The sequence below is a fragment of the Macaca fascicularis genome, chromosome 5 (assembly GCF_037993035.2).
Source record: "Macaca fascicularis isolate 582-1 chromosome 5, T2T-MFA8v1.1".
NCBI lineage: Eukaryota > Metazoa > Chordata > Mammalia > Primates > Cercopithecidae > Macaca > Macaca fascicularis.
Genome location: NC_088379.1, coordinates 146,758,941 through 146,903,119, shown reverse-complemented (window position 1 = coordinate 146,903,119; position 144,179 = coordinate 146,758,941). Strand labels below are relative to the sequence as shown.

The 144,179-nt window shown below is 36.5% G+C and overlaps 1 protein-coding gene across 5 annotated transcripts; it reads right to left on the bottom strand.

The window, feature by feature from the left end:
* Positions 1-30,871: 30,871 nt before the first annotated feature.
* On the bottom strand, positions 30,872-129,251 carry IL15 (interleukin 15). 5 transcript variants are annotated; one of them, XM_074039133.1, is made up of 9 exons: positions 128,155-128,820; positions 107,572-107,693; positions 43,789-43,899; positions 42,676-42,773; positions 42,065-42,183; positions 41,232-41,316; positions 36,815-36,859; positions 34,839-34,976; positions 30,889-32,102 (listed from the first exon to the last, which is right to left on the bottom strand). In XM_074039133.1, exons 5-9 carry the CDS (start codon positions 42,091-42,093, stop codon positions 31,992-31,994), a joined length of 408 nt encoding a protein of 135 aa, XP_073895234.1. In that variant the 5' UTR covers positions 42,094-42,183; positions 42,676-42,773; positions 43,789-43,899; positions 107,572-107,693; positions 128,155-128,820; the 3' UTR covers positions 30,889-31,991.
* Between the last annotated feature and the right edge of the window lie 14,928 nt (positions 129,252-144,179).

Sequence of the window (144,179 nt, the reverse complement as noted above, 5' to 3'; positions counted from 1 at the left end):
AAAATGTGGTGCATATATGCCATGGAATACTATGCAGCCATAAAAAAGAATGAGATAATATCCTTTGTAAGAACATGGATGAAGCTGGAGACCATCATCCTTAGCAAACTAGCACAGGAACAAGAAACCAAATACTGCACGTTCCCACTTATAAGTGGGAACTAAACGATGAGGATATATGGACACGAAGATGAGAACAACAGACATTGGGGCCTATTTGAGGATGAAGAGCAGGAGGAGGGAGAGGATCAGAAAAAACAAGGTACTAAGCTTAGTACCTGGATGATGAAATAATCTGTACAACAAAGCCCCGTGACACGAGTTTACCTATATTACAAACCTATGCATGTGCTCCTGAACCTAAAAGTTAAAAAAAAAGAATAAAATAAATCTTAAAAGTCATTGTATCTAAAATGAAAATTGCTGAGTTGTATGGTAAGTATATGCTTAACTTCACAAGAAATTGCCAAAATCTTTCCCAAAGTTGTTCTACTATTTGATGCACCCCAAATCAATGAATAAAAATTCTAATTGCTCCATATATCTTCCAACACTTGGTGTTATAAATCTTTGTCATTGTAACCATTCTAGATGGTGTACAGTAGGTTCTTGCAATGGTTTTGATTTGCATTTTTCTGATGGATAATGATGTTCAGCACCTTTTAATATGTGAATTGGCCATTTGTGTATCTTCTCAATACCTGTCAAGTCTTTACCCACTGGGTTGTTTGTCTTTTTATTACTGAGTTGTAATAGTCAGATATTAATGATATTTTCTCCAGTTGCAGCCTTGCCTATTTCCTTTCTTAATGGTGAAATTTTGTGAGTGGAAGTTTTAGTTTTGATGAAGTTCAGTTTATCAATGATTTTCTTTTCTGGTTAATGTCATGTGACTCTACTCTAAGAAATCTTTGCCTAAACCAACATAGTGAAGATTCTCCTATGTTATCTTCCAGAAAAGGGGTCCCCAACTTGCTCTGGTACTAGACCGGGGCCTGTTAGGAACCAGACCACAGAGCAGGAGGTGAGCAGTTGGAGAGCAAGCAAAGCTTCATGGTTTGTTTGTTTGTTTGTTTGTTTTTTGAGACAGAGTTTCACTCCTTGTTGCCCAGGCTGGAGTGCAGCGGTGAGATCCTGGCTCACTGCAGCCTCTGCCATCCCAGCTCAAGCGATTCTCCTGCCTCAGTCTCCCAAGTAGCTGGAATTACAGGCACTTACCACCACAGCCGGCTCATTTTTTTGTATTTATAGTAGAGACGGGTTTTCGCCATGTTGGCCAGACTGGTCTTGAACTCCTGGCCTCAGGTGACCTGCCCACCTTGGCCTCGGTGGCTGAAGCCTGTTATCCCAGCTTCATGTGTATTTACAGCCACTCCCCATCACTTGGATTAGTGCCTGAGCTCCACCTTCTGTCAGATAAGCCTCAGCATTAGATTCTCAAAGGTCATGAACCCTATTGTGAACTGTGTATGCAAGGGATCTAGGTTACGTGCACCACCCATTCCCTGCCACCTGGCCCCAACATCTGTGGAAAAATAGTCTTCCACAAAACCACTCCCTAGTGGCAAAAAGGTTGAGGACAGTTGTTCTAGAAGTTTTACAGTTTTAGCTTTAATTCTAAGTCTATAATCCATCTCTTTTCATGTGGATTCAAAAGTAATCCACATTACTTTTCATTTATGATGTATTTTTTTTTCCTATTTGAATATACAATTCTCTAAGCACTATCTGTTGAAAAGATTTTGATTTCTCCGCTGAATTGCTTTGGTATCCTTGTTTAAAGCCATTCAGTTTTATATGTTACAGTCCATTTCTGTACTCTTCAGGTGGTAGAAAGCTATTGCCTGGTCTGCAGTGTCAGCCTGGTTGCCTGTAAGGGATTCCCTCAGTATTTTTTTCCTTATCTCAGTACCTCTGCACCTATGTGGGCAGTTTCTCTCAGTTCTTCTGGTCCTCTTTTGATGGCTGACTCCTATCACTTAGGATCAAGGTAAAGCTTGTAGTTCCTGTGAAGTTCTTCTCAGTTCTCCTTCCTGCCATCACACTTAGGCAGGCCCCATATGCGTATGCCTCAGAAGGGTCCTGCCTCATCCCCAGTCATAGAGTGCTGCTGTCTGATATTCAGCATAAGGCCTGGAATATGGGAGGGGTTCTCCTTTTTTTTTTTTTTTTTTTTCTTGAGATGGAATCTCGCTGTCACCCAGGTTGGAGTGCAGTGGCATGATCTCGGCTCATTGCAATCCCTGCCTCCCGGGTTCAAGTGGTTCTCCTGCTTCAGCCTCCCGAGTAGCTGGGACTACAGGAACCCGCCACCTCCCAGCTAATTTTTGTATTTTTAGTAGAGATGGGGTTTCACCATGTTGGCGGGGATGGTCTTGATCTCTTGACCTCGTGATCCACCCGCCTCGGCCTTCCAAAGTGCTGGGATTACAGGTGTGAGCAACTGCACCCGGCCAGGAGGGTTTCTCTTAGTTCTTTGCTCTGCCCTCAGACTACAGCAGACTGGTGGCACTTGCACGTTGGAAGGGTCTCGGTTCTCCTTCCTTGCCAGCTATCTTTCCGGTGACAGTTCAACGAAGGCCTGTGTTAAAAAGTTGGCAGGCAGCATAGGTTCTGCTTGTCTACAGGACCCTCAAGGTCTCTAAACTCTTATACCAGCCTGTACTCAGCCTGTAAAAATCCTTAAAAGTTCACCTGTTTTCTTCCTGCTGTGTCTATGGAAATTTCCTCTTCTCCCTGCTACTCTACCAAAGATGAAAACATCCATAGCTTCCATATCTCCTAAGAGGACTGGGCATTTCTCATACTTTAATTCATTATGTTACTTTAAGACTTCAAGTATTTGATGGGTTTTGAATATTTTCTTTTAGGTTATCTAGCTTGTCTTTACTTTGTGAGTGGCTGATTTCATCAAAATTAAAACTGTGATACAGGGATGGTCTTTTCCATCAACAAATGTTTTAATGTCAGAGGAGATGTCTTCTGCACTTATTTTCCCAAAATATTTAAGATATTAGAGGTTGTAGCATTTCTTGCAGTCACTAAATCAGCAACTTCTTGCTCTAAAGAAAGGCATTTTATAGTATTTTCAGCAGTTTTGTAATGTACATATATATATTGCTAAGGCTTTCTTTTACCTGTAAAATCACTTATCCTTGATGACTTCAAAATATTAACATATCATGCAAAATGTCATATAACATAATATGACTTCCGAGTTGTACTGATCATTCCACTGTTACTGATGTTATTTGAGGTAATTCCTATTAAAACAAAAAACAACAACATGGTCTTTAGCAGAATAAATTGCACAATTGGCTTGGCAGTAGACAGAATTTACTTAGTCACAATAATTAAATGTTGAGTATCAATGTTTATTTTGATATATTGACATGAGGCAAAGTGTATGGTGGGAACCAGGGTAAATGAAAGTGTAAAATTCTCATCTGCCAGAGAAGAGAGTCTGTAGGTAATGCCTAGAGCTGAAAAATCAAGAAGTAAGAGGATAAACTTAGCAAAGTATAAACTTGAGAAAAGTATTTGAGAGAAGTCAAGTGCTCATTGAGCCATCACTTTAAACTAGATTGTTTCAAGAAGAAAAGGAACAGATTTGCAATAAATTTCCTTTTTTCTCACTTCCTCCCACTTGATGGGTGGAGAACTGCTAAGCAATTAAATTCACTTGTTGGGTTTTCAAGATTTGGAAAACAAATTAAACAGAATTTTCCACATATCGACTCCAATTTTTCTTTGTCTGAGTGGTCCACTCATTTTTACTTAAATGTGGGGCACTCTTGTGGTTGCTGCAATGCCTATGGTCATAATCACATAAGTTTTCTTGGAATTTCTTTCTAAGAGAGGTTAATACATTTCTAACAAGTATGCTTTCTTAGAGATAAATAATAAATATATATAAGCTTGTACCTTAAATCTTCTTTAAAATAATTTGGCATTATTAAATTCAGGTCCTAGATATCCTGTCCTTTTCACCTTTAAAATGCAAAAAAAAAAAAAAAAAAAAAAAAGTGAAAATTCTAATCTACAGATGTGTAGAGAAATTGTGCTTTTAGGTATCTAAATTGTTTGGTTCACTTGAGACAAAAGCTGATGTCTGATTCTTACATAAATGCTGTTAGCTGTGCTCAGAGAAAAACTATGCTAGAATTATTGTGCTTCTTCTGTATGCATAGACACAAATCTCAGTGACACCAGCATAAACAGGCTGACAGGAGGATACAGTTTAAGAATTTACAAGATTTCTAACTGCCAATAGGCCAGGCATCCTCAGGCAACTATCTTCTCTCCCTGTAGGTAAGGTAAGTAAGAAGCCAGCTTTTATTTGGCGATTTAATTGTTGAGGAGCAAATCAGAGCAAAGGGAGCAAGTAAAATTCAAATGGTTCATCAAGTTCAGGCTCTGAGAGGCTGGTGTATGTGTCTCTATGAGAGGAATATAGCCATTCTTGGCAATGAGCAGTCAAGTCTTCCACCAAGGGACCCTTTTCCGGAGAAGCAAATGCATGAGCTTTCCTGAAGTTTGCTTGCTTCTCCAACTCTCCTTTATCTTTGCGTTAGTTATATTAAACTCTTCCCAAAAACTTTGCAAAACCCTAATTCACCATTTTATGCAGAATAATACTTTTCCCTTAAATTTTTGTCCCAATCTAATATTTAATATTATTTTTCCACATATTTACTTGTTAGTATTGCTAATAACAGCAGAATGCTCTTGATCTGCTCAAATAATAAGAATAATAGGCAGATCAAAAAACCAAAAAAGGATTGAGAGAGTCCAGGAAGGTATCTAAGTATATATGTGGAAAAATAATCACATAATAAAATACAATTTATTAACCTTTGGGGGAGAAAATCAACTGAGATTCCCTGTTTCATACCTCAAACCAAAGTAATGAGTCAAATTATTTCAAAACCCAAAATGAAACCAAAAACCTACCTGGAGGAAAAATACATGGATTTAAATTTAAATTTAGGCTGAGAAAAACCTTTCCAAGTAAGATGTCAGGGCTGGAACCATAAATAAAACATTTGATAGATTTGACCACCACTACTGCATGGACATTAAAACATTTCCTATCAAAATATGACAAATGCACTTGATAATATCCTGTGAGTCATTTTCATGTTCACAGCCCTTTTTGAAGGAAGTAGCTGTGTGTGTGTACATGCACACACACACACACGTAAAATTCATCCATCCTCTAGGTTTCACGAACTGATAAGAGAGGATGCACAAAAGATATGATGAAAAAGTAAAAATAAAGTGCTGGTCTGTTTAATATTGGCCATTGCTTAATATTCTTCCTGCTTCCATCGTCCTATGTAAACACTGACACACTGGAACCAGGCTGAGAATAGGCCAGGAGTCTTAGGTAAGACTTCTTATCTCCTATTCTCTAATCTTTGAATGTGAGTTGGCTTACCCACCCAACCACAAGAACTTGGAGCCAAGAAACAGATTTGTGCTTTCAACTTACCCATGTACTCAGTCACAACCAGAACAAAGAATGCTAGGAGTATGGCTAGTCTGGAGAAAGCTAGATGGAAGGCTATCCTTCAAGTCAGGTCAGACTGAAATACAGAACCCTGAATGTGTAAGACAAGGCAGGAGGCCAGGATGCACGTAGATCCAACTTTTAAATTAAAGACCTTAACTACTTATGAACAGAAGCCCTGCTAATGTGCTCTGTGGCCACTTCAATCAGCCACTCTCTCCTAGAATAGGATAGAGAATGGGATCTAGAAAATTCAGATGTATCTGCCCCAACACTTCCCTAAATGTAGAAGCTTGGGGTGTGTTTAGTCTTTCCTGTGGGTGAAGCAGAAATGTGAAAGGAGATAAAAGACCTACTCAACAATAATGTGTCCTTAAAAATATCCATATCCTTTAATTTAGAGGCATCTATCTTACAGGATCAATTGGACATAAACAAAATGATTTATCTTGAGGGTACTCATTGAAGAGAGTTTATAACAATGGAAGTGTAAAATGACTGAGGTGCAACAATAGAAAAAAAGACTTAGAAACTATATTATATTAATATGATAGACTGCTATATGGCCATTAAAATGAGGTTCATGATAAGTTAGGTAAAAATTTATAAAATAGTATATACAATAGAAACTCTTTTTATGTATAAAAATGCACATGCAAAAGAATGGAAGGTTATTAAAAAGAGTTCACAGTGGTTACCGCTAAGTGGTAGCACTCTATGTGATTTTAATTATTTTATTATTAAAATATGAATTATCCAATTTTTCTATAAAAACACGTAAGGTTTATACAAGTTAAGCAAAAACATTAATGAAAGAAAACAATTGATTTGGTCAATTGTGATGAGAGGCACATCTCTGTCAGAAGCCAGGGAACAATACCGGTACCTGGATTGTGCAGGAACTACTTCCCTGCAACTCAATAACTGGCTCAGTAGGCTTATTTGAGGCTGCCTCTTATTAGGAATTATTATGGTCTTTCAAAAATGGGTTTCTTCTAAAGTAAATGTTCTCTGGCTTTACTTTTCCCTTTTTGACCCTACATTATTCGCTATCACCTTCAAACGATCTGCTTTTGGAGATCCGTAGATTCATTCATCTATTCATCTAGTCACAAACATTTGCAAGTGGAATGAATATATGATTTACTAGTGCCCTGGGAAGGCAAAAAAGAAAACAGATTTCTCCTGAGACAAATTTGCTGCAAACTTGATGCCTATTTTGGGAAACAAATCATCCCTACTTGAAATAACTTGATCACACTTGCAAGATAATATTCTAGCATGGCATCATGCATAGATTTTTGCTGAGGACTGGAAAGAGTGGAACAGATTTGTATGTCCTAGAGAGCCATGGTAAAAAGGTTTTTGGAGAAGGTGTGGCTTACCCCTAGCCTTGCTGGGGAAAATGGCATTTGGCTTTGCAAAAAAGATATGACTGGCATAGCTGATGAGGTTAGGAGAGGAGAAACTTAGTAAAATAGAGAGACATGACGCTGGAAATTGAAGTGTGGTCATTTGATGAAAAGTTTCAGAACCCCGATTGAGGAAGTGATTATTTGATTTCAAAGACAATAAGAATTTTTTTTTGAACTTGTTTTCATTATCCAAGTCTTTTTATTTCTTCCATGATTTTTTTCTATGGAACTCATTGTTGGGGGCTAAGGGGGGTCAAGAGTGCTTCTTTTACAATTTTACCATTTCCAAGTAATATCATCCCCAAACAAGACCCCCTCCAGGACCACTGATTACAGCTGTGCAAGTTGGACTCGAAACATCTGCCCCCAGCCTCACAGAAACACCCGCCCCCAGCCTCACAGAAACACCCTGTAACCCCCAAGATGCACCACGGTTAGGCTCAAAGATGTTCTGTTGGATCCTTATGCTAAAAAGGACTAATAGGTTCATGTAATGGGGAAGGAATTAGAGGTCTGAGTCAGTGTGTGTGTGTGTGTGTGTGTGTGTGTGTGTGTGTGTGTGTTGTCACGGGTGGGATTGACTCTCCTTTTCTCTTCGGGCTTTCCTCTTCTCCTGGAGTTGGTAATACAAGCAACCCTAGGAATGCTTGGGCGGGGTAGTGAAGTAAAATTTTCTCTATCTAAGGATTAAGGAAATGTTCCATTCTTTGTTTTTCCCCACTAATGTGTTTTCTTATCCTGTTGGCCTTGGAGCTGAGCATTGAGATTCAAAGAATATGCTTACAGCATAAAAGACAAGAGGAACCATAGTGCTATCATCCAGTATAGCTCACAAGAATTCCCTACTAAGGCATGGAGGAGCCAAAACCCAAGCCAGTGATAGCTATTTACGTTTATGCAAGTACCTCTGTCTACATTCTTCTTTTGTACGTATATCTTTCTCAGAAACTGCACTGGAAGAAGTGGCAATTGCAGCTAGGTTTTGGCCTTTCAGCAGTTGTGCAATAAAATGGTTGCAGGGACCAGCGAGTTACACAAATATGAAAACCAAGCTGGTGTGGTGAAGCCTGTGACAACAGAAGGCCTGTCCCATTGATAAAAACACTGGGCTAAGATGAGTATTTTATAGAACCATAAAGTGACATCAGAAAGTCATCAGGATCTCTCAGAAATATCTGAAAATGTCACAAACACAAAAGATTCCAAGTCACCTTTAAAGACTACCAGAAAAGCTAGGGGTTATTCATCTTGATAATTCTTCCCAGGGTATAGCAGCCTCCAGGTGAAGTGAAGCAGCAGAATTCCCTGGCAGATTGTTCAAAACTAGTCTCTTTGTGGACTCTGCCTTCTTTTTCAAATACCAATCATCCTTTCTGTTTGATTAATTTCCCAGTGTGTGATTGCTAAGACATTAAAGCAAAATCATCTGAAGTAACAATTTTGTTCTCAAGTTATTTAGGGAAACAGCTGTACGGAAAAGATCAAATTATTAGTCCTTGAGAAAAGTGATGATGGGAAGAAAATGAAAAATAATTTTGCCCTTGCTTTAACAGAGAACAATCTGTGCAGCACTTAGGGTAAAATAAATAAATAAATAAAAAACTTTACTCCAATCTGAGTCCAGAATGGGAGATTTATGCACTGAACAAGGTGTTTGACTTCTACCACTGTTCTGAAAGAGGGAGGATGATTGAGACAGTCACAGGGGCAGAGAGACAGCACCCAAGAGGTGAAAGTAATGAGAACAAAGTGGCAACAGCAAAAAATTCAGAGGTCAGAGTAAAGGTATTGGAGTATTCTTTTCCGTGTACTTTTTTGGGTAAACTTCTACTCATCCTTTAACTTTTTGGTTTCACCTTCTCACCTCCTTCAAGAAACGTTCTTTAACCTCTATCAGGCTGCTTTCAAAAGTCAGCTCCTATAACACTCCCAAGAATAGATGTAATGGTGCACTTCCATTCAGTGCTCTATTGAATTAGAGAGAGACATTAGTTCAAATTCTTAACCTGCCACTTAATACATATGACCTTGGAGAGATTGGGGTTTTGTTCTCTTGAAATGGAAGCTCTAATTGGGCAAGGAGTAAAAATATTGAGCAGGGCAGATATGACAACAAAGTAATGAGTGTTCAAAAGGAAAGTGTTCCAGGGGAGACAGAATAGTAATTCTTGGTAGCAGTTTCAACATCATTTTATTAGAAATGCAAATTACTGTTCCTTTCCCTACTTCAGACACTCTAAAGCAGAATTTCTGGGCTTGTGATCCAGGAATCTGTGTTCTAATCATCCCTCCAACTGAAATGAATGCATGCTAAAGTTTGAGAACCACTGCAATACACAAAAGGAATCATATAAAAGAGGTAGCCAAGATAGGGTATGATGCCTAAAGGGAGTAGAAAAAAATGGGGCAGGGCCCATTGCAAGCCTGCCTACTGTTGGAGTCCTCAGACCCTTTATCAGGTGGGCCCTTGAAGTGTGACTCTGCCTCCTTTACCCCCAACCCTGTCCTCCCCTGAGCTCTGACCAATTTAGACTTGAAAAATGGAAAATTCCATCATACTAAAAGGCTGCTGTAGTTGTGCATTTTGCAAAGTGTTCTCAATGGCAGGTTACCTATAGACAGTAAATTTGTTGTAGAAATTTGCTGGCCACCCAGCAAATCCACTTAGTCATCCCAACAATGGTTTCCATAAATCTCAGTTACTTACTTCTAAAATTAAAGGTTATTCCACAGTCCCAATTTATGGCAAATTAAAAATCATCAGGTTCATTCTTGTCATTGAATGGCATAGTCAACCTTTATATTCTTGCTTTATCAAAGCAATAATTGAGTTACTAAAAATGGTATAATTTTTCTATAAGAAGTTACATTCCTAGATATTTGTTCTTCAAAAGGTCGTTTTGAAGTCCTATCAATGACTTTAATTCTGTTGTACTTTCTTCTCTGTAGCTGCCAATAGCCAAATACATCAGGTCCAGTGTAATGCAGATTTCTTCAATTATCACTGAGTAGTTAAGCATTTGGGGAGCTCTTCTCATGGGGATACGCTACTCCAGAAGTCAGCCATAGGCCTCGTCAGACATCAGAACACCCTGTAGGCAGAACTAAAACTTAGAGGTTGAGTAGATAAGTCTAATCCTTCCTTTTCAGACAGAGACACTATAGCGCCAGAAACCAGAAACATTTTATTTCCTGGATCAGCACCCAGAACTCCCTTCAGAAAGGGAAAGGGGAACACTCTAATTGATGTCTCCGAAAAAAAAGTCACCTTCCTCTTAGATGATATCCACCAAGTAATGGCTATGGCTTCCAGAGAGAGATCAGAGGCAACATACATTGTCCCTGATGCACTTACTAACTCAAGGGACCCTGTAGAAAGGGTATTCATTTTGTCGCTAATGTAAATTACAGCACCTGTCTGTATTTCAGTGATTTCAAGTGACATTCTATTAAAGTTGTTCCTGACATAAACAAGATGAGGAGATAATGGGAGAGTTAAACAAGAATTATGCTTGGCTGGTGTCCTTGAGCCTCCTAGTCTTCAAGTATAACACAACAGTCTTCTCTCCATTTTTATTCTGGGATCTATTCATACCAGTGGCAACTTCAAGAACTGAAAAATTATCAATTAGTACCTTTGTTTTCCACATTTGTTTACTACCATCTGCTTTGAGTCTTTCTCTATGATGAGACTCTGATAGTCGGTCACATTAATATAAGTTCCATGTTAATCATGACCTTGGTACTTTTCTAATAAAATAAAGTAGTGATCAAATTGTTCTGCCTTTGTAGCTTAATGAGAACATTAAATTATTCATTAGCAACAGCAGTGACCTAGACTACAAGAAGGAATAACTGTGACATGTTCCAAAGCATTTAGGCCCCCAGCTCCATGTGACACTTCAGTGTTGTGATGCAATTCAAACCTATACATCTTTGATTCTTGAAAATCTGAGAAGGGCAAAGTGAGAAGATGAGTAACCAAGGTCATATATCAAATCAATAATTAATATAAACAATTTAAGCAGTTACATTCAGCAGTGGTAATTAGATAAGCATTGAAGTTTTGTTGTAGTGAGGTAAGTGAAATCTGGCAGACAGAATTGCTTGAAAATTAAGTTGGGGATAGAAAATAGAAATATGGGAATATTGCAGTATTCACTATAGAAGATGACAACCAATGTAACTGGTACAAATAAGTGTTGAAGTTGGAATAAGAGTGAGAGAATGCAGTGGTCATATTGGCTTAAAGGCAGCATTCCCCAAAACAGTGAGCAGTTAAACCAAAAAGAGCAGTAAACAGCCAACTTGTATTGGCAGACTACTGGTGAAAGTTGATGGGTAGAAAAGGCTGGAACTCGAATTCTGCTTGGAAGCAGGAGTTATTAAGTGGCAACTTTCCTAAGGAAACCCTTGGCATATGTCATACTATACTCATTTTAAACCTGGGACCATTCTCAGTTATGCTGATTGTAATTCCTAAGTAATCACCTCATTAGAGGCAAAGAAAATCAGAAAGTGCTTCAGAGAATGAAATTGGGAAAAAAGTTTAGTAGTTACTCTGTACCAAGAAATGCAGTTGACATCTAACTTGTAACAATCCTGCTAGTCAATAATATAATTACTGCCTTTTTAGACTCAAGAAAATAAGCTTAGAGTGACTTGCCCATGATCAGATAACTAAGACCACATCTAGTCCCATGTCTCTCTGGATGGTATCCTTCCAGTAATCGTTGTGGCTTACTGGAACAGTTTACAGGCAAAAGCTCTCTAACGTCAAACTTTAAAAGTTTTGCACCTATGATGCTCAAAGTGTGAGCCCTGGATCAACAGCATCATGTCTCCTGGGAGCTACTGAGTCAGAATCTGCATTTAACAAGACCCTAAGATGCACCATCAAGTACATATACATAATTTACAAGATCCAACACTCCTTAACCCCTTGACTTAACAGGACAAGTGAAGATTATTAAAGAGGCATTCTTAAACCTTTTTTGGTTCATGGAACACTCTTAAAATCTGATTAAAACTATGAACCTTCTCCTGAATAAAGTAAGCACATTATTACACAAACTTTTATTTATTTTCTGAGGGTTATAAACTCCCTGAGACCTATGTATGGACAAACTAGTTATCTGTAGACTCCAGGTTAAAAGTGCCTTTGGGAGGTGATTATGGTAGTGGAGAAATACAAAATCTGTATAAAAAGTTTGGAAAGTGTAAAACCTTAGTGAAAGAAGAAAAGTGAACTCTTTCCATTAGCAGCACCATAGAGTCATGCATCAAGTAACATTACCGTCAAAGATGAACCACATACATGGTGGTGGCTCCATGAGATTATAATGGAGCTGCTCTTTAAAAGTGTACCATTTTTAAATCCTCTATGCCATAGTTTACTATGTCTTTTCTATTTTTAGATAGACACACAAATCCTTACCATTGTGTTACATTTGCCTACAGTGTTCCGTATAGTAACACGCTGTACAAGTTTCTAGCCTCGGAGCGATAGGCTATATAATGTAAGCACAAGGACAAAATTGTCTAAGGATGCATTTCTTAGAAAGTATCCCCATAGTTGGAAAGGATTATCTATTTAATAAATGGTGCTGGGAAAACTGGCTAGCCATATGTAGGAAGCTGAAACTGGATCCCTTCCTTACACCTTATACAAAAATTAACTTAAGATGGATTAAAGACTTAAATTTAAGACCTAAAACCATAAAAACCCTAGAAGAAAACCTAGACAATACCATTCAGGACATAGGCATGGGCAAAGACTTCATGTCTAAAACACCAAAAGCAACGGCAGCAAAAGCCAAAATTGACAAATGGGATCTCATTAAACTAAAGAGCTCTGCACAGCAAAAGAAACTACCATCAGAGTGAACAGGCAACCTACAGAATGGGAGAAAATTTTTGCAATCTACTCATGTGACAAAGGGCTAATATCCAGAACCTACAAAGAACTCAAACAAATTTACAAGAAAAAAACAAACAGTCCCATCAAAAAGTGGGCAAAGGATATGAACAGACATTTCTCAAAAGGAGACATTCATACAGCCAACAGACACATGAAAAAATGCTCATCATCACTGGCCATCAGAGAAATGCAAATCAAAACCACAATGAGATACCATCTCACACCAGTTAGAATGGCGATCATTAAAAAGTCAGGAAACAACAGGTGCTGGAGAGGATGTGGAGAAATATGAACACTTTTACACTGTTGGTAGGATTGTAAACTAGTTCAACCATTACGGAAAACAGTATGGCGATTCCTCAAGTATCTAGAACTAGATGTACCATATGACCCAGCCATCCCATTACTGGGTATATACCCAAAGGATTATAAATCATGCTGCTATAAAGACACATGCACACGTATGTTTATTGCGGCACTATTCACAATAGCAAAGACTTGGAATCAACCCAAATGTCCATCAGTGACAGACTGGATTAAGAAAATGTGGCACATATACACCACAGAATAGTATGCAGCCATAAAAAGGATGAGTTTATGTCCTTTGCAGGGACACATGGCTGAAACTGGAAACCATCATTCTCAGCAAACTATCACAAGGACAGAAAACCAAACCTCATGTTCTCACTCATAAGTGGGAGTTGAACAATGAGAACACATGGACACAGGGAGATAAACATCACACACTGGACCTGTTGGGGGGTCGGGGGCTGGGGGAAGGATAGCATTAGGAGAAACACCTAGTGTAAATGATGAGTTGATGGGTGCAGCAAACCAACATGGCACATGTATACCTATGTAACAAACCTGCATGTTATGCACATGTACCCCAGAACTTAAAGTATAATAATAATAAAAAAAGAAAATATCCCCATCGTTAAGCAAACATGACTATAATTATACAAGCTCAGCCCCATATGCATCCTTAGAAAATAGCAGAACATTTTTTTATGTGGATACACTATATGGACTTATGTGGATATAATACATTTCCCTAGAAATTTTCTCTTTTTATTTCTCTACTTATTACTTCTCCAGGGACTTTATCGATAGTTATTTGGAGTTTTTTGGTCCCAATTCCAATATTTTCCTCACTGATAAAAATTTTTTTCTAAAATAATGTTTGGATACCTCATTTTTAGGGACATTGAGATATATTTTCAACTATGTTTTCAAAGACTATTTCAATAACTATAACTATTCAGCTAGTTGTAAAGCTGTGCATTTCAATTTTTACCTTATGAACTGTAAAGTCTGAAGCAAAAGGAAAATTTAAAAAAATGGATTTTGAATAAAATACCCACGTTCTCAACCCTTTTCACCATTCAGTAAAATTTTTAACATTGTAACATCATCAATACTGACTGCTTCCTTTGCCCCCTTTTCCCTCTCCTTGGATTTTGAAGGGAGGTCTATCTTTATTGAGAAGAGATACATTTTTTTCCTAATTAGATTAATTCTCAAGTTACCTGGAAGCAGTTGTGGACAATTAGTGATAGAAAAATTGATTAAATTATCACTCGTCTACTCTTCTTTAATAAAGTCTTGGTCTTGCCCAAGTCTATTAGCGCTTTGGTCTAATCTTACTTGGTCTTTAGTAGTGTCTTTCTCTTTTCCATTATTTAAAAATATTGTTGATATATTTTTTTAGTTTATTTTTATTTCTATAATTTTTTTAAATTTTAAAAATCTTTAATTATAGGTTCAGGGGTACATGTGAAGTTTGTTAATTAGGTAAATGTATGACTCAGGGGTCTGGTGTACAGATTACTTTGTCACCCGTGTACTAAGACTAGAACAAAAACCAACAGTTTTTTGCTTTTTGTTTGTTTGTTTTTTTCCTGAACCTCTCCCTTCTCCCATCCTCCACCCTCAAGTAGGCCTCCGTGTCTGTTGTTCCCTTCTTACTGTCCAGTGTTCTCATTATTTAGCTTACTTATCAGTGAGAACATGCAGTATTTGGCTTTTTGTTCCTGCTTTAGTTTGCTAATGAAGATGGCCTCCAGTTCCATCCATGTTCCTGCAAATTACATGACCTTATTCTTTTTTATGGCTGCATATTACATGGTGTATATGTACCAAATTTTCTTTAACCAGTATACTGTTGATGGGCATTTAGGTTGCCCATCGCATGTCTTTGATATTGTGACTAGTTCTGCGATGAACATATGTGTGCATGTATCTTTATGGTAGAATGATTTATATTCCTCTAGGTATATAGAGGGTTAGAAACTCCCTGAGGGTCAGTAGTAGAATTGCTGAGTTGAAGGGTAGTTCTGCTTTTAGCTCTTTGAGGATTCATCATACTGCTTTCTACAATGTTGAACTCTCACCAACAGTGTATAAAGTGTTCCCTTTTCTCTACAACTTTGCCAGCATGTGTTATTTTTTGACTTTTTAATCATAGCCATTCTGACTGGTATGAAACAGTATCTCATTGTGCTTTTGATTTGCATTTCTCTAAGATTACTGATGTTGATATGCTTGTTGGCAGCATGTATGTCTTCTTTTGAAAAGTGTCTCTTCATGTGCTTTGCTCACTTTTTAATGGAATTGTTTTTTGGTTTTTTTGTTTGTTTGTTTGTTTTTTCTTATAAACTTGTTTAAGTCCCTTGTAGATTCTGGATATTAGATATTTGTCTGATGTATAGTTTCCAAATATTTCCTCTCATTCTGTAGGTTTCCCATTTATTGATAGGGTTGTTTGTTGTTGTTGTTCATTTGTTTGTTTGTTTTTTTCTCTGCAGAAGCTCTTTAGTTTAATTAAATTCCATTAGTCCAATTTTTTGCCTTTGTGGCAATTGCTTTTGGCATTTTCATCATGAAATTGTTGCCAGTTCCTATGTCCAAATGGTATTAATATTTCCTAGGTTACCTTCGAGGGCTTTTATAGTTTTAGATTTTATATTTAAGTCTTTAATCCATCTTGAGTTAAATTTTGTATATGGTATAAGGAAGGGGTCCAGTTTCAATCTTCTGCATATAGCTAGTCAGTTATCCCAGCACCATTTATTGAATAGAGAATCCTTTCTCCATTCTTACTTTTGTCAGCTTTGTCAAAGATCAGATGATGGTAGGTGTGTAGCTTTATTTCTGGGCTCTCTATTCGGTTCTATTTGTCTACTTGTCTGCTTTTGAACCAGTACCAGGCTATTTTGGTTACTGTAGCCTTGTACTACAGTTTGAAGTCAGGCAATGTGATTACTCCAGCTTCATTCTTTTTGCTTAGGATTGCCTAGGCTATTCAGGCTCTTATTTGGTTCTGTATGAATTATAGAATAGTTTTTTTTCCAGCTCTGTGAAGAATGTCATTGGTAGTTTGACAAGAATAGCATTGAGTCTCTAAATTGCTTTGGGCACTATGGTCATTTTAATGATATTTCTTCTTCCTATTCGTGAGCATAGAATGTTCTTTCATTTGTTTATGTCATCTCTGATTTCTCTAAGCAATGTTTTGTAATTCGTATTGTAGAGATGTTTCACCTCCTGGCTAGTATTCCTAAATATTTTATTCTTTTCATGGCAACTGTGAATGGGACTGCATTGCTGATTTGGCTCTTGGCTTGGGTGCTGTTAGCATGTAGGAATGCTACAGATGTTTGTACATTAATTTTGTATCCTGACGCTTTGTTGAAGTTGCTTACCATTTCCAGGAGCTTTTGGGCAGAGACGATGGGATTTTCTAGATACAGAATCATGTCATCTGCAAACAGGGATACTTTTACTTTCTCTCTTCCTATTTGGATTCCTTTTATTTCTTTCCCTTGCATGTCTGCTCTGGCCAAGACTTCCAATACTATGTTGAATAAGAGTGGTGAGAGTGGATATCCTTGTCTTGTTCCAGTTTTCAAGGGAAACACTTTTACCTTTTGCCCGTTCAGTGTGATGTTGGCTGTGGGTTTGTCATAGATGGCTCTTATTATTTTGAAGTATGTTCCTTCAATGCCTAGTTTATTGAGGGTTTTTAACATGAAGGGATGTTGAATTTTACCAAAAGCTTTTTCTGCATCTACTGAGATAATCACGTGGTTTTGTCTTTAGTTCTGTTTACGTGATGAATCATATTTATTGATTTGCTTATGTTGAACCAATCTTGCATCCCAGGGATAAAGCCTACTTGATCGTGGTGGACTAGCTTTTAGATGTGCTGCTAGATTTGTCTTGCTAGTATTTTGTTGAGGATTTTTGCACCCATGTTCATTAAGGATACTGGCCTGAAGTTTTCTTTTTCTTTTTCTCTTTTTTTTTTTTTTTTTTTTTTTTTTTGCTGTGTCTCTGTCAGGTTTTGGCATCAGGATGATGCTAGCCTCATAGAACGATTTGGGGAGGAATCCATCAGTTTTTTGTAATAGCTTCAGTAGGAATGGTATCAGCTCCTTTTTGGTTCTACCAGATTTGTAAATCTGGAAGAATTCAGCTGTGAATTGGTCTGGTCCTGGGCTTTTTTGGTTGGTAGGCTATTAATTACTGATTCAATTTTGGATCTTTGTTATTGGTCTGTTAAGGGATTCAATTTCTTCCTGGTTCAGTCTTGGGAGGATGTATGTATCCAAGAATTTATGATTCTTAATTTTGCTAACACCTCCCTCTTCCCTTATCTTTTCCTCACCATCAATATAGCTGCATGTTGATATGGATTCCGCATGTAAATTTCTTTACAAAATTCAGAATAATTATGAATCAGTTGTACTATTTAGTTTTACAAAACTAGTACAAAAATTGTGAGTTCTTACAAGTTTATGGAGGACAGAAACCACAACTTTTTAAATTATTTATATCACCATAACAGTTTAGACTTTTATCCTTTAGTAGCAATCTGATAAAATAACATTTCATGTAAATAACTTACCAGTAACTAGTAAATAAATTTAGTAACACTAAAACATCTGCAAAAGATTCAATTTAGATAACTAATAAACTGTACCACTGATGTAACATTTTATATTCTTTCTTTTTAATTTTAAAGCAAGCAACAATTTAAAAAGAACAAATTTCAAAGTCGAAGATACTAATTATATTCAATAAACTATTTTGGGGATAAAATAAAGTTTGAGCATGCTAAACCATTGCACATCAAAGTTTGCCCTCTCCTTCTCACCATTTTCCATGTGAAACACAAATCAAAATCCCAAGCAGTCACAGAAAAACACAAAATTGAGGTAATTTTCATCCTTACCATCATTAGGCTATCATCCTTACCATCATTAGGCTGTCACTGCTTATTTCAACCTGTTTAAACACAAGACTATGTAGGACCAGAGCAGTCAAAATAGTGCCATCTGCGCCCAAAGCTGGTGTGAAGAAGTCTGAACCCTAGAAGTCACTGTCAACTGAGTCCACTAGAGTTGATGGGCTACCTGCATAACCAAGGTCTGTAAAATAACATCCATGTAGAGTACAGTGTTTTTTGAAGGAGACATAATAAATATGTGCTAGTTAGAAGATTATATGTGTGCTATAAAGAACAACCAAAACCTGAGCAATTGTTTAAAATTTAGACCAAAGACATGTTTTTAGAGAAGAGTGTTTTACCGTGGGTATTGTTTACACATAGTAATTGTTGATGTAGTCATCATAAAGGCAGACAGATGTTTACTCAGTTTCATTATTGTTTCTAAATTCTGTACAAACAATGCATTTCCTTGAAGACTGCACCTGGGAGTTCTGCTGCTGGACCTTGGTGCCAGAACTTGTAAATATGTGTTCCTTTGAACATATTTTATCTTTATTATTTTAAGTAAAACTAAAGATGACTAAAAAGAAAACTAAATTCTTAGAAACAAGTTGGCACTGCCGAGAAACAGTGGCCTTATGAGAAACCAAGTTCCTTCAAATAGGGAACGTCTGAAGTCCAGTGACATACTCCAGAGAGCTGTAATCTCATCATGGTGACAAGGGGTTATACTTCATCTTACCTTTTCTGGCTTAGAGTTACAAAGACCTGTCTGTGAGGGAAAAGGGTATCTCTGTGTTGCAAACATACTCTCTCCTACTAAAGACAAAAAATCCCTTTTATAATGGCCATATCATCTGTCAGAAAGCCATTCAATGGAAAACAGGGAGCAGCATCACTGTGGCCATTTAGATGAAGTCTGTGGCTGCATGTTAACTGTGTTTCCAGGGAGAGAAGTGTTGCTGGTCTCCAGATTTTTAACGTGTGAAGTATTGAAGAATCGGGAAAAAATGACCAGCAAAGACAACAAGCATTTAAAAGAGTACTGCCTTATGTTTGCTATTTTGAATTGAGTGTCTCATAGAAAGCATGATATTTTTCTTATTATGCTGTAGCATGGATAACAAGTCTGTAGTTTTCACTAGTTTAATAAAATCTAGAATACCAAGAGCTTACACTATATTGATAAGAGTGGATTTCTTTTCAGATGAGATGTTTAAAGCATTGCTATTAATAATGCTGTGTGTAAAAGCTGTCTTTATTCATAAATACAGCACAAACATCTTACTTGTCAAAAGGAAAGGATTTTCTTTTACTATAAAAAGATAATTAATTCAGGCTGGATAAACTTAATGGTGCATTTGCTATCTGGGCAAAGCAAACAAAACACCAGTATATAATTGTGTGAAGAAAAAATAAAATATGAAATAAAAATATATGATAAACTTTATTTTGATTTCTTGAACAACAAATAATTTTCCACCATAAGTATTATGCTCATGCTCATTTGAAAAGAAATATAAAAGGCAATAAGGCATAGAAAAATACACAGCTCAGCTCGGATAAAATTTCAGGTAGTGTCTTCTTTTATTATTTTTATATGTCAGTGATATATATAAAAAGGTTTTCCAGGACCTGCGTATCTTCTTGTCTTTACCCATGAGGGACAGAAACCCTTACCAATTAAAATAATGTAGATAAAAGTACTTTGTGAACTTTAAAGAATCATAAATGTATAAGACAATTGTCATTACCATCAACCTGGTGTGTCCTTAGCAGAATTCACAGACACATTGAGGGTTTTGCCTTTGTTAAAAACTGAATGTGGTTGATGATCATAATCTTTAAAATTCTTGAAAAGATGGTGCTTATCATGCACAACCAACACAGTGACATTCTATCCTTACCTGTAGGCTCTTAGCTGTCACTTATTAAAAAATGTTCCTTCTTTCTCCTCCTCCCCTTAAACATATCAACTTTTATCTCTTCTAAGCTAATGTATAGCCTAACTTTCTGAGTCCCTGATTGTATGTAGCATAATTGTGCCTCAAAATCTTTCTCTCTCTCTACCCAGCCACACCTTACCTTACCTTTATTCATTCCCCATGTTTTAACTGTACCCTGTCATCGCTCAGCAGAGCACCATCAGCATGCTCCTGTGTGTTCCCCTACCTCATTTTTCTTACACAGAATAATTAGCCCCCCTTATACAAAAAGTTTTCGCTGAAAATCTCAGTCAAAGAAATCTTGAGCAAGAAAAACAAAGCTGAAGGCATCATATTACCTGACTTCAAAATATGCTACAAAGTATAGTAATTAAAACAATATGATACTTGTATAGAAACAAACAAACATACAAGTGAAACAAATTAAAGAGCCCAGAAATAAATCCACACATTTATACTAACTGAATTTTGACAAAGGAATTAAGAACACACAATGGAGAAAAGACAATTTCTTCAATAAGTCATGTTAAGAAAACCACATATCTATATGCAGAAGACTCTTATCTCACACTGTATATGAAAATCAACTCAAAACCAATTAAAGACTTAAATGTAAAGCTTGAAGTTATAAAACTACCACCAAAGAAACCAATGGATAACAGCTCTATGTTGTCAGTCTGGGCAATGATTTTCTGGCTATAATCCCAATAGCAACAAATGATTTTGGCTATAATCCCAATAGCAACAAAAGCAAAAATACACAAATTGGATGACATGAGCTAAAAAAAAAAAAAAAAAAAAAAAAATCAGAGTAAAGAAGAAATATTTGCAAACCACATATATCATAAGGAAGTAATATGAAAAATATGTAAAAACTCGGACAACTCAATAGCAAGTAAACAAATAGTTTGATTATACAATGGGCAAATACCTGAATAGATATCTTTAAAAGGAAAACATAAATGTACAACAGATATATGAGAAAATGTCCAACATCACTAATAGTCAGAGAGATGCAAATTAAACCATAAGGAAAGAGAAAAGATAACAAGAATTGGAGAGGATGCAGAGAAAAAGGAATATGCATTGTTGGTAGGAATGTAAATTAGTATATCCATTATGGAAAACTTTTTGGAGGTTCCTGCCAAAAATAAATAAATAAATAAATAAAACTACCACATGATCCAGCCATCCCATTTGAGGATATATAGTCAAAGGAAATGAACTCAGTATGTCAAAGAAATATTTGCACCCCTATGTTTATTGCAGTATTATTCACAACAGCCAAGATATAGAATCAACCTAACAGTCCATCAACAGAGAAATGGATAAGGCAAATATGGTATATCTACACAATGGAACATTATTCAGCCATAAAAAAGGAAGATCTTGTCATCTGCAACAACATGGGTGAACTTGGAAGACATTATGTTATGTGAAATAAGTCAAGCATGTAAAAACAAATACTTCATGATCTCATTCATATATGTAATGTAAAAAAGTTGATCTTAAAAGTAGAAAGTAAAACGGTGATCATGAGATAAGGTAGTGGTTGGGGAGCAGATTGGGGAGATGTTGGTCAAAGTTTGCAAAATTTCAATTAATAGTAAAAACAAATTCAAGGGATAGATCGTAAAACATGGAGACCATAATGCTGTGTTTTATTCTTGAAAAATAATAAGAGAGTATATTTTATGTGTTCTCACAACAACTGAGTGAGGAAATGTAATGTTGGTTGGTTTGGTTTCGTCATTCTGATAGATGTGTTTTGGAATGTCATGTTGTGCATGATAAATATATATAATTTTATTTGTCAATTAAAAAAGCAAAACAAAAACAAAAAACTTATCACTGAAAAGTAATCTAGAAAGTCCTTTTTTCAAGAAGCCATCCCTATGTTAAGGTTTTGATGACAGATAAATTCTGTCAGTCTTCAGAATTCAATGCTGGATTTATTTATTTTTAAATATTTATTCAAATTGATGTATTAAATTTTATGTATTTATTGTGTACAATATGATGTTTTGAAATACATATACATTGTGGAATGGATAAATCTAGGTAATTAACAAATACACTACCTTACTTGGGTGTCATTTCTGTGATGGGAACACCTAATATCCATTCTCTTAGCATTTGCCAAGAGTGCAATATGTTGCCATTAACCATTGTCACCATACGGTACAATAAATGTCTTGAAATCATTCCTCTCACCTAACTATAAATACGTATCGTTTGACCAACATCTCCCTAACCTTCCCTCCCTGCATAAATGCCCCAGCCTCTGGTAACCACTACTGTATTCACTACTTCCTGCGATCAACTTATTAATATCCCACATATGAGTGAAATCATGCAGTATTTGCCTTTATGTGACTGGATTATTTCACTTAACTTAATGTCTTCCAGGTTCATCCATGTTGTAGTGAATGACAAGAAATTCTTTATTATGGCTAAATAATGTTGCATTTTGTATATACACCACATTTCTTTATCTGTTCATCTGCTGATGGACTGATTCCGTATCTTGGCTATCGTGAATAATGCCGTGATAGATATCAGAGTGCAGACATTTCTTTCACTGATTTTATTTCCTTTGGGTATATATTCAAAGCAATGGGATTGTTATATCAAAAGGTAATTCTACTTTTAATTTTCTGAGAAACCTCCATAAAGTTTTACATAATGGTTATAACTAATTTACATTCTCACCTACAGAGTGGCAGGGTTCCCCTTTCTTTACATCTTTGCAACTTTTGTTAACTTTTAAAAAAATAATACTCATTCTAACAGATGTGAGAGTATAACTCGTTGAGATTTTGATTAGTGATGTTGAGCATTTTTTTTCATATATCTCTTGGTCATTTGTATATCTTCCTTTAAGAAACAGACCTCTGGCCGGGCACGGTGGCTCACGCCTGTAATCCCAGCACTTTCAGAGGCCAAAGTGGGCGGATCAGCTGAGGTCAGGAACCAGAGACCAGCCTGACCAACATAGAGGAACCCCATCCCTACTAAAAATACAAAAATTAGTTGGGCATGGTGGTGCATGCCTGTAATCATAGCTACTCAGGAGGCTGAAGCAGGAGAATCGCTGGAACCCAGGAGGCGGAGGTTGCCATGAGCTGAGATCACGCCATTGCACTCCAGCCTTGGCAACAAGAATGAAACTCTGTCTACAAAAAAAAAAAAAAAAAAAAAAAAAAAAAAAAAAAAAAGAAAGAAAGAAAGAAAGGAAAGAAAGGAAAGAAATAGATCTCTGTTCAGGTCTTTTGTTCATTTATTAATTGGGTTACTTGATTTCTTGTGATTGAATTGAGTTTCCTATATATTTTGGATATTATTCCCTTATCAGACATATAGTTTGTAAATAATTTCTACTATTATGTAGGAGTTCTCAAACTCTGTTGATTGTTTTGCTGAACAGCTTTTAAATCCCATTTGTCTACTTTTTATTTTGTTGCCTGTCCTTTTTGAGATCATATCCAGAAAATAAAATAATTTCCCAGACCAAATGTCATGGAGTTTTCACTCTGTGTTTTCTTTTGGCAGTTTCATAGTTTTGATTCTCACATTTAAGTCTGTAGTCTGTAATCCATTTTCAGTTGATTTTTTGATGTGATGTGGGATAAAAGTCTATTTTTTTGCGTGTGGGTATTCATTTTCTCAACACCATTTTTTACAGAAATCATCCTTTCCCATTGTGTGTTTGTGGCACTATTGATCTTGATTCTTCTGTTCCATTAATTTCTGTGTCCGTTTTTTTTTTAATTATACCATGCTGTTTTGGTACTGTCAGAAAGCTGTACTGTTATTGGTTATTGTATTTGGTACTATTATAGCTTTTTAGTGAATTTTGAAGACAGGTAGAGTAGTGCCTCCAGCTTTGTTCTTTTTGCACAAGACTTCTTTGGCTATTCAAGGTCTTTTGGCATTCCTTATGAATTTGGAATTCTGTTTCTGTAAAGAATAACATTTCTATTTCACTGGACATTGCATTAAATCTGTAGATCACTTTGGATAGTATAGACATTTAACTATATCAATTCTTTCACTCCGTGAACCTGGGATATCTTTCCATTTATTTTTGTCTTTTTCAATTTCTTTCATCAATGTTTTCTATCGTTTAGTGTAGCACTTTCATTTCTTTGGTTAAGGTATTTCTAAGCATTTCATTTTTACTTTTGAGCTATTATAAATGAGACTGCTTGATTTCTTTTTCAGATAGTTTGCTTTCATGTATAAAAATGTTAATTGTTTTTGCATGTTGATTTTGTATTGTGCGATTTTACTGAATTTGTTTATTAGTCGTAATAGTGTTTTGGTGGAGTCTTTAGGATTCTCTACATATAAAATTACACCTTCTACAAGAACAGAGAATTTAACTTCTTCCTTTTCAATTTGGATGCCTTTTATCCCTTTTATCTCTTTCTCTGGCCTAACTGCTCTGGCTAGAATTTCCAGTATTATGTTGAATGGAAGAGGCAGGTTGGAGGTCCTTTTCTTGTTTCTAACCTTAGAGAAAAACATTTCAACTTCCCCCTTTTAGTGTAATATTAGATGTAGATTTTTCACATATGGTGTTTATTGTGTTGTGGTACATTCCTTTAATATCTAACTTTTTGAGATTTTTTTTAAGTGAAGGAATGTTGAATTTTGTCAAATGTTTTTTTCTACATCAATGGAAATCATATGGTTTTTGTCCTTATTTCCATTAATGTGATGTACCATGTCTTTCGATTTGCTTAAGTTGAACCATCCTTTCATCCTTAGAATGAATCCCACTTGATCATGATGAATAATCTTTTTAATGTGCTGGTGTTTTGTTGAGGATTTTGCATCTATATTCATCAGAGATATTGACCTATGGTTTGTTGTTGTTGTTGTTGTTCTGTTTTTGTCTGGTTTTAGAATCAAGGTAATGTTTACCTTATAAAATGAGTTTGGAAGGATTCTCTCTTCTTCAGTTTTTTTGAAGAGTTTGGGAAGGATTGGTGTTAGTTATTGTTTTAATGTTTGGCAGAATTCAGCAGTGAAGAGTGGACTTTTCTGTTATGGGAGGCTTTTTACAGGTGTTTCAATCTCCTTACTCATTATTGATCTGTTGAGATTTTCTTTCTTCATAACATAGTCTTGCTAGGTGGTATATGTGCAAGAATTTATCCATTTCTTCTAGATTACCCAATCTGTTGGTAATTGTTCACAATAATGTCCTATGATCCTTTTTATTTCTGTGGTATCAGTTGTAATGTCTCCTTTTTCATCTCTGATTCTGAGCGTTCTCTCTTTTTTCCTTTGGTCTAGTGAAAGGCTTGTTGAATTTGCTTATCCTTTTAAAAAATCAACTCTTTACTTTATTCATCTTTTCTACTGTTTTTTTTTTCTAGTTTCCATTATTTTTAATTTCTCCTCTGTCTTTATTATTTCCTTCCTTTGAGTAATTTTGAGTTAGTTCTTGTTTCTCTAGTTTCTTAAGTTGCGACATAGTTTATTTGAAATCTTTCTCTTTTTTGATATTGATATTTATTGATAAAAACTTTTTATCAATAAAAAGTGTCTCATAAGTTTTTGCTGTGTCTCATAAGTTTCCATTTATATTTGTCTTCAGAAATTTTTAATTTTTTTATTGACTCATCGGTTGTTCAAGAACATGTTGTTTAATTTCTCTGTGAATTTGTAAATTTTGCCAATTTCTCATTATTGATTTCTTGTTGTATACTGTTGTGATCAGAAAAGATACTTGATATTATATAAACCTTGTTAAATTTGACAAGACTTGTTTTATGGCCTAACATATTATCTAATCTATTTTGGAGAATGTTCTATGTTCCGTTGAGAAGAAGGTGTATTCTACAACTGTTGGGTAGGATGTTCTTTTTTATGTCTGATAGGTCCAGTTGGTCTAGAGTGTAGTCTAAATCCAATGTTTCCTTTTGGATTTTCTGTCTGGATGCTCCATCCACACTGAAAGTGAAGTGTTGAAGTTCCTTATTATTGTTGTATTGTAGTCTATCTCTTCCTTCAAAGCTATTAATATTTGCTTTATATATTTAGCTGCTCTGATGTTGGGTGCATATATATTTACAATTGTTGTATCTTCTTGTTGAATCCTTTATCATTATATAGTGACTTTCTTGGCACGTTTTACAGTTTTTGTCTTAATGTCTATTTTATCTGATGTAAGTATAATAACTTTTACTTTCTTTTAGTTTCCATTTGTGAAGAATATTTTTTAAGATCTCTTCACTGTGTGTCCTTATAAGTGAAGTGAATGTCTTTTAGGTAGCATATAATTGGGTTTTGGTTTTGTATCATTTATCCATTCTGTGTCTTTTGATTGTAGAATTTAATCAATTCACATTCAAGGTAATTATTGAGTTAGGACTTATCATTAGGACTAATTATTGGGTTAGGACTTATTATTTCCATTTTGTTAATTGCCTTTCTTTTTGTAGATCTTTTTTTCCTCTCTTACTATCTTTCTTTGTGATTAAGTGATTTTTTTTTTGCTAGTAGTATGTTCTGATTCCTTTAATTCTATTTTTAATTTCTCTATTATGGGTTTTTGTCTTGTGGTTCCCAAAAGGTTGACCAAAAATCTTATGAAGGTTATTTTAAGCTAACAACTTACCTTTGATCACAAACACACAGACACAAAACTCTACACTTTCACTCCATCCCCTTTGATTTTGAATTTTTGATGTTACAGTTTACATCTTTTTATATTCCATATCCCTTAGTTAATATTGTAGCTATTATTTTTACTACTTTTATCTTTTAACCTTCATACTATAGATATAAATGATTTGCACACCACCATTATAGTATTAGAGTATGCTAAATTTGACTGCGTACTTACTTTTACCAGTAAGTTTTATACTTTCAGATATTTTTGTGTTACTCATTAATATCCTTTTCTTTCAGCTTGATGAACTCATTTTATCATTTCTTGTAAGACAGGTCTGGTGGTGATGAACTCATTTAGTTTTTCTTTGGTTGGGAGTTTTTATATTGTCTTCATTTCCGAAGGGCAGCTTTTCTGGATACAATATTCTTGGTTAATAATATTTTTTCTTTCAGTATTTTGAATCATCCCACTTCTCCCTGACCTGTAAGTTTTATGCTGAGAAGTCTGCTGCTAGGTGTACTGAAACTTCTTTACATGTTATTTGTTCCTTTTCTCTTGATTTCAGGATCCTCTCTTTGTCTTTGCTCTTTAACAGTTTGATTATAGTATGTATTGGGATAGTCTTGTTTGGATTGACTCTGATGTTAGGTATCAGTGAAAAATTATATGCTCATTTATTTCTCTTTCTCACAAGCAGATGGTATCTCCCTGTGCTATGTGCCTAGGGTTGGTGAGGGTGTGTGGGTAATGCAAATAATATAAAATCATTCTTTCTACTCTCTTTGATGCATCTTTTCTTATTATTATGCTATAATCAGGCACTGTAATCTCTCACCTTGTTTCCTTAGCCATTTTGAAGGTACTTTCATGCATGGATAGTTGTTCAAATTGATCTTTCTGTGGACAGAGGCAATCCCTGAAGAGAGCTATTCCATCATCTTCCTCAGCTCTCCTCCCCAATTATAGATTCATATGTTAATTGTCCTGACTTCAGCCTCTCAAATTATATACACTACTAAAAGGCTTGTTGTTTTAGACAGTGAGCAGGTAATTACTTGCTGAAGTTTATGCCCATTAAGTTGAAAATAATTCATTAAATGAGTGCGATGATGAGGCCCATGTAAGACGTTGTTATTAGAAATTGTTTTATTAACTTGGAATTTAGTGGTAAGGGAATTTTGACTTCACTTCTTTTCTTGACAGTAGAATAATACATTCTGTATGTTTTATGCATGTCAGAGTAAGTCTCATTTCTTTTGTTCAGACAGCAAATTCTTACTAAAGTCTAACCAGTTGATACTTTTATCAGCTTCCTCTTTTAGTTCTTTCATTTAGCCTTGCTGTACTGTCATTCCTTCCACTCTATGAAAATGCCATGATCCTTCCTGACTGAAGGTTTTGGTAGGCTGTTTTGCTGATGGACTCTTCCCACTTCACCCCAGATAAGTCCTAATCATAATTCATAGTTGACCTCAGATATCACTTTCTCAAAGAAATTCTGATTCCTTTAATGAATCAGATCCTCCCATTATATGTTCTTCTGGTGGTGTTCATTAGAAATGATGGTAAGTGAATGAGTTCTCAAGTTATTAGTTTAATAATATGGCTCTTCTGCTGAAATACAATCTCTATGAGGGCTGAGACTATGGCTTTCTATTCACGGCTAGAACTGTAGCATCTAACATAATGTTCACATACAGTAGGTTTTCAATAAAGATGCTTTCAATATGATTAAAGGAGAGAATTTGTTAATTTAAAAAAAGTGATTATGACAATGAAGACAAATAACCTGTTGGGTGACCCTGGATTCTCTGATGACAATATTCTGAAAGTGTTGCCACGTTTGTATAAATTACATGTAGAATTTTCAATTCTACTGTCTAACAATTTCCTCTTCAGTTCCTCTAATTGTCATTTTGAAGTACAGGATTGAAGAAGTAAAATATAGAATAAAATAATTAGCCTTTATTAATAATTCTTTAATTTTTCTTCTGTGTGTCATCTGATAGATTATACAATCACCATTAGGATACTGTTTAATTAAGCTAAAGTTTACCTTGCATACTCAATTTCTTACTAAGGACACAATTCAGTCATCAGACATATTCAGAAACATTGAACCAAACCTCTATGAAAATGAGATATTCTCTGTGCAAAATATTTATATATGGCATGCATACATTAACCATGGCTCACAAGGAATGCAAAGAGCTTAAGCTAAGCCTGACATAACAAGATGAAGGAACTAAAATGCATTCTCTAGTATTTTTGTGCTAAGTTGGGGGAGAAGGGAGGGAACAACCACACTACTTGATTTTCATATTGTATATGTTGGTTGATGTTATGAGTTATTGAATTTGATGGCCATAAACAGTAGCACATCAAAACACGTGATCCCCTCTCACAACAACAGTAGCAAAAGAAGAAAAGTAATTCTGTGACTTACTCTTCCAAGATAAAAAAAATGAGAGTATATAATACTAGCTTTGTGATTAGGTTTTAAAATTCTCTGGGCTCAACAATTATTTTATTTTATTTTATTTTATTTCATTTCATTTCATTTTATTTCATTTCATTTCATTTCATTTCATTTCATTTCATTTCATTTTGAGATGGAGTCTCGAGCTGTCCCCCAGGCTGGAGTGCAGTGGCACAATCTCGGCTTACTGCAAGCTCCACCTTCCGGGTTCATGCCATTCTCCTGCCTCAGCACCCCCAGTAGCTGGGACTACAGGCCCCCGCCACAACGACTGGCTAGTTTTTTGTACTTTTAGTAGAGACGAGGTTTCACCATGTTAGCCAGGATGGTCTTGACCTCCTGACCTCGTGATCCACCCCTCTCGGCCTCCCAAAGTGCTGGGATTACAGGTGTGAGCCACCGTGCCTGGCCTGGGATCAACAATTATATATTGGTTCTGTTTACGTTTCCATGTCCTCTGCCTTCTAGCCCTTTTGTTCATTGTCAGGGAGAATGTGGAGATAATATTCTTTCATATGTCTTTTTCTTTCCCGAAATTAAGAAAAGATAAAAACAAAATTCATCAATATAACTTTGGACTGTATGTCATATTGTTATGCTTATCTTTACTATTTGAGTTTCTAAGTATATGTTTCTGTGCTTTCTTTATTATATGTTCCATATGGAAGATATTTTCAGCATTTAAGGCAGTAAATGAGACATAAACACAGTATCCTATAGGCACATGACATTGGGTTGGTTAATTAAGGAAGATAGTTCAAACAGGCAGATTTTGAATCCAAAGGAAAGACTGATTTTGTAAAGAATATAAACATGAAAAATAAAATTTAGATTGTTTTACACTATTATTTTGTTTCTTCAGTTAACTAATAGTATTTTAAAGTAGTTGCAGATCTATGCTTTGAGTTTTCTAAGATCAACTGAAGTGATCCATATCGAGTAACTAATGTAAGAATTTTAATTTTGAGCCCTGGTGAATTCCAAGTTTTAAGCCCACTTGTATGCCTATGTAGCCAAAATGAACTATTGATCACTATAAAATATTATTTGTAACGTGACTGACATTATGATTTTCCTTCCCCCATCTCAGGAAAACTAACATTCCCCTAAAGACTGAACTGGAAACTTAGAGATGAAAATGGTACACTTTTCCTCCTCTCCCTCCTTCTTTCCTCCTCTTTTTCTATGTAATAGAAAAAGAAACATAAAGCAAAACAGAAATACAGGTATATTAAAAATACTATCTCAATTGAAATAAAAAAAATAAATAAACTTCCACAATGCAAGACTTTTAAGAATGGCTGCCAAATACTATTTTTTCTACACTGAGATTAGGTAAGAAGCTGAGAGCCAATACATGATTATTGAAAGTCAAATAGGATACAGATTTCTTCTAAAGTTTCTCACAAGATATTTATAAGCACCATTGACTAGAGCAATAAGACCCATGTACATGGATAGGGCACTGGGGTGATAGAAGAATGTTTCAACAGAGAACCAGTTTTTACTGTGGAATGGAGAGAAATCGAATTCTTAAGAGATAATTTACCTGATGTAAATGACGAGTTGATGGGTGCTGACGAGTTGATGGGTGCAGCACACCAACATGGCACAAGTATACATATGTAACAAACCTGCACGTTATGCACATGTACCCTAGAACTTGAAGTATAATAATAATAAATAAATTAAAAAAAAATTTCCCACCCCACAGTCACTCAGTATTACCAGAATTGAATTAAGATGAAATAAATGTATAATAAAACAAAAATATTCCATCTTTATTATAGTTCCATTAGAAGAGAGCTTGCTAATTTTAGACAGTGTAGTCCAAAAAATATAAACAATTATTTTCTGTCAGATAACAATGGCTCCAACAAATCAACAGGGCTTTTTAAAAATTATACAAACATGGCAAAAAGAATGTGAAAATAAAATACCTGTATTTGGGAAAGCATGAAATATAAACACTGTCACTATTAGTTTTCTATATCAGGCGCATCCAATCTTTTGATTTCCCTGGGCCACAATCGAATAAGAAGAATTGTCTTGGGCTACACTTTAAATACACTACCACTAATGACAGCTGATGAGCTAAAAATGAAATTTATGAATTTGTGTTGGGCCACATTCAAAGTTGTCCTGGGCCGCATATGGCCTGCAATCCATGGGTTGGACAAGCTTGCACACCATTCTGCCTATCAGTAGAAGTTTATTATTGCCACCACCAGCAAGATTTACTGATGGACATTATATGCCGGTTATTGCAATTTCTTTATTTCATAACAGTTGCTTTATAGATCAATAACTAAATTACAGTGTAAAGAAGAGGATTCACGTATAGTTCTTCTTTTTCTTATTGAGAAGAAATTCTTCCTCTGTTTGCAATGCTTAGTAAGAAGTCAATAAGAGTTAGTAGTCAGTGGTTCCACACTGGCAGGAATATACCAACATAGCTGTTGACCTGCAGCATTGGTACCCATCCCCGCCACTACATAATTTGACCCTTAAATGCTATTTTGCGATAATAGGTAAAATATCAGTGCGACTTCAAATAACAACATTTGCACACGTTTTTATTCAACATTTTACATTATTCCACAAATATGTACAATTTCCATAATAAATTAAAAACAAATGAGTAAAGTAAGTCTGAGAGAAGTTCATAGTCACTATATTACTCAATGACATTTTTCTGCCTTCATTTCTAAGAGTTCATCTGATCCAAATACTGATCATCTTCTTGACAGAAAAACTTGTTTTGACAGCACATTTGAAATGCCGAGTGTTTTGTTATGTCTAAGCAGCAGAGTGATGTTCGTTAGTAACAGAAACACTTTATAAAGAATCAGTTGCAATCAAGAAGTGTTGATGAACATTTGGACAATATGTACAAAACTCTGCAAAAATTCTTTAATATTTTTTTCCTCTAGTTCCTCACATTCTTTGCATCCAGATTCTGTTATATTCTGCAAAATATAAAGAAAGATTAAATTGGCAATTTATAATTAAATTAAATATACATTCATGGGAATGGGAATATCATATCATTTGAACCATATGGTGAGGTCTTGAGATATGAAAACTTTAGCAAATAAATAGCATACTAGGAAGAATTATGAGAAAAGAGAACTGGGAGATTTGATATATGTTTATTTTTCCACTAATGGGTTAAGGACATTGAGAAAAATAAGCTGTGTCTGTCAGACCATGGAGTTCCTGCTTTGAGCCCTTCAATGGTTTCCTATCATCTGCTTCTAGCATAAAGACCATGCCTCCCTGCATAGCACACAGGCTCTTCATGAGCTGTTCCTTACCTATTTATCTCACATATACCCTGTGCCTCAATGTTATGCTCTAGGAACACTGAGTGAGCATCTGGCTTTCCTTGCCATGCACAGCTTACTATTAGATGCCTCTCTGCCTTTGCTTTTCTCTCTGTTACATTCTTTCCTATTTTAGCTGCTGCTAGTCACACTTAAGATTATTCATGTACTCTTTTAGGGAGGCTTCTCTGAACCCCTGGGTTCCCAGGGCTGGACTCAATGTCCCATCTTTTCATCTCAGAACCTCTTATTTAGACCTCTCTCACAACATCTCATGTATTCTATTCATATTATGAAGTTTTACTCTTTTTATACTATAATACTATTCTCTAAGCTCTCTACCAGAAGGGCAAAGCCAGTACGTTTGTTTACCTAGCATTCAGCACAGGGCCTGATGCACCGTAATCACCCACTGGTTGAATTGAGCCATTTAGGTGAATACCACAAATTGTTGTAATTCAAACACAGTTTTATGGATAACTAGAATGTTCCAAATGTAGCAATTAAGAATAAACTTTTTAGAGACCATCTGAACCATGAAGGCTGTGCCAGCAAAAATAAAAATTAGATTTTATATCCATTAACTATTTGGAATTCAGCATCACTAACATTTATCAAGCACATCCTCTATGCCAAGCACTGTCATGTTTCATATAATGCTGTCCGATTTGATCCTGAAAATAATCATGTCAGCTAGGAAGACAGAGATATTGACTCATCTCAACTGACATAATCAACTGAAATTCTTCACATCCAGGTCTTCTGACTGCGCAGTCCTGTCCATGCATTCCAGCATGTATATCACACTCTGCCATGATGAGGGTGACTATCAACATTCACATTAAAGAGCTCATCATTTATTTCGCCATGAGTTATCTGTTGCATGGCTCACTCCACCAATAAGATGGAGATAACATCATAAGAGTATTATAAACCTTAATAAATTCATTTCATACATATATAAAGTATTTAATATATGAGAGACACTGTTCTGGGAATTTGGATATAGTACTAACAAAAAACAAAAACACTTGTCCCTTTTAAGCTGACATTCTTATAGGGAAAAACAGACAATACCCATTACATAAAATATATCGTATTCCAGATATGGGACCTGCAGACAAGGGGACAGGGAGTGCTCAAATAGGGAAGGGATTGCAATTGTAAACAGGTAAATCACTGAGAAGGTGACACTGAAGCAAAGACATAAAGCAGCATTGCATTTTTAGAGAAAAGTCAAGGTGTCTACCCACACAAGTTCAGGGTCTTTGCACTTTCAGTTGTGTCTGCCTGAACATATGTCCCTAGATACCCTTAAGGCTCATTCCCTCACATCTTTGCCAAATGGCAGCTTATTAGTTCAGCCTACCCTAACTGGAGCCCCAGTCCCCCTTCCCTGCCTCCTTTTTCACCACTGGACTTCATAACTAACTAACTTATTACTCATTTGCTGAGTGGTTGGTTTATTTCTGTTTCCTCCCTCTTTAACAGCAGGGATTATGGGTATTTTTTCATACTGTCTCCTGAGGGCTAAAAAGTCTTTATGAAATGAACTAATTTGATTATGCCTCTTTGTCACAAAACTGCTTTCTCTCTACCTTGCTTTGGCCACTGGTGTTTTGCCATGAAAGTCATAATTATTTGCACTTCAGGGCCTTTGCACAGCTGATGCCCCAGCCTATCAAATGAGTACCTAGAATTTGCTCTCCTGGAACCCTCTACTGCTCAAGTTGCCTGGAATGTCCCAGATTATACTCAAATTATTAATATTTTCATTGTTATCCTTTTAAAGCATTTATCTTCTCATGAGATAACAGACTCTGCAGACAGACTGCTCAGGTAAGAATTGTGGCTCCTCATTTTACTGGAGCAAGTGATCCAAGCTCTCAGTGCTACAATTTCTTCATCATTCAAATAGAAATAAAGATAACTATCGCACAGATTTGTCATGAGGATTAAATGAATTAACAATTTAAAGCTCAAAGAACAGTGTCTGCCACACTGTAATAACTCAATAAATGTGAGTTACTATTATTGATGTTAGACACTTGAGTATGTAATTAGATTAATGTCTATCCACTGCACCTGACAATAAACACCTTGAGGTCAGTGACCTGTCTGTCTGGTTTGCAACTATAATTCTAGCACTGAAGCACACTACCTGGCATGATTCTGTAAATGTTTGTCTACTGAATAAATCATTGAACAGTTTAGCATTGTGTGCATGCTGGAGTTGGTGCCACTTTTGGATGCCATTCCACTGGAAAAGGACTCCTCCTCCTAAGTGCCCCTTAGGAGGATCTGCTTGTCCATGAACGACTTCTTCAAATCAGGCCCAAAACACAAGATGCAACTCTCAGCAACTGTTGGAAAACTCACCCCATTAGAAGACAAGATGTTGTTTGCTAGGATGATAAGATTTTCTACTGTATCATGAATATCTGTATCTCCGGACTCATGTGAAATAACTTGCAACTCCAAGAGAAAGCACTTCATTGCTGTTACCTTGCAACTGGGCTAAAAATAAAAGTTATAAAGAACAATTAATTTTTTGTGATTATTAATTTTCATACTGATGTAATTTTGATTTTCAAAAAGTTAATCCAAATATTTTATAAAGATACACAATATCCTTAAGAAATTTTACATAGGAGGCAGTTTAATTTTTTTTTCTTTTCGCTTTAAAATAAAAACCAAAACAAACCAATAAAACACAATCAAGAAGGATGGCAATATTGTACAGAACATGAAACTAGAAAATGTAGAAATAGTGGCCAGTTTTTCTCACTGAGCACATTTCCCCTGTGGAAAGGGTAATAATACTGGCCTTAGACTCTGAAAATATCAATATAGACAGTGCATTTGTAAGAAGTTTTAGGATCAAATTGTGTTGTTAATATTTTAAATAGTGGTAGCTGCTAATTATACTATTCTTTCAATTTCCAAAGTTCCAGAGGGAGAGAAGCAATTCCAAGAAATTTATTAGAAAAATCAAAGCAGGACTAATGTCCACTCACAGGCTGGCCAAATCAGAAAAGGCTCTTAGGTGCCACAAAAATATGTTTTCCACAACATTTACTTTACCAAGAACTTAAAGAAAGGAAACAAGGAATATCTAGGGATTTGACCATTATTTGACTTTGTGTTCTCAATACCTTGCACAGTGCCTGGGAGCCTGCAGGCACTTCACAAATGCTTACTGAATGGATGAAAAAATGAAGAAATACACCCATGTGCCCAGCACTGGTAATATTCCTTAACCCCGACAGTCACTGCTTAGGATTGAAAGACAAATACTGTCACCGTATCAGCAATAATAAAACTGAGCTTCAGAAATGTTTAGTAATTTCCAAGGTAACACAAGTAAAAAGTGGTGGAGTCAGTTTTAAAATCTAAACTTCAGTCTAAGGTTGTTTCTATAACCCATGGGTTGCAAAGTTATCTTATTGCAAAAAGCAATCTCAGGATGCTGAACTTGATGGTTAATTGACTACTTTCCATTTTACAAAAAATGCAGAGCAAAACAATACATGATGAAGCCAGAGGAGGGAGAAAATTTCTTTGTGCAGCAGCATGACCCAATTGGTTGGTGAATATCTCTTTTTTCTAGTTTCTGGCTATGGTTTCTTTCCAATGCTTAGAAAGTCATCTATATAAGAGAAGTTCCAATTGAAGAATAATGGAGAGGGACATAGAGTTTGTTTTCCCTGAGGTGAAGTTGGGGATTCATTTCTTGGTTTTAGTAACAATCCCGAAGGGAAGGACCACCACCAAAATGACAAATCCTACGTGCCTTAGTAAATGTCAATGTATTAATGAAACAAGTTCAAAATCACTTTTCAATTCTAATACATTTCATGGGTTATGTTTCTTTTCTCACATAAAGAATAATTGGTCAGAATCTTTTTCTGACAAATGTAGAGAACCATGTAAAATGCAGAACATGGACGACTTTAAGCAATTTATGGAAAATATTGCAGATGGTGATACATTACAGCGTTGGAAATAACTGATATGTTGGCTACTCTTAAATTGAATAAGTTAATCTGATTTTTGCATCTAATTGCATCATGATGCAACTGCATCACAAAAAACGTATAATGTATCTTGTTTGACATTGAGGGAAAAGACTTTTTTAATATTTTGATTTGGCACCATTACAAAAATAGCGTTTATGTAGCTATCTGCCCCCAAGTCCCATCTCAACAATCACTAGTAAAACTCATTGATCATATATTATAGAAACACACCAAAAGTTAGATTTTAAAACTACACATATTTTAGTTGTTACAAAAATATACTTTTAAAAACTTTGATAATGAGACAAATAGCAATTTTGAAAAAAGTATACTCACGTGAACATCACTTTCTGTATATAAAGTAGCATCAATATGCATAGACTGGAAGGAAACAAATTTAGACAATATTAAAAACTATGCCCTGCTTTAAATATTATGAGCACAACCTACTGAAAACATTAAATTGTTTTTAATTCATTTATTTATTTTGAGATAATTTAAAATTCATATGAAACTGTAAGAGTAAATACAGAGAGATCTTGTGTACTCTTCAACAAGCTTCCCCCAGTGGTAATATCTTCTATAACCACAGTACAGAATTACAATCAGAAAATTGACATTAATACAATGCAGTCACCTTGTTCAGATTTCACAAGTTTTATGTGTCACAGCATGTGTGCATGCATATGTGTGAAGTTTTATTCAATTTTATCACTTGCATAGATTCACATCACCACCACCACAGTTAAGACACAAAATAGTTCCATCACCACAAGGATTATCCTGCTATTCTTTCATAACCAAAGTCACCTTTCTCCCTATACATACCTCATCATCACCCAATCTCTCTAAATTCTGGCAAGCACTTCTCTGCTCTCCATTCCTATAATTTTCTCATTTCAAGAATGTTACGTAAAGGGACTCATATAGTATATAACCTTCTGAAATTAGCTTTTAAAAGAATTGACAGACATTTTTATGAGTCATTTAGGTTTACAGAAAAACTAGCAGAAAGTACACAGACTTATACACCCCTTTGTCCTCCACCCCAATTTCCCTATTGTTAATATCTTGCATTAGTGTGGTGTGTTTGTTATAATCGGTGAGTCACTATTATGATCTTAGCTATATAGAATATTAGGGCTCATTATTTGTGTTGTATGTTCTACAGGTTGTGACAAATGTATAATGCCACCCATCATCATATATTAACATTTTCACTGCTTTAAAAGTAGCCTGTGCTCTGCCTAGCCATTTCTCCCTCCCTCCGAACCCCTGGCAACCACTGATCTTTTTATTGTCTCCATAGCTTTGCCTTTTTCAAAATGTCATAGTTGGGATCATATAGTGTGAAGCCTTTTCAGATTGGCATCCCCATCTTTCACTTAACAATATGGCTTTGAAGGTTTCTCCATTTATTTTCATGGCCTGATAGCTTATTTCTTTTTATCAATGGATAATATTCTGTTTTATAAATGTACCCCAGTTTCTTTATGAAGATTGGCTTTTTTCACTCATCATAATACCCTGGAGATCCACCCAACTAGTTTGTTCCTTTTTATTACTCTGTAGTATTCCCTGACATAATATGCCACAGTTTTTACAACTAAAGCACATTTGTTTCCAGTTTTTGGCAGTCATGAAAAAATCTCTATGAACATTCATGTACATATTTTTGTGTGCATATAAGTTTTCATTTATTAAGGATGAATGTCTAAGAGTACAATTGTTGGACTCTAAGGCAAATGCATGTTTTGTTTGTAGTTGTCTTTTTTAGTAATGTCTCTATTTGGTTTTAGCATCAGAGCAATACTGCCCTCCTAAAATCAACTGGAAAATGCTCCTTCCTCTTCTATTTTCTAGAAGAAACTGTACAATTGTTGTTAGTGCTTCTCTAAATATTTGATAGAATGTTTCAGTGTAACCAGCAGGCTTGGAGATCCCTTTTTGGGAGCTTGTGTATGATGAATTCAATGTATATAGTGATTACAGGAGTGCTTGGATTGTCCATTTCATCTTCACATGTTTTGGTAGTTTGTGGTTTCTGAAGAATTGGTCCGTTTCCTCTAAGTTGTCAGATCTGTGAGCATAAAACTGTTCATAGTTTTTCTTATTATCCTTCTAATGACTGCAGATTCTGTAGTGACAGCCTCACATTTCATTCCTGAGATCTGTGTCTTCTCTCTTTTTATTTCTGTCAGTCTTATTAAAGATTAATTGTATTGATTTTCCAAATAACCAGTTTTATGTTTCATTACTTTTTTCTATTGTTTTCTTAATTTCAATTTCATTAATTTTGGCTCTTACATTTAAATATTTTCTTTGTTCTGCTTGTATTGAATTTGTTTTGCTCTGCTTCTTCTAGTTTCTTGAAGTGGTAACATAGATTTTTGATTTGATAATTCTCCTTTTTTTCTCATGTATTCATTTGATTTTAAAAAATATCCCTGTCAGTATTGCTTTAGCTGCATTGCATATACCTTGATATGCTGTATTTCATTTTTTTCATTGTATGTATTATGAATATCCTTTGAGATTTACTCTTTGACCCATGTATTATACAGAGGTATAGTATTTAATTTCCAAGCATTTGGAGATTTGCCCATTGTATTTAATTTCCTGATTTCTGGTTTGATTCCACTGTGGTTTGAGAACAAATTCTGCATGATTTAAGTTCTGAAAAAATTTTTAAAGTTTCTTTTATGGCTCAGTATATATTCAGTCTTGATAAAAGAAAGTATATTCTGCTGTTGTTGGGTGTAGTGGTCTATGTGTTAAATTAGATCCTGTTGGTTGGTTATGCTGTATTTTTATGCCCTTGCTGATTTTCTGTCTAGTACTTCCATTAGTTACAGAGGAGGAGGTGGTGAAATTCTCAAGAATAATTGTGGATTTGTCTGTTTCTCTTTTAGCCCTATTATTTTTTGCTTCACAAAGTTTGAGGCTTTGTTGTTTGATGTGTATACATTTAAGAACATTATGTTTTCCTCATGGATTTGTTTTTTATCATTATGTAGTGTCCCTTTGGATTCTAGTAACCTTATTTTCTGTGAAGTCTACTTTATTTGATGTTAATCTAGCCACTTCTGCTTTTTATAATTAATGTATGCATGTGTATCAGTCTAGAGCTGCTGTAATAAACTACCACAAGGTGGGTGGTTTAAAACAACAGAAATTTATTCATTTACAGTTCTGGAGACTGGAAGTCCAAAGTCAAGATGTTGGTAGGGCCATGTTCCTTCTGAGGGGTCTAGAGAAGAATCCTTTCTTGATTTTCCCAAGGTTCTGGTGGATCCTGGCAATCCCTGGCCTTCCTTGGCTTATAGGGGCATCACTCTGATCTCTTCCTCTATGTCTTCACATGGCTTTCTTCCCAGTGAGTTCCTCTGTGTCCTTTCCTTTTCCAATAAAGACACTAGTCACTGGATTTAGGGCCCACCCCACTCTAGTATGATCTCATCTTAATTTCATTAATTATATTTGCAAAGACATTATTTTGAAATAAGATCACATTTTAAGGTTCCAAGTAGATGTGAAATTTGGGGGGACACTATTCAACCCATTATAGTATGGTATATCTTTTTCTGTCTTTTAAAATTTCAACCAATGTATGTCATTGTACCAGAACCGAACTGCTTATAGATAGTATAGATGGGTGGTGTTTTGTTATCAACTCAGCCAATCTCTTTCTTTTACTTGGTGTATTCTCATACTCTCCTATGATACTAACCACAGGAATGCTGGATCTTTTGTCACTGTTCTCAAGATCAGTGATGCTTTTTCTTTTTTTTAAGTCAATTGTCTTTGTAGTATTCTGTTGTCAAATTAACTATCATTCCTCTGTTATTCATTCTGCTAATGAGCCTTTACAGTTTGCTTTATATTTCAGTTGTATTTTCAGTTCTATAATTTCTATATGGTTCCTTTCATATCTTCTATTTCTTTGTTAAGGCATTTAGTTTTTCATTTGCTTCAAGGGCATTTGTAATTGGTTTTTGAAGCACTTTATATAATGTCTGCTTTCAAATCCATGTCAGAGAATTCCAACATCTGATCCCCTTCAATTTTGTAGTCTGTTGACTATATTTTCTCATTCAAGTTGTAACTTTCCTATTTCTTGGTACAATGGGTGATTTTCAATTGTATCTTGGCTTCATGTCTATTATGTTAGGACACTCTGGTCCTATTTAAATCTTCTATTTTAGCATGCAGTCAGCCTGTTTGGATTTAGCATGCAAGTTCTAACCTACTTTTTAATGCTGTGAATCCAGTGACAATGTAGTTTTCAGAACTTTGTGGTGCTATTTTGGTATGCTTGGTGCCATTGAGACTTCCACTGAAGCTGATATTACCTTCTATGGCAGGAAGCACTTCCTTAGGTCAGGCAATCTATTTTCTCAAGGTGGGAGAAGAGGGCCTTTAGTCCACAAACAACAACAGCTCTTCTCTGGGTCAAGCCATTCTCTCTGCAGGTGCCACCAAGATATCTGGCTTCTCTAGATACAGGAAGATAATACCTCACCTGTGCAGACTAGAACTCATCAGGCTGGGCCACTTATAAATTAAGATTTAAAGATAATTAGATTATAAAACAGTAAGGAAAAGATTTCTTTTTGAGCTTTATAAGATCATAAATTTCTACAAAAATCTTATTGTTTCAAGTGTGGTTTCTTTAAGACAGATAGAAAAACACAGAGAGAAACAAACTCCATAGCAGTTCTACCAGGCATTATATGGAAAAATGAGTACTCACTTGAATAAGATCTTCAATTTTTTTCAAATCACTTATTACATTCACCCAGTTGGCTTCTGTTTTAGGGAGCCCTGCACTGAAACAGCTGAAAGAAAAACCATGAGCAAAGCATTTTGAAGGAGCCTATTCATCTTGATGAATACTATAAGCAAAAGAGCAATCAATAATTTTTTTATTCTGACCAGTGAAAAAAAATCAGTGTTATCCTTGCCTCTGTGCATTCAACAGCCTTGTAGCTGAACATAAACATTGAGCATATAGTACAACTTTGACATTTTAGGATAACTTGAGGCTTCACCAACCTGATTAGAGAAAAGCCTAATTGTAGGCATACTTTATAAATAAACTGGCTCAATTTATCACAATGAAATAGAAACAGTGCCAGATGTGTGGCGAGGCTCAGTAAATGATTTTGAATTAATTACTAGTTTCCTTTACGTAGAGATTTACTGAGACTTTGAAGTCTAATAAATAGGTAAAATTCTTAAAATAAGTAATAATTATTTTCATGTAATGATTTTGACAGTAAATGTTTTTTACAAAACATTAAACACGCCCCTTTCATGTTGCTCATGCGCTTACTATGCTTGCAGCAGCTTTCTCCATAAACATTACAGACTTCATCCCAGTGTAGGCTGAATGACCATATACTTACTCACTTTCATAAATTTCATAAAAATTAAAATTTAATATCCAGACAAAATACACTTATACTGACCAAGTAACATTGGAATGATTCTTACAGCTTGAGGAAAAATAATCCCTCACTTCCTGATGGATCTTACACAGAAGCATGATAGTCAACACTAATCTGTCTTACAATGAAGAATTACCTGCACAAATCTATGGTTCCCAATACCATGAAGGCATTAGTAGAGTAAAACTGAACTGAGAGTCAGATTATATAACTATAGGTTAGGTGCTTTGGGCCAACTGGGTATATTAGCTGCATCTAAGAGAGAAGAAAAAAGTTAATAGTCATGGAAACATAAGAATTTTATTAGAAGGAAACAACAAAAGGCTTAAATAAAGAAAGAAATGTTTTCAACTGAACTAGGATAAGGATGAAGGGATAGGAGAAGTCAGTGTCAGGGACAGATAAGAAGTAACATAAGCAAACTCTAAATATCTACTTTTAATTGCCGTGAAAAATATGTAGTCTATCAATAAGTGGTACATTTCCAAGCTCAGTTAAATATCAAAAGGCCCAATTTATTTGAGGGCTATAATGCTCATTTGTACTATTACCACAATGTAGAAAAACGCTCAGTTAGGTGTTTACCCAACCTCCTCTGAATCTCTATAGTCTGCCTTCTATCCCCCAGATACTGAGTACCTAGAGATATAAGCAAACTGAACATAAACTAACTTAATGGAAAAGATATCCGAGGACAGTCATCATGACCATGAACATAATATTATTTATGCCTAAAGATAAAATTACCCCAAAATGAAGACATGAATGCCAGCTTCAGTTAGAAAATGACTGTTTAGAAGTAAACACAAGTAGCACTGGATGGAAACACTTCTCAAATGTGGTTTCTGAAAAATATAATCATAGACAAATGGTTACATTTTTTAGTTAAAAAGTGAGGTTTAAAATAACATGTCAACATATTTTTAGGTCTAAAGATGTAATTTTTTCATATATTCATAATTAATGCTCCTTATCAAAAAACAATAAAACTATAATTTATTTTTTTTGCTTTCTCTCCTACCTCCAACTCTGTCTCTTATGCACAAAATTCCTTAACAGATATTTCTGCAGATGCATGTCAGAGATAACTTAACAAAGTTGACATATTTGTTAATTTACATACATACCAATGTCACCACTTAATGTTTTTATATTATCTTTGACCTCCTCCTCATCCTTCTCTCTGTTTTAGCAGGCCAAAATAATTTATAAAGCACAGGTTAATAACATGCATTAATAACAGAGATGCACTAGTTATATTAACTTCACGTAAAATATTGATAAAATGAATTATATCAATATTATTTGGTGAAAAATTGGATAAAATGGAACCAACTACAGATACTATATTCCACCTCGAGAGTGACTATCTAATAATTTTTCTTGGTGATTTAGGAAAATCATTTATCCTAGAACTTACCAGAGTTTTGATACTTTCACCTGCCTCTTTTATGTTGTCAAAGCTTTTATAGTTTCAGAAAGCAGTGTTACCTGCCACCTTAACCACTGATTGTTCATGCTTCCTTCTGTTTACACTGAAAAGATGAATGATAACCACACCCTGCCCTCTAAGACTACACAATTTAGTGTGTACAAAGACATTTAGAGAACACAAAAGAGTGGGATAAGTGAAATAACACATTTATAATGACAAGAAGAGCCTTAAGATGGTCAATAGAGTTTTTAAAAACCTATTTAATTTATTTTCAAAATAAGAACAATCCAAATGTGAACATACATCTATGACATCCCAAGATCTTTAGAGAATAACCATGTAACTTATTGCAAAGACTCTGAGATTCAAACGACCTTTTAGGGAAATTCCATATGCTATTTTCATCTTTTTTTTTTTTTTCTTACCGAAATTCTCATTACTCAAAGCCACGGTAAATCCTTAAGTATTGAAGAAGAGTTGGCTATGGCAGGGGGTTTCCAGCAGCCATCCATCCACGATGCTTCCTACAATACAATCTAGGGTAAAGTATGATCCATTAAAAACACAAGTGGACTAGTGAGAAAAAGAAAGGGAGGGAATTAATACTTATTGAACACCTACCTTTTAATAAGCACTCTATTAGTTACTTAACAGATGCATCACCTTTAATCTTTATAATAATCCTATGGAGGAAGGTTAGTAGCATTTGGGTAAGCTGCTCTAGGTCCACAGCAAGTACATGACAGCCAGCATTTGAGACCAGGTCTGTCTAATTACAAAGCCTTTGCAAAACTTTTCTATTATATTATGTCCCTGAATTGAAAAATTCCAGAGTCATACTAGTAAAAAGAAAAAACAAATACTTAGATTTATAGAAGTACTGATTGTTAATCAGTTTACAACAGCAGTAGTCATTTCTACAGTCACTGAATATGTATCTTCAGTCTTTTAAATAAACCACTGTTAATCATTTGAGAATTTTGTAACCAAGAAAATTTTATTTTTTCACTCAAATCAAGTGAAGAATGTGAAGATTAAACATTCCTAAATTCAACTCTATGTCATTAAAAGCAGTTTATAACCAAAATATACAAAAATACAAACAACTATTTTCTGCCCTTTAAAATAGTATATATGTGGTGACCTCTTCCACAAAAAATCAAAATCTTCCACAACCCATGACACAAATATTCACTGAATTAAGTTCTATAAACTCAAATAATTAAATTATTATACTTTTCAGATGTTTCTGAAATATAAAAATGGCTGCTTTAAAATATATTATGTATAACTCACAGAAAGAAAAAGCTAACACTTATTTAAGTATTAAGCAAGATATAAAGGTGTATCCAATAGAAATACCTTTTTGTCCACAAGAACGTATCAAATCTAATCTTCCTGTTACACATGATCTAAATCACTCATTGATTGGTTTATTTAAAGCAAACCTTCCTTATCACTCTCATTTTATAATTATTCCCTTTGTCTATATTATCTCAGTGCTTCAAATTTTTTATAGAACTTTACAGTTATCTTCATCATTTCATCCAAAGGCTCTTACATTCCCTACCTCCCTTTTAGTTGTGGTATCCTCAAATCCACATTTTTCAAACAGCAATAATATTGACTTGGGATTGAGCAATGCCGTGGGTGATATAATTTTTAATTAGGGCTTACTAAGCTACTTTTGTAAACAATTTCATTCCTGGCCTCTTATAGCAGTGAGGCTTTTCAATATCACAATGGATTTTCACTACCCTGCTCAACTACATCCTGCTGGCATAAGTAAAAAAAACCTAAGTGTTTAGCCAGAATACTCCACAATAGAGTGTGATTGCCAAACATGGAGGAATGCAATAGAAAATGTCCTCAAAGGTATCTAATCAAATAATGATATTGGAAGCCAGTGTAGATGGAAAGAAGTATTGGCCGGGCGCGGTGGCTCATGACTGTAATCCCAGCACTTTGGGAAGCCGAAGCAGGCGGATCGCCTAACGTCTGGAGTTCGAGATCAGCCTGACCAGCATGGAGAAACCCCATTTCTACTAAAAAAATATGAAACTAGCCAGGTGTGATGGTGCATTCCTGTAGTCCCAGCTACTCGGGAGGCTGAGGCCAGAGAATTGCTTGAACCCAGGAAGCGGAGGTTGTGGTGAGGCGAGATCATGCCATTGCACTACAGCCTGGGCGACAAAAGTGAAACTCCATCTCAAAAAAAAAAAAAAAAAAAAAAGGAAGTATTTTATAGCTCTGCTTGCTGCCTGAATCCATTTTCTGCTGCTAGAAGAGAACACCACAGACTTAATTCATAAGGGATACAAGCTCATTTGGCTCACAGTTCTGCAGGATGGGAAGTACATGAGCATGGCACTGACATCTGCTAAAGGTCATCCTGTGGCGGAAGGGTACAAGGTGAAAGCAAGCACACAAGACAGAGAGGAAACTGAGCCAAAATCACCCTTTAATAAGGAGCCCACTCATGCAATAACAAACTCACTCCCTCCATAACTGCATTAATCCATTTGTGAGGGCCCTGTCTAGTGAAAGTGCCTAAAGAGGTACCTAATTACCTGTTAAAGATCCCACTTCTTAACACTGTCACAATCACAGTTAAATGTCAACATGAGTTTTGGTGGAGGCATTCAAACCATAGCATTCTGCCCCTACCCTCCCCTCTCTGCTAAATTCACGCCCTTCATACAACGCAAAGTATATTCATTCCATCTTAGTAGGCTCAAAATCACTCCAGTATTAATTCTAAAGTTAATACTGTTAGTTAATACTTATCTAAATCTAGTTAATCTAGTTATCTAGTTAATCTAGTCATCTAGCTAATACTTATCTAAATCAAATATGGGTGAGATTTCATCCTGAAGGCAAATGTTCTGTAACCACGAGCCTGTGAAATTAAAATAAGTTATCTGCTTCCAAAATACAACGTGCGAAGGTATAGAATAGACATTCCCATTCTAAAATAGGGAAATAAGCAAGAAAAGAGGGATAACTCATCTGAAACAAGTCCAAAACCCAACAAGGAGAACAATATTAAATCTTAAAGTTGGAGAATAATTTCCTTTCACTTCATACTCTGCATCCTGGGCACTGAGCGGGGGTTGGACGCCTAAAGCCTCAGGCAGGTCAGATCCCACGGCTTTCCTAGGCTCAGCCTGTGCTTCAGTTGTCATGGGTTGGAGTCTCGTGCCTGAAACTTTTCCAGACTACAACTCTACATTGTTAACCATAGTTCTGGTATTTTGGTGGCAACCCCATTTTCTTGACTCCACGAGGCACTGCCCTGTCGGGGGTTCTCTGTGGTGGTTCTGCCCCTGTGCAAAGTCTCTGTCTGTGTCCCAAAGAAGTCAGCATCATCTTTTGAAGTCAAGGTGGAGGAAGCCATGCCCCCTGAGTTCTTGTATTCTGTGAGACTGCAGACTTAACACCACATGAATTTCACCAAGGCTTAACACCTGTATCTCATGAAGCAGTGGGTCAAGCTGTAGCTGGGGCCACTTAAGCCATAGTTGGAGTGGCCGAAGAGTGTTGCACCAGAAAGTAGGGAGCCAAGTCCCAAGGCAGACCTGGGCAGTAAGCCCACGGAGAGCAACCAGGTGGGGCCTGGCACTGGAAACCATTCTGCCATCCTAGAACTCTGGGCCTGTGAAATAAAAGAGACTAAATCCCAGCCCTGTCCTCAAGGAGCTCACAGGGTAGGAACTGTTTGGAATCTTGTGACTAGGTCTCACTGCAGGGTGACTGGTGACTCACGGCAACACTGAAATTGCAGCAGGATGGTATTGCCCAGGGAAAGTACATCGTGAGGTGAGCAAGTTCACACAGCCAGGCATCTCTGTAGTGTTCATTCTGAAGTGAAAACTGTCCCTTAGACTCGTAGTCACACAGTTGCCTCTGCTCTAGTTTTTCCTTCTGCTTCAAATATTCTTCACTCAGATATTGTTGGGGCTCACGCCATTGCTATTTCCCAAGCAAATAAATGCTTGTGAAAATAACTGTAAACATCTTACATTCTATACCAATATTATAGTTCTTCCCAGTGAGGAAAGATGATCCGACATACTTGATGTTTTGTTTTATTCTGCTTATTAACTTGTCTAATCACACATTTAAAATTAAACATACAAGAATGAAAGATTTACAAGTATTGGTTTATTGAGTTAAATACATCATCCATTCATTCAAACCACTAGAAAAGACACGACAAGACTGAATAGAATATAGAGATTATAAGACAGCATCACTTTCCTTGATTCATCTAGTAACTATTCACTGAACATTTACTACAGGCTAGGCATTTTTTATGACCTTGGAGTACATCAATGATGGCAGAACACAATTTTGATTTCAGAAAGAAAGATGGACTATATAGAAAATGCACAAATAAATTATTATAATTTTGTATTTTATTAGAGAGTGAAAAATTATCTAGGAAAAAGGAAAAAAAGGAAAGAAGGGTGAGGCTGAAATTTTGGGTGGTCAGGGTGAAGATAGCAAGGGTGTGAACCCCAGTAGTATCTCTGTGAAGACTATTTGAAGCGGAGGGAATAGATAGGGCAGAGGCAACTGTGTGGCTATGAGTCTAACGGACAGAAAAGAAGCCAGTGGAGTGAGCAAGGGCAAGAGTAATCTGAGATGAGGTCAGAAAGGTGGAGGAGAGGAGGACCTGAATCTGCTTTGGGTGGCAGTGGAGGTAGAGACACGTGGTTAGAGTCTGGAAACATTTTTTACGACAGGACTAGTAGAATTTCCTGACAGATTGTAGGGTACAGGAGGAAACAAGAGAATGAGAATGACTCTGAGTCTTTTCCTCTGAACACTGGAGATGATGGAGCTGCCATCAACTGAAACAAGCAAGCCTTGGACAGAGCTGATGCCTTGAGGAGAGGGGACAGGTCAGGAGTTTCAGTTCTGGACATGCTGAGTTTGAAAGGCTCATTAGATATGCACAAGGAAATGTCAAATACGCCATGGGATACGTAAATCTGGAGTTCAGGAATGTTACTGAACTGGAAATAGATATGCGACTCATGAGAGTGCTCATGAGGGAGTGGTGTAGGTAGAGAAAAGGACCAAAACCTAAGCATGGGATACTTCAGTATTAATTAGGTTAGGGATTATAAAAGAAGGACCAGGAAAGAAAAATCAAAAGGAATGACTACTGAAGAAGGGGAAAACGCAGTCAAGGGAAGTATATCCAGCAAAAAAGAATGATGGACACATCCAATGCACTGACAGGCCAAGCAAGACACAGTTTCAGCACTGACCAGTGGGCTTGGCAACCCAGAGGTCATGTCAGATGACTCTGACAATAGCATGTTTAGGGGTATGATGGAGGGGGAAGCCTGCCTGGGATGGTTGACAAGAAAGTGGCAAGAAAAGATTTTGTAAATGCTAGTGCAGGAAATGTTGTTAAGAATCCTGCTCCAAAAGGGTGGAAGGAAAGGGGGTTGTAGCAGGTGGTAGAAAGTGGTGGAAATAACAACACGTTTGCATGCTAATGGGAATGACTTATTAGAGAGGGGGAGTTAAGGATGTTGGTGGGGGTAGGAAGTGCCAGAGCAATGTTCTCTAACAAGCAAGTGAGGATGAGGATGTTAGCTCACCTCCGAGAGGGGGTGAGGGCTGAGTCATCTACTGTCACAGGAAGGAATGCTGAGTTATAAGGGGGGTGGGGCTGGTAGCTAGGTGTAAGTTTTCTACTATTGCTTCCATTTTCTCAGCGAATTAAGATAAAATGTCATGAGCAGAAAGTGAAGATTGGAGGAGGATGGGGAAAGGAGGAGGATGACAGGGAAGAGGACACACAAAATAGCCATTTAGGTAACTGGGAGAATAGTATGAGAGCCTGGCCTATTGAAGGATCAATGTTGTGAATGGCTGTAGAGTGAGATTAGTCATTAAGGTTGTATGTGTTTTCTCCAGCCACACTAAGCTGAAAGGGAAAGAAAGCCTGGAATAGGTAAGATTACTGGATTTAAACCTGTTGTGTGTATACCAAGATAGTACAAGGAAGAGAGGGGCAAGGGATTTCAGATTATATGTAAGGGAGTGATTGGGAGATTTGTCCAGGAAATTTTACTTCATATCTTTATTACAGGACTTCATAAAGGTAGTGTTACTTGAATCATACCATGAAGGTCGGATATATTCTAGCCATGAGTGAAAGGAGAAAAACAGCATTGAGGCAGAAGGCAGAACCCAAGCAAGGCCATATGCAAACAAGTATAGCGTGTTTGCAGATGACTGTGAGCCATTTTCCTAACAGTGTGAAAATAGTGGTCGGCAGGACTCCACAAAACTGTCACCATTGTTTAATGCAGCAACTGTTAACACTTTGTGTAGAGGGACGGATAATGTTTCATGCTTTGCAAGTCTTGCAGACTTTGTCGCCAGTGATTAACTCATCCACTCTAGTGTAAGAGCAGCTATAGACAACACATAAACAAATGGGTATGGCTGTGTTCCAATACAACTTTATTTATAAAAACAGGTGGTTGATGGATTTGAATCACCAACCACCTGCTTTGACAAATAAGTAGTCGGTTTTGATAAATAAACAGTTGGTTTGCCAGCTCTTGACCGCTACAGCTCTCTTAATCAGTCCTAATTTAATCACAGCTGAGAGAGTGATATCTTTAAACATTTCCAGTCTTCCTATCATTAATTGCATTAAGACATTTTCAGTAATTGCTTTCAAGCTGTTTTAAATTGACACCAATGTGAGATTTTCAAATAAGAAATTTCCTCAAACTTAATCTGTGTTCAATATCAAGGCTAAATAAACCCCAATACAAACTATAGTAACTTGGATTACTATAATGATTTTTAAAAATTCATTCATACAAATGTAAGACCTGAGGTTGGTATTAATTCTCCTATAAGACTACCAAACATGTTTATAAGGCCTATAAATTTCAGTTTATCAAAACCAAAAAAAAAGATTAGGTAACTACTTCATACAAAGGTATACAAATATATGTATCTTTTTAAATGAAATACCTTTAAGTCCTTTGGAATGCTTAAAATAAGACAAATTTGTTAATTATATTGAAATGTTTCCAAAGCAAACAATAATCTATATAAATATTCTTTGAACTGCCACGGACAGAGGTAGCAGTAAGATTTGGACATCTTAGTTTTAATCACTCTCAAAAAGCATTAATTAAACATATAGTGGGTAAATATAGAAACACTATATTTAAACAATATATTTATATATAGAAATATATATTTAAACAATATTTAATATATATTTAAAAATATATTTATTTATAGAAATATATAAAATAAATACAGGAACACCTCAGGTAGTTTATCATTTAAGGTAAACAAGGGATATTCATTTATGTGGCTGGAGGGGATATATGATAGATTCTCTTACCACTCTCTGATCATAGTTTTCTGTAGCACTATGTTCATGGGCTATTGTCATTTGGTGCAAATGTTTTGGAAAATGTTTGGTATAAATGTTTTTGAAAAATCCCAGCTCGTATAATTCTCTAGGGCAGGAACAATGGACAGCTTCCTCGGGGCAGCAAAGATCTATTTAATGTACTCTCCAGAAACAATCAATGATATCTGTTCCTCTGGTCAGTTTCCCAAAGCACTTCATTCAAACACTTGCTAAAGTGAAGAAATTATCCCGAGCCGTAGTACAAAAGAATAAAAAGTTGGAAATTATGAGATAGATAGGTCTAGAAATTCCAACATAGTATCCAAAAGGAGTTCCATAAACAGATAGCAAAGAGACAACAGACAGAATGAAATAATCAAAACAGTCATAAAATAAAAGTTTACAGAGCTGAAGTAGAACACAAGCTTTCACACTGACGGGGCATAAAAGGGATAATTGAAAAACACAGCAATTTGAATTGAATTTCCTGATTCCAGGATAACGAAATATATGCTAATAGAAAGCTATTTAAGGACAAAAATCAGAATGAATCTGATCATGGTACTTACAAGACAAGATAATTCATCTTCAAGGTTCTAAGTGAGTATGAGTTTGAACCTAGAAAGCTATTAGTATTTGAAAAAGAGGGCAAACACATTCCTTCATAGCACGTCTTAGAAAATATAAGACCCACAGAATGTCCATCAAATAATTACGTAAAAAATGCATTCCAGAAAAATTAAAAAGTTATTCAAAAAAGATGTGGGATATAAGAAAGAATGCAGAATTAGTAACATTTATATTTGAGTCTAAATCACTAATGGCAATTCATTAAAGTACATTTTTGACATCATTCATTTTGCAAAAATGTGAAATTCTTGTGGTCAGAAACCTTGTGTATCTTACTAATTACTGTACCTGCAGTACCTACAACACCTATAAGCATGCTAAGCATATAATAAGCACATATGACGTATTTACTGGATTTGATTTTTGATTTGTTTATATTATAAATAGATTGTCCTTATTCTCACAACTATCAGCATCTTAGCTGCACTAGCTTCCCTAACCAGAAGGTGGCCCAGCCAGTCACTGTAATAAATACTATCCTAAATAGCACACTAACTTTACCCCATATTTCATCTCTTTCTACTACATCCATCTCACCAATTTCAAGTTCCAAAGTGCTAAGTATTTCTGGAAAAACCATGCCAGTATAATTTCATGAGATGTAACTTGCAATGGGCTTTCTCCACATCCTGCTAATTCTTTCCTACTCTCTCTGACATTCTGTACCATACTTTTAAATAAACTTTATTGAGATACAGTTTTAAGATAATAAAATATACACTTTTTTTAAGCATACAGTTTGCAGTTTTGATGACAGTATACACTCATGAAGTTACTACCACAACCATGATATAGAAAATATTTGTAATTATAAAAAATTATCTCATCCTCCTTTTCGGTCACTGTATCATCAGTCCCAATGCTAGGCAACTACTGATTTAGCCATGTACTTTTCCAAGTAGCAATGTGCCAAGAAAATCATGGATAATTTCCCTGGGGGAAATGGTGTAGGAAAAGGAAGAAGAGGAAGTAAACTCATACTGTGATGATTATTTTATTTGTGGAATCTGAAATACACTTATGCTGATTAATTGCAAAAAATCAAGAGAAAATTTAACTACGAAAAAAAAAAACCCCAAGCCAGACATGTATAATTTCCAAACCAAAACAAAATAAAATGAACAAACAAAATTCAAAGAATCTAACAGAAGGTTGTAATAGCAGTAGAGGTAGTGGGGACAGGCAGAAAGAAAGAAGAAAAAAGCAAGTGCAGTAAAAATATACAGAAAAAGCAATGTGGCACTAGTAGGTCTAAACATACCAGTAATCATTCACTCACGCAAGCAAAGATGTAAATAAACTATATTTGACTACTAAGAGATGGATACTAAGATTAGTTAAAAAGCAAACACAGATAAATTTTAAAATATGAGTTTATAAGAAATGAAACAAAAATAAAATGATACGAAATGCTTAAAAATTACAAAAAAAAGGATATGCCAAGTAAATGTGACTGTAGTAACAAGAATAGAGAAAAAGTAGAATTCAAGTGAGAAGTGCTAAACAATATAATGGATAATGCACATGGATAAAAGTTAAAACTCTCTGAGAATGTTCATTAACACTGGCTCTTGAACACCTCCCACTACTAAGACATAAGATGATACAGCTCAATGTTTTCTTGATATCAGACCCACTAATAGAGGGTATCCTGCCCCAGAGGCCAATAACTGTCTCCATCGCTGAGGCCCTGCTGTCATTCCACATTAACAGTGGACTGAATTTTTTAAAATGTGGTACATATACACCTTGGAATACTATGCAGTTATAAAAAGAAGGAAATCACATCCTTTGCAGCAGCGTGGATGCAGCTGGAAGCCATTATCATAGGCAAAATAATGATTTTTAATGATTTTCTGTTGAAAATCAAATACTGCATCTTCTCACTTATAAGTGGGGTAAATAGAAACTGGGCACTGAGTTAGTGTGGGGGGAGGGTGGGAGGAGAACAAGGGTTGAAATACTACTCATTGATTACTGTGCTCACTACCTGGGTGATGGCATCATTCATACACCAAACCGCAGCAACACACAATTCACCCATGTAACTAACCTGCACATATACGCCCTGAACCTAAAATAAAAGTTGAGAAAGTAAATAAACAAAACCCTCTGAGAAGATATAATAGTTATGCATGTTTACGTGCCTAATAGTATAGCTTCAAATTATACAGAGAAAAATGAATAGGAAAAGTAAGTTAAAAATATTTTAACCTAGTTTTTTAGAAATTTAAACATATACAGAAATCAGTGAAGCTAGCATTGATATGCCAATAAACGAGCTCTCAAAAAAAAATCGTTACTTTGTAGCATTTGCCAATTTTTGTTGTATAAAAACCTCACTATACTGACTTCAAAATATCAATGGTTTAAAAGCTGGCTCGTAAAATTCCTAACTATTTAACCATTGGCCCTAATGAGCCAATTAGAGCTGGCTCCAGCAAACCAATGCCTAGGGTAAATTTTAAAACCACAATGAACAACCTTTTTATGTAGTATATATGTACATTTGGTTAAACAGATTAGATACATGACATCCTACACCACAGTGATAGTACATTAAAAATAAACATACAGAATATTCGTAAAAGGTCATCCATGACCTAGACCTAAAGTGTTTATGTCCTAGATCTAAAATAAAGTATCAAACATTACAGAAATCTAAATTCATACTTGTTACATTATATGATCCAAAAAATCCAAAAAATTAATAATATTGAACTATTAAATGGAATATTGAATCCCAAAAATTTCAATAATATTGAATTACAAATTAATAATAAAAGACTAGCCAATAAAAAATCCTGTCCACTTATAAATATAAAATTATCTTTTAAAGTAATCCTAAATAAAAGAGGAAGTCAATCTGGAAATGGCACTTAATTAAAATACCTGTCCAAATGAAGTCAGAAAGATGACTGACTATAGTTACCTGGTGCTTCTTCCCCCAACTAAACGGGATCAAAACAATGACTAAACATCTATAATTTGACTGGAGTGACTGAGGAAGTATGATGGAGAGCACCAGGGAAGTGGCAACATCCCTGGGAAGCGCAGAAGGCGAGAATAGCACCATAGAGAGGAGAGCAAGTAATCTACTTCTGCCACAATGTCATCTTCACCAGAATTAGCTCAGAGTCAGGGAGACTTCTTCTTATGGGGTAAAGGTAAGCTGTAAATCCCCAGCAGTGCCAATTGTTACCACACATGCCAGAAATCCTTGCTGCAGGAGAGTTTCCTGGTCCTTACAGGTTTTGAATCCAGTTTGGAGATTAGCCAGAAGTTTGTACAGCTGCACTGCCTCAGAGTAGGAGCCCACCTTCAACACCTCCTACCCTTAAGACCTAAGATGATACAGCTCAATGGCTTCTTAAAACCAGACCCAGTACTAAGGGCCAATAGCAACTGACTGTCTCCATCCTGAGGCCCTGCTCTCATTCCATGATGTTCACATGAATGCTTGCAACTCCACAAACTCAGCTACTTAGAGCATAGGCATATCATGATGACCAAGACCCCAGTGTCCAAACTCACACGGCACACCACCATCTCAGGGAACAGGCAGATATGCACAGCAGGAAAGCTTTGAAACAGCCACTAGCCATGTTACCAACACATACCTGTGCTTCACAGCCAGCAAGCACACTGAGCATGTATGTGCCTGTACCCAGCCTGGCAAGTGGTTGTGTGGCAATCCACTCCTGTGAAAGACAACTGCAGAGCTGCCTGGCCTTACTGCACCCACAGACATTCACATGCAGCCTGACATCCAGTCCTGCAGCAGCTCTGCCTCTCCAACAGACTGCCACAGGGATGCTTGGCATGGTTGTGCTCATCTAGTTTGGTGGCAACCCTGCCTCCCTGAAAAGAAAGTCACACAGCTACTTTGCTGGCAGCATCTCTGTAAGCTCAAGTCTGGCCCAATAGCCAGCACAGCAGTAGCCACTGACTCTCTGGAGAGGTAGCCAGACAGCTTGTCAGCTCACTGTGCCCACACATGCCCAACCTGAAAACCAACCCAGTGCTCCCACCCCAAGAAAACTATGCCACTGCCTCAAAAGCTCTCACAGCGTAGACCACTGAGGCAATCACAGACATCACTGATGAGTATTATAGCCAAAGAAACTGCACAGATACCATGCTACTGAGTCCACCCAGAATCAAAGCCATTCTCCATACTGAACTTACACCCTAGGAGTTATCTACAGGAAATGTCTCTCCCTAAAAAAGCTACTCTATAAAATTGGAAACAAAAACTATTCTACTATATGAACAAATATCAATGCAGAGACAAAGGAAATATAATAAAAGCAAGAAAACATGATACCCACAAAGGAACACAATAAATCCTAGTAGAAGACCCCAAGTAAAATGATACTTATGAAATGCCTAAAAAATAATTAAAAATTGTAATCTTTAAAAAACTCAGTGAGATACAATAGAACACAAACAATCAATAATTGGAATGAGAAATTCATAATATACAAATATAATTTTAAAAGAACCAAACAGAAATCTGGGAGCTGAAAAATTCGATAAGTGAAAATTTTAAAAATACAAGTGAAAATTTTGACAATAGACTAGATCTTTCATGAAGGAATTTCTGAACTAGAAAACAGGTCTTTGAAATAACCCAGTCAGATGAAAAACACAGAAATGAGAACGAAAGAGAATGAAGAAAGTCTACAGAATACATGGGATACAATTAGGCAAACAAATATTCACATTATAGGAATGCCAGATGAAGAAGAAATTTTTTTAAAAGGCATAGGAAACATATTTAATGAAATAATAGCTTTAGGCTTCCCAAGTATGAGGAGAGATATAAACAGCCAGATTCAGGAAGCTGAAAAGTCCCTAATTAAATTGAACCCCAAAAGATCCTTTCTGAGGCACATGATTATCAAACTGTCAAAAGTCAAAGACAAAGAAAGAATTCTAAAAGCTGCAAGACAGATGTGTTAACTCACATACAAAAGGATCTCTATTAGACTATCAGATTTTTCAGTAGACTAGGAGAGAATGGCATGATATATTCAAAGTGCTGAAAATTAAAAAAAAAAAAAATCAGCCAAGAATACTATATTCAGTAAAGCTATCCCTTCAAAAATGAAGGAGAAATGAAGACATTCCCAGACAAACAAACACTGATGGGATTCATCACCACTCAACTGATTTTACAAGAAACGCTTAAAGGAGTGCTACAATTGGAAATGAAAGGCTGATTATTACTATAATAAAAACTTGTGAAAATATAAACCTCACCAGTATAGGTAAATTCATTCAAACTCAGAATATCTGAGCGTTCTAATGTTGTGCAAATCTTTTAATATGAAGGTTTAAAGTTAAAATCGTCAAAAATTACAACATCTACATAATGGGTAAAGAAGTAAATTAAGGAAACAGATATATAAATAGTGAAGAAAAGAGAAAACATCTGGAGTATTTTTATGTGACCAAAATTAACTTGCTATCAGATTTAAATAGACCATAAGACTGTTTATTCTCATAATAACCACAAAGAAAGATACAACATATATAACATATACAAGCAAGGAGAAAAGAAACCAAGCTTAGTACCACATAAAACCACCAAACCACAGAGATAAACAATAAAAGAGGAAGAAAGGAACAAAACATTTGCGAAATAACCAGAAAGTAATTTTTTTAAATGTCAGGAGTAAGTTATTATCTATCAATAATAACCTTGAATGTAAGTGGACTAAATTCTCCAGTTAAGAGATAAGAGAGTGGCTAAATAAATTTTTAAAAGGAAGCAACTATATGCTGCCAACAAGTGTAACACAGACTGAAAGTGGAGGGATAGAAGAAGATATTTCATGCAAACAGAAACAAAAGGCAAGCAGAAATAGCCATACTTATATCAGATAAAATAGGCATCAAGTCAAAAACTGTAAAAAGAGGTAAAGAAGGTCATTATATAAAAATAAAGAAATCAATTCTATAAGAGGATGTAACAACTATAAATATTTATGCACCCAACACTAGAGCACCCAGATATCTAAAGCAAATATTATTAGACCTAACAGGAGAAATAGAGGGCAATACAGTAATAGTAGAGGACTTCAATATACCACTTTCAACAATGAGCAGATCATCTAGACAAAAAATCAACATAGAAACATTGGACTTAAATTATACCATAGACCAAATGGACCTAACAGACATTTACAGAACACTGCATCCAACAGAGTACGCATTGTCCCAACTGCATATGGAACAGTTTTTTAGGCTAGATCACATGTTAGGCCACAAAACAAGTCTTAAAAATTTTAAGAAGACAGAGATCATATCAAGTATCTTTCCTAACCATAATGCAATAAAACTAGAAATCAATACTAAAATTAAAACTTCAGAAAATTTAAAAATACATAGAAATTAAACAACTTATTCTTAAATAACCAATGGGTCAATGAGGAAATTAAAAGCGAAAAACTTGCAGCCATAAAAAAGGATGAGTTTGTGTCCTTTGTAGGGACATGGATGCAGCTGGAAACCATCATTCTCAGCAAACTATCGCAAGAACAGAAAACCAAACACCGCATGTTCTCACTCAGAGGTGGGAACTGAACAATGAGATCACTTGGACTCGGGAAGGGGAACACCACACACCGGGGCCTATCATGGGGAAGGGGTACGGGGGAGGGATTGCATTGGGAGTTATACCTGATGTAAATGACGAGTTGATGGGTGCTGACGAGTTGATGGGTGCAGCACGCCAACATGGCACAAGTATACATATGTAACAAACCTGCATGTTATCCACATGTACCCTACAACTTAAAGTATAATAAAATAATAATAATAATAATAATAATAATAAATAAATAAAGTGAAAAACTATTTTCTTCAGACAAACAAGAATGAAAACACATCATATCAAAACCTAAGGGACATAGTGAAAGTAGCTCTGAGAGGGAAGTTTATAACAGTAAATGCCTGCACCAAAAAAGAAGAAAGATTTCTAGTAAACAATCCAATGATTCACCTCAAGGAACTAAAAATAACAGGAACAAGTAAACCCAAAACTGGTAGAAGGAAGGACAGAAATGATAAAATTCAAAACATAAATAAAATATAGACTAAAAAAATAAATTCATATAAAAACCAAAACAAAGATTTGGCTTTTTAAAAAGATAAAAATCAATAAACCTTTACCTAAGCTAAAAAACAAGAGAGAGATTCAAGTAAATAAAATAAGAGATGAAAAATGAGACATAACTGATACTGCAAAAATGCAAAGGATCCTGAGAGACTATTATGAACAAGTAAACACCAAAATAATTGATGACATGGAAGAAATGAATAAATTTCTGAGCACATGCAACTTATCAAAATTAAAATATAAAATCTACCAAGAAATATAAAATATGAACAGACTGATAATGAGTAAAGAAATTAATAACAATTAATATAAATTATTATTTATTATTATCACTAATAAGTCTTCCATCATCAAAGAAAAGACCAGGACCTGAAAGCTTCACTGCTGAATTCCACCAAATACATAAAGAACTAATACGAATTCTCCTCAAACTACTGAAGAAAATTGAAGATGGGAGAAAACTTTTAAACTTATTTTATAATGCCTACATTAATCTGATTCCAAAACCAGACAAGGACACAACAAAAACATAAAACTATAGGTCAATATTGATGATGAACATAGATACAAGATTCTTAACAAGATAGTAGCAAACTGAATCCAACAGCATATTAAAAAGATCACTTAGTGTGAGTAAGAGGAATTCATCCCAGAGACGCAAGCATGGTAAGCATGGCATAACAAGCTAATCAATAAATACCGTACAACATATTAACAGGAAAAAAGACAAAATACAGATGATAATATGCAGAAAAGCATTTGAAAAAATTCAACATTCCTTCATGTGAAGAACTCACAAAAATATTAGACATACAAGGAATGTATCTCGGTAGGTGATGTATGACAAAACAACAGCTAACATCATACAGAAGAAGGAAGAGCTGAAAGCTTTTCTTCTAAGATTAAAGACAAGACAAGGATGCCTATCCATCACTTCTATTCAACATAGTACTGGAAATCTTACCCAGAACAATTAGGCCAGATAAATAAAAGGCATCCAAACTGGAAAGGAGGAAGTCAAATTGTTCTAGTTTGCAGATGACAAAACTTTATATATTAAAAACCCTAAAGACTTCATCAAAAAACTTTTAAAATTAACAAATTCAGTAAAGCTGCAGGATAGAAAATCAACATATAAAAATCGCCAGCATTTCTATACACCAATAATGAATTAGCTAAAATGGAAATCAAAAAGTGATCCTATTTACAATAGCTACAAAAAATTTTAAAAAATCATATACCTAGAAATAAACTTAGCGAAGGAAGTGAATGATCCATACACCTTTTTTTTTTTTTTTTTTTTTTTTCCAAGATAGCAGATAGGAGGCAGTGTTAGCATGTCTCTCCCACTGGGAAAACTGGAAAAATCCACAGACCTTTGGAAAGAAGCGGTAGGCTGTAGCCTACTCCATGAGATAGGAAAAAAAAATAAAAGTTCCCAGAGTATAAGAGGGGGAGATTCTGCCTTTGAGCACGTATCCCCACAAGGAATCTGAAAATCCAGGCCACAGGAGAAGGCCTTAACGCTACCCAGAGCTGGAACAAATTTAGGGAGCCTCGTGAAAATAAAACAGAAGCAGTCGCAGGAAGTGCCTTGCAGGTATTCCGAGTCTCTAGTGTGAACCAAGGGAAGCCATTCCTGACTATATCTCACAGGAGCCCTCAAGAAACTTAGCCAATGAGCTCAGGGAGGGGTCACAGGGTGAAATAAGCTCCCAGCTGAATTTGTGGTATAATTTTGAGTAGGGACAAACACCCATCAACAGAACTTGGTGGCGAGTGGGAAGAGCACTGCTGACAAGCCTTGAGGGCAGACGAGGAGGGACATGACCCGAAAGTCATGCTTGCTATTTCTACAGGGAACGTATGGCCTCAGGCAAGTCTGAGTTCTGTGCACAGGCTATGTGGACCTAAACCTGGTGCTAATAGCATGGCACTTCAGAAACAAGACTGACCTTGCCAACTGCATTGAAGCTGGATGAGGCTTACTGCTGCCCGCTACTCCCCACTCCCTTTGTGAAATCTTCTGCATAGCAGAGGCAGTTATACTCACCTCTGGAATATTACCCTATTGGCCTGCAAACCACCCCATGCCTCTTACAGTGACTGTGACAGGCCCCACCCAAGGGGAATCTGAGCTCAGATCCACCTAACCCTGCCCCCACCTGGTGATATTTCTCCACTCACCCTAGTAGATTAACGCAAATAACAAACTTTTGGGAGCTCTACGGCCCTGTCCGTCACCTGAGAAACCAGAATAATTCCCCTGAGCAACTTAGAGCAAGCTCAAATCCCACTGCTGCTACTGCAGCTGGTGCTGTCTTGCAAGCGCCACCTCCGGCTGGAGGCCAGCCAACTCAGGCCATTACAATACTTCTCAGCAGAATATCACTGCTCTCAGGAAGGAGAAAACGGCTGTGTGATCTCAGCTTATACCACTGCCTGCAATACCCTGGCTATCCAGGGGTCCTGAGTCTGTCCACATGACAAGTTCACTATTAGTGCAACCAGCATTTAAGAAAGCCAGCACACTAAGTCTATTGACAACCAAGGAATCTCAGAGTCTATGTCACTCCCCTGCCACCTCCATTCAAAGCAGGCGCTGGTATCCATTGCTGGGAGACTTGAAGACAGGTCACATCACTGGATCCTTTGCAGATATTCTCCATCACCAGCCCAGAGTCTGGTAGCCCTACTGGGTGGCTAGACCAAGAAGATCAAGGGTAATCACTGCAGTTCGGCTCTCAAGAAGTCCCATTTTTAGGGGAAGGGGTAGAACACCATATCAAGAGAACACCCATAGGACAAAAGAGTCTGAACAGCAGGCTTGAGTCCCAGATCTTTCCACTAGTGGAATGTTTCTTACAGCAGTGACCCAAGTGCAGAGCTGGACACAATAGAGGGGTCCGTCAGCACCTCTACCCAAACAGGCAGGCAGCCTCTGTGATCATGAAGGGTCTTGGAGAAGAGATCCTTGTTCAACCCTGGTACATCACTGCAGACACAACTGGAGTTTCTACCACAAGAATGCAGTGTGGATGCATGTATAGACAGCCTTTCTGGAACACTTCATAGTGATTGCAGCCCAACGGGAGGGGGTACACCCCATATTCAGGCCTGTATGAGAGGCAGGGTCACAATTCCCCCCTACTTGGAACACCAACATTCCTACGTGTGAAAAGAGGTGCCTGTATGATCTGAATAGCCAGAACACTGGTACAGAAGTGAGGCTGTGAGGTGGATAGTTTTTCTGCTGGCCTGGCAGGGGAACTGAGGTAGCTCACACCCTTCATCGTGGTACAACCTCTGCACATCTAATTGAGAACTCCCCTAGCCACCTTCATCAAGGCTGGGATCCCTGCCCACCACTGAGTATTACGTGTACCCACCTGCCTTAGCTACAGCCAGTGACTACTAAGGGCTACCTCTCCTATTGGATTGAAGCCTGAATCATCAACTCAGTAAATAAAATACTGGAGCAAAATTAAATAAATAAAGTGTACATCACAAGAGAATGAGATAAAATTCAAGAGATTCCAGCTATTCCAACTCCACAGGAGACAGTGAACTTGCCCACACACCAAGTACATAACTACTACAAACAACATTTAGAAAAACCAGTACACGAAGTCTCTCTATAACTAAAGAACTCATACAAAGTCTTCACCCTAAAAGCACCAAGAATTAAATTAGGCTAAAATAAAGTATAAACTTTATTTTATATAAATAATTTGTATGTAATATAAATTTTATATATATAATTTATATATATAATTTATATATATAATTTATATATAATATAAATTATATATAATATAATTTATATAAATAATTTATATATAATATAATTTATATATAATTTATATAAATATAATATATAATTTAACATAAGATTTAATATAAAATATACTATATAATATATAGTATATTATACATAATATATGTAATTGTATATATGTAATTATATGATATATAATTTATATAAATTTTTATATATAAAAATAAAGTATAAAAAAGGATCTTAAGTCAGATCCTCAAGAGGGAAAAAATATATTAAAAAAACTCAATCCCATCAAAACTAAATTCAAGAACAATTTGAAGAAATAGTCTACCCAAATGAGAAGGAACTAGAAAAGTAATTCTGGTAATATGAGAAAAAAGGTTCTATAACACCCCCAAAAGATCACATTAGCTCCCCAGCAATGGATCGAAACCAAGAAGAAATCTCTGAAATGCCAGATAAAGAATTCAGAAGGTTGACTATTCAGCTACTCAAGGAGAAACCAGAGAAGGCAAAAAGCAACTTAAAGAAATTTAAAAAATAATCCGGAATATGGATGAACATTTTTCTAGAGAAATAGATATTATATAAAAAAATCAGAACTTCTGGAAATGAAAGACATGCTATGGAAATACAAAATGCAGTGGAAAGGTTCAACAATAGACTAGAACAAGTAGAAGTAGCACAAGTAGAAGAATGAATTTCAGAGCTCAAAGACAAGGCTTTCAAATAAATCAATCAGACAAAGACAAAAACAATTTTTCTTTAATGAACACAGTCTCCAAGAAATATGGGGATTATGTAAAATGGCCAAACGTAAGAATAATTAGTGTTCCAGATGGAGAACAGAAGTCTAAAAGTTTGAAAAACTTATGTGAGGGAATAATTGAGGAAAACTTCCCTGACCTTGTTAGAGATCTAGACATCCAAATATAAAAAGCTTTAAAAACTCCTGGAAAATTAATTGCACAAAGATCGTCACTGAGGCACATCATCATCAAGCTATTTAAAGTCAAGACAAAGGAAAGAATCTTAAGAACTGTGAGAAAAAAGCATCAGACAACCTATAAAGTCAAACCTATCAGATTAACATCAGATAAATCATCAGAAACCTTGCAAGCCAGAAGGGATTGGGGCCCTATATTTAAACCTCCTTAAACAAAATAATTGTCAGCTAAGACTCTTTTTATCCAGCAAAACTAAGTTTCATAAATGAAGGAGAGGGCAAGTATTTTTCAGACAAACAAACACCAAGGGAATTTGCCCCTACCAACCCAGCACTACAAGAAATCCTAAAAGAAGTTCTAAATCTTGAAACAAAAGTTCAATATAACCTCCTTAAAGAATAAATCTCAGCCAGGCACAGTGGCTCACTCCTGTAATCCCAGAACTTTGGGAGGTTGAGGCAGGTGGATCACCTGAGGTCAGGAGCTTGAGACCAGCCTGGCCAACATGGTGACACCCTATCTCTATTAAAAATGCAAAAATTAGCCAGGCATGTTGGTGGGTGCTTGTAATCCCAGCAACTCAGGAGACTGAGGCAGGAGAATCGCCCGAACCTGGGAGGTGGGGATTGCAGTGAACCAAGAACGCACCATTGCACCTCAACCTGGATGACAAGGGGGAAACTCCATCTCAAAATAAATAAATAATTCTCATAGAGTATATAAAACAATAACACAATAAAAGCAAAGTATCTAGGAAACAACTAACATGATGAATAGAACACTACTTCACATCTCAATATTAATGTTGAATGTAAATGGCCTAAATGCTCCACCTAAAAGATACAGAATAGCAGAATGGATAAAAGAGCCAATAACCAAATATCTGCTGTCTTCAAGAGATGCAGCTAACACATAAGGACTCAAATAAACTTAAGGGAAAGAGGTAGAAAAAGATATTCCATGCAAGTGGAAATACAAAACAAGAGTAGTTATTTTTACATCAGACAAAACAGACTTTAAAGCAACAACAGTAAAACAAGACAAAGAAGGACATTATATAATGATAAAAGATTAGTCCAACAGAAAGATATTACAATTCTAAATTTATATGCACCTAACACTAGAGCTCCCAAATTTATAAAACAATAGCTACTAGACCTCAGAAATGAGTTATACAGCAACATAATAATAGTGGGGCACTTTAATACTCCTCTGACAGCACCAGATAGATCATGAAGGTAGAAAGTCAACAAAGTATAATAGACTTAAACTATACCATAGAACAAATAGACTTAACAGATATTTACAGAAAATTCTTCCTAACAACTATAGAACATACATTCTTCTCATCAGCACATGGAGCATTCTACAAGAGAGACCATATGATAAACCACAAAACAATTCTCATTAAATTTAAGAAAATCAAAATCATATCAAATATCTTCTCAAACCACAGTAGAATAAAACTGGAAATCAACTCCAAAAGGAACCCTCGAGACTTTATAAATACATGGAAATTAAATAATCTGCTCTTGGATGATTTTTGGCTTAACAATGAAATCAAGATGGAAATTTTAAAATCCTTTGAAAAGAATTATAATAGTGGCACAACTTATCAAAACCTCTGGGATACAGCAAAAGCAGTGTTAAGAAGAAAGTTAATAGTATTAAATGCCTACACGAAAAAGTGAAAAAGCACAAATAAACAACCTAATATCACACCTCAAGGAATTTAAGAGACAGGAACAAACTAAACCCAAACATAGCGGAAGAAAAAAAAAATAACAAAGATCAGAGCAGAACTAAATGAAAATGAAACAACAACAACAACAACAACAAAAAATACAAAAGATAAATGAAACAAAAAGCTGGTTCTTTGAAAAAATAAACAGAATGGATAAACCATTGGTATGATTAAGCAAGAAGAGAGAAGATCAAATTAAGCTCAATTAGAAATGAAACAAGATATTTTACAACCCAAACCACAGAAATACAAAAGATCATTCAGGGCCACTATCAACGACTTTATGCATACAAACAAGAAAACCTACAGGAAATAGATAAATTCCTGAAAATATACAACCCTCCTAGATTAAATCAGGGCGAAATAGAAACCCTGAGCAGACCAATAACAAGCAGCCAGGTTGAATCACTAATAAAAAAGTTGCCAACAAAAAAAAAGTCTGGGACCAGGTGGATTCACAGCTGAATTCTATCAGACATTCAAAGAAGAATTAGTACCAATCCTACTAAAACTATTCCAAAAGATAAAGAGAGAATCCTCCTTCAATCATTCTATAAAGCCAGTATCACCCTAATACCAAAACCAGAAAGAACAAAACAAAAAAAGAAAACTGCAGGTCAATATCCCTGATGAACACAGATGCAAAAATCCTTAATAAAATACTAGCTAACCAAATTGAACAGCCTATCAAAAAGATAATACATCATGATTGAGTGAGTTTCATACCAGGGTTGCAGGGACAGTTTAACACATGCAAGTCAATAAATATGATACATCATATAAACATAATTGAAAACAAAAACCATATGATCATCTCAATAGACACAGAAAAAGCATTTGATATAATCCAGCATCCTTTTATAATTAAAACCCTCAACAAAATAGGCATAAAAGGGACTTACTTCAAAGTAATAAAAGCCATATATGACAAACCCACAGGCAATATAGTACTGAATGGGCAAGAGTTGAGAGCATTCCCCCTGAGAATTGGAACAAGACAAGGATGCTCACTTGCTCACTTTCACCATTTCTATTCAACATAGTACTGGAAGTCCTGACCAGAGCAATCAGACAAGAGAAAGAAATAAAGGGCGTCCATATCGGTAAAGTAGAAATTGATTGAACTGTCATTCAATCCCTTTTTATAATAGCTGAAAAAAAAGAAATAAAGGAATATACCTAACTAAGGAGGCGAAAGACCTCTCTACAAGAAAAACTGCAAAACACTGCTGAAAGAAATCATAGATGATACAAACAAATGGAAACAGGTCCCATTCTCATGGATGGGTAGAATCAATATTGTGAAAGTGACCGTATTGCCAAAAGCAATCTGGTCATTCAATGCAATTCCCATCAAAATACCATCATCATTCTTCACAGAACTAGAAAAAACAATCCTAAAATTCATATGGAACCAAAAAGGAACCCACATAGCGAAAGCAAGACTAAGCAAAAAGAACAAATCTGGAGGCATCACATTATCTGACTTCAAATTACACTTCAAGGATATAGTTACCAAAACAGCATAGTACTGGTATGAAAATAGGCATGTAGATCAATGGAACAGAATAGAGAACCCAGAAATAAAGCCAGATAGTTAAAGCAATCTGATCTTTGTCAAAGTATACAAAAACATAAACTGGGGAAAGAGCATCCTACTCAATAAATAGTGCTGGGAAAACTGGCAAACTACATATAGAAGGATGAAACTGGATCCTCGTCTCTCACCTTATACAAAAATCAACTCAAGATGGATCAAAGAGTTAAATCTAAGAGCTGAAACCATAAAAATTCTAGAAGATAACATTGGGAAAACTCCTCTAGACATTGGCTTAGGCAAAGAATTTATGACTAAGACCCCAAAAGCAAATGCAACAGAAACAAAAATAAATAAATGGAACCTCATTAAAAAGTTTCTACAGCAAGAGAAATAATCAGCAGAGTAAATGCACACCTCACAAATTGAGAGAAAATATTTGCAAACTATGTACTGACAAAAGACTAATATCCATAATGTACAAGGACCTCAAATAAATCAGCAAGAAAAAAACAAATAATCACATCAAAAAGTGGGCGAAGGACATAAATAATTCTCAAAAGAAGATATACAAATGGCCAACAAACATGAAAAAAATCTCAATATCACTAATCGTCAGGGAAATGTAAATTAAAACCACAATGAGATACCACCTTACTCCTGCAAGAATGGCCATAATTAAAAGGTCAAAAAACAATAGATGCTGGTGTGGATGTGGTGAAAAGGAACACTTTTACATTGCTGGTGGGAATGTAAGCTAGTACAACCACTATGGAAAGCAGGTACAGTGACTCCTGAAAGAACTAAAAGTAGAACTACCACTGGATCCAGCAATCCCACTACTTGGTATCTGCCCAAAGGAAAATAAGTCATTATATTTAAAAAATACATGTACACGCATGTTTATAGCAACACAATTCACAGTTGCAAAGATATGGCACCAACCTAAATGCCCATCAATCGAGTGGATTAAAAAAAATCTCATATATATACAGCATGGAATACTACTCAACCATAAAAAGAAATGAAATAATGTATTTTGCAACAACTTGGATGGAGCTGGAGGCCATTATTGTAAGTGACCTAACTCAAGAATGGAAAACCAGATGTTATATATTCTCACTTGTAAATGAGAGCGAAGCTATGAGGACATAAAAGCATAAAAATTATATAATCAACTTTGGGGACTCAGGGAGAAAGGTTGGGAGGAGAGTGAGGAATAAAAGACTACATATTGGGTACAGTGTATGCTACTCGAGTAATGGGTACAATAAAATCTCAGAAATCACCACTAATGAACTTATCATTGTAACCAAAAACCACAGTTATCTAAACTCTATTTAAATAAAAATGAAAAGTAATAAAATTCCATACACTAAGAACTATAAACCTTTTCTGAACGAATGTGAAGACGTTGAAAAAAATGGAAAGCTATCCAGTGTTCATGAAGTAGAATAATTCATATTGTTAAAATGACCACACTACCCACAGCAATCTACAGATTTAATGGAATACCTATCAAAATACTAATGACGTTTTTCACATAAATATAAAAGAAATCCTAAAATTCATGTGGAACTACTAAACACCCCAAATAGCCAAAAAATTCAGAGCAAAAAGAATAATGTAGGAGGCATCATATTACCTGAAATATGCTACAAAGTTCTAGTCACCAAAACAGCATGATACTGGCATAAAAAACAGACACATAGACCAGTTGAACAGCAAAGAAAACCCAGAAATAAGTTCACACACCTACAGTGGACATTCAACAAGTGTGCCAAGAATATATATTGGGTAAAAGACAGTCTTTAGATAAATTTTGCTGGAATATTGCATCATCACATGCAGAAAATTAGACTATATGCAAAAGTCAAATCAAAATGAATTAAATACTTAAATGTAAAGCCTAAAATGGCAAAGCTACTAGAAGAAAATATAGGGGAAATGTTTCATGACATTTGGCTTGGCAAAGATAATTTTTAAATAACTTCAAAATCATAAGCAGCAAAAATAGAAAAATGAGATTATATCAAATTAAAAAGTTTTTGAACAGCAAAGGAAACTATTAACAGAGTGAAGAAATAACATACAGAATAGGAGAAAATATTAATATTTGCAAACTATCCATCTGAATATATAGTGTATATATCCTGAATATACAGTGAATTTAAACAACTCAACTTTGAAGAAACAATAGAACTTGAAAAATGGACAAAAATCTCGAATTATCAAAAATACAAAACAAGTGTTAGTGAGGATGTGAAGAGAGGCCACAGCTTATGCATTGTTGGTTAGATTGTTAACTAGCACAACCATTACAGAAAACAGTATAGAGGTTCCTCAAACAATTGAAAACAGAACTACCATTGGATCCAGCAATCCAACTAATGGGTATACATGCAAAGAAAAAGAAATAAATATATCAAAGAGGTATCTGAAGTCCCATGTTTATTGCAGCACTATTTCCAAAACCCAAAATGTGGAAACAACTTTAAGTATCCAACAACAAATGAATGGATAAATATAATGTGGTATATATTCACAATGGAATACTATTCAGTCATAAAAAGAATGAAGTGTTGTCTTTTATGAGAACATGTGAACTTGTAGGACATCGTGTTAAGTGAAATAAGCCACACACAGAAGACAAGTACTACATAATCTCACTCATATGTGGAATCTTAAAAAAAAAAAAAAAAAAAAAAAGGTATCATAGAAGCAGAGCAGAAGAGAGACTAGGGATGAGAAGAGGCTTAGAAGGATTGGGAGAAGTTGGGCAAAGAGTATAAAGTTAAAATTAGCTAGGGGTGGCAGGAGGTATGCCATCAGGTAAGAAGCTGGGATTTAATTGGGAAACCAATTTGAAGCATGTTGAGTGTGGGGAGAATGTAGATTGTGTTAAATTTTAAAAGGCACACCAGGGCTACCATATTGAGGAAGTTTTTGTGTGGACAAGCATGGGCACAGGGAGACAAATGGGAAGGTGCTACAGTAATCCAAAATAAATAGCAATGGACACGGAGAGAGGTGTATATTCTGATGGTATAGGATTTGCTGATGAATTGGACATCACATTTGAAATGGAAGCCTCAAGGATGGCTCCAAAGGTTTTGGCTTGAGATACCAATAGAGCAGGGCTGCCATCTATTAAGATGGGTGAAACCGTGGAAGTACCAGGTCTGTGGGAAAAGTCTAGAGTTTTTTGAAAGTTTCATGCCTCTTAGATGACCAATTTTTTCAAGATGTTGAGAAGAGGGCTGTGTTTCAGGATAGAGGTCCAGGCTGGAGATATAAATTTGGAATAGACCTGCTTATTGATGATTTGCAGGGCCTCAAGGCTGGATGAGATCATCTAGCAAAGGAAGGAGGATGAAGAGGGTCTGAGAATTGAGCCCTGGGCTTCCCCAATTCTTTCTGTTGCAGGCCTTCCATGATCTTAAATATAAGCATGTACCACCTCCATTGCAACCAGATTCAACAACACTGCCTCTTTTTTCCTTCATTGAAATTACTTGATAAAGTATCTGACCTGGTTAAGTTCACCTCTCTGCCTACTGTGACCTCACCCCTACATCAGACTGTGCCTAGAGAAATACCATATATTGAATGGTGAAGCTCACTTTCAATTTGTGATCTCTAACCTCAAGAGAACCCACCCTTAATAATGCCCGGCTATTTTATTACATTTAATAGTCTAGTAATTTTCTCAGGTGACTGTTGCTCTGCTTCTCTTTTTTCCTTAAACCAGTACTCTCCATGTTCACAGGTAGATGATCACTTGCTTATTTCACCTAGAAAACAGGACTCACCAGAGGACTTCCACATCTTCCATCTCCTTGTATCTGTGTCCATCTGCTCTGTTTTCCCTTTACAACTATAGATAAACTGTGCCACTACCTAAGATAAAACCATCCATTGGTGCAGTAAATGCTTGACTTTTTAAACTTTCTCAACACCATTGTTCCATTAATTGAACCCACTGTCTCCCACATCACCAGTTTTTCTGACACTGCTTGATCATTTATATCAGGCATACCTATATATAATTATTTCTCTCATATAGAAAGACTCTTGACCTCACCAATTCCTCCAACTACTGCCTAAGCTTTCTGTCTTCAGTACAATAAAAAACTCTTAAAAATAATCTATATGTGCTACCTCCTTCCTCTCTTCCCAGAATTTTCTTCCTTCCAGAATAGTGCCTGGAACACAGTATGTGCTCACTAATTTGTTTGTTTCAAATGACTAATGAAATTGTCTTATTTATCCAATACATGTGTATCTAAATCATTTAATACTAATTTATTCTTGTTTTCCCACTATCTAGAAGTATCTTTCATATGATTGCCACTCAATAAATATTTACTGTATAAATAAATCATAAATGCATTAATTTTTAAAGAAACAATCATGGAAAAATTGATAATATACCAAATAAGAAATAAGTCAGTAAGTGCAAAGAGATCTAGGGACCTATTACTGTTAACTATTCAGATCTGTTCAGCAGACATTTACTGAGTATCCCCTATGTGTCAGGCACTATGGTTACAAAAGTGAATGAGCATGGTTCCTGTCCTTTAGGAATTTATAGAAAATCAACACATACTTTTGTTATAGTATTTGATATGATTTGGCTCTGCGTTCCCACCCAAATCTCATCTCGAACTGTAATCCCTGTGTGTCGAGGGAGGGATCCAGTAGGTGGTGATTGGACCATGAAGGCAATTTTCCCCATGCTATTCTCAGGATACTGAGTGAGCTGTCACAAGATTTGATGGTTTAAAAGTGGCAGTTTCTCCTGCATTGTCTCTATTGACGCCTTGTGAAGAAGTTGCCTGCTTCCCCTTCGCCTTCTGCCATGATTGTAAGTTTCCTGAGGCCTCTCCAGCCATGTAGAACCGTGAGTCAGTTAAACCTCTTGTTTATAAACTACCCAGTCTCAGGTAGTATCTTTCTTTTTTTTTTTTGGCGGCAGGGGGAGGGTGTTGGAGTCTTGCTCTGTTGTCCTGGCTGAGGCTGGAGTGCAGTGGTGCTCAAGTAGTATCTTTATAGAAGTGTGAAAATGGACTAATACAGAGAATTGGCAGAGTGGGGTACTGATACAAAGATAATCTGAAAATGTGGAAGTGACTTTTGAACTGGTAACGGGCAGACGTTGGAACAGTTTGGAGGCTCAGAAGACAGGCAGATGTGGAAAAGTTTGGAACTTCTTAGAGACTTGTATAATTTTGACCAAAATACTGATAGTGATAAGGACAACGAAGTCCAGGCTGAGGTGGTCTTAGATGGAGGTGAGGAACTTGTTGGAAACTGGAGTAAAGGTCACTTTTGCTATGCTTTAGCAAAGAAGCTGGTGGCATTTTTCCCCTGACCTAAAGATCTGTGGAACTCTGAACTTGAGAGTTGATTAAGGGTATCTGGCAGAAGAAATTTCTAAACAGCAAAGCATTCAAAAGGTGACCTGGCTTTTCCTGTACGTGTTTTTATGTGCTCTCAAAGAGATAGTTTGAATTGAACTTATGTTTAAAGGGGAAACAAAGCATAAAAGTTTGGAAAATCTGCAGCCTGACCATTTGGTAGAGAAGAAAAACCTACTTTCTGTGGAGAAATTCAAGCCTGCAGAAATTTGCCTAAGTAACAAAGATCCAAAAGTTAATTGCCAAGACAACGGGGAAAATGTCTCCAGGGCATTTCAGAGATCTTCAAGGCAGCTGCTCCCATTAAGTCCTGGAGGCCTAGGAAAATAAAACAGTTTTGTGGGCGAGGCCCAGGGCCCAGCTCCTTTGCACAGCCTCAGGACATGGTACCCTGTGTTCCAGCCACTCCAGCTCCAGCTGGGGCTAAAAGGGACCAAGTCACAGCTTGGGCCATGCTTTAAAGGGTGCAAGCCCCAAGCCTTGATGGTTTCCATGTGGTGTTGAGCCTGCAGGTGCACAGAAGATGAGAGTTGAGCTTTGGGAGCATCTGCCTAGATTTTAGAGGATGTATGGAAATGCCTAGATATCCAGGAAGAAGTCTGCTGCAGGGGCAAAGCCCCTGGAGAACCTCTGCTGGAGCAGTGTGGAAGGGAATTGTGGAGTTGGAGCCCCCACACAGAGTCCCCACTGAGGCACTGCCTAGTGAAGCTATGTGAAGACAGCCACTGACATCCAGACCCCAGAAAGATAGATCCACTGACAGCTTGCAACATGATCCTGGAAAACCCACAGGCGCTGAATGCCAGCCCATGAAAGCAACTAAAGGGACTGTATGCTGCAGAGCCACAGGGGTAGGGATGCCCAAGGCCTTGGGAGCCCACCCTTTGCATTAGCCTGCCAGGGATATGAGACATGGAGTCAAAGGAGATCATTTTGCAGCTTTAAGAGTTAATGATTGCCCTGTTGGATTTTAGACTTGCATGGAGCCTGTGGCCCCTTTGTTTTGTCCAGTTTCTCCCATTTGGAATGGGAATATTTACCCAAGGCCTGAACCCCCATTTTATCTTGGAAATAACTTATTTGTTTTTGATTTTACAGGCTCATAGGCAGAACGGACTTATCTTGTCTCAGATGAGACTTTGGACTTGGACTTTTGGGCTAATGCCAGAATGAGTTCAGACATTGGGGGACTGTTGGGAAGGTGTGATTGGTTTCAAAATGGAAAAGGACATGAGATTTGGGCAGTGCCAGGGGAAGAATGATAATGTTTGGCTCTGTGTCCCCACCCAAATCTCGTCTTGAATTGTAAGTCCCACATGTTGAGGGAGGAACCTGGTATGAGGTGATTGGATCATAGGGGCCATTTCCCCCATGCTGTTCTCATGATACTGATGGAATTCTCATGAGATCTGATGGTTTAAAATTGGCAGTTTCTCCTGCATGCTCTCTCTCTCCTGCCACTTTGTGAAGAAGGTGTCTGCTTCCCCTTCACCTTCCACAATAATTGTAAGTTTCCTGAGGCCTCTCCAGTCACACAGAACTGCAAGTCAATTAAACCTCTTAAGTTTATAAATTACCCAGTCTCAGGTAGTATCTTTATAGCAGTAAGAAAATGGATTAATACAGTATTACAGGATTTTTAGATGCAAGAAACATCCTAGAGATGATAAAAATAAATCATCTTAAAGAATGATTAAAGGTAGTTAATCTAATAAAGAAGAAAAGTGCCTTCCTGGAAGAGTGGAAATAACAGGCAATGGCACAGAGGCATGAAATACGAAGCACACCAGTAGACTCCAAGCAGTTCAATTTTACTAGCACATAAAGTTGGACAAAGGGAGTGGTGGTACTATGGAAAATGAAAAAAAATAGGAGTATGTCATAGAGAAACTTTCTTGACAGGAGAAGTTGCTGTTCATTGTGTTCATGAATGTAATGGCATGATCAAATTTGTATTTGATGTAGAGCATCTGGACCATTATGCAGAGCGCTTAAAGGAAGCCAGGCTTAGGGTAGGAAAACAAGTCAATTATTATTGTAGTAGTCCTCATAGGAACCTAAACCGAGAAAGTAGCAATAGGAATTGCAAAGAGGAAGCTGATTGGAATAATACTTCATAGGAAAATTAGCAGGTCTTGTTGACTGTCTGGATACGCAGGATAAGGGAGAAGAAAGAATCTAGGATGATTAATAGGTTTTATTATTTGAAATATCAGGGTAGTGGGGCCACTAATTGAAACTGTAAACAAGACAGGACTGATCTGAGGGAAAGTTAACTCAATGTTGGACATGTCAAGTTGGGGAGGCTGGTGGGATATCAACAAAAGGGCTCTGGCAGACAGATGAATATGTAAATCGGAAGCTCAAGAGATGGCAGAACTAGAGATGTACTGCAATGGTCAAAAACCATGAGTTCAAAAGAGATCAAGCCAAGAGAGCATATAAAGAGAAAACTGCAGTGGGAAAAGGAAAGAACAACAATCTTTAACCTTTCTATAGAAAATGACTTCAGTGAAAGGCTTCTCATTGATTCAGGTTATTGGTCACAGCTAACATACAGCAAACAATTATAGCACGCCTGTATACTCTGATAGCACACTTTCTTGAACGTAAGAAGATTTTTTTCAACTTGAACGTTTCTGGAATTGGATCACATTTTTAAAGTGATCTCCACCCTTGTCCCCAGAGAAGCTATTATTTAACACATTATGCCTCTTAAAAATTGTGAAAATGCTTCAGGTAGCAGTCTCTAAGAATGAGACTCTGAGAATAATTTACATACACAAGGTATACTGGAAAATATTTTCAGGGTCACTACGTGTCAGGGAAGGGAGGATAGGTAAATCAGTCAGAGGGAGGAGAAGTAAAGTCACTATTCTGTCACTAGCCAGACCTTGTGGAGCTCTGAAGCTAGGATGATCCTTCAGAATTATGCCAAGTTGGGTGAACCAGGGCCTTTGTAAACAACCCTACCCCACTCCTTTCAAAGAAACACTGGGTGTTAGCTGCTCTTAGGGAGTGATTGTGATCTTGCACAAAAAGAGTTTGTCCCGGAGAGAACTGTCATCTTAACAAGTAGCAAGCAGCACTCCCAACAACTGGGATAACAAATTCTTCATCTCTGAAAGGATCTATGGACACAGAACGGTGTCCACTACAAATGATACTTAAGAATGAAATGAATACGGCATTTTTTTTCTCAATATGATTAGATCTTAACATGATCATGAGGTATTAAACAAATTTGCTCTATCACAACTCATTTCAAATTCACTTTAGTAAAAGGCTGGGTTATTTAGAATTCTGTCCTGTTTGGAATAAAGTGGAGAAACACAATTAATGCTAAGTTTTTTAAAAAATAAAATAGAATTAAAAAAGGCATTCATTGCAAAATTCCTAGGGTTTCAATGAAAAATAATTTACCAATGAAACAGTAAAATAATTTGGGTAAGTGCTAATTTACTGAGCACTTAAGAGTCAGAAGAAGATTTACTAGGGAATTAATAGAGTTGAGGCTTCAGAGCTCCTCACCTGCATTTTCTATAGTGAGGAAGTAATAGCCTCAGGCCTGTAGTGGAGGTGTGGGGAGAGTGGTCCTAGCGTGGTCCTCGCCTTCTACTTCCTAAAAATCATCCTGGGTTTGCAGCAGATGCTATCAGGAGGCAGGCTGCCAGCATTTCCTTCAATCTATCTACACTTCAATGACAACCTAACCCCAATGGACTTCAGGGAGATTTTGGACCTTACCTTAGTGACTCTAATAATGTAAATGCAAAGCTTTGTGACCGCTGTCTCCCAGGCTCTTGGCTACTTTCTACTTCCTCCCCTCATCTCTCACAGAAAGACCTGCCCTGCTCACAAGGATGAAGATGGGGAGTCAAGAGAAGGCTGCCAGGATGGAGCCGCTGCCAAGGCACTGGCCTGTCTGAGACCATGCCAAGTGAGACCCATAACCTGAACTTCTCTGAGGCTTCCTTCCAAACAAGAACTTACTTGCCAAAAAGCCATGGAGGAAGTCAGAATGTGGCATTTCCAGTAATACATTATGAATTAAGTAAATGAATACTTCCTAAACCAGTAACAATAAAAAATAAATAAATAACAATCCATTTTGCTAAAGAATGAATTTTCTTTCTATTCTCTTTATAGAAATTATTTAAAATAATTATTTGAAAAAGGAAATCTGAGTGTATGCATCTGAAAATGTATAGGAAATAAAGTATTATAATGAGTCAGGAAATTACTAGTAACAATAATACTTGATGATAACTGGGGTATTTTTCAGACCTTTGCTGCCTATAATTTCCCACTCCAAAGAAATACCTTTAAAATATTCTAATTAACTAATTTTGAATTCATAGATTGAAATTCATTTTCTTAAAGAGAGCTCAGACACTGTAAAAGCTTAAGGCCCTACAAACCTGGATTCTCTCTTGCCTATGATGTGTTAGGCACTTTGCCAAGCGCTAAAGTTGATGCTCACAATGACCCTATGAGGTAGGCACTGTCATTACTGCACTTCACAGACAAGAAAGCTGAGTGACAAATTTAAGGAACGTGTCAAAGGTGACTCACAGAGGACCAGGCAGTGTCAGGATTTGAACATGTGGTCTCACTCCTGGGCTCATGCTCTTTAAATTCTGGGCGATAATGAAATAGGAAATTTATTATTTTGATGCACCTTGATATGCAGCCTTTCATTTATGATTAAATATTTACTGTGCCCCTCCCCCACCTTTTATTTATTTTTTAATTTTTATTTTTTTGAGATGAACTCTTGCTCTGTTGCCCAGGCTGGAGTGCAATGGCACGATCTCAGCTCACTGCCACTGCTGCCTACTGGGTTCAAGCGATTCTCCTGCCTCAGTCTCCTGAGTAGCTGGGATTACAGGTGCCCACCACCATGCCTGGCTAATTTTTGTATTTTTAGTAGAGACAGGGTTTTGCCATGTTGACCAGACGGGTCTCAAACTCCTGATCTCGTGATCTGCCCACCTCGACCTCCCAGAGTGCTGGGGTTACAGGCATAGCCTACTGTGTCCCTTTTTGATTAGGGGGATGTGCTAGGTTCTAAATAATATCGAACAGGTCTAAGAGAGTTCCTGCCCCTCCAAATCATAAAGACTAATGAGGAGACCCCAATGGCTGTAACAGTAAGAATAACAAAATACAAAGTTTTTTTAATGTTATGAAGAAATGAAGGAGAAATAATGAATTAAACATTCTGATCTGCCAAGTGGAAGATTCTGATTAATGGTATATAAACATCTGATAAATCTATTCATTCATGGAACATTAGGAAGCTAATGCAATAATATTCTAAAATTTCAACTCAACATAATATATATATTTGGGGCTATAAATTTTTAAAGTTTAATTTCAGATTTACCAAGTAACAGATGTTTTTCGAGTGCCTATGATGTCACTGGCATTCTGAAGAGCATTTGGTGATTGAATCAAGAAATAAATTTATATCTGGGAAAAATAGCAGAGATTTTATAATCTATCCTTTTTTTCCGTGAGGGAGCTTAGGTCAAAAAATGCACTGCATTTATTCCAAAAGTCATCTCTTTCAAGAAGTTTTTCCTTAAATGACCATAGTCAGATATCAGTTTACCTTTCTCTAAACGCGGCTTAGGCTTTGTTGCTCTTTTATGACTCTTGTTCTTTAGTTGTGCACTTGTTTCATACATACTGAGATCATGAGCTCTTCAACCTTTTAAAAAAATTTATCAATTACATCTTTTTTTTTTTTTTTTTTTTTTTTTTTTTTTTGAGACGGAGTCTCGCTCTGTCGCCCAGGCTGGAGTGCAGTGGCCAGATCTCAGCTCACTGCAAGCTCCGCCTCCCGGGTTTACGCCATTCTCCTGCCTCAACCTCCCGAGTAGCTGGGACTACAGGCGCCCGCCACCTCGCCCGGCTAGTTTTTTGTATTTTTTAGTAGAGACGGGGTTTCAGCATGTTAGCCAGGATGGTCTCGATCTCCTGACCTTGTGATCCACCCGTCTCGGCCTCCCAAAGTGCTGGGATTACAGGCTTGAGCCACTGCGCCCGGCCTATCAATTACATCTTTAACATCTAAAAACTATGTGCCCGCTCCTCAGAAAAATGAATATAAGCACATATCCAAACTTTAGATAAAATCCTCTGAAGTTAAAACATAGAATTCTCTATGGGGGTCTTAGGACCTCAAATACAGGCTCTCTCTTTTGGAATACTGACTCTATTAAGTGATTGTCTGTATATCTCCTATAATGTATAACATTGCAATGTGCATTATAGAAGTTTAATAAATGTCCATTGATTTGAATTATCCAATGACTAAGTAGTAGCCAAGAGGAAATACAAATCAGCCTTATAATTCACTACTTGGTTTTGTCTTACACTATTTCATGACCTCTTTGTTAAAGAAAAGAAAAAGACATAATGACTGCCACTGTAGGCTCAGTTTTATAGAGGAGATACAATAAATATTAAACCACAAACTCAGTATACTACTTGTTTATGACTCTACATGAAATAAAAATTCATGTTTAGGTGAGGACAGCATCTGTAACATAGAAGTCACTCAATAAATATTTGTTGAGTTATTGTGAATATATGAAAAAATGAATAATAATACTGAATAAACACTGCTACAAATGGAGAAGGTCTTGGAATGGGTGGTAGTTGAGGTCAGTTTTGAAGAGTGGATAAAGTTTGAATAGAAAGAAGGAGGATATTCCAAGCTAATATAGGCCTAGCATAGATAATAATAGCAAGTATGAGAAAACCTAAGAGGTGCCACTGAAGGAAAAGTATTGAAGGAAGTCAAAGGAAATACATGTGGACAGGCAGCTTGAAGCCAGATTGCATGCGTCCTTCAAAGCCAGTCTGAGGTATCTGAGATTATTTGCTCGGCAATGGGATATCACTTTAGATTCTTAGACAGTGATGCTGCCTAATAATTATACTTGACAGGGATTAGTCGGTAATTAAATGCATAACTGAAGAGAAAAAAAAATTTACACATTACTTTTTAACATCAGCTAGTATGAAAACTCAGACCAGTCATTTATCTGTTAGATAAACTAAGAGCCTAATCTGATAAATGGCCCTTCTACTTGAATAAATCCGTTTACAATTCCTGGTCATCAGTGGTGATTCCTTTAACAGAAAAAAAAGACTATTGAGTACTGAAGAGTGAGAATTTGTAGTTGATTACATGCTAAACTTCTGTGTTAATTTTTAGCTGTCTGGGTACAGGCTGGGTCATAATTAGTTGAGGTCATAGCATGACATCTCCCAGCTTCTCCAACACATATCCCCAACAGGGGCTTTCACCTGCACTGTAGCACTCTTTCTTACTGTTGCTTCCATAAGTGTATTTTTGGGAAAGAAAACCCTGCTATGTATCAAGTATTCATATTGTGTCTACATTTCAGTCTGTCTACTAACGCTAGTCATTAATCTCTCTACAAATCCATTTGCAGTATGTTTGGGTTATAAATCCCTTTAGAATCCTTGCTATAGATAACAGTAGATGTGAGCAATGCTGTTTTCCCCCAGAACATCTGTACTGCTCTCTCTCCAACCTAAAGCTCTTTTCTGTATCTTTAACATCATCTTCTCCATCTTCAAATAACTGTTATTCTAATAATAATGTGAAATTACACTTGAGAATGTTTTCCTAGTATATGGACAAGATAAAAGTGAGCTAAAAGTTCTTAAATGACTTGTTCCAGGTTCCCACAGTGCAGTTACTAGAACAACCAAGAGGAGACACTGTCCACTATTGGTTTTTTTTTTCTTTCTTTCTTTCTTTTTTCTTTCTTTCTTTTTTTTTTTTTCCAGAGACAGAATCTCACTCTGTCACTCAGGCTGGAGTGCAGTGGCCTGATCTTGGCTCACTGCAACCTCTGCCTCCAGGGGTCAAGCTATTCTCCTGCCTCAGCCTTCCAAGTAGCTGGGACTACAGGCACACGCTGCCATGCCAGGCTGATTTTTTGTATTTTAGTAGAGATAGGGTTTCACCGTGTTGCCCAGGCTGGTCTCGAACTCCTGAACTCAGGCAATCCACCCACCTTGCCCTCTCAAAGTGCTAGGATTACAGCATGAGCCACCACACTTGGTCTGTTGTTTTTTGTTTGTTTGCTTTTGTTTTTGAGATGGAGTCTCGCTCTGTCACCAGGCTGGAGTGCAGTGGCATGATCTCAGCTCACTGCAACTGCCGCCTCCTGGGTTCAAGCGATTCTCCTGCCTCAGCCTCCTGAGTAGCTGGGAATACAAGCACACGCCACCACGCCAGGCTAATTTTTGTATTTTTAGTAGAAACAGGGTTTCACCACGTTGGCCATGATGGTCTCGATCTCTTGACCTCGTGATCTGCCTGCCTCAGCCTCCCAAAGTGTTGGGATTACAGGTGTGAGCCACCACACCCAGTCCGTATTGTTTTTATTATACCACATTGTCTCTCATCGTTCCCCAACTCCCCAGAGAAGGTTCCAATGTTGGCTTTCCATTGTGTGTGTATGTGTACACATGTATATACACATGTGCATGTGCCACTGAAAGAACAAAAGAGAAAAAAAGTCTCCGTTCTTATAGAGTTGGCACATTTTTAAATATGACTGTATATGTTACTTATGTGTGTTATGGACATGCAGAGGTAAGTTGTAGTGACTTTCTGACAGATATATTCTAGCTAGTACTTTATTTTTTAAATAATTTTGGTCAAAAGGTTTATGTAACTCTAGGTAAAGTTATTTATGAGATTCAACTATCACTATTTCCCACTCAGCAAATAAAATTCACAGTTAGACATAATTAAGTAAAATTTTCCTAGTATTCAAATTTTCTTTCAACAATTACAAATTTTAATTTAAGGAGAGGGAGATATTTATGCAGAGAACAAAGCTGAATATTTATGTATTAATCATTTATATGTGAATTTAATGGTGATACTTATCTTGTTGTTAACTCTAAACAAATGTTTAGAAAAAAGATCACAGTTTAGAATAAACAATTTTTGAAGGGAGACAGGTACACTACAAAAACAAAAGCTTACATTAATGATCTCTATAGTAGAGTATACTAGTTCAAAAGTTGCATCTAATGTTTACTTCTAATCAAAAACATTAAACAATTGTTTAGAAACATCACTTCTCAGCAGAAATTACTTCAACCTGAGCTATAAGTTTGTGAATTAAAAGTCCACAGTATACTGCCAAAGAAAATAATGATTCTTTGCCTTAGGAACAACAAAGCGGGTCATTTAATGTCTATGAGTTATATACAACCAACGGAGAGAATAAACTTTCTGCACCAACAACCACTTAGTCAAGCCAATTAACGACTTGACTTGAGTATCTGAAGAGATACTGTGGGTTATTAATGGAAAAGAAAGACAGTCTTATAATAGGGTAAAAAGGCCTTGCAAAATAATTGCCTTCGGGAAAAAAGGTTTTCTCAGTTTTTCAGTAGAAATATATGAAACATAAATTATATGGGAATGAAAATTTGTTAACAATCCTGTTATTTCACTTTAAATTCCCTCAGGTACCCATTATCATGCTAGAACTGAATATTTACATCACGCAAACAACATTATCAGAAAGGAAGATGAAAGAAATTGTTTTCCCACTCATAGCATTCTAGCACCTGTGCTACCATGAGGCATCAAGACACAGTGAAGCAGCCTGTCTGGACTGCCACTTACCCTCTTATTTATTTTTAAATTAATAATGCATGTGAAGAAATACATGTATAGTTTAGAATCCCTTTGGACACCGAGAAAGCTGTTTTCAGGCAAAGCAAAAGATTACTATGACTTCTATTACCCTTTAAGAAAAAAGTCATCTCTTTTCTTTCTTTCTTTTTTTTTTTTTTACACAGGTTAATTAAACATACCAACTCATAAGAAAAGAAAAAGAAGGAAAGAAATTGTGTTTCATAGTGCATCTCATGTAAGAGATCAGAGCAAGAATCAAAAGATGTTCTGTGAGAAGAAAAATGTACAATAATGGAAGACAGGCACTCTCTCAGACTGTACTCAATTAAGGTAAAAGAGGACCATTAATAAGTCTCAGAACTACAGAGAGAATATAAATGCATACTGGCTGGGCTGAATATATAGACGTCAGCAGGTAAGGATACAAAGCCAGGATGACATGGCCACAAAATATAAGTGGAGAACAAGAAGTTTTAATAAGGAAGAACTGGCACTGAAGCATGTTCATTGCAATACAAACCTCTCAAAAGTGTATAATTAATATTTATTGAGGACTCCTTGGTGTGAAGTACTTCTTAGGAGCTATACCTAGGGTAATGAAAGAGGTGAATTGTTGAGCATAAAGAACATTTTGACCTTGATGTTGCAAATATCCTAGGAAAACACCCAAAGAACTTGGTTCTAGTGTACAGTAAAGATGGGTTGAACAAGACTAGTGAGCCCCAAAAGGGAGGCTTATGGGAGATATGTTCTGTAGGAAGAAAGTGATAAAATGAAGGAAAGTGTTTGTTTTAACTCAGAGCTGCACTTGCCAAATACAAAAGGCAAGCGCAGCTCTGAGTGAAAACTAACACCCAGGTTCTGAGCTTTTAATAGCACACAGGATGGCAACCCATAAAGACGATTTCTGATCAAATTTTATGGAACTTTATAGCCAAGTCATAAAGCCATCTCCATGAAGGAAGCTTTACAACAGGGCTTTCCATCAAGAGTTCGACAGAAACAGAACCATTGGAAAAGTCTCTGATACTCAAACAAAAAAATGAAAACAGTGATACAATATTCATTCAGTAGAATGAAGCGCATAAAACACAGGGGATAGCTCACTTCTGGACATGGTATTGGTGGCATTTGCCTCCCTGCCTCTCACAAACAGAGTCACACTTTCCCTCCAGCTATAATAAAATACTGCTATCAAGCTAGATAATCAGCGCATTGGCTTCCAAAGCACATGGAATCCGTAGTTTCCCTATCAGAATCCTACAGCTTTATGAAGCCACGTACTGACAGGATGGCAATGTAAAAAGAAAATAAAACCAAAAGAAAAACAGATAAACAGCTGTTTTCCCCTGCATTAAAGCATCATTGCAAATATATAGTAGTATAGGTTCTTGTGTAGTGGAAACTCTTTTTGTTCTCTGTGTACTGAATGACGACGTGAATAGTTTTGTTGTTTTGATTGCTGTTTTCCAAACTTTATTACCAGAAAAATCATACCCTATGTGCATGTTGCTCATAATGTCCTCCCTTCTAGGAAGAGAAGTTATAGCTCATCCTCCATTTCTAATTTAACTGTTCATTTAATTTTCTTTAACACTTTAAAATATGTGAATGCTTTGACTTGTAAAAACCAGACCATCAATTTGGGGGAGAATCCATCAAAATGATAACATCAGTGTTTCATGCAATATATTTCACAAAGAAAGGCAAAACTAACTTTTCTAAGACATTGTGTAGCCATATTGGCCATAGTCTGCAATCATCATGTCTGGTTTTTAATATTTTGGTCATGTAACCTAGACAGCAGAAATAATCATATCTCATTAAAAGTAAGCACAATCATGCATGAATTATGACAAAATAACATTCAAAATAAAAGATATTTCTGGTTAAATAAAAGAAAGAGAATAAAAGGAACACCTTTGAGAACACAAGCATATACAAAAAATTGAAACCAAAGAAAGAATTTTATTGTGTAAAGAAGGAAAGACAATCTTATAACTTGATTAAGTATGATAAGCCCCATGTATATTCAAATTAATTTTACTATAATATTTACACATATTGACTTGTAAAATGTTTCCATGTCTTTATGAGATCCAGAGAACAAGTTTTTTAGCGGTCAAACTAAAATAAATTAAATATTTCCAGCCTCTTGGATACTAAGCAAAGTATATCACAGCAGATGTCATTTAAAATAACAGAATTGTGGAACTGTTTGTTTATTTTTATAATGGAGAATAATGAGGTCCAGCTGTATCTAATGACTTGTCCCAAATTACTTAGTCATTGAGTAAATAAAAGTTGGACTTTGTTTCATACACAATCCATACTGCTCCTCATACCACTGAGCTAGTTATAATCTGGGAGGCTGTCTCTGGCCTGGTGAGTCATGAGGAAAAAGAAGACTGTGTCATTTTCTGAAGGGAGGCAAGCAAACAAGATTCAAAAGCTGTTAACAAAGAAATTAATAGTTATCTCAAAATATGTTACACTTAACAGCCTAAGAAATATACGGCATATATTTGTTTATGTTATTTAAAATCACTGAAGCCAGGCGCGGTGGCTCACACCTGTAATCCCAACACTTTGGGAGGCCAAGGCGGGTGGATCACAAGGTCAAAAGATCGAGGCCATTCTGGCCAATATGGAGAAACCCCATCTCTACTAAAAAGACAAATATTAACTGGGCGTGGTGGCGGGCACCTGTAGTCCCAGCTACTCAGGAGGCTGAGGCAGGAGAATCGCCTGAACCCAGGAGGCAGAGGTTGCAGTGAGCCGAGATCATGACATTGCACTCCAGCCTTGTGACAGAGTGAGACTCTGTCTAAAAAAAAAGAAAAAAACCCAACAAAATCACACATTTGCTTTTTTTTTTTCTATTGTGTGCACCAGATCAAATATTCCACTTCATAAAACTCCATGGGGTCCCTAGTTAAATGATAGCTTTGTATGATCAAGTAAGGGATTTCTCTTGATTGGTTTTGTATCTTTTGCAGTTCCCTTAGCACATTATGGTCACTCAACTCAATCACCTCTGGAAAGGATTTAACTAAACAGAAAAAAAAAAAAAAATACATGACTACAAATTTCCAAAAGAAACTGCAATGAACCTGACTCTTAGTTAACCAAGTTTTTAAAGTATGTTCATAAGGTAAGCAGAAGGGAGAAAGGGTAGAAAGTAGAAATCAAAGCTTGTAATAAAATAGCGCAGACTAAACAAACACACACAAGTGCAAATCACAGAAATATAAGGTGCATAACAAAACCTAATGTATGCATTTCTGACCATCTGGATCTCCTATTTTACAGGACCAGTGTGTACGTAAAACTGTGCTGGAGACCTCTGAGGCAATACATTTACAGCACTATATGGAACCAACATAGCCTGGCTATATAGGACTAAGACTGGTTTCCATATCACCACAGATAAAATTAGGCCCTCTGATGAATGTGGTATAGAAAAAAAGCTCTGAAGTTCAACCAAACCCAGGCTTGACCTCTAACTCTGCCAATTTCTGTTTTGAGCAATATGATATGGTAAGCAGAATTATGCCCCTTCTCCACCAGAATATCTCACACTAACTGTGCATGTGACAACGTATCACTCCTGTGACTGTTTCATGTTACAAGGCATAGTTAACCTTAACATAGAGAGATTTTACGTAGAAGGGGTGACTAATGTAATCACACAAGCCCTTAAAAGCAGAGAACTTTATCTGGCTGGTAGGAGAAGGGAAACCCAGAAAGACTCAAATCATAAGAAGGTTTCAACATGCCATTGCTGGTTTGAAACGAGTGAGCCACACGAGCAGACGCACAGGTAGCTTCCCAGAGTGGTGAGCAGCCCCTGTTGACAGCCAGCAAGAAAACTGGCACCTCACTCCTACAACTGCAAGTACAGCTGATCCTTGAACAACTCAGGTTGGGGCACTGATCCCTGGCAAAGTCAAAAATCTACCTATAAATTTTGACTCCCCCAAAACTAATAGCCTCCTGTCGACCAGAAGCCTTATTGATAACACAGCCAATTAACACATATTTTGAATGTATTTCATATGTAGTAGATACTGTATTCTTACAATAAAGCAAGGTGTAGAAAAAAATTACTATTAAGAAAGTCGTAAGAGAAAACATAATTACTATTCATGAAGTAGAAGTGGATCATCATAAAGGTCTTCATCCTCATTGTCTTCAAACTGAGTAAGCTGAGGAGGAAAAGGAGAGGTTGGTCTTGCTGTCTCAGGTGTCAGAGGCAGAGGCAGTGGAGGAGGTGGAAGGGGAGAAAGGAGAGGCAGGCACACTTGGTGTAACTTCGAGGAAACTCATTGTAACTTCTGAGTCTTTTGCTTTTTCATTTCTTTAAAAATATTTCTATGTGGTAGCATCTTTCTTCCACTGTTCGCTTTAGTTTCAGTGCCTGTATCATAGAAGGGTCCATGTCATGAAAGAAGTTGAAAGCAGTCTTGAATAACAATAACCCTTCTGCCAGATTGTCTAATGTCAATTTGTTTTCTGGCACTGCTTCATTTATAATATGTCTTCTTCCTCATAGTGTGGCACTGGTACAAAAGCATTCATCTCCATTAAGTTGTCTTTTGCTAATTCCTCTCGTGTGGTTTCTATTAGCTCTTGAATTTTCCCAAGATCCATATCCTGAAATCCTTTACCCCATCTTTTTTTTTTTTTTTTTCCATACCTACAATCTCATCCATAACTTCCTTGATTGGCCCCATCATAAATCCTGTGAAGTCATGCACAACATATGGACAGTTTTCTCCAGTAGGAATTTATTGCTTTGGGCTAGTGGCCTTCACGGCTTTTTCAATAACAATGACATTTTCAATGGTGTAATCCTTCCAGACTTTCATGGTGTCCTTTCTATCAGGGCTGTCTTTCATGTCACTGACAATCACTTCCATGAAGTACCATGTGTAATGCGTTTAAAGTCCTTGTGACCTCTTGATCTAGAGAATGAATTAGAGAAGTTGTGTTTGGGATCACGTAGACAACTTAGACACCTTCGATCTTGAATTCATGGAGTTCTGGGTGGCCAAGGGAATTGCCCAAAATCAAAAGAATTTTACTTGCAAGGTACCTCCTGACTTTAGAGACAAAGCGCTGATAAAACAAATGCAGAATAAGGCTTCTCATTGTCCAGGTCTTCTTGTAAAAGCAAAAGGCTGGCAACTGGTGTTTATCTTTTTCCTTCAAGGCTCTTGGATTAGCAGCTTTATAGATGAGGGCGGTGTTGATCATAAACCTGACTACATTTGTACAAAACAGTAGAGTTAGCCTATCCCTTGCTGCCTTAATTCCTGGTGCTGGCTTCTATTTTTTACTAACAAATGTCTTCTGTGGCTTTTTTTCCCAGAGTAGACACTTTTGTCTGTATTAAAAACCTGTTAAGGCAGATATCGTTTCTATTTAATTATTGTTTAATGGTGTCTAGGAAACTAGTATGGTGTCTCTTGGTCTATAGCTATGACTTTCTCATAGCAATCCTGTACCCACATAAAAGCTACATTTTCGATATGAAATGCAAAGGTATTTCACAAAATGTGCAAGGTTTTTGCACCTGCTGTTGTAGCTGCAGCTACAGCTTCAGGAATTTCCTTTTCCTAGGATGGATTCATGTATCTTGAAATGATGGGCAATCAAAGTGGCAGTCCTCGTTTTATGGTACATATCAAGCAATCCAACTTTTTCTTGTAATGTCATGACTTTTCTGTTTCTTGGAAGCACTTCCAGCATCACTAGTGACACTTCCTATGGGTGTTATTCAAGGTTTATGGTAGTACACTAAACACTATGACAAATACTCGAAAACTGCAAGAGGTAACTTTTTACTTCAGTATGCAATTTACTGGAAATAAACTGCTCACACAGGTTGATTAGCATCACAGAGCATTTTATGCAGAGACTCACAGCACTGGAGTTCACCTCAATACCAACAGGAGGGGGTTACAAAATGATTACAGTAGCTTAGTATGTCCCACAATTAATTTTATGCCTCCTTATATTTGTTTACATTTCTGTCAACTCTAAGTGCTTATATGTGTAAGTTCTGATACATTTTAACTTTTAATAATAGATTTGTGTATTTTTTTGGTAGTTAATGATAAAATAGACTAGTATCTCCAGACTAGTTAGTGTCACACTTAACTTTTTCCAAATTTTTTCAGCATTTCTAGCCTACACTGTTCATCTTTTATTTTTTTCAAATTGTCTCAAATATCCAAAAGAATTCCAATATAATTATTTTAAAAATATGGGTATAAGTGAGCCTGTGTAGCTGAAACCCATGTTGTTCGAGGTTCAGTTATAATTTAATTCTGCCACCAACCTGAATGAGCTTGATAATGAATTCTTTCCAGATGTCGACTAAGAGCCCAGCACGGCTGACACCTTGATTTCTACCTTCAGAGACCCTAAGTAGAACATCCAGTCCAGCTTGCTTGGCCTTCTGATCTAGAGGACCACGATATAAGTCATGGTGTTATTTTAATTCTCTAACTTTGTGGTGATTTGTTACATAGCAGTAGAAAACTAATACATGGGGCAATTTATTTAACTTCCAGAGCTGCTGAAAAACAGAGATAATAATACAAATCATAAACACATTTTAGGAGGCACATTGCGTACATACTGCATACATAATCTTGTATGTAATGTGCCTAGCACACTATTTAGCATACAGTAATAAATTAATATGCTGTTACTGTACCTTCAAATTCTTTATTTTATGAAACTTCAGAGATTTTTTTATTTCATATTTATTTTTTTGAGACTAAGTCTTCTCTGTCACCCAGGCTGGAGTGCAGTGGCGTGATCTTGGCTCACTGCAACTTCCACCTCCCGGGTTCAAGCAATGCTCCTGCTTCAACCTCCTGAGTAGCTGGGATTACAGGCAGGTGCCACCACACCTGGCTAATTTTTGTATTGACACATTTTATATTTCTGATATTCTCTGCAAAATTGTTAGGGTATTACTTCTACCTGGGTTTCCCTGTACCTTGAACAGACTTACAGGTTTGTTTAAATTAAAATTAAGTCTCATGTGAGATACCACACAAATAATCAAATGACCCCACAAAGCACACAGAAAGTTCAGTCTGGTTGGTCTGTATTTGCATCCTATACATGCTACACTTCAGTTGAGAATGAACCAAAAGTCAAATCCCCACTTCCCAAAATTTCCTTAAATATCCTTAAAATATCCTTAGATATCCTTAAAAATTATGGAATCCTAGTAAGCATACAAAAGCACAAGGGCTCTAGGCTGTGGTTCATTGTTTCAATAAAGATCAACTGAAGAGTTACGTGAAATTCCTGCAAATTTAACACTTTAATATCAACTTTGGCTGAACTTTCTAAATATCAAGACCCAGACAAAATAGATCAAATGCTATGAATGATCAAATGCTGTGAATGTTCAATTTGCTTACATTGTTTAGCTGGCCCAAATAATTCATAGTTATCAAAGTACAAATATGCGTTGAGTGAAAAGAGCAGATCATTAATTATGCTGGAATATTAGAAATGGTATAAAAAACTAGAATGTTTGTTTTTAGAGGAAGCAAACCATATAATGAAATTAAAAAGAGAATGAAATCTATGCTACTGCTGTCAGAATGAATAAAGTAGTTTATATGTATGATATAAATGGACAAAAATTAAGGAAAGGTGGCAACTACAGAAGGTGAGTTGAAATATATTGTCAGATAGTATAAATACATTATTTCATGTGTGTTCCAAGAGGCAGATACAGTCAAATAACTTGTATCTAATAGCCGAGCCCTCTGAGAACAGTGGGGCAATGAGGTCATTATTGTTTCAGAGGGTGAAAGGAAGCTGTAGAAAATTTTAAGAAGCAGAAAGATACAGGCAAAGTAGGTAGGATAGTGATGAGTAAGATACCAAAGGCATAATTGAGGTATTTGATTTGGGTGACCTTAATTCCCATAGTAATTTGCTAGGGAACCACAAAATAAAAGTAACAAGAAAAATCATATTTTTGATTATATAAAGAACCATTTAATGAGAGACTATGTAGACACTTACAAAGCATAATGTTTGATTTGTTGTACACAATGAAATGATAGATCATTGTATGCTTTTTCTATTTCAGTGCCAAACAACTATGAGTCCTGATTCAGAAAAGAGATTTTCTGTTGTATTTTTATCTGAATGAAAATGCACAAAGTGGGAGATTTTATTACGGTCTACCCCAAATTCATTCATTTAACAAATATCAATTGCCCACTACAATGTTCTAACTGCTGTGCTAAGAAGTGAAGGTATAAACATGTTCAAGGTCAGCATCATGACTGTCCTCATTGAGCTCATAGTCTAGTGGGAAGAAAGAAAAGTCCACAGCAGCTAGATGATAATGGGAGGCATTAGAGGAGGGTGCTATGCAAACATGCAAGAGAGGTGCCTGGCCAGAAGACTGGAGGAAGTGACATGGAAACTGGGACTTACAGGGTAGTGAGACACTCATCAAAAGAATAGTAGGGTGTGTTTCAACCTGAGAGGGCAACATATCTATAAGTTAAAAGATAAGAAATTGTCTTGTATTTTCAAGAAAATGAAAGGCATTCCTATAGCTAGAGTCTATGATCAACATACATCATTGGCTATAAACTGGTATATTTTTCTTTGTTATAACTGCTTTTATGTATTTAAAGTCTACAGTTCATCTGGAGACTGAATATTTTTCAAAGTAGGATTTTTGCAACTGTCAAAAGTTTGGAATACCCTTATTTCACCAAAATGGACAAGTTTGTGTTTTCTGCTTTAGCACACATACCCTCAAAATAGAGTGGGATGTAAATCATAAATTCACTGAGACTTCAAAACAACAAAAATAAATCAATGTAGCAATGTAATAGTTTGTGGTGAGACATTGGAAAAGTAAGGCTATCTAGTTAGAAATGATATTGAAACTACTAGATTAAAATAAAAAGAAAACACAGTCACACTTCACCCCAACTCCATGCTCTGTAACCATTGGTTATATACTTAGACAAGAGGAAAACTGACTTAAAATATTTATCTTCTTGTTATGGAGGAATAAAAGTGACAGATATTAAGCAGTAAAGTAAAAATGTACCTCTTATTGCTAAAAAATGGACGATAGTGTAATAATAAAGTAGCAAGAATTAAGAACCTTCAAACTACTAGATTTTTTCACAGACAGACAAATCCTTCACTCATAACCTATTGGTTAGAAGTTGCTGCAATTTCTTTAATTATGAACAACAATGACGGAATGAACTATATAGGAGAACTCAAACTGTGCCTTTTCATACTATTTCCTTGCTAGCAATGATGATTGAAATACAAAAAAAAAAAATAAGTACAACTGTTAGCCACTGTACACAGAAAAATAGATTACTTACACTTTACCAAATGGGAAATAAAAACCTGTCATGTGTATTTGTGGTACATAGTTGCAAAGATGGCCACAACAGCCTCTTCCATCCCATGTGCCCTTCTGCAATGTGAATTTGCCACTTCTTCCATTGAAAGGTGGAGTCTATCTTCCCTCCCCTTAAATCTGGGCTGGCTATGATTTATGTCCTAGCTATGATTTATGTCCTATGTCTTTATAACTAGCTATGACCAACAGGATATGGCAAAAATAATGTGTGACTTCCAACTCTAGGTCCCAAGAGGCCTTGCCATTCTGTTTGTTACATCTTTGACTGTTTCTGCTGTCATGTAAGAAAATCTAGCTGGACTACCTAATGAATAAACTGCATGATGAAAGCAGCTCACACAACAGCCATCACCAAGGCACCAGGCAGGTGAGTGAGGAGATCTCAAATGAGCCCAGAAAAGACAGGGAGAAAATCATTCAGTTAACCAGTAAAATAATGAGAAATAATAAAGTGTTGTGATTTTAAGACACTAAATTTTACATGGTTTATCATACCACACGTAACTGATTTACTATAAAATATTAAATCAAGAAATTCAGAAAACATGAGTTAGTAATCTCTTATCCAGAAATCCTTCAGTCAATAATGTCATCTAACATTCTATAGCATTTTGTACTACTTTTCACAATTTCATTTTCCCCCATAGATAATCCTCTGAGTTATGCATTATTATTATTATTATCTGGACTTATAGAGGAGGAAAAGAAAGCTAATGGTTTACCTAACTAATAAGTGTTCCCATAAAATATGAGCTTCCTCATTAGTCTATGAGCTTCTTTAGGTAAGGGTTATATTACTCATCTTTCTGTCTCTAGTATATACAATAAGATTAGCATATAGAAGGCTATTTCTATATGAAATGATGGGTGAATGGTTAGACGGATGAGTGGATAGATAAATGAGTCTGCTCCTTCTTCTGCCATTTTAAATGTTTAAGACAACTGTGATATACACCCCATTGTGCAATGCATACATGAGGTCAGACCCTCCAAGGTCTTTCTTCTCCATACTAGTTGTTTTAGCTATTTTTCACTTGAATTAGTACTTAGATATGTTACATTCCTGGTTATGTCTTTCCACATAAGCTCCAATTTGCCCATGTTTCTCTCAAACACTTCAGGTATAAAGGTACTACTGGAACTTGGACATAATGTTGAATCTAAAACTAACTTCTGTATTCTACACTCTGCATTTAATATATGAAAGTCATACTCTATAGATTTCAAAAATTTATCTGAAACATTGTATCATCTTAAATGAAATAAGTAAAATAATTTCTAGGTTGTACTAGTAAAAATGTTGACTCTTTCTATAAATCTGTTGCAAAAAGCAAAACATGCTGGTTAAACTTACAATCAATAAAATTCCATTAGGAAAATAGACTTAAACTCTAGTGATCTACTTGAATTAAGGGAATAAATGAACTCATTAATTATGACTAGTTTAAAAGACTTCTTCAATTTGTGCCATTCATTTGGTTAATTTGGACAGAAGTAAAGAACTCGTGTTGTTTTTATTTAATCCTACCTATAATGCATTTATTTCAGTCAATTTTGAAAGGATATAACCCCCTTTAATCCCACAGTTAAAGCATAAATATTATAATTCCTTGATGGCAACACAGCTGGCTACAATTCTTACAGCCTGTACATGAAAATCACAGAATATCATGTACCATGATATTCTCATAAACCAAAGATTACTTTTAGCCTCTGTGACATCCAGTAAGCTTAATGTTATTTTGCATTAATTTCCACAGAATTATGAAATTAGAAATTTTCTGAAACTATTTTTCTTAAATCCTAATCAAATTTGAAAAATTTTATTAATTTTATTGAATCTATTTTTATATCTGGTTGATGGAAGTCCTTAGTAACTTTACGTGGTTCAAAAAAATAAGACATGATTTTATAAAATCTATTTCTGGGCAAAACACTTTCAATGTAAATACTTATATAATTTACAATAATAATCTATCTTAATTAGAATATTGTACATCTATGCTTACTCATGAGTTTTCAAATTATCCACATGCTGAATATTAATCTAGATTTCTAGACCCAATATCTCAGTCAAGGCTCTGTCATGAGACAAGTTACATTGCAGCTTTTTGTTGTTGTCCTACATTTTTGTATTTTAAATATACATTAAAAGAATGGTAAAAAAAAAAAAAAAAAATACAAAGAATAAGATGTGACAGAGATCACATCCGGTCCACAAAGACTGAAATATTTACCATCTGGCCTTTTACAGAAAAAGTTTGCCAATCCCTGTCCCCTGGGATACTTCCACTTGAATAGCCTATTATTGCCTCAAACTTAATAAATCTAAAATCAAAATTTTTCTACGCAGACAACATTCTCTTCTTTTAACTCTCTATTTCTGCTAAATTCAACATGATGCAGCCATTAACCTTGGCTCAGAAACACCCTGGGCAGCTCATCTGAGCGTCTTCTCTGGAAGAAATCCAGAAGTTTCTGTCAAAACCCACAGGGAACATGGAAGATAGCTGAGGGGAGAGTCAGAGGCTTGCATGAAGAGGCAGTGGCCAAGTGGCATAAAGGAAGCTGAACCCACCACATCAGAGACAGCTTAAAGGCCTGGCCCAGGGAGGTAGGTTGAGGCACAGGAGAGCTGCAGTGTCTCTCTCAAAAGGCCTTCCATCCTAAAGAAAATACCTCTCAACAAGGATGTGCATGTATTTCCCACCATATGTGGCACTAGGTATGATCTCTATCTCAAAATCAATCATTTGATACATTTCAATAAAATTATACAGTGATTTAACCACAACTGTAAAATATGTGTTAATAAAAGGTAATTGTATATACACATTTTTAATGCACAAATTAAATTTCTGTAAAGTGAGCTTTACTAACTGTGACAGTAGTCAAAGTGTAATGTCCCATGAAAAAGCTAACAATGTCAGGTTAGTTTTCACAGAATATTAACATAACCTATTGTACCAGAAAATTAAAATAAGAGAAAGAATTAAATAAATAAGCTCACTAATGGTAGATGCTGACAGTGAGGTTCATGCTTATTTATCTATGTATATATGTCTAATCCCTAGAGGGTTCTGACAACTTTCTAAGTATTATATACATTAGGATACCAAGAAAAACATAAATACACCCCACATTACCTCACATTATAAGAGAACTAAAAAAACAAAAGATGCTTTAAGAATTAGTATTTGATTCAACTCTACCCTTCCTTCCTATAACTGAAAAAAACAGAGCCCCAAAAAGCAGAAGACAAACTTATTTCTTAGTCTTGCTGGCTAGACAAGACACTCACATTTTTATTTTTTTAAAGTAAGTGGCATACAGAGTGAAAAAAGAAGGTATGAATTAAACCATAGGTGCTGAGTGGGAAAAACAGTTTTTCTCTACTCTCATACCACAACAGTCAACACGGAAAATTTCTGTGACCAAGTGTGTGGGGATTTCTCCCAACCAACAAGCAAGCAGTCAGTTCTGCAGTGGACACCCAACTCTCTACCTGGAAATAGCCTCCTGACACTATCTACCTGGAGACAGCATCAGATCACACAGGTTGGAGGCTCAGTCCCTACAAGTCCCAGGTTATTTTGCCTGGGTTTCTAACCAACCAGTTATAAATGAGAGTTCCCATAGCCTGGTCCTTGGGTTTCATTAATTTGTTAGATTGGCTCACATAATTCAGAGAAACACATTTACAACTTTATTATAAAGGATATTTTTTAAAATGAAAATAAACAGTCAGATGAAGAGATACATAGGGTGAGGTCTAAAGGGTCCTGAGCACAAGTGCTTCCATTCCTGTGGGAGTGGGATGTGCCACCCACCCGCACGTGGATGAGTTCTTCTTCACCTTTCTGCAAGCTTCCACAAGTTCAGCTATTCAGAGGCTCCCCCCATTCTATCTTTCTGGGCCTCTTATGGAAAATTCACTGGATAGGAATGATTGAAGCATGGACAACCATGTAAAAATATGACTGGACAACGAAAGTATGGCCTAATATGAATAGACTGAGTGGGGCAACCCAGCAAGGACTGTTGAGATTTTTCTTGGCTTCTCTGTGCAGCATTCCTTCTTCCTGGGTATGGTGCAGGAGGACCCCTTCAGAAATGGGAATCTTATGACTTATAATCAGACAACTTCTCTATGGCCAGCTCCAAGACACAAAAGGAGGGAAGATGAGAGTATATTTTTAGTTCCTATAGCTTTCCTTGGGGAGAAAAAGGAGAAAGTTTTAAAAAAGTGGCGGGGGAGGCAGGAAGGCCAGGTGGGGTGGGTCACGCCTGTAATCCCAGCACTTTGGGAGGCTGAGATGGATAGATAGCTTAAGACCAGCATAGGTAACATGGTGAAACCAAATCTCTACAAAAAAACACAAAAAATTAGCCAGGCAGCGTGGTGTGCACTTGTAGCTCCAGCTACTCAAGAGGTTGAGATGGTAGGATCACCTGAACCCCGGAGGTCAAGGCTGCAATGGGCCAAGATTGTGCCACTGCACTCCAGGCTGGCTGATAGAGTGAGACCCTGTATTATAAAATTAAAAATTTTAAGTTAAAAGGAGGGGAGCAATCTCCTGACCTTGTGATCCACCCGCCTCAGCTTCCCAAAGTGCTGGGATTACAGGCGTGAGCCACCACGCCCGGGGATGTAGTGGTAGGTGCCTGTAGTCCCAGCTACTCGAGAGGCTGAGGCAGGAGAAAGGTGTGAACCCAGGAGGCGGAGTTTGCAGTGAGCCGAGATCATGCCACTGCACTCCAGCCTGGGTGACAGAGCAAGACTCCGTCACAAAAAAAAAAAAAAAAAAAAAAAAAAATGGAGAGGAGTGTCAGGAAAAGTTTAGAGAGAGATTCAGTTCTCTGAGTCCTGCTTCTGAGCCCTAAACAGCCCCAACATTATGACAAAAGGCTGTCTTTCACCTTTATTACTTTAAAGCTGTTTAGAAGCTGCTTCAGAAATCAAGAACAAAAGACTAAATACTTTAACAAAAGACATACCTATTGTTTTAGTCAACTAGGAAAAACAAGATCTATGGGAATTATGAGACAGAAACCATTGACAGAAACCAAAATATATACCTCATAATATCAACAACTCTTATATTTATCATTCCATGTCTCAGCGGTATGTAGGGGAAATTACCTAATCCACACTAGCAACAAAATTATACAATAGTTAGGAATGAATATGGTAATGTATGGAAATATATAAAGAAATCAGTAAAACTAGATTGAAAGGCAGAAAGAACAATTAAGTAATTTGAGAAGCATACTTTATTCCTAGATGGAAACTATATATTACAGAAATATCATTTTTCCAAATTATTTCATAAGAAATAAATTCAGAAGTGAAATTGACATATAAGAATTGACATAAGAAGCGAACTTGACACTATGATCCGTAAGTTCATCCAAAAACATCTACTGGTGAAAATAATTTTTAAATAGAAAAGGAATAAAGAGGAACTAGACCTAGTAGACGTTAAAATTTATCACAAAATAAAAACAAGTTTGTTCTATCAATACTAACATATTGACAGTTGACTCAAAGAAGCACTGTCTGAATCTTGAAGCAGCAGGTAAGGGACAAGTTATTACTTAACAAGGATTTTGTGAAGCATTCGTCTAGGTCTTTAAGAGATTTATATTCTCATCTCACTTCCTATGACAAATTCTAGTTTAAAAAAAGACATTCTAGAAAAAAAGTAAATATTTACGTAATTTCTAGATGAGCTCTAATATTTCTGGAACTTCTCAGTGACAGCAGAAGCCCATCTTAACTACAGTGGCAAAGAGATCAACTGGTATCATTCAAGACTCACATACCTGCCCAACCTGCTGTGCCAAGTCTCTGTGAGTCCATCCTTGGGCAAGGATGAATCATTTGAGGCAATGTCTTGAGTTCCATTCATTCATTTTTCCATTGTTTATTAAGAAGAGGAAGTGTCATAGATATATTAAGGAGATTCTTAGGAGGATTTGGGGTATGTATTAATTGCCTCTTTCTGAAGACTTATATCGTTAGATCCCAGCCTCCATGAGGACAGGAAGCCCAAACTATCCCAAAGGAATGAGCCTACATGGAGTGGTCTACATGAAGAACAACTGAGACCTCCACTTGACACTTCTCATCAACCTGACATGCAAACAAATTATCCTTCAGGTACCTCAGGGAGCCAAACCCAACCAGTTGCCTGTTTTTGAAAATAAAGGTTATTGGAACCCATGTTCATTAATTTATATATTATCAATGGTGTCTTCTATCCTGAAACAGCAGAAATACATAGTAATGACAGGGACTGTACTTAAATCCTGCAAAGCCAAGAATACTTACTCTCTGGCTCTTTAGAGAAAAATGACCTGCTTCCTGCCTCCCAGCCTTCAAGTCTTCCATTGAAGCCCCATGCATCTGGAGCAGAAACAACCATACCTGTTGTGCCCTGTCTACATTCCTGATCTGCAGAATTTATGAGCATAATAAATGGTGTCTTTATTACATGAAGTCTGAGAATAATTTGTTATGCAATCTGAGCACCTGGAACACAGGTAAATATAGTGCTTGGAAAATTTCAAACTTTTGTTTGTTAAAATCTTGGATGATCTAAACCCATTTTATTTCTTCCCTGTTCCTCCATCTCCCAACACACATACATTCAGATCTTTGTGGTCTTTAAATTCTACCTAAGATTAAGAAACATGCCCACCTATCTCCCCTTTAGTGTTTGCAACCTAATATACTTTCCTTCAAGAAAGCAAATAGTAGTTACAGATGTCCTAATTAGCCTTAAAAATAAAAATGTTTTATTCATGTGGGAGAACTTCAGTTTCACCTGATGTTTCCAGATCTCCCAAACCATGAAGTCTCATTTCACAGTTAGTCTTTGTTTCCTAATTACTGTAAGAATCTCTAATGAACAAGCAACACCCTCCAGTCTCATAGCACTGGTAACTGTGGTTCATAGTTCATGCAAAGAGATGTCATTAAAGTACCCAGAATCATTTTCTGTATTTTCTCCTTTTGTCATTCATCAAAATGAAGGTTTCATGAAGAAGATTAAAGGTCATGAAGTAAAATATACCATCATGATTCCTTTGAAATGTTTTATGCATTTATTAAAACTAGGGCAGTTTGAAGTGAAAGGTCAGCCAGTGATAATCAGTTTCCTTAAAATTGATATGATTCTCATTAAACATTTAGCATTTGGTTGTCATCTCAAAAATAAAATAAAGTAATGTTTCTTAAAAAGTCAACACAGGAATATTGACAGATCTGACAAAATAAGAATTACTAATTTCTCTAAGTTAATGTATAATAAACAAAATAATAGGATAACCAGACTTTTAAAAGGTGAGATAAAAATGTTAAAATGTACTTGTTCCTAAATATATTAAGGAATTATAAAGTTTGTTTAAAAAAACTACAAAGCAAAAATATCTCTAAAGAACTTGAACAGATAATTTTAAGAAATAAAAATACAAATAGCACATGAATGCTTTAAATAACTCAACTTACACAGTAATCGAAAGAGGTGAAATTTTTCACCTTACATAAAGGAATTGCAAATTTGTATTTTTATATTTTTTTCTATAAAAGTAATATGTTCACATGGCTAAAAAACAAAACAATATGAGAAAGTGTTTACGTAAGAATTAGGCTTCGATTCCAGTCCCATTCACCCTATTTGTTGTCCCTCCACTCTGGTCTCTGTAGACAACCATTTCTATTAATTCTTATGCTTCCTTGAAAGTTTCTTTATAAAACGCAAGCAAATTTAGAAATATATACTTATATTCTCTCATTTCTTAAATAAAATCAAATAAAAACTAGCGTCTTATGTGGAGTTGAACACCTTTGTTCTGAGTTGAAATGCTATTTGCAATTCTTTTTATATAAACCGTTCATTTACATTCTTTGCCAACAGCTCTACAGTTTATATTTCCCCACATGCCCCAGTTTCTAAAGGCTCTTAATATATTAGGGGGGAAGTGCTTGGTGATTGGAGAAGTAAATATTTTTCTCAGTTTATCATTCTTTTGAATTTCCCCAGAGGGTGTTTTTGTTGTTGGTTTTTTGTGTGTGGGTTTTTTTTTTTTTTTCCAACCAAAGGATTTTTTTAATGAGTCAGATGTATCTCTGTTTTTCCTATTTTAGATGCTGTAATTGAGTAATGGTTAGAAACTTTCACAGGTTATTTGGGGGTTTTCTAAATATTAAGTCACAAAAACATAAAGGTTTTACTTCCACCTACTTAGGTCTTAGAGCTTAAGACTTAACTTGTCTCTTGCATCTGCTTTGTTGGCTAAAATCTCTGGTACAGTATCAGTAGCAGGATTGAGAATTGTGCATCCTTATCTGATTTATACTTTTAACTGAATAAGCAGAAATGCCTCTAGTGTTTTGTTTTGTTTTTTTTTCCATTACAATAATGGCTTTGAGACAAGATGGTGTATTTGTGTGCATGTGTGTTTTTGTTTGTTTGTGTGCATTCTTAGGGCTCAAAAAATAATATTTCAAAATGAAGTCCTCAGAAGCAGCCTCAGAAGCAAGTTTCTCTCTGATCTTCTATTCTCGTGTCTCTCAGCCTCATTCTTCCCCACGGAGAGCTATAGAAACTAGAAGCCCTCTTCCTCAACGCAGGTCATAGGAGCCAGAACCCCTTTTCACCAAAGCCAGGAATAAAACCTAAAAATATTACTCTAAACTTCCCTGACCTTTCCATGTAACAGTTGGCCAAAAAGAAATTAAGACTCTCATTCCAGAGGGGCCATATCCCATACCTGGGAGGAAGGAAAGTTGCATAGATAGGTCAAGAAGAATCCGAACAGGCTTTGTTGAGATTTCCCCACCAGGTCTATTAACATTAGATCATGCCATTTTTGTCCAAGTACAGTTCTACATTAGCTGTTTATGCTTCAATCATGCCTAGCTAATGAAGTCTCCATAAACGTTCCAAAAAGACGAGTATGAAAATGGATAGTTCACCCTGAGTCTTTGGGTCTTCATTTTTGAAGGCTTCTGTGTCACATGAAACTATGATCAACTAAGTGTGTTATGCATTTCTCTTGTTAATTTGTCTTTTGTTAGAAGGGTGTAGGCTGTGACCTTTACAATGGGGAAGAAAGGGATCACCCCATTTCTGCCCCTACAGCGTAAATAGTTTGTCAGTTCGCCATGTTCATAAAATGTTTTAACTCTTATTTTATTGAGTTGTCTTTTTAAAAGATATCCACAGTGGCTGTTGAATTTTGTCGAATAAATATTCAGCATCTATAGAAATTAACATATGATTTTTAGACCAATTAATATGATAAATTATTTTAATAGAGTTCATAATATTTCATTCCTAGAATGAACCCTGCCTGCTTGGTCATGATATTACTTTTTTAATGATTACTATTTTAATGAGTTGCTGGATTTTTTTTCTGCCAATAATACAAAGAGTTTTGCACTGATATTCATAAATAAAATTGGGAAAATAGTTTTCTTGTGAAATTTTTATCAAGCTTAGATATCAGTGGCATTCTCACTTCATGGAAACAATTTGGAGTTTGTATTCTTCTCTAAGGGTTTAAATCAAACTGCAATTTTCTCTTCTTAAAACAAATCATTAAATAGAATGTAATATGCAAAGGATGCATGTTGTAATAGCTAAGTAATAAAAACAAAGGAAGAAAAAGCTACATAAAAGCTGAGTCAAACAGAAAAAAAATAGGTTGATGAATACAAACACAAATTATATTAAATAAAAATGAACTAAATACTCTGTAAAAGACTAAGATTGTCAGGCTGAATTCAAAACAATAACATAAAACACAGCTACCTGCTGTTTACAAGAGATGCACGTGTATAACATAGAGAAAAAAACAGGCTGAAAGCAAGTGGATGAGAAAATCTATATCATGCAATATTAAATGAAATAAGCTGAGGTAGCTACATTAATAACAAAGCAGACTTTAAGGCAGGTAGCCTTATTACAAAGATGATGGTGTGCATTTCTTAACTATGAAAAGGTCAAACTACCAGGAAGGTCTCACATTCCAAAATCTATAGTCTTCTAAAATCACAGCTTTAAATCTTATAGGCAAATTCACCGTCATTGTGGGTAATGTAAAAACATCTCTTTCAAAAGCTGATAAAACACACAGTAAAAGAAAAAGTCAACAAGGACAGAGTAGATGTGGACAAAACAATAAATTTGACCTACCTGTTCTCTAAGGTGCATTGCACTCAATGGCAAAACTTACTTTTGTTAGGTCCTCTTGGAACATTTGCCAAAATTAACCATATGTTGGGCCTAAAGCAAGTCATGACAAAACTAAAAGGACTAAAAGTACTCAATGTTTTATTCTCTAAAAGAAACCTGGCTGTGAAATCTAAAAATGAAAAAGACAACTAGGGAATCTTCAATTGCTTGAAAATTAAGCAATACATTTTTAAATAATCCATGGAATAGAAAAGAAATCCCAATAGAAATCAGAAAAACAATAAAGGTATGACGGGTATGACATCATCATTAGACACAGAAAAAAGTATTTTATAGAGGGGTATGATTCCAGGAAAGCAGAAAGAAGTGAAAATAAGGAGAAAAAATAGTAACCACAACAACAATAACAAAACAGAAACGAAGGATGGAGGGAGCCAATATAAGGGTGTGCAACAGAGTTCGTCATTTCTAAGTGCACAGCAGTACACAAACTGTACTTTTAAGAGGACACACCCAGGCAGAGAAAAGGGGAAGAATGTGTTGCTAACTTCTGTATCCCATTGGTCAAAGATGAGCCACACAGGCTATTAACTTGTCCACATCTCCATACAAGAGAAAAGTCCCAGGCACTAAGTGCACAATGCAGGCAGGAATCCAACTCTGCCTGTCAGGATGCACCTTGTGAAGTCCATTGGATCTTACGAGGAATGACACAGGCACCAGCTCTGAGCTCCTCCAGCTTCCTCACTAGAAGCTGCCGCCAAGGCATACAACCCCTTCCTTCCAATGCATTTCTCTCCTTTTTAAAAGATGTGCTTTCTGAGATCTGCCTTTTATGGGGACAAAAACATCTTTCTCCAATTCTCCCAGGAATGACTCCCTATTTGAGTTTAGCTCCCACTCGAAACAGGGCTCTTTCCTTCTTACCTGCTGACAGTCAGCAACATCTGCTATCACCGTGGCCCCTCCACACTCTCATTCCTCCTGGCAGTGCTTCCTGCACAAATTCTGCTAATTTCAGTTGCTTTTGCCTATCTACAGTAACATGTTCTGGATTTTATGGTTACTCACTGTCTCTGGGTCTTGCTAGACCTAGTTTGTGGGACTCCCTTCAATCCCATTCTCATAATTTTCTCTGTGGTTTCCAAGATAAGAATTACATTTGGCATAAACTGCTGCCCCTATTCTTCATAGAACCAGAAAGAATTGTGAAACATCAGCAATGGTGAGGATGCAATATCACCAAGACTCACATAGAGATGATGAAGGTGTAGGGATGACAAAAGTGTCAATCTGTACATCATTTTTGGGATAAGATCTGAGCACCATTAAAATATTTATTACTTTAGACATCTTAGTTCCCTTCCTAGGAAATGTACCTAATGAAATTATCAGAAATATGGACAAAATTTATTCAAAAATACATTCACTGAAGTATTACTTATAATAATCAAAAATTAGAGAAAGGAATGATGGGTTGGATCCTGTTTTGAATTAGAGTATTATATACACATTAAAATAACGTTTACTTATGTAATGTCACAGAGAAATGTCACAATTTCCTGTTAAACAAGCAAAACCACAATGCAACTTTTCAATCTTTTTTATAGCAATCACGTAAACAAAATAACCTGTTAACAGTCATGCATTTAGCTGCCTTCTAGTAAGTACGGCAACTGGTGATATTTTTTCCACTTTAAACTTTTCTGTAGTTTTCACTCTTCTATAATGAGCACATATTACCCTGATAATCAAAGAGATAAGAAGAAATAAAATTAAAAACTTTAACTAAAATGAGTTAAAAGTGGTGACTCAAGGCCACCCAAGCTTGTAAGCTGCATCCCTAGCTAAAATAAAAGAGGAGGGGCCTTGAGTGAAAACATGCACTGGTGAGGTTTTTAGTAACTTAGTTGATACCCCAATTCTGCTTTATAAATGTGTTTATTTTCAGAATGTAAAAATTATAGCAAATAAATCATGATAAAGACTACAAGTGAGATTCGGTTGGCAGAAAAATTTCAAATGTTTCTTTAGCATTGAGCCCATTACACTCCCCAGGTGACTATCCAAAATAAAAGCTACCTTCAAGGGATTAACTGATACAAATAGTGCCTTTCTGGGTTCTTGTTACAGTAAGAGCAGAGTTCACCAAGGAACAAATTACACTTACTTGCCTGTTTTACTATGCAAATTGGAAGAGATACTTGAGGTCTTTAATTCCATCTAACCTAAATCCTGATATGAATAACTATTATTGGCCACCAAAAAGTAACCAATCAAAGTGCCCCTGTTTTTAAGTATCCTGACAAAGGAGGCTGAACCTAAAAATGTAAGAGTCAAAGAGAATTCATAAAAGGAAAAGAGAAGGCACACGACACTCTTCTTATGACTTTGAAACACTTATTTACTACTCACATACTAGGGGAGATCTCTGTTTAAATCTCTTGCATATTTCAAGCGTAATTTCGTTTAAGCAAAATTCCCCTGCCATAGCTAATTTGCCACAGAACTGATCAGAATAATTTTATTAAAAAAAGAATGTTTATTCATTCCATCAATATCTCAGTGACAAGACACTTTACAACTACATTGCTATTACTAAAAATGTCTTAAATATTATCACTCAATACCCAAAATTTCCCCCTGCTTCTTTTTTAACCCCTCAGTGGTAGCAATACCTAATTTGTGTGGATCAGTAAGACACCAGCCAGGCACAGTGACTCACGCCTGTAGTCCCAGCACTTTGAGAGGCCAAGGTGGGCAAATCACGAGGTCAGGAGTTTGAGACCAACCTGACCAACGTGGTGAAACTCCGTCTCTACTAAAAACTCAAAAATTATCTGAGCATGGTGGCATGTGTCTGTAATCACAACTACTCAGGAGGCTGAGGCAGGAGAATCACTTGAACCTCAGGGGTGGAGGTTGCAGTGAGCCAAGATCATGCCATTGCATGCCAGCCTGGGCAAAAAACCGAGACTCCATCTCACCAAAAAAAAAAAAAAAAAAAAAAAACCCACCAGTAAATTTGTTCTTGAGTTTGGGGAATTCTTAATGAAAATTCCAAGAAACAGTAATTTCTAGGAAGTTCATGAAGTTAAGGGGTAAGTTTCAGTTTATAAATAATTACTGTCAAAGAACATGATTTCCGTGTTTTTTCTTTGAATTTATAGTTATTTTATTTTTTCATACTAAAAATGATGGAAAAATAAAGAAACTACCTTTTTCCTCTTAGAGTTCTTATAAAATGTTTCGATTTCCTTAAACTCTTTTACTTATTTTACTGTTTATCTTGATCTAGTATACATGCTACAGAATTCTATCTGAGGATGTTAATTAGAAATTATAACTGGAAGTGAAAATAAAATGTATAGATTCACTTTACCAGTAAGAAGCCAGATGCTTAGATTTATTTCTGTGCTTTAATGCCACACACGCCCCATAATGAAGTTTCAGTCAATGATAGACTGCATATACAATGAGGTGGTCCCATAAGATTATAATGGAGCTGAAAAATTCCTAGCACCTGGTGACAAAGATATCTGTATTAGTCCATTCTCACATTGCTATAAAAAACTACCTGAGACTGGGCAATTTATAAAGAAAAAACAATGTTTAATTGACTCACAGTTCTACAGGCTATAAAGGAAGCATGACTGGGGAGGCCTCAGGAAACAAAATCACGGCAGAAGGTGAAGGGGAAGCAGGCATGTCTTACATGGTCAGAGCAGGAAGAAGAGAGAGCAGGGGGAGGTGCTACACACTTTTAGACAACCAAATCTCATGAGAAGTCACTATCATGAGAACAGCAAGGAGGAAGTTTCTCCCCGTGATCCAATTACCTCCCACCAGCCCCCTCCTCCAACAATGGAGACACAAATCCAAACCACAATGACATCATAACGTCATAACACAGTGCATTGCTCAATTTATGGTGATGCTAGTGGAAACACACTTACTGTGCTGCCAGTTAAATAAAAGTATAACATAAAATTATATACAGTACATAACACGATTATAACTATGTTGCTGGTTTATGTATTTATTATACTATACTTTTTTAATCATTATGTGTGGTGTACTCCTTTTACTTATATTTTCTTAAAAGTTAAGTTTTACACTGTTGGTGGGACTGTAAACTAGTTCAACTATTGTGGAAGACAGTGTGGCGATTCCTCAAGGATCTAGAACTAGAAATACCATTTGACCCAGCCATCCCATTACTGGGTATATACCCAAAGGATTATAAGTCATACTGCTATAAAGACACATGCACACGTATGTTTATTGTGGCACTACTCACAATAGCAAAGACTTGGAACCAACCCGAATGTCCATCAGTGACAGACTGGATTAAGAAAATGTGGCACATATACACCATGGAATACTATGCAGCCATAAAAAAGAATGAGTTCATGTCCTTTGTAGGGACATGGATGAAGCTGGAAACCATCATTCTCATCAAACTATCACAAGGACAATAAAAACAAACACCGCATGTTTTCACTTATAGGTGGGAATTGAACAATGAGAGCACTTGGACACAGGAAGGGGAACATCACACACAGGGGCCTGTCATGGGGTGGGGGGAGGGAGGAGGCATAGCATTAGGCGGTATACCTAATGTAAATGATGAGTTAATGGCTGCAGCACAGCGACATGGCACATGTATACATATGTAACAAACCTGCATGCTGTGCACATGTACCCTAGAACTTAAAGTATAATAAAAAAAATTATATTAAAAAAAGTTAACTGTAAAACAGCCTCAGGAAGTTCCTTCCAGAGATATTCCAGGAAGAGGGCATTGACATTATAGGAGATAACATCTCCATGTGTGTTACTGACCCTGGAGACCTTCCAGTGAGATAAGATGTGGAGGAGAAAGACAGTGATGTTGATGATACTGACTCTGTGTAGACCTAGGCTAATGTGTGGGTTTATGTCTTAGTTTTTAACAAAAAAAAATTAAAAAGTAAAAATTTAAAAATTTTAAAAACAGGAAAAAGCTTACAGAATAAGGATATAAAGAAAAACATTTTTGTACAGCTGTATAATATGTTTGTGTTTTAAGTTGTGTTATTACAAAAGTCAAAAAGTTAAAGAAAATGTTTGTTTCTTAACTTTAAAAAGTTATAATCTAAAGTGAATTTATTATTAAAAGAAGAAAAATATTTTAATAAATTTTGCATGACCTACGTGTACAGTGTTTATAAAGTCTACAGTAGTGTCAAGTAATGTCCTAGGCCTTCACATTCACCCACCACTCACTCACTGAATCAACCAGAGCAACTTCCAGTATTGTAAACTTTATTTATCCTAAGTGTCCTATGCAGGCATATATTTTTTTATCTTTTATACCGTATTTTTACTGTATCTTTTCTATGTTTAGATACACAAATACCATTGTGTTACAATTGCCTACAGTATTCAGTATAGTAACATGCTGTACAGGTTTGTAGCTTAGAACCAATTAGCTATACCATATAGACTGGACATGTATAGGCTATACCATCTTGGTTTGTGTCAGTACAGCCAAGGATGTTCCCACAACAGAATTGTACAATGATACATTTCTTAGAACATATCTCCATCATCAAGTTATACCTTACTATATTTTGTTAGTTATCGAGACTGAACTTGACCTTACATTTCTGTAAAATACTCCTCAAAAGTCTCAATTAGTCTTTAAAAAAATCTAATCTACATTACCTTCTAATATCCTTACATTAGTAAACTCATTCAAAAATTAGATGTTTGATTACATTTATTATTTAATTTTAAGCACCCAAGTTCTTTCAAAATTAATCCAGTAATATACAGAAAGTGATATGCACAGTTCTGTCATTTTATATGCCTAGAATTGACAAACTATGACCCAGAGGCCAACCCTCATCTGCTGCCTGTTTTTGTAAATAGTTCCGGTGGGACACAGCCATGCCCATACACGATGATGGCTGCTTTCAAGCAATAGGGCAGAGTTGACTCGTTGTGACAGTGATCATTTGATTCACAAAGCATAGAATATTTACTAAGTGGTTCTTTTCAGAAAAAAAATTATGTGCAATATTCTGTGCCCTCAAATATATACTGTAAGCATGCAATAACAAACGGTATATTTTTTAAACCAAGATGCTCATTTTAAAAGTTCTGGGTATATATAACTTCACCTGTTTTGCCACATCTTCCTTATTATTAGTTATGCTATTACATAAAAGTATCTATATTGCCATGATACAATTTTTAAAACTTTACTTACTCGATTTTATATGGGCTGGTTATCTGCTAACATTGATTTCTGTGCTCCGTATGATGTCACCATCGTGGAACATGATGGAACACTGCTCCAAAGAGCCACATGGCCATATATTGGAATGGATTCTGTAAGAGTCAAAGGTAGGGATAAAAGGATTAATAATTATGTATTGAGTAATCCTCCCTTCCTCAGATTTATGGTTACCTACATACTTGATCATGCTATAAAAAAACAGGAAGACTCATATGGAGAAAACTATAAGTCAAGACTGAACTTCTTAGAGAAATCTTTTCTATAATCCTCAGAGTTCTCCATAATTTAACTCATGTCCTTGCTGACTAGAACTACATCATTTTGGAGAAAAAAATATCGTATATCATTTTGGAGAAAAAAATATCATATATCATTTTGTAAAACCTATAATGCTTCATATAGCTCTTTAGTAAAATGTTTTTCTCTTTATCACAAAATATCACAAAGCACATGTGATGTCAAATGTATTTGTTTGATATCAAGTTACTGACCAAGTCTAAAGAAGGTGTTGAAAATAAGTTGTAAACGTTTATTCTAAAAGTCAAGTGGCAAAGTCTCCACTCAAATATGAAGTAGTAAACCACAACATCACAATATAGTATAATATTTTAAGGTATATGTGATCTGAGGGGGGTATAAGCATGTCAACAGACTATATGATTGGAAAACCTAAAAATAGTATAACTTCTGTTTTTATAAGGGTAATCCAACTTACTATGCCATTTTAAAAAGTAAAGTAGTATAACTTTTATTTTATAAAATAAATTAAGAAACATCTTAACCAAATTTCAGTATGATCCAAGAATCTTTATGAAGCTTTGTGTTGAAGAAAAAGATTAAGGTTTTTTAGAAAAACTTACATTCAATTTAAAAGTTGATCCTACACCCATACAGCCACCAATCTTAAAATTGCTTCTTCTCTTTTTTTTCCTTTTTGTTTGCTTCTCTGCATCATATTTGTATAATACCCACTGCTTTAAATTTGATTTCACTTCCCATTTCCTTATCCAAAAAGAACATTTTCTTTTTCTTGGATATATTTTCCATTCTCTTTATGAACCTTCATCAACTCTACTAGGCACACTTAAGAGAGGCCCATTTCCTGAGCCCTTTTCCCTCTCCTGCCAGGAAACAAGCTTCCATCAATAACAACCACTATTGATGAATCCTGCAGGAGCATGAGAATGAAATTCGCAAGTACCATAAAAGACATAGGATGCGCATTTAGACCCATCTGATTCCCAAACGGATGGTCCTTGAGAAATTGCTATCGCTGTTTATCTACACCTGTTTGCTTCCTGAGCTTCTAAAAGGAGAATAAATAAGAGCTTCTAAGAATGTGCTTTAAAGTTAGTTATGCTCCTCTCTCCTTTACACCTCATGCCAGTATATTCCTTCAATTTTATCAATATGGGCCAATGTTCCTAGGAAGATAGCAGGCTAGCTTCTTCAGCAAACACCTAACAAGAGGTAACCAAAATATTTTTAAAATAAAAAGCTCTAATTCAACTCTCTTATTCAATTTTGCCCCAAGAGTCTGCCCCAAGATTCTGCCCCAAGTTAAGGAACATATACTTGAAAGTATAACAATGCACGTTTTTTCCATAACTGCACAGCAGAAATATTAAAAAATTAGGGCCTATCTATCCACATTATTGGCCTCTATATAGCCAAGTATGTCTTTGGGAAAACTTATGTCTGACCTTAGAATTTAATTCGCACATACTGAAATGGAAATGGATGCAAAGAATGTTATAAACTCTAAAGAACTTTCAGTTCAGTATACATATTTCATACAGCAAGAAACTGAGTCCCGGGAGACCGAATGACTTGCTGTGACCAGCAAGATATTCTAAGAACTGATAAGCATCTCCTTTAAAAATTTGAAGATTCTATACAGAGTTGTAGTGAACAATGAAATTCATTGTTCCAGTTGATAGCTCACAGCTGAGCCCCTCCTGAGAAATGCTTCCAATGGAAGAAAGCTGTCAGGGAGTGGCTCTCCCTTCCAGGAATCTGGCCTGCTTCCCTTCCAGAGTTGGAACATCTCCAAAGGGACATCCTGCCTCTAGAAGGCTCCCCATGGGATCCTGTGAGGCCACTGTTGCAACTGCATCACAGTCCAACTTCTCCCTCTGCCCACCCTGTTTTGATCTGCCCTCACTTCCATCAGGTGTTGTTCTTTAGAACATGCCCCAGTAAGGCTCTCACATGAACATTTCTATCTCAGTCTGCTTCCCAGGAACCTGACCCAAAACAATAGTGTATGCTGTTCCTTGAGAAAATGTGAGGTTGGGAAACACTTGGATTACATCGAAGCAGATTATTGCAAGATTTCTTTTAATTTGACAGTGTACACTACGAAACATCAACAAATACCCAGAGTTAACTGAAGTTATTTAACTATAGAACCCTTTTGGATATTGAACATCTCATGAGACTTGTGTTCTGTGGAATACGGTCTGGGAAACAGGATACAGTCACTCTAGCTCACTTTAGAATATAAGTATTGAAATTACTCATGTGAATATTTTCTATAATAGCAAAGAATGGAAAAAACCTAAATGTCCATCAGTAGGGGACTGTTTAAGTAAATTATAATACATGCATGCAATGTAATATAATGCATCCATAGAAAAGAATGGGAAGTTTTTTTTTAATACTAGCATGAAAATATATCCAAGGTGTATTTTTTAAGTAAAAAGAACAAGGTAACTCAACAGTGTTTATTTGGTTTCAGAAAGGGGGATGGTTAAATACATATGTGCATTTTTGTGTGTCTGCACAAAACATTACACTAGAAAATGACAGCACTGGTTGCACCTATAGAAGGGAATTGGAAGGCGCTTTGAACCGTTTGAAGTTTAAACCATGGGAATGTATTATCTATTCATAAAATTAAAATCAAAATACCACAAAATATTATATAGCACAGATTTAAATACTTTGTCTAATCATTTATGAAGAAAATTTGGGAAAAGAACTATGACATTCTCCATAAAGCTACTTAGACGATGAACTCTTGGAAGACAAAATTCATTTAGAATGCCCAAAGCATGACACAGTTTCTGAACCAAAGGAGACTGTAAATAATTTTTTTAATTGAATTCTGTTACCTCCAATGCAGCAGCAATTTAAGATAGTACCCCTGCTGTTGTTGTTGTTTTTTGGTTTTGGTTTTGGTTTTTTTACAATGTCTGAGAAACTCTAGCAATGGAGAAAAACTAGACCTTACATGAATATACTTTCCTGGACTGGGTTTCCTGTGATTAGCCTGTAGTTAGCAACATTTTAAAGTCTCCGGACCTGTGTTGTTGATCACAGTAGCCATTAACCACATGTGGCTATTTAAATTTATCTGTAAATTAACTAAAATAAAACTAGAAATTCACTTTCTCACTTGAGCCAGACACACTGCAAGTATTCAAAAACCACATGTGGTAAATGGCTACGATTTTGAAAACAGAAGACAGAACATTTTCACTGCAGAAAGCTCTGTGGGACAGAATAGATCCAGGTATAGACTTTGGTTTCAGACAAATCTGGGTTTGAAATCTGAATTAGCCCCTTACTAAGTGTAAGGTTTGGGACCAATTAATTTCTCAGGATCTCACTATTTTTTTTTTTTTTTTTTTTTTTTTGAGATGGAACCTTGCTCCATTACCCACGCTGGAGTGCAATGGCACAATCTTTGCTCACTACAACCAACATCCACCTCCCAGGTTCAAGCGATTCTTGTGCCTCAGCCTCCCAAACAGCTGGGATTACAGGTGTGTGCCACCACACCTGGCAAATTTTTGTATTTTTAGCAGAGATGGGGTTTCACCATGTTGGCCAGGCTGGTCTCAAACTCCTGACCTCAAGTGATCTGTCCACCTTGGCCTCCCAAAGTGCTGGGATTACAGGTGTGAGCCACCGTGCCTGGCCTCAAGAACCACACTTTTTTCATCTGTAGAATGGGGAAAATGGCAATTGTGAGGTGTAAGTGAGCTCATTCATAAAAGCTGCATAGAACAGGCCTTGACACACAGTGAACACTCAAAACTGTCACCTCTTATTAGCAGTTATCCAACACTGTGAATGTCACAGCTCACCACCAACCAGTCACCTCATCTATCACAATTATCCTACTCACCCTTCTCACAGGAAGATTAAAAAGTATCCACTAACATCCCTATAGTCTAGTTCATTAAAGTGCCAGTTTGCAATTAATAAAGCTTGCCCTAATTTCTTTTTCAGGAAAGTCTTGCTATGAGAAAAAAAAGTCACGTGAACTAAACCTGTGTTAGTGATGTGGCTAGTTTATATTCTGGTACAAGCTCTTTATCAGGCCAAATACTAGCAACAAACATTTTTATATTTGGATGGTAGTGGTCTTACTGGAAAGACATACTCCTTGATATGATTTGAACATTTTCACAAAAAGGAAGGCTGTCATATTTTGCCATGAAAAGGGCAAAGCCTAGTACAGAAGCATTGAAGGGGCAGAGACAAACTGAGGTAGTCAAGGTGAGGTTTCTACAGCTGGTAAATTTGAGCGAAGTTTTGAAAACATAAAAACCATGATGGGGAAAGAAAGGTAAGTAAAGAAGAATGATAAAGAAATAATACCAAGACAAAGGAAAGGGTAAGAAGGAAAAGAAGCCTTATAGCTTTAACCCTTCAAGAATAACGAAATATTTTCCTTTCATTCCATAGGCCAAGGCATTCTCTTTTAGTTGTAGCTTCCCACAACAGAATTTGTTAGGCCTGAATTTAGTAGTGGTCAATTTTGGCCTCTCAAGTACCATTATTATATAGTAGAAATTATATTTTATTTATATTATATATATTAATTACATATGACTATATATGTATGTCATACTTTTAAACTCTAAAAATAGATATAGAAAGCTATTTTGATGGTTTTCTGAACAGTTCCAGCATTTGCAGTTAAAGATAAATAAGTCCAGACAACAGAAAGTTCCCAGAAATGCTTTTAAAATTAATGTCCTTCTTTTGAATTCTTCAGGTATTTATATAAAAAGATTTGCATTAGAATTATCCTTCATCATAAAAATCAGCCAATTATTACTAAACAATTTTCCAGTGGTGCCTCTTTAGATAATTGTTTAACTATTAAAACGTACCCTGTAATTTATAACAGCCATTTTGACACCAGTCTCTATGTGTTCACTCAGCGCTGCCACAGAAGACATACCTTGTCTATTTTAGAACAAAATACCACCTGAGAATCTGTAATGATGCACATTTCTTATTACCTGCTGATAATAACCTATTCGGTGAAAAGGACACCTAATGATAGAGCACATCTCCCACTCACAAAAAGCTGGACTCAAACATTGCTATTGCATCTCACCAGCCCCTTACAGAAGCAAAGAGATGCGATGACCATAATCCTCAGGAATAACACTTAAATTTAAAAATCTAGGAACAGCTTATCTTTTATTAAGCACAAATGCACATTAGACTGCAAATCCTCCAGTACTCTTTCTCCAGACAGTTTCGCTAGACATGGCTGTCATTCTTCTGTTTATTATCCTTGCTGATTAGACCTCTAGCATCTCTTGTTCCAAATACTTAGCTTCGTATGAAATGTATCAAGTGATTTAGTCTGAACATTAGATCCCTGTGGCAGTCCCAAACGTCTTGTTTCTAAAACATTGCTTTCCAGTCTACTTTCTGACAAGTAAACTAACCTTCTCAAGTCTATATGAAAAAGCAATAGTGTTTATAAAACTGCTAAGGGGGAAGTTGTCTCTCTTAATGAAGTTTATTTGGCAACTAGCAGTGTTTGGACTCCTGAGCTCTAATGTGGTCAGTGTGGTTGCTTTTTTCTCCCTAGATTGGACAGAAGAACTTATCTTTTATAGCACTGCTGGTTCTTTCTTCTCCGCTTGGGCTGTACAAATTATGAGACAGAGCTAACAGAGATCCTGTCCTCACGATAGGAAAATGGTCAGTTTTAGTACTGTATCTCCTCTTTCACTGGCCTCATGAACTATTCTTATCAAAACCATTATTATAAGTAGATTGCCATTCTTGTCTTTATAATTTTTGCTTTTCATTTTTCTCTGCTTTATATCACTTCTATGCCTTTCAGCTTTTGTCTAAGGAAAATGGGTTTTGTAGACGTCATCCAACACTTGGCATGCATCATCCCTTCTGTGGGATTACAGATATGTCACAATCTTTAAGATTTTGACCCGTTCTACTGGGTGTACTTGTTGCAGGTTTCCCAAGATGGCTGCATTTTTTGTAGTCTAAGAGGTCAGATTTATTTGGAGGGCTTTTTTTGGCAGTGGCGGAGTGAAAAGTGAAGCGGTATAGAAGGCAGAAGTGAGTAACTTTTTTCTTGCACCAGAGCAATCCCTGAGTAACTAAGCCTGCACTATTAATTTACATGACCAAATTACTAATAATTTTTTTTGACAAATACAGAGTGAGAACAAAGAAAATTGAAAAATCTTACAGAATATATACATCATCTAGGTTAGAATACAATATAGAAAATTATCTCCATTCAGTTATAAAACATACTTCTAGGCAAGTAACATTAAATGTGGCCATGTGGTGGGACCACAAACATTCATTAAAAAATATACATTTAAGGAGTACAAAGGTAGTGCTGTTACATGGCTATATTGCATAGAGGTAAAGTCTGGGCTTTTAGTGTAACCATCACCGGAATAATGTACATTGTACACATTAAGTAATCTCTCATCCCTCAACCTCTTTCCATCCTCCAAACCTTTGGGATTCTCCAATGACTATTATTCCACATTCCATGTCCATGTGTACACATCACTTAGCCACCACTTCTAAGTGACAATAAACCACATTTCACTTTCTGTTTCAATTTGTTTCACTTGAGATAATGGCCTCCAATTGCATCCGTGTTGCTGCAAAAGACATGATTTTATTATTTTTATTGCTGAATAGTATTTCATTGTGTATGTGTATATATATGTGTGTGTTTTTATATATATATATAGATGGTGTGTGTGTATATGTATATATGGTGTGTATATATACACACGCACACCATAGAATCTCTCTCTTTGGATGTGTTGTGTAAATAATGGTGGAAATGTTCACCATCTATTGTTTTCTTATACTCCATACAGACTACCATCATTCCCATCTATTCATCATTAACATATTACAATTTCCAAAACTATAGTTCATGTAAAATTCAGATTGAGAACTTCTTAATGAAATTTGGAGCTTTCCTAATCTTATCAGAACCATGGAATGTACTGGGGTCTAGAGACTTGGACCCAAGGCTTGATTCTGTCATTAAACAGCTATGTGACGCTAGCACGGTACTTTATGTCTTTAAGTGTCAGTTACCTTGTCTTTAAAGTAAGGAGATTAGATTGGAGGTGTCTAAAGTCCTTTCCAGTGCCTAAGTAACATCTATAAAGATCACAGGTTGAAAACCTCAGCATATGATAGAATCCATCCATGTTATGTTGGCTCCCCGAACCACCAGATTCAACAGCAAAGGGAATTTCTCTGGTCTAATCATCTTAATTTTCAAGAAGAGAATAATAAGTGCAGAGAAATTAAATGTATTATTCAATTTTACATAAAGAGGTTAAATTGAGATTTAACAATGTGTTTTGGATCCCCACTTTAATTCTTCACCAGAAGTTCATTCAGCTAACATAGCAAAAGGCATATGCTATGCATTGTGCTGCTTCTCCATATTAATTTCAAAAGGGCTCTGCTTCAACCACAAAAATCCATGATTACAGTATGTTTGGTACTTGCACCTCCATATGTATTGACTATATCTAAAGTGCAGTTATTAGTAGATATTGAGGGATTTTTTCATTTCACAGCTTAGATCTAACTATCCTACACCATCACCAGTACCACCCAAATTTTACTACATTGTAATTTGCTCCAGTCCGTTATGTCCAAACAGCTACATTCTGAGTCAGAACGATAAATTGAACATCCTACCTACAATTGCTCTGCAACAACTCCTTTTCATCCTGGCTCACTTTAGTTCAATTATCACCTCTACCTTCGAGGAGTAGGAAGATGGGAGTTTCACCATCTCCTTGCACCAATGGGAATCCACCACACTTTTGCTTTTATACTGCTTGGCACATAGGTAAATACTCAATAAAAATGAATGGTCATTATTATTTTTGTCTTCGTTACTTTACTGAATAGCTGTGCCAACACTGGCATTCTCATCATCTCCCAAAATTTAAAACAAAAAAAAAGTTTTTCTGAGCCCTGTATTAAATTTGATGTTTACTATAGATTTTTCATAGATATACTTTAGTCAGTTTTGGAAAATTCCATCTATTCTTATTCTTCTCAGAACTTGACATTAACTTTTCCTGTATCGTCAAGATTTTTTTGATAGATGTTCTGATGTTGAGCCATCCAGACAATCCTCAAATAAACCATATTTAATTGCAGCAAGCAGTCTTCTGCTGGGGAGGGTTGTGTTGCTGGTTTGTTTTACTGTTATGTTAGCTAATGCTTTATTTAGTATTGAAAAATGTTATTGAGTTTTAAAAAATCTTGGTCTGGCAACTTTGCTGAACTCATTTGTTTTAGTAGCTTGTTAATTTGTATGGCTTTCATCTATAATGAAAATTTTACCTCCTCTCTTTTAAACTTTATAATTCTTATTAATTGCACCAGCAAGGTAGCACCCTCTATAGGAAGTGTGCATGCTCAGGAGAGAAACCTGAGTTCAAGCTTCAGTTCCACCACTTCCTACTGGTAGTCCCTGCACCAGTCACCACCCTTTCTGGTGCTTCAGTTTACTTATCTGAGAAGTGCAAAGGAAAGTATCTCATGAGTTTGAGAAGGCTACATATGTTAACGTACTTGGAACTATGGATGAAAATAAAGATTAACTATTGAAATATTCATGGTATGAAGTTAAGAATCAAAGACACCTAACCCAACTCCGGACATTTAGGACAATATTCCCAGAGAAGCCATTATCAGACTGAGACTTCTGGACGAGGTAAGTGAGGAGAAGGGGGCAAGGAAGAGACAGACACTGGATGAAGTAGTGCATTTCCAATAAGAGGAACGTGTCCAAATGTTTGGCTATGAAAGAAAGTGTGTTGTGTTCAGGGGCTGGCAGTAGTTCAGTACCCTGGACACTCAGCTCTTTACTTGCAAACAATAATTGTTGCACTAGATAATAAGTTTCTAAAGATAATCATGTGTGTTGCGTCTTTTTATCCTTCACAGCACTTGGCAGGGAGTCATGTACAGAGAAAGTGATCAGTAAGTATCCACTATTGTTTAGAACTTTTGGTGTGCTGTTAGCTTCTTCGGATTAAACACCTTAGCCTGGAAGCCATGTTTTATAAATTGCAGTGGCTCAGAGTAATATGGCTTGACTTAAGAAAGGTCAAGGTTTAGAAGATGAATGCCTCAATATCAAGTCAAATAAGCCATCAGCATAATCACATCTTTCCAGTTTTAGAGGTTCATTACAAGGATCTTGCTTTTCAGGGGTAGAATCGAAAGATACCAAATACAGATTTTAATCTGATATTTGAGGTAACTACAAATTTTTTAACAGCATAACAAGAGAAGAAACTATATTTCTTCTCTTAAACCCTCAAGAGAAGAGATACTAAATAAATTAAATTTCAGCAATACCATTATTTTCACACAATTTCTCATCTCTTTTTTGTCCTACTGAAATAACTTCTCAAAATATTCAGCAAATAAAATTAAGAAAATGAAAGGATTTCTGTTTGAAGGAATTTAGAGAATAGGGTGTGACTTGTTTCAATTTCCTTTCATTTACTGAAGCATTTACTTTGCAAATTTATAAAATTATCCCCCCATATTAAAACTGGCACAAAATACTAAACAAACCTATTTGTTTTCAGGTCTCTAAAGTTCATACTCCTAATAAGGAAGGTAAAGATCCTATTTGTTACCTGGCCAAAGTACACCCTCAGAAAATTCTATTTCCCTTTCTGACCCTGACAATAAGAAATACGCTGTGAATAGTTTCCCAAAAGCCATGTGATCACCAGTAATATACTATGAGTCAAATATAGTCAAACTCATTTTCTCAGAACCTTATCTAACTTGACCCCTCGGGAATATATGTTGGATCATTGACAACAAGAATAACGTTATAATAGGTCTACTCTGTGCCAGGCAAGGTGTTAGACACATAAGGATTCAGTGTTTCTCAAACTTCAGCCCTTCCAACTCCACCATCACAATTCTTGTCATCTATGACCTTTAGCATACACCTGTGGAAGAGGCAATATGAACACAGGTAAATACAGTGAAACACTGCAGATACTATGAGAGAAATATCTATCAGGTGGAGAACTCACAAAGAAAAGGTGCGAGGCAAGACAGGAGGTAAAGATGGCATCTGGCCGGAAAATGTCACAGAGAAAGTGAGTCTTTAAAGACGAATATGTAAGAACAAGCATATAAGGGATTAAAATCCCTCTAGATAGCAGCAGGCAGAGCAAGTATGACAGGCAGGCAAGGGATAGGAGGTGTGGCCTTCTCTTTTGAAGACCTGGGAGCTGGCCAATCCCTCCTAGAAGGCCTTCCCGAACATCTCCTCTTTCAGGGTGCTTAGCTCAGTGACAGTCCTTCTGATTGTCTTATGTGATCCTAAACCATCTATATATACATTTGCCTCCTGGGGAAAAAGCCTGACCACTTGTTTTAACCAATAATTTTTACTTAACTCACAAACTCAAATCTCTTGTACAAATAGTTCATCCAATCTTCAATCTAGCACTTCTAATCACTTACAGGACATTTTAAGTAGTTTGTTCCACTTCTAGCTCTATTGTGATATTTCTAAAATCAAGTTCATCCATTCCCCTACCTTGCCCCATGTGTTAGCTGTAATATATATCGGTTCCTAACATGTTTATCTTTCCTAACTCTCGTGGTTAAAATCTTGGGCATCCTCTGACTCTTCCCTGTGCTCTGCTCCCCCCACTCAATCCAGACCAGTCAAGTATTTAGGTAGGTGCCCAACCCATATTAGGCACTCAAAATTATTAACTGCTGAATTGCCAAAATCAATTCAATGAATAAATAGAACACTGGTAAATCAAATCTTCCTTGAAATTAGCTTGTCTTTCTATTCTCCATTCTATTTGCAGTACCCTACTACTTAGCATCCATTAATCCATTCATTCCCTCATTCATTTTTGCTTTAAATATTGCTTTAAACACTCAAGCAAATATTTGTTGAGAGACTACCATATGCCTGGCACTAATAGGTGATGGGGATATAACAATGAATAAAATAACAAAACTGCATAAATTGGACTTTCATATTCATATTCTAATGAAGGAGATGTTAATAATCAAATAATTCAATAACACATATAAGTCCATAGTTCCTTATATGAAAATATTAAATCAAAAAAACTCTAAAAACTGAAAGTTTCTCCTTAATTCACTGGTTAACAAAACACACACTGAACTAACATTAGACTATGTGTAAGCTGTATTTATTCCCTTTTGAGGAAGTACCTGAATAAGCTTGGTCGTTACATGATATATAGTAAACACACTATATTACTTTCCAAAATCTGAAAAATAATTTGAATTCCCAAACAGGATTGGGACAGGGAGTGCTGGGGAGGCTGCAATTTGAAGTACATCAGTCAAGGATTACTTCATTGCAACAGGGATATTTGAGCCAAACCCCAAAGCAGGTATGGGGAAGAGGGTGATATCTGAGAGAAAAGCATTCTAGGAAGAAGGAACAGCAAGGTAAAAGACTCTTAGACAAGAGCATAGTAGTATGGTTGATGAATAGAAAAGGTGCCAGTGTAACTGACTCAGTGAGCTAAGGAAAGAGTAGTAGATGGCAGACATCAGGGGTACAAATCACTTAGAGACTTAGCATCCACTGTAACAGAATTTGGCTTTTATTAGAGTGAGATGAAAAAACCATGGGGGGTTTGGAATAGAGGAACGGCATAACCTGATTAATATTTTAACAGGATTATCCTTTGTGGTGGATAATCTCCAAAGACAGTTACCATCAATCAATGTCTTCCTCCCATGAACATGCATGACACTCTACTCATCAAGAGGTGGAATCTTTGTCCTCTCCCCTTCAATCTGGGTGGTCTTCTGACTTGCTTTTCCCAAAAGAATAAAACAAATGTTACAGTCTGGAAATTACATATCCAAGCCTTAAGTGATTACAGCTCCAACTTCCTCTCTTATAGAAGTTGGTCAAGTTGTGAAGAGTCTGACAACCCTGAAACTATCATGCTGTGAGAAAGTCCAGTTTAGCCATGTGGAAAGACTAAGAGGAGGAGAGCCAAGGGGCCCATACAACAGCCAGAACTGAGGCTCTCTATCTGTGACTTAATGTCTGAGCCATCTCAGACATCCCTTGACCATTGAGTCATACCAGCTGAGGCCACATACATTGCAGTGTAGATACAAGTCATTCTCTTTGTAACTTGTCCTAATTCTTAGGTTTGAGAAAATAAAATGGTTCTTATTTTACACCACTAAGTTTTGGAGTAGTTTATTATATGGAAATTAGTAATTGACATTGAAACTACTGTGAGACTGAGTGGTGGGAAGACACCTGGAGAGAGGCAAGGACACTGTCAGTGAAGGCCAGAAACACAGTGATGAAATAGTTCAACCTAAGACTTGCTAGATTGGAAAATAACTGTTCTCATTCTTGCCTTTCCAGGCAGCAAAAGATTCTCCAAGAAATAAGTAGTTTCAGGGCAAAGATCAAATCCAGGGTGTACTATTACATGTGCTCTCAGGTTGAAGATCCAATCAGTTGTATGGCAGGGAGGCCCTTCATTAAGAACTCTGAAAGATTTAAAGTGGTGCCTCATAGACCTTTCTAACTAGGCAAAGGGCTTCTAAAAATGCTAAGGGTTTCTATGGCATCTCGACTTCCCAACAAATTAAAGAGGAACTTGTCTCAAGGATTTGAGACAAGTCGTCTTTTATCTAACGAAGTGAATGAACCTCAATAAAATTCATAGGAAGCCCCCCAAATTTTAAATATCATTGAACTTAAAAACAAAAAGCAGTTAAACAAAAGTGAGTATACAAAAGGTCTCTAAATTATTAACGCTCTAACATCAGGAAGCAGGCTACACCAATGCAAAGAATAGCAAAAATTATTTCTCATAGAAAAGAAAGAAAGAATGAGAAAAGGAGCCCACAGTACAAAAGGTAAAGTTAAAAGCCACAGAGAACGATTCCTAGGGAACAAATTTAAACCTTAATCAGGAAGATGTATTGCTTCCAGAGCAAGAACTTAGGACATATGCCGGCTCTATTTAGACTTGCTATGGACTAGCGACTGTTATATGCCTTCTATTGTCTTGTTTTGAAATTGTATTGTTTAAAGCAATTGTCCTATTTTTGTTTTACTGTTGTATGTTGGGACAAGGGGAAGGTCACAGATAACCTATCTTTTTAGTTACAGGTTTCTACACTCAAGAAACTACATCAGAGAAATATCATCCTCATCTGGAGATCCAGTTTAGAGACTTAAAGTCTGAGTTTGATACCATAACAAGATAAGCTATAGGGGATCCTGAAAGTCAATAATTAGTTCAATGGTACAACTATTTGAGACCAACATGATGTAAAGTCCAAGTTAGCCATGTATAGAGGTCACATAAAGAGAGATGGATGCCTGGCCAGCATGAGCTTTCCAGCTATCCAAGCCGATGTTCTAGACATGTGAAGGAAGACGCCTTCTTGAATATCTCATCTCCAGCAGCCTAGGAGGAGTCAAGCAGCCGAAAGTAGCCCAGATTACAAGATCATGATAAATAACAAATTATTGTTATTCAAGTCACTAAGTTCTGGGGGTGTTGTTTTGTTTTGTTCTTGTTTTATTGTTATTGATCCTTTTGATGCAGGGACAGGTAACTGAAACACTGTGGCTGCCATGTTGAGAACAGGCTGTAGTGGAGATGAGGGGACAAGCAGCAGGCACTTTTGCAATAATACTGTGAGACATGACAGCAACTTGAACCCAGGTGACAGCAGTGAAAAAAAGGGTGAGAAGAGACAGGATGTGGCGTATATTTTGAAGGCCTAGCCAAATAATTTGGTGGCAGATTCAACGTGGAATATGACATAAAGAGACGTTAAGGACAAATCCAAGAGAGACTGATTGATTATCTATGGAACTAAGAGAATGAAACTGCCATCAAGCCAGATGAGGAAGAAGGTGGAGTAAGCAGATATGGCAGTAAAGGCAGGAATCCAGTAAGTATTAGGCATCCAATCAGAGATGGGTGAATAACAGATAAATAGACGGCTAAATGAGTCTGGAGTTCAGGGGAGAGGTTATGGCTAGATTCACATGTACATTTGTGAATCATCAATGTAAGAAGGGATTAAAAACCATGACACTAGATGAGATCACCAAGACAGAGAGTACAGATAGAGAACAGGCCTAAGGACTGAGCCCCCAGACTGCTGTATTTACATGTTAGGGAAATTAGGAACCAGCCAGAGACTGAAATTGTTGCTGGTAAAGTAAAAGGAGACTGAAATTGGTGCTGGTAAGGTAAAAGGAAAATAAGGAGAAGGAGAGTGGCTTGGAAGCCACATGAAGATCTCTCAGGTCCTGCTGAAAGGATACATAGGAAGGGACCCAAGAACTAACCACTGGATTTAATAAAAGGGATGTTCTTGGTACCCTCGACAAGTGTATTTCTAGTGGAGCAGTGGACATGACAGCCTGCCTGGTTCAAGAGAGAATGGACAGAGGAAAACTGGAAACAGAGAATATAGTTAATGTTGTAAGTTTTCCTGTAAAATGTGGGCAGAAAAAACAGATATAGAAGTGAGGAGAAGCATGAGGAGAAAAACATGAGTATTTTTTAAAAATGGTAGAAATTATAGTATGGCTACATGGTATTGGGAAAGACCCATCAGAGACAGAGAAAAAAAAATGGTGATGGGGAGAAAGAATGAATTACCAGAGTTATGTCCTTGAGCAGATAATGAGAATGAAACTACACTCCTAAATTAGCTGTGACAGATTTTTAGCTGGTTTCCTTATTTCTAATTATCTTTTCTTCAATAAATTCTACCTCAAACTAATTTCCCTAAAATGCTATCTTTATTACAGTATTCCAACATTATTTTGCTATATTACTTATGTTTCCTACCTCTTTTACAGGTGTCTGCTTAGCTGTCAAACACCTGAATGATGACTGACTCTTACTGAAGTCAATCCTAATAGACTCTGACCAACCCTCTGCTAAGCACATGGAGCACATTGTCCTTACTCAAAATATAAGTGTACAGGCAGACACATAAAAAGGAGTTTACAGACATTCAATTTGTTATGAGGGAATGCAGACTGCACCAGAAGAATTCATGTAAGGGAGAAAATAATTCTGCCTGGGCAGTAGATGGGGACAGAAAATGTTATAGAGGGTTAACATTTTGAACAGGACCCAGGAAGGCTGACAAAGAATGGCAAGTGTGTCTGGAACACTGAGGCAGGATGACCGTAGCTGAAGAGGAGACTTCACTGCAGAGGCTACCCAAGCCCTTTTAGAGCTTATTTCCCACTAGTCCCCAGTGGGAAACCTCTACAGAAGTTAGCCCAGGCTCTTTACTGCTCCCCATCCCACTCCCTGTGCTTTGCTTTAAGCACAGTAACCCATGGTAATCCAGAAGCCAAAGGGAGGCTGTGGGAAAGAAGGCTGAACTATATATCCCAACTGAACAACACACACCTCTGGCGTACCCTACAACTTTCCCAGGGGTTTGTGGGCATAGAGGGATCTAAACGAACCAATTTCAAGATCCATTACTTGCACAGGAGCCTCTTTTACCAGAGATATGCCCGATATGTGCCCAAAGCAAGCAGATTTCTGGCAAGTTCTCCTTCCTCACTTCCTCTTTCATAATTACCCTTTAGGAAAAAAATGCCTGTCTCTCCCTATCCAGAATCTTAACACGTGTCTTGCCTCACCAGGATGCCAAATAAAGGGGCGATTTGAAAAGTTGATATGAGACATCTTTAATCAAAGCATTGACATATCTACTTGTATGATATGTATTTCCAATGTTGTTTTAGTTTTATGCTTAATAATCACTTACCAAAAATTAATGGTTCCTTTGATTAATTTTGTAATGATAGTATTTTAAATAACGTAAGCAAGAATAATTTTCACAATAAAAATCCTTCAAATAAAAGATCAAGTTTTACATACTTATTTTTGTTGCAGACGAGTCAGGAGAGCAAATAACCTAAAAATATAAAATCTTTATCAAATGTTCAATTAAGAAATAATTATTTGATAATTTTAGAGGTCAGTGCTAACAGTGTGCAAGGACTACTTTGTCAAATTTCTATTAGAAGGAACATGAGCAAAATACCCGGGAAGGAGAAGTAGCATTCAGTGGTATAAAGGACCAAAGACCCTCTCTGGGCTCCTTTTGTGTGTCACAATGGCAAGCAGAGCTCACCCCCACCGCCACCCCTCCCCATCAACCTTACAACCATCATATTTTCCTGTTCTAGAACCATTTGCAGTTTCAATTCCCTCATTTCACAAAATAATTTGTCACTTTCCTCATCTTGTCTGCATCCCGTCAGCACTTGGAGGAACCATTAGCATTTAGAGAAGAAACGACCGTGTATTACACGCAGACTTTTAAGAAATCCAATTTTATATGGTCTATATAGAGTCTTCTGCCCCTACAGTGGGCTGAAACACTATGAAATAAGTGCATACAAATACTCTGGCTCTGGATGTGAAATGTGGACAAATAATATCATTGAACTAAACTGAGATCAAAGAGCCTCTTTTTCTTCTCTTTCTGACTCCAGCACTAAACAACTTTTTTTATTTAAAAAAGGGCAATATTCTGCCCAGGCGCGGTGGCTCAAGCCTGTAATCCTGGCACTTTGGGAGGCCGAGGTGGGTGGATCACAATTTCAGGAGATTGAGACCATCCTGGCTAACATGGTGAAACCCTGTATCTACTAAAAATACAAAAAAAATTAGCCAGGCCTGGTGGCAGGCATCTGTAGTCCCAGCTACTCAGGAGGCTGAGGTGGGAGAATGGTGTGAATCTGGGAGGCGGAGGTTGCAGTGAGTGGAGATTGCGCCACTGCACTCCAGCCTGGGAGACAGAGCAAGACTGTGTCAAAAATAAATAAATAAATAAATAAATAAAGCTATATTCTTTTACATAGGCAAATTAATAAATAGCATTAAATCACCCCAAATGGTGACCAGGGTCTATTTCAAGGTAAGGATAGCAGCATTTTAGTTTTCAGTACACTGAACACCTGAGTTTTCTTAGAAGAGAATACATATGATATCCAAAAAGGAGCATTAACATTAGAATCAGGATAAATCTCAGTGGAGTGTCTGTCTTACCCAGTTGTGTCCTAACGCAAGTGAAACTCTGCATGCCTTTTTTTTGTTTGTAAATTCAGGATAAAAATGCAATGGTTATTCAAATTCAGTGAGGACATACAGATGAAGGGCCAGTATGGTGCCTGAAACATAGCACAGGCTTCCTCTTTGTAACTTTCAAATTCACATGAGGTTCCTGCTGGAATGGCACTGTTAATAACAATAATTTCTGTTTCAGGCTTTCTGTCAAGATTTCTTAGCTACTTATGCTTACCTAGTCAATACAGTCTGGAAGCTGAGTAAAAAGTAGCCCTTGTCTGCCCACAGCTGTTAACAAATAGTACAGTACAAAATATACATACACACACATATACACACATATACAGTATATATACACATATATAGGCATATATGCACACATATAGACATATACTTGATAGTATTTAATTACTGAAATACACCATCAAGTAGGTGTTAGTTAATGCATTCCAGTACTCACTAAAAAACAATTTTTCCTTCAACTCCTCTGTGGAATGTTTCCATCCAACCCGTTCCTATAGGACAGCAGCAAGTATTTAAGCGATGTTTAGTGTCAGTAGTCTCATGCAGTTACTGTAATCACTGGGTAAGTGAATCAAAGAGCTAATATTGAGTAAAAGAATTGGCTTCTTGCCAACCCTTCTACCATAACGCCTTCTGAAAAGAGGACGTCCCAAATGGTTAACCATATATCATCATCGGTTGTGATATTATGGAAACCTCTTCTCTGACCTCTCCATGAACCCCAGCCTTCTAGTTGTGTGGATGAATGGATACATAGATAGGCAGAGACAGATATCTAGATCAATCCACATTTGCCTACTATTTGTCAAGCTCTCTCAGCAAAAAGTGATGCAAATTAGACAAATGTTTTCATTCGGGGACCATAAAGGAAATTTCTCCAACGAACCAAACACATATTGATACTCAAATGAATATTATTTGATTAGAAAAATAATCTTTAAATATATAATAATGTCAATTGCACGAGTGCCATACAAACATTACTTTACAACCAACATTCTACCATTACAACGCTGCCTGAAAATAAATAGGGATTGATTATCACTGTCAAATTGTAGGAAATATTTTTATGCAGATAATACCATCCTCCATAAATATCAACAATCTTAAACTTGTCTGAGTTGGAATTTCAGCTCTACCACTTTCTAGCTCTGTGACCTTGAGAATTTCCTCAGCTGTAAAATATATTGCCTACCACATACGTTTATTGTGATGTTTTTAAAAAATACATCCTTAGAACAATGTCTGATATATAGTAAAAACTCAACAATGTTAGCTATTATTCATACTGTTTCTCATAACTTAAGTTATGGGTCTGAAGACAGAACTCTGTATTATCATTAGCTAACCCTCAGAAAAATAGTTAACACAATGAGTAGAACTCAACATTAAACTCCAGGACAGATGGGGAGAAAAGGACAGTAGTCTATATTTCTAAAAGATTTAAAACTGTTTTGGGTCAGAGACCTATTTAAAAAGTTGATCAAAGTTGCGGATATTTTCTGAGAAAAATCCACATGTACCCAGCATTTCAGGGCTCCTTTTCTAGCTATCCTGAAATCCATTAGAGGCACCAAATCTGAGATGAGTATCCCGTAGGCTTTAGAACCTTCCATTTCCAAAAGCTATTTCAATAAACTTTAAGGCACTGTTTTTCTCCATCCCCCAAGGAAATTTATAAACAAATATTTCATTGACAAACATTGGGCCTTGCAATATAGCTGTTGATATTTGCTACATTAATTTCAAGGATTAAAACAAAAGAGCATCATTTTAATCACCAGTAGTCTGCAGGAAAATTCCAACCAGAAGTATAGCTTCCCATCAAGTTCTGGAGTTGCCACTACAAATCAAGCAGGGAACGGTGAAACCAAAAGTATGGGAATACCCTGCCTATCAGAAGTTCCAGACCAATGGCCAACTGACCCTTTTCTGTCACTGTTGCAAAGCAGATGATACTGCAGGAGAGGCTCTTCTGATTGACTAAAATTCTGTGAGAAAACAGAAACTCAAGGATACGAAACTAAGACAATCATAACGAACCTTAAGATCCCTACGATACTTGTTAACTTTAAGTAAAACTAGCTTTTTCTTCACTTTTTAAATCTAAATGGCTTTCGCTGTGTTTTCATTTCTTCTCTTTATATATCTTTATGTTCCTTCCCTTGGATCTTGTATCTCCTTTCTCTGTTGACCACATTATTTAACATGAAAACAAGAGGAGTTTAAATTTTTAACCTGTATTATATCTTTTTTATTTATTTATTTATTTGACAGGCTGGGGTGCAGTGGCAGATCATAGCTCACTGTAACCTGAAACTCCTGGTCCCAAGCTATCTTCTCGCCTCAGCCTTTCAAAAGTGTATTGTATCTTGATACTTTCAGTAGAGTGGTTCACCTTGCCTCCTCTACATGGCAGGATGCATAATCACCAGTTTATTCTGTAATACCACAGTAAGAATTCAGTCTAGCTAATATGGCCTCTTTCACCACACTGACAAGATAAGGATGACGACCACTTAGTTGGCCACCACCAGTATCATAATATTAGAAAGTAGTTTAAAAATATGTAATGGAAACTAGCTGGTGACCACCACTTCACTTCCAGTTTTGAAATTGCTGACTCATCCTATTTAAGAATCTGTTGTAAGGGTCATTTAATAATTAGTTTGGTTTACACATACTTTGAAGTTAACATAGTTTTTAATGCATGGAATTACATAAAGTCAAATGAACTGTATACCCTAGTAACATGCGGTCTTAATAACACTTGAAAAAATTGGCTGGATTTTCATTTAAAAGCCACCGTGAATAATGATTTTATTTCAGTGAAATTCGCTCGTATTTTTTCCAAGTTCCTTTGGCATTCTAGATACACTATTGCTTCTCCAATAGATAACTGGCTGGCTCAGAGTTGGAACCAATACAGACCCAGGCCTGACTGCCAAGCACTAACCATTCCTGCAAATTTCTCTCCCAGAAGACGTGTGCAAGCAAAGAAGAGGGCGATAATTTGATTTTGCAAAGATAGACGCGCACGCACAAACATCTGCACCGGCCCACAGGGAGTTTGGGGCGGGAGCAGTTAGGAAGCGGGGAGCTGCGGTACCTTTCCTTGGCCTTCCTGAGCTTGACTGGGTGCAGAACTCAGCCCTCAGGGCTGCGGGACAGCGTCTTCTCAGAAACCGGCAGCTTGGCTGGGGCCACCAGACGCGCGTCCCTCACCCTCCCAGCGGAGCGCAGGGTGCCCGGCCCGCCTTGCGCTAGCCAGCAGGCTGGAACGCCGTAAGAGCGCAGCGCAGTAGGGAGTCGCACGCCAGGGGCAAAGGGATCTGCGATCTGCACTCCTCCGGAAGCGGGAGGATGGCGAGGAGAGCCTCGGAAGTGTCATTAAAGTGTCATTAGGGGAAAAACCAAAAACTGAAGTTGCCACTAAGTTTTCCCCAGGAGAGGGCGGGGCAACCAGGCCAGTTGGGTAGACCAGAGGGTAGCGCTGGAGCTGGGAGGGGCCCCGGGCGTAGGCTTTCGGGGAAAATACCATCGCCCTTTCAACCACCACCACTCCCCTCCCAAAGCAGAGAAGCCGAGCTCTGTACCTCCATTGAGTCCTGGCTGCAGGGTAGGGGGCGACAGCCACCGCAACCGGGAGGGTGCGGCCACCCAGTTCCCTCCCGGGGGACGCAGGACTTCGAAGGCAGTGAGCGAGTCAACTGGGATTCCCCCGGGCGCCTTCCACCCGGAGTCCCAACCCCTGGCGAAAAGAAAAGTGAAAGAGAAAGAGCCGGGAGCAGAGGCGAAGACAAACACCTCCTGCAGAGACTGGGGGTGGGGCGGGTGGCGGCGGCTCCTGGATGACTGACTGCCCCAGGTGTCACTACTTCCCGGCCTGTTTCCGTCCTTGCCGGGTCCTGGGGCGCAGAACCTGCAGGGCGAGCGCAAGGACATCGAGGAGCCCCAGCCCCGCCTTGCAGGAACACTAGCCACCGGCCTCCTCCTCTACCTGCCGGGACACCTGCAGAGAAGACACAAGGACACTGGAGGGAGCCCACCAGCCGCGTCCCAAGCGACGGGCACCATGTGGGAAGCTTCCGCAGCAGAACCTGGAGACCTGGGCTGGGCTGGCACATATCCAAGTCTCCCAGAGGAAAGGGAAAAGGGTGTCGGAGCCTGATGCTGGGCGGCTACTCTAGACAGGCCTCTTGGTCCCCTCATAGGCTGGAAGAAGGAAACTTTGAGGTCCAACTAGAGGAAAAGTTGGAAGAAGACACCAGGGTGGCAGCTTTGTGCAAGACAGTTCCTACATGGAGTGAACTTACAGCAATGAGCCTCTCTGCGGATCACTTTTCCAGTCTGTTGTGTAGTCCAGTGTAAAATATCACACATGGTCCCATTTGATGGAACCGTGAGATGTTGTTCTTGTAGGATTTTTTACATTGGGGGAAGGAACTGAGTTGAGGCTGAGTGATTTGCATGCCATAAAGCCAGTAGCAAAGACCTCATGCTCAGTTTTGAAAGTACTTTGCAGAATCTTGCAAATCACTGAAATCCCTGAATCACTGAAAATCCCTATTGTATGGTGCTTTCCAAATTTTCAGAGTCATGGCTCAGAGAAAATGATAAGTCTTCCTGGAGCTCAGTTTAATTTAGCTTAAAATTTAATTATGTTTTTTAATTACATAAATATAAATATCAAATAGAAAAATAATAGAAATTATTCAATTTCCATGTACATAAAGTTCCATATAATATCATTTCATATTTTTATGAAAAATTTGAGTTTATTTTCATTAACTCAATTTTTCGATATCAGTTTTATATTTAAAATAATTACTGATGGACTTTTTGATGAGAATTCCAACTCTAGTCTCCATCAACAAAATAAGTGAGGTATAAACATGCAAAAACAGTTTTTACAATCATTCAAAATTTCACCATAGTTGGAAATTATATGTAAGAATATGAAGCAATCATCCATTTCTGTTCATGACAATGTCATGTTGAATTTTCTTGTGATGGTGTCAATGGATTTCAAGACCAGACAGAATTTTTCGTAGCAATACATTGAAGCTCCGATTTGCAGAATGAGCATGCACTGGGAGAGCAAGACTGCAGCTGGATTGGATCCCATCACAAGGATATTGCAGCCACAGAAGGACTGATACCCATATGTGTGAAAATAGAGAATAGGGATGAACAAGTGTATTATGTGCCCCAACCTCATTTTGGACTGCTGTAGAGCTTCCTGGACTCCTGCCATGTAAACTCCTCTAGCACCTCCTTCAGCTCTTTTAATGGATACTGTGTTCTCTGCAGCCGGTGAATGAAGCAGGTGTCCCAGACAATAAGACACCTCAGAGGCCACACTCAGCACCACCTAGCAGAGCTCGATATCAGATATTGCTGCTGCCAGAGGACATATCATCACATCTCAGATCCTGTCTCTCTTGGGCTGCTCACGAAATCTATAGAAAGTTGCTCTCAGCTGGTGCTCACTAGCCTGTGGACTTCAGCTTTGTTAGCTATCCGCAGGACTGAGGGATATCAGTATCTGACTGCATGCTTTTAATACATTGAGACCACCAAGAATGTTCTGAGCTACTAGAGAGTTTTCACAACACTATGAAATTGATGGAAAGTTTACTTGTAGGGTGAATTTCCAGGCATAATCTGAGTATATAGCAGTAAGAAAATTGGTCTACAACTATTTATTGGGCTTCCAATACAGTAGATTCTAGAACAAGATGGACTGAATGATATATAAAGCATTTTGTCAGAGTAGGGAGATAAAAAACATAAATAAAAATAAAGTACAACTAAAAATTATTATAATCATAAGATATGCTTTGCTCTACTATTTGCCTCCCAAATATGTTGATCAAATTTGTTTTCATAAATGCAGATATTTTAAAAGTATTTTTAATTAGTTATGAGTGCCCGCAGTTCAATAAAGTTGGGTTTGCACTTAATTTGTTTTTGTTGCATTGCACTCAAACAGAAAAGTCTAATGTATGCAACTTGTGCTTTCAGTTGCCACAGGCTGTTTGGCAAAATATTGAAAATTACTCAGACCAATGAACAAGTAAATTCCACTACATAAATTAAAAGCAAAGTTGAAGATTGATGAAATAATTTGAAACTGCTTTACAATGACTAATAAAATTACAACATAGAAAGAAGTGAAAATTAACTAAACCTCACAGAAGTGACCATAATAATCTTCTTGAATTCAAATAATTAACAATAAAATTATAGTTTAATAAATTTTTAATATCTTTTTTTCAAAGACAATGTCAATTGGGTAATCTTCTTTAAAATAAATTACTAATAAATGTTTTCTAACTTTTGTGATTACATGGAAGAAGTTACAAGTTATTTCATCTGATTTAGTGTTCAAAGTCCATGACTGTGGCCTTATTTATGGTTTTCCTAAGATTTAAACCACCCATCAAGAACAAGTTGATCCCCTGCTCTTTGGAAAACATGGCCTGCCTGGGTCCTCTACGTTTCCATTCGGGGTAAAGCATGCTGAAATGCAGCATTACCTTGAAGTTGCTTCTCACATGTTTTTCTGGTGATCCTGACAGTAGATGGATACTCTTGGCCTTAAATGCTATTTAGGTTTTCAAGAGCTCCTCAAGTTGCTGCTTTTTCAGAACCACAGCAATATTAGTTAGGACTTCTGTAGTTCCTCCAATCTGCTATTTCTCCAGTGCTGTGCTAAACACAAATGTTAACTTATTAAATCCTCACAGCAAACCTATGAGATATAAATTATTGTTATCTCCATTTTACAAATGGGAAAACCAAGGCCCAAAAGATTATACAACTTGCCTAAGATCACATGGAAATTAGCTAACCCAGCAAGGATTTGAACTCAAACAGTGTGGCTTGAATACACATTCCTATTCTCTGGTGCCTCTAAATTGGCAACCATTCTCCACTGTTTCTAAAACAGAGTTCATAAGGAAAGAAGCCATGGGCCCTCAGACAGTATGTCTTGGTCCAATTTTGTTTGCTTCAGGGTAAATTTAGTCACCACCAGGGAGGAAACTCATCAGTTTTCCTTGAATTTCTGCTTTCTCATCTTATGTTTCTGTAATGAAACTGCAATAGGTATTGCATACCTGCTACTAACATAAGTTATTTGAATAAAGTGACTGACAAAAGGCTGGCAGAACATTGCTGCAGGTCTGAAACAGAGGAACTAGGAGTTGGCAGATTCTAATAGATAAGGGTGACTTTGAACTGAAATGTCAGAGTGTACCCATGACAAAGAAGGAGAAAAGACGCCTAGTTTCAAGCTGGAGATTAAGAACAATAATAACTGTATTAGTCAGGGTTCTCTATGGGGATAGAACTAATAAAATATACGTGTATATGAAAGGAAGTTTATTAAGGAGAATTGACTCATGATCGCAAGGTAATGTTCCATGACAGGCTGTCTGCAAACTGAAGAGCAAGGAAGCCAGTGGTGGATCAGTCCAAATCCCAAAACCTCAGAAGTAGGGGAGACAACAGTGCAGGCTTCAGCCTGTGACCAAAAGCCTGAGAGCCTCTGGCAAACCACTGGTGTAAGTCCAAGAGTCCAAAAACTGAAAAACTTGGAGTCTGATGTTTGAGGGCAAGAGGCGTCCAGCATGGGAGAAAGATGAAGGCTGGAAAACTGAGCAAATATAATCCTTGCTTGTTTTTCTGCCTGCTGTATTCTAGCTGTGCTGGCAGTTGTTTAGATGGTGCCGACACATTAAGGGTGGATCTGCCTTTCTCAGTTCACTGACTCAAATGTTAATCTCCTTTGTCAACACCCTCACAGACACACAGAAGGATAATACTTTGCTTCTTTCAATTCAATCAAGTTGACACTCAATATTAACCATCACAATAACATACTTAATTTTTGATATATTTAAAAGTACATGTTATCTTAAATGCATTGGTACTTAATGTGGGGGAAAGAAGCTTACGTAGAAAGAAGTGACAAGTTCATATGCTAACAATACTATTCTGAACAGTCATTTAATGTTGATCTTAAGTTACAAAACATTAATAAACCTATTTAGATTTATAATCTGAGAGTTTATTATAAATGTATACAATGGATCTTGTCAGCATTTATTTCAATGACAAATTATAAAAAGGAATTTTACTTCTCTTCACATACATTGGCTAAAACATGGCAAATACACCTTCCTTGAATTTGTTCTATGATTAAAATTCATACATTTTTTTACCACACATAATAACCTTTACAAAAAGTGTAAATCAAGTCAATACCAATAATATGTTTATGTCAACAAAGTTAAACTGGCATTGGTTTTGACTCTATGCCTGACAAATAGTTGGCCTTCAATAAATATTTGTTATATTAATCTTGGTTAAAAAAAATCACCTCTTGTCTCATAGTTTAAATACTTGCTAGAATCAAAATCTAGGAACTTATAGGTATGTGTGTATGTATGTATGTATATATATATGTATGTAAAAAAGCTCTTTCCTTTATCATGAAATAATTTGATAATTTATATATTTATATAACTTCATTCTGTGGTTAACATGTGTGTTTAGTCCTACAATCACTTTTTATTAAATTTTCAACTAAAATTTCTTCATAATATATATTAAAATTAGTTCTAATCACTGGTAAAATATCAATATAACTTTCTGATCACTGGTTAAAATATTGATTTTGTTATTATGGTTGTGTGTGAAATTACCTTGATGAAATGGTAGCCTCCAGTTGCTACTCTACAAGTCTCAGAATAGAAAAACTTACAGACCAAATTAAGATGCCCAAATAACATGATATATTAAATGAATCTAAAGCACACAATGAGATGTAAAAGAAATGGGGCACCAGGTTAACACAAAGTGTAGGGTACAAGTGTGTGAAAGGATCACACTACCCAAATCCTGAATTATATAATTTTCACATAAACACAGCTATCTCCCTCCCTATGTTTCTCAGTCTCTGCCATGCCAACCTTCTCTGCTGATGCTGTGGTGATGGGGACCAAGGCTGAAGTTTGAATAAGAATGGAATGCATGGACAGAAGTTACCTGGGGCCAAAACACATACTCTACCAGAGAGTGTGTTAGTCTGTTTTCATCTCCGTAAAGGAATACCTAAGACTGGGTAATTTATAAAGAAAATAAGTTTAATTGACTCATAGTTCTGCAGGCTGTACAGGAAGCATGGCAAAGGCCTCTACTCAGCTCTTGGAGAGACCTCAGGAAGCTTTTACTCACTGCAGAAGGTGAAGTGGGAGCAGGAATGTCACATGGTGAGAGCAGGAGCAAGAGAGAGGAAAGAGGAAGTGCCTGGCTCTTTAAACAACCAGATCTCATATGAACTCTAGAGAACTCACGTATTACCATGGGGAGGGCTCCAAGCCATTCATAAGGTGTTGCAGGAAATCAGGGACCCCAAATGGAAGGACCAGCTGAAGCCGCAGCAGAAGAACATAAATTGTGAAGATTTCATGGACATTTATTAGTTCCCCAAATTAATACTTCTATAATTTCTTACACCTGTCTTTACTGTAATCTCTGAACATAAATTATGAAGATTTCATGGACACTTATCACTTCCCCAAAGAATATTCTTGTGATTTCCTATGCCTGTCTTTAATCTCTTAATCCTGTCATCTTCTTTGTAAGCTGAGGAGGATGAATGTCACCTCAGGACCCTGTGATTGTGTCAACTGCACAAATTGTTTGTAGACCATGTGTGTTTGAACAATATGAAATCTGGACATCTTAAAAAAAGAACAGGATAACAGCAATGTTCAGGGAACAAGAGAGGTAACTTTGAACTGGCCGCTGGTGAGCCGGACGGAACAGAGCTATATTTCTTCTCTTTCATAAGCAAATAGGAGAAATATCGCTGAATTCTTTTTCTCAGCAGGAACATCCCTGAGAAAGAGAATGCGCCCTGAAGGTTGGCCTATAGACAGCCCCTTTTATGGTGGAAGCCAAAGGGATGAAATAAGCCCCGGTCTCTTATAGTGCTCTCAGGCTTATCAGGTGGAGGAAAATTCCCACCTAATAAATTGTGGTCAGACAGATTATCTGCTCTCAAACCCTGTTTCCTGATAAGAGTAATCAATGACAATGCCACCAAAACTTCATTAGCAATTTTAATTTCTCCTCTTCTGGTGGTCCTGTGATCTCACCCTGCCTCCACTTGCTTTGTGATATTTTATTACCTTGTGAAATATGTGATCTCTGTGACCCACACGCTATTCGTGCACTTCCTACCCTTTTGAAAATTGCTAGTAAAAACTTGCTGGTTTTACAGCTTGGGGAACATCAGGAATCCTGCCGACGTGTGATGTCTCCCCTGGACACCCAGCTTTAAATTTCTCTCTCTTGTGCTCTTTCCCTTTATTTCTCAACCCAGCTGAGACACTTAGGAAATAGAAAAGAACCCACGTTAAACATCGGGAGCGGGTTCTCCCGATAATAAGGGATCCGGCCTCATGACCCAAAGGTTTCCCTTTGACTTTCATGACTTCCCACCAGGACCCATCTCCAACACTGGGGATTACATTTCAACATGAGATTCAAAGGGAACAAAAATCCAAACCATATCAGAGAGACATAGGAGCAAAATTTGAAGCAAAATTCTATTTCAATTAGCCTCCTAAACAACTATGGGTCTTATCTATACCTCATAGACACAAAACATGTGAATGGGTTAGAATGGGACCATGTTGGATGTCACTGATAATGGCCAACTTAAAGATTATATATAAAAATGCCTGCCTGAAAAGGGCATGATCATAACTACAACTTACTATCCTTTTCTATTATACATAATATTCTTGTTCATTCTAGTATATATTTCATTTATTCTACCTTTAACATGTCTTTCAGGCTACAAACTTACCATCTATTTTTAACACATCTAATGAATTTTGCCATACCACATAAGCTACTCACTTTTGCATTGTTTATATTTAACATACATCCTATAATTTTTTGCTAAATATTCTCTAATTATATAGCAGAGTCATATTATGGAAGTTCTTTGTGATTACTTATTTTATTTATTTGAGACTTGTGTGCTTTTTGACTTTGTTGCATTTGTAAGTTTTTGTTACGCATCAAGCTTGATGTCCTCAACCCAAGGCTCTCCTGACCTGTAGCATCATGTCTGCTCTGATACTGAAACTTTCTCTTCACATTTATGCCACTCCCTCCAATGTGATACCATCTTGGATCTCAATAAATCTCTGAAATGAAATCAAATCTGCTATAACCTGTGGGGGAATATAGATCGTGTGTATACGTAGATTCAATCCTGAGTCTATTCTCTACTCATACTTTATATTCTAAACATGCCCTATACTCTAAATGTAAGCAAGAACAGTGCTTAACATTTCCTAAGGTATATTCTGATAAGTTTCCAAGATAAACAACAAGTCTTTATCTAAATAAACAACGGACCAAAGAAGATATCACAGAAGAAACTGTAAAATACTTTGAACTGAATGTTAATGAAAACAAAACATACCAATATTTGAGGGATGTAGCTAACAGCTCTTAGAAATTTATAGTTATAAATACCTTACAAAAAGATCAAAATTGATAGAATAAGCTTCTACCTTTAGAAAAAGAAAAATACACACAAAGCAAATTACAGGAAACAAGAGCTGAAATGGAAGAAGAAAAGGAAAGTAAACAAGTTACTTATTTGAAAAGATCAATACAATTAGAAAATCTTTAGCTAAATTGTTTTTAGCTAATTGATTAATGAAAAAGAGAGAAAATATAAATTACCAGCATGAGCATTGAAGGAGTAGTCATTGCCAATATACTGTACACATGAAAGAATAATAAGGAATATTAAAAAGAGCCTTATGGCAATAAATTTGACAACCTGATAAAAAAGGGCAAACTTGAAAGCCACAATTTATGAAAGCTCACATAAAAAAAGTTTAAATTGATCTATATCTATTTTAGAAATTAAATTTATAATTAAAGTCCTTCCCACAAAGGAAACTCCAGGCCCAGATGGTTTCAATGGCAAATTCTATTAAACAGTTAAGGAAAAAATATTAATAACATACCAATTATATACAAACTCTTTAAGGGAACAGAAGAAAAACACTTTCTAACTTACTGTAGAAGTCCAGAGTTATTCTGCCAAAACCGAAGATATTACATGAAAATAAATCTACAGATACAGTTACATCTTTTCTGAACATTGCACAAAACTTCTTAGCAAAGTATCAGCAAATCTAATCCAAAAATGTATCATAAGGAATAAGAGCAGCTAGAGATCTTCCATGCAATATGTAGCTGATTTAACATTTGAAAGTCAGTCAATGTAATTTTCCATATTATTTGAATAAAGAAGAAAACCATCTGAAAAAATTTAGTGTTCAGCCATGATAGAACATTTCAGCAAACTAGAAATAGAAGCTCCCTCAACCTGATAAAAGGCCTCCACATAAAGTCACAGCTAACACCTTATTTTATAGAAAACGATTAATGCCTTCTCCAAAGTTAGCTGTAAGCAACGACGTCTCTTCTCATCACTCCTATTCAGCTGGAACTGGCTTAGACAACGCAGTGTAACGAAAATAAATGAATATTTAAATAAATAACTAGTATTGGGAGAAAATAGGTAAACTGTCTTTATTTGCAGACAACAAATTTATGAGGAACCTACCAAAAAGTTCTGGAATGATAAGTGAATTTAGTAGTGTCCCAGGATACAAGATAAGTATGTAAAGATCAATGATAATTTCTTATTCAAGCCATTAATAATAAGAGATTAATATTTAAAAACTACGATTTACAAAAGCATCCAATATAGAATTCTTAAGTGCAAAGTTAACATCATGTACACTGAAACTACAAAATACAGAAGTCCTCTGCCTTACTGGTGGTTTTGCTTTCCAGGTTTCTGTTACTCGAGGTGAACCACAGTTTAAAATAGGTGAGTAGAGTATAATAAGATATTTTGAGAGAGAGCACGTTCACATAACTTTTATTGCAGCATATTGTTGTAATTTTGCTATTTTATTATTAGGTATTATTGTTAAGCTCTTACTATGCCTAATTTGTAAATTAAGCTTTAATCATGGATAGGTATATATAGGAAGAAACATAGTATATACAGGGTTTGGTACTATCTGCAGTTTGTGGCATCCACCAGAGGTCTTGGAATGTATGCTCCACAGGTAAGGAGGGACTACTATAGTATTGGTGAGAGAAACTGAAGATGACATAAATTAGAGATTGGTAAACTATGGCCTGCTGTTAATGCTCTGCTTTTGTTTTTAGAATACATCTATACTCATTTGTTTACATATGGCTATGGCTACTTTTGCAGTTGAGAAGTTGCAAGAGAGACCAAATAATTTAGCAAAACTTAAAATATTTATTGCTTTGCTCTTTATAGAAAATGTTTGCCAACCCCTCATAAATGCTTGGAGAGATATACCATGTTTATGAATTAGAAAATTTAACGCTGTAAGATGTCAGTTCTTCCCAAAGATATCTGTAGATTCAGTGCAATCTCAGCAGGCTTTCTTGTACAACTTGATGGAGGGATACTAAAAGTAAAATGCAAATGAGAAACCTAGCAGAGGCAAACACATTTGAAAGAGAACAAAGTTGTAAGACCTGTACTGTAGCAGGATGAGCCACAGACAAAACTCCTCAGACACCAAGTTAAAGAAGGAAGGGGTTTATCTGGCCGGGGGCATTAGCAAGACTTCTGTCTCAAGAGCCAACCTCCCCGAGTGGGCAATTCCTGTCCCTTTTAAATGCTCACAACTCTAAGGGGGTGCATGTGAGAGAGTCGTGATTGATTGAGCAAGCAGGGGGTACGTGACTGGGGGCTGCATGCACCGGTAATTAGATCAGAACAAAACAAGATACAGATTTTCACAGTGCATTTCTATACAATGTCTGTAGTCGATAGATAACAGAACCAATTAGGTCAGGGGTGGATCTTTAACTACCAGGCCCAGGGTGCGGCGCCGGGCTGTCTGCCTGTGGATTTCATTTCTGCCTTTTAGTTTTTACTTCTTCTTTCTTTGGAGGCAGAAATTGGGCATAAGATGATATGAGGGGTGGTCTCCTCCCTTAGTACTACCAGATATCAAGACTTAATATGAAGCTTTAATAATCAAAGTAGTATATTCATGGCATAAAGATAGACAAATCAATAGAACGGACTAGAGAGTCCAGAAATAAACCCACACATATATGGCCAGTTGATTTTGACAATTGTGCCTGCGTAAGAGAATGAAAGAATAATCTTATCAACAAATGATGTAAAAACAACTAGGTATTTTGGTGGAAAAAATACTCTAAATTTCCCAACTTACATCGTACTTAAAGTTAACTAAAAAGGATTCAGAGACCTAAATGCAAAAGTTAAAAATGATAAAACTTCTTAAAAAAAAAGCATAGGATAAAATCTTCACAATCTTAGAGTAAGCAAAGATTTCTCGGACAGAACACGAAATGTACTAATGATGAAAGGAAAAAAAGATGACAAAATTGGGTTTCATCACAATATAAGCCGTTTTACCCTCTTTAAGGTCCCAAATGACTATCAACACATTAAAAGTTTTGGAGTCTCATGTAATTAAAAGTCCTATTTGATCTTATTTGACTTATTTCTCAAACTTATTGGCCTTAGAACCCTTTAACAGAACACCAATTAATCTTTTATAGAACTTGTATTACAGAAAACATACTTACAAAGTGGTATTGAAAACAAATTTTCTTTTCTTTTGGAATAAACTATTAGCAAGGCTAATTTAGGGACGAAGAGCCAGAACAGCCAAATAGTTATTTTTGCCACAGAATGTGCTGTATTTGATGCATTTACATTTTACTATAATGCTTCTAATGTTTGGAGTTATAAACATTTCTCAACAGCAGTAAATATTTTTTTAAACAGCATTCTATAATAGCCGTACAATTTAATTAACTTGCTCTATGAATAGGTGTTTACAATTTTATTTACTTTTTATTCCAACCAAGATATCCTCATATAAAATTCAGCTGGAGAATCTGAAAATTTAAGCTTAGGTCACACTCATTAAAGTGGTCTAAAAGACATTGCCAGGAAGAGGTCTTAGTCCTAAAAGTTCTAGAAAGAAACTTATTCTATTTCACTTTATTTTGAGAGAAACCGGAGTATAGGGAAACGAGGTGATTCATACCTAATGAAAAATCCAAGTAATGGCAGAATGCAGAACAGATGTCTTGACAAGTGATGGGGATAACACTAAAGTTTCTCAGCTGTACATGTTAAATTAAACGAGATAATAAAGATTAAGTTTCAATACATCCCCAATATGAACTAACCAAAAACCAGCATAAGAAAGAGTTGTCAATAAATAGTGTACTAATAAAATACACCACAGAAGTAACCATTCTCATGCAGTTGAAAGAGCAAATAAATTTTAGGTGAATGTAATATAGTATTTGGGTTCTTATCCAAAACAACAAGAAAATGTGTTATATTCCAAGAAAGCATTTAAAGGTTTATTACTGATTGCATAAAGTCAGAAGCTTATACAATACTGAAAGGCCATTTCTCTGAAAAATGGCTTTCAAAGGTAAGGTTTGGCAGTTTTGTTCTATTTGAAACATGAATAAGAAATGAGATTATTGAGCAGGCAAGGAAAATCTTATGTTTGCAAAGTTTACTTTGATGCTCAAACATAGTGAAAATTGAAAAGGTATTGGAAATAGCCATGCATGGTATTTGAACATCCTTCCATTCATACAAAAATAATGAACTATAAGGTATATAAGTTGTGTTGAAAGCCTTGGTATTTTATTTGCACATCTCATCACATATATAAAGGTCTTCTTTTTAAAATATACACTTGTTTACATTTATATTGTAAACCACAATGTATCTGAGATCTGTCTTAATCGATTTAGAAGTTTATTTTGCCAGGGTTAAGGATGATGACCTGTGACAAAATCTCAGGAAGTCTTGGGAACATGTGGGCAAAGCTGTATGGTTACAGCTTGATTTTATACATTTTGGGGAGACAGAAGTTACAGACAAAGACATAAATCAGTAAATCTGAGGTTTACATAGGTTTGGCCTGGAAGGATGAGACATTTTGAAGCAGGGAGCTTCCAGGTCATAGGTGGATTTAAAGATTTCTTGGTTGACAATTCATTGGAAAGCTTAAGCTCTCCATAAAGAAATGAGGTCAGCTTGACTACAGATAAGTAGGGGATTATGGAGGCCAAGATTCTTGTCGTGTAGATGAAACCTCCAAGTAGCATGTGTCAGAAAGATAGATGTGCATGCCTTTTATTGGATATTAAAAGGTATCAGATTCTTTGAAAGAACTCCTTAAGGAAGATTCTCTAAAAAATGTAAATTCCCCCATGAAAGATAGCTTTTCAGGGCTATTAAAAAATATGTTGAATAAATATATTTTGGGATTAAAATACTTCGATTTCCTTCAGGGCCCACTATCTGTCATGTGACATTATACCAGAGTCAGGTTGGAGTAGCCCAACCTCCAATTCAGCAGCTTATCTAGGAATGGGACACAGGCTGAAGACTGCTCTCTACAATGTTAGATGAAGGAAAAAAAACCTCAAGCTTGCCTTCCTTGATGGAAGTAAGTGATAACTCCACAAAGGAGTTAAATTGCTCTCCATTGTCATGGAAACAATCTTAGGATCTCTATTGTAATGTTAACAATTTGATCAGTTTTACCTAGACTCCAAAAGGGAGAGGGTATAATGAGGTATGTCCAACCCCCCTTCCCATCCCATCATGGTCTAAACTAGTTTTTCAGATTTCTTTGAAATCCCCTAGGCTGAGAGAGGCATCTATTCAAGTTGGGAGACTCCCTAAAATGCATGAAATCAAGCTGTAATTGAACTACCTTGGGCACAGGTTCTCAGCACCTTCTGAGACTATGTCACAGGTCACAATCCTTAACTTTGGCCAAATAAATCTCTAACTTGAGACCTGTCTCTGATACCTTTTGTTTTACAAATTGGTGATCAATGGAAGGGACCCAGAGTGGAGGTGCCCTGACTTTTCACAAATCTTCTATCAGCGCTTATTACCAGCTCGGACTCCTCATTGCTCAAACCATGAGGACAATCTGCTGAGGTGAAAGAGCTTCCCCACTCCAGAGAATCTCTCAAATTTGGAGTGAAATCTAAGGTTCATTTTGCTGTATAGAAAAGCAAAAAAACAAAAAAACCCCTTCTTTTCTGGAGTTCTGCTCTCTTCCAATAAGAAAGGCAAATGTCCTTGCTTCCGTGACAATGACGAGCAGTTTAACTTTTTTTCTGGAGTTTCCACTTGCTTCCACCAAGGAAGGCAAGTTTGAGTTTTTTTCCTGCTTCTAAGATTGTAGAGAGCAGTCTTCAGCCTGTGTCCCATTCCTAGATAAGTTGCCGAGTTGGGACTTGGGCTTGAAATTTCTGCTTAATGACTAAAGGTTTAGGTTCACAATCAGTGGGTCTTAATTTTCCCTCACTTTTAGAGTGCTCAGTAATTGTATACATTGTGGGATCATTTGCTTATTTAGTTTAAATTTTTTATTTGTATGTTTCCGTTTTTGTTGTTGCCTTTTGTTGTTTCAGCCCTTCTCTCATTGGGTTTGACCAACTGTACCAGGTTTGGTCATATCTGAAGCAAAGTCTCAAATTAGGGGGAACAAGGCCTCTAAATTGGTTGAAATTCCCACAGCTGCATAACAAAGGCGGGAGGAAGGGAAAAAGAGTCCAGCAAAAAGACAAATTAAAACATTTGAGTACATGGGGGACTTCATGTACCCAGCAAGGCCACTTTTTGCTAGCGAAGCCTAAACTGAAAGAGCAATGGCAGCCACCTCATGTTGCAGTTCAATAGCTAAGATTTGCCCTTTTCACCCTGACAGCCTAGGTTTGGTTCTTACATCAAGTCCTTGCTGGTTTGATATTTGTGCTACTTTTGAAGTATCAGCTGTTTGTCCCAGCTAAGACAAGATAGTAACAGATTTAAAAGGATTTTTTTTAAGAGCTCTAGGGTTAAAGGTCAGCTTAATTAATAGCAAATATCCAATGTGTGTGTGTGTGTATGCTTTTTTTCTTTATGCTTTTTTTCTCTCCTCAGTCAACTAAGTTCCATTTCTTCCTTTTACTTCCGCCTGTCTCTCCTCCTTCTTGCCACCTCGACCCCATGAGGGACCTAGAAAGAAGAAAGGAATTTCTGGCAGCCTTGGATCCCTTGGGGGCTGGGTGGGAAAGGAGGCAGTGGGAGCAGTGGGCGACTAGACTCCTCTACTTATGAGAAGTCTGTTTTTCCTCATGGGATACCAAGAGTTATAAGCAAACAGATTTCCACTAAGGTCACAGAAAAAGCAGAAAAACAAAAAAACAAAACAGAAAAACTTCTTCTCTCTTTTTGTACTGCATTACATGATATTTTTTACTTTTGAGGGTACTGGGAATTACTTTGCATTATGAAAAAATGTTTAACCTTGGTGTGTGTAATAACGAGGTAAGAAATATACTTTTAGAGGCAGCTAATGGCAATTGCTTAAATAGTTATTATTATAGGGGGTACCCTTTGCATGTTTAAAATTAAAAAAAGGGTACAGTTTAAACACTTAGAGAAATGTCTTCATAACAAATTGCACTGTAAGAACATAACATGGCCAGGTCTTATGGCATTTTCTCTCTTTTGGGTGACCGAGAATTCTCTGTGGGCTCTGCCCTGAGCTCAGTGGTCCAGTTAAAAAATAGAGACTAAAGTACAAACCTACCTACTTTTCAGCAGGTTTAGCTTTCAGGTTATCCAAATGGGCTTCCCATAAGGAAAAACAATCACTGCAGCAGGGTTTTTGTTTGTTTTTTTGTTTGTTTGTAACTAGCCTAAGAAATAAATATTTCACATTTTATCAAATTAATGTCTGTATTGTTTTCATTAGGTTTTTAAAAATTAATTAAAAAGCTAAACTTTAAAAGGATTAAAGTTTTATATCCATGTGAACTTCCTTTATCTCTTTTGAAGTATTTCAATTATCCGTTTAGTTAAATGAATAGCTATTATTCTACAATGACCTGTTTTAATAAATTTGTTTTGGGCCTTTAAACATCTTTAAGAAACATCCTCAAAAGAAAACCCTAAAT

Coding starts and splice junctions, on each gene's coding strand:
- IL15 (XM_045391839.3), bottom strand. Junction 36,860..41,231: donor AAATTGAAGATCTTATTCAA/GTGAGTACTCAT, acceptor GTTTCCTTCCAG/TCTATGCATATTGATGCTAC. Junction 32,103..34,838: donor ACATCTTGTCTTCTAATGGG/GTGAGTTTTCCA, acceptor TATATTTTGCAG/AATATAACAGAATCTGGATG.